We start from the raw sequence: 144,179 nt of genomic DNA on the forward strand, positions 1-144,179 counted from the left end.
CCCTTAGACTGCAGCACGCCAGGCTTCCCTGTCCATTACCAACTCCCGAAGCTTGCTCAAACTCATGTCCATTGAGTCGTTGATGCCATCCAACCATCTCATCCTCTGTCATCCCCTTCTCCTCCTGCCTTCAATCTTTCCCAGCATCAGGGTCTTTTCCAGTGAATCAGTTCTTTGCATCAGGTGGCCAAATCAGATCTCTATTACATAAAACACAACAGTCAGTTCCAGCTGTATTATGGAGCTAATATTGAAATAAATAATAAAGCTTTTAGGAGAAAGCAGAAGAGAATACCCTGAAGACCTCGATAAAGGCAAACAGATTTCTTCAAAAAGCTACAAAGAAGAGTTAAAAGAAAGAAAAGCTAACTACTATCCTCAAAGAAGATATTTTCTATATATGTTTGACAAAGGACTTATATAAAACACAGAAAATTTCCTATAAGTCAAAAAGTATCAACCCAGCAGAAAAATGGACCAAAACCTCAAACAGGATTTCATAAATGAGGATATCCAAAAGCTGATAAACATTCAATTGATTAGTCATCAAAGGCAAATTAAAGTCACATATATAACACAGTGTCTAATACAAAAAAGGCAGAAAATACCAAATTTAATAAGAAAGGAAAGCATCTGAAAACTAATTTCTTGTTGGCATGGGTATAAATTGCTATAAATACTTTGAAAAAATTGTTCATCATTGTCTATTAAATCTGAATACTTGCATACTCTGTTATCTATAAATTTCATTTTTGTATTCATGAAAAATTATTAACGTTAAAAGGTATTTTTATATAGTGGGAACATACTAAAACACACATATAATAATCTTTATAGCAATATTGTTTATATTGACCCTAAATCAAAGTCTAAAAGTAAATTTAAAGAAAAATGTACAACAGTTCAAATGATTCATAAAGAACTTATTTAATAGAAATACGAAGGATAAGTAAATTACACCACAAATGTACAATCTGTTAACCTCAATAAGAAAGCCAACAAAAATATCTATAGTAAGCAATTCATAAAATTAAGCTATTAACTTTGAATTCTAGCATTCTTTTGAAAGTCTTTGATACATTTTATTTTCTTGCTTTCTTCAAGTCAAGAGCTGAATAAATATTTATAAAACTTACCTCTAATATTGAACAAAACAGTAACTGTTTACACCATAGCTATTTCAAAAGTAAGAAAGGAAGTAGAGAATTGTTTCTTACCCAAATTTTTGGGCCATTCTAGATAAGGCAGAATAAAACCCAATCCCCAGGTCAATTTAAGTTCTAAAGGCCTCAGGATGAATCTATACAAATGTGGAATATGAGTAGAGTACATATTTGTATCTACCATTTAGAAACTTCAAGCATATGTATACTTTGTTCTATTTCCTACTGAGTTATGAAAATAATGTATTTAAGGACCGCATTTCATGCACTTACTGAGTCTCCAGTTTTTTAATGTATTCAACTGTGGTGCAGTCTGTGAAATGGACATAGGTATATGTTCTTAGTAAGAAGTGCATAGATTGGAAATGGAAAGCTCTTGATATTATTGAATTTGGTATTCAAATAGCCAAAGGAATCTTTCCATAATTCTTGGGATCTTTCCAAGAATTAGAGATTGATAATGAATACAAAAATTATTTTCTTTTCTCATCCATTTCTTGTATATATGAAACCATAAAGACTTGGTGTGAGCATTAATATATACTTTCTTCATAGTAAGGTAAGTAAAGACAATTGTCTTGGGAATAAAATCTCGGTGTAGGTATAGATGCAGGTTTTGTGATTTAGAATAAATTTTTTTCTTTTCTATTATGGTTTATTACAGGGTATTGAATATAGTTCCCTGTGCTGTACAGCAGGGCCTTGTTGATCCACTTTGCATGTAATAGCTTGCATCTGCTGGTCCCAAACTCTCAGTCCAGCCCTCTGAGTTGGCAGCCACATGTTTATTCTCTTTGGTGAAAGTGACAGTGAGTGTTGATCAGTTGTGTCCGACACTTTGTGACTCCATGAACTATAGCCCGCCAGGATCCTCTGTCCATGGAATTCTCCAGGCTAGAATACTGGAGTGGGTAGCTTTCCCTTTTCCAGGGCATCTTCCCAACCCAGGGATTGCACCTTGCAGGCAGCTTCTTTACCATCTGAGCTTCCAGGGAAGCCCTTTACCCTGTAGAACATACTCTCTGTGAATCTTTTTCTGCTTTGTAGATAAGTTCATTTATGTCATAGCTCAGATTCCACATATAAGTAATATTATATGGTATTTGTCTTCCTGACTTACTTCACCTAGTATGATAATCTCTAGGTGTAAAATAAATTTTAATTTTTAATTTTCAAATTGTCACATTAAAATGCAGTTGTGGTGTTTTCAAAATACTGAACCATGAAAAACTACAAATAAGTCAAGTGTTTTACTTCCATCCCAAATTTTTATGTAGACTTGGCCTCATTGTTTATTTTGAAATTCAAGATCCATCCTGGTACGTACACACACATATTTATATAAGGCTGTATGTGAGTATGCATAAACACTTTAATATGGTAACTAATTGTTCATAAAGTTAAAAACTTTTTTAAAGTTTTCATGTAGTAAATCTTATTCATGACCTAATTCTCATTCTTCATCAAGGTGGAAACTTTCTTATTTATACCTTGCAGTTGCCAGGTAAGAATTCTAAATTTAATATTATAGTTGAGTCTGTACTAATATTTTAAGATACAGTTTCTTAATTGGTACAATGTATTGCTGTCACATTTCTAGACTGACACTTAGTCCCACACAGTTATGGCCAATTACAGTAAAACCTATTGAAACTCATCTTGCAATCTTCCATAAAGAAGGGGGATAATGAGGGAGGAAGACAGCCTGTCCTCTGGTTCTTTGAAAATTTCCTTCCATCTCGATTATCATTTAGTGGAGGAAGAATTAACTTAGCTTGTTGCCACCTGAGTGACCACCTAAGATTGAGTACAATTATTTTTTGATCCATTCTTCCAAACATTTATCATTAACATTTACTCTTGATTGTGCATAAAGAAAGGTGAAAGATTCAAAAGATATAGGGAGGATAGCTGATGGTCTGCTGTGTACCTGGAGACAACGGACTTCCCTAGCTCAGCAAGAGAGGAGCCGGTTGACACAGGCCAGATAAAAGTACACAGAGGATTTGAAGCAGTTGGAGAGGATGGCATGGTAGGTGTTGTCTGGTGAGGAACAATTTCATCTTGATAGATGGCTTGTGATCATTCTCATTCAGTCTTTAATTTCAGCTTTACTTCAGGCAGAGGATTAAAATGTGCACATACAGGGACCAATTTAATGCCATTAACTTCATTTTAGTTGCCCCCTCCCACTTCCCATGTCCAAGGAACATCTGATACAAACACTCATGTGCAAGCAGTTTTTTATTTGCAGTTGTTTTAGTTTTAACTTTTGACTGATCCTAGGAATAGACCTGGAAGAATGAAAAAAAAGGAAGGAGTTAAGATGGCACAAGGATCTTTTATCAAGTTGGCCAATATTATAGGTGACTTGTGCTCAAGTCCAGACCTGAAGAGACTTAATTAAGCATGACTCAGTGTAGCCTACCTGAAGACAGGAAGAAGAGCATTATCCTCCAGTTTCTGCCCCATTGATCAAGGATAACCCTACTTCTTCAAACGACAACCTTCAAGGTTTTAGGTGAGCCTGATATCAGAGTGACAGTGTCAGCAAAAACTCTGGGATAAAAAACAAGAGGTAGGTGGTAAGAGCTTTGGGCACACCTGTGGCATGCCCAGTGTGTGGATGAAGCCCACCATGAACTGGAGGCTTCAGTAGCAGCCAGAGCAAAACCTGGAGGTCAGACTGTGCACTGGTACACAAGAGGTGTCTAATGGAAACCTTAGGTGCTGCACAATAAAGTGTTACCCTTAATAGTCCACCTCTCTAGTGAAGAGAAGCCTGCTTACCCTTAATAGTCCACCTCTCTAGTGAAGAGAAGCCTGCTAGACTATTGTTTGAACTTAATATGATTTTGTCAATGTGCATATTAGGGTGGAGGAAGAAATGGGGAGGGAACAAGCCCTGTTTCTACCTCATGGTTTTCAAAAAATGTGCCTTGTTATTTTCCAGAATGATTTTGAAACTAATTTAAATATCCAAACTGGGGTTTAGAATGTTGAATAAATAAGATAGTGGCACGTGCCTTTGTTTTTCTAGAAATGTAGACACAGTGCTGCATGCTAATGTTAGAAATTATAATAAATTTCAAAACAGAAATGTTAAGCCGGTTACAATAAAAAAGCCTCATATCTAGTCTATCAGAATTTATTTTCAAATTTTAATAACGGTATAAGGAATATGCAGTGAACCAGAGACTCAGATTACAGAAATGCTAAAAAGAGCATTTATAGTTGTGTGACATAAAAGCAGGCTAGGGACAAAGCAATCTCAGAGTCTAGGGAATTAAATCTTGACTTGTCTTTTAATCTTTGTGCACACAACCGCAAAATGCAGGGCAAATGCTATCCTGGTACCATGGGAAACTGTCAATATTGATACTGCTTATAGATAAACGGAACGTACAATGGGAAAACAGACTAAGCAAACCAACTTAACTATGTCAAAGAATTCCTATTAAATCATTTTTGAGAACGACTCTGTTTGAATATTCACCATGCCTTTGATTAAATGTGTCATTAAATGTATAACAATTTAATTTAATTCTAAGTTATTTGATTTTAAAATGATGTGTTTGTATTTAGTTTCTTGATCACCCTCTTTTAGATCACAACTTATAAAATGGCATTAGCTAACTTATAAGCCAGGCTTCAACAGTGTGTGAACCAAGAACTTCAGATGTTCAAGCTGGATTTAGAAAAGGCAGAGGAACCAGAGATCAAATTGTCAACATCCACTGAATCATAGATAAAGCAAAGGAATTCCAGAAAAACATCTACTTGTGTTCATAGACTATGCTAAAACCTTTGACTGTGTGGATCACAACATACAGTGGAAATTTTAAAGAGATGGGAATACCAGACCACCTTACCTGCCTCCTGAGAAATCTGTATGCAGGTCAAGAGCCAACAGTTAGAACAGACATGGAACAACAGACTGGTTCCAAATTGGCAAGGGGTATGTCAAGGTTGTATATGGTCACCCTGCTTATTTAACTTACATGCACAGTACATCATGTGAAATGCTGGGCTGGATGAAGCACAAGCTAGAATCAAGATTGCCGGAAGAAATATCAATAACCTCAGATATGCAGATGACACCACCCTTATGGCAGAAAGTGAAGAGGAACTAAAAAGCCTATTGATGAAAGTGAAAGTGGAGAGTGAAAAAGATGGCTTAAAACTTAACATTCAAAAAACAAAGATCATGGCATCCAGTCCCATCTCTTCATGGCAAATAGATGGGGAAACAATGGAAACTGTGAGAGACTTTATTTTTTTGAGCTCCAAAATCACTACAGATGGTGACTGCAGCCATGAAATTAAGTGACGCTTACTCCTTGGAAGAAAAGTTATGACCAACCTAGACAGTCTCTGCTATTAAAAAGCAACAACAGTGCTTTGCTGACAAAGGTCTGTCTAGTCAAAGCTATAATTTTTCCAGTAATCATGTATGGATGTGAGGGTTGGACCATTAAGAAAGCTGAGTGCTGAAGAATTGATGCTTTTTAACTGTGGTGTTGGAGAAGATTCTTGAGAGTCCCTTGGACTGCAAGGAGATCCAACAAGTCAATCCTAAAGGAAATTGGTCCTGAATATTCATTGGGACAACTGATGCTGAAGCTTCAATACTTTGGCCACCTGATGCAAAGAGCTGACTCATTGGAAAAGACCCCGATACTGGGAAAGATTGAAGGCAGGAGAAGAAGGGGATGGCAGAGGACGAGATGGCTGGATAGCATCACTGACTCAATGGACATGAGTTTGAGCAAGCTCCAGGAGATGGTGAAGGACAGGAAAGCCTGACATGCTGCAGTCCATGGCGTCGCAAAGAGTCAGAGATGACTGAGCGACTGAACAACAAGTTATAACAGGTCCTCAGTAAATATATTTTTGAAATATTGATGGTGTCAAAGAAGTTGACATCTTCAAAAAGTTACAGCAAGTATACATTTCATGGGTCCCAAAATGGACACAAAAATTAAATATAATGACATCATAGCAAGAATTATTGTAATGATACTGATAATCATTGGTATTATAGCAAAACCAATGAATACTTAAGATTATCTGCTTTGTGAAAGCACAGCTATAAATGTTTTCTCAACAAATGTAAGAGATAAGTTTTTTCTTTCATCCATTTTTCTAGGTGAGAAAGACTGCAGCACACTGAGGTTAAATATCTTGCCCACAGTCACATAGCTAGTAAGAAGAGATCCAGAATTTGAAACCAGGAAGTGGTGTGATTTTTTCAGAATCTGTTATTTTTTTCCCCAAGATGTTAAAATGCTAGACTTCATAAGCCAATCAACTATTATGGAATACATAACGAGAATCTTTCCAGTCATTTTAAGATATAAATCTTTCATTTAAATTGCTGAATTATCAAGGGCAAAAATAATTCTGTCAGGAGAGAAGAAATAAGAGAATAGAAAACGTAACATTCCATATTGTTTACAGCAAAGTATATCTCAGTTAATTTACTGTGTGAAAAAGCATGCCAATATTAAAAATGAGTTAGAGATATAAAATTTTGTGAATCAGTTAATATTTTCTTACAGATTACTCTTTTAAAAATAAGTATTATAATATTAAGAAGATTTGATATTGGCTTCACATTTTCCAATTTTAACATTTTAATTTACTATAAGCAATATGCTTACAGGGGACATACTACATGTGAAGCACTGTTATGTATGCTTTACAAATATGAACTTACTCGGTTCTAAAAGATCTTTTTGAAAATCAGCTTAGTGATGAAAAACTAAGATAAAATGACTTGCCTCATGTCATGGTTAGCAAGTTTAGAAGCAGGATTCAAAATCTTGGAAGGCTATCTTAGTGTCCATACTTTATCTTCCATGTTCTTTAAATAAGGATCTTGTATATAATAACAAGTAAATCATAAAAAATAAAAATATTGAGTTCCTGTTTCCAGGAACAGTGAAAATTCTATCATGTCTTTCTTAAATAAATAGTGCCATGCTTCTTTTTTTGAATAGCATTTTATAGCATTTATATTCTATCTTTGAAGGCCTCATTTTACTCATTTTTTTGTTTTTTTCCTATGTTGTATGAATATAGCAAGTTATTTGGATGCAAAGAGCTTATTTTGAGACATAAATAATTCCAGTAACCAATTTTCTAACAATTCTCCTTAATCTGCCTCAGCTAATAAATATTTTAAAATATAAGAAATACAACACTTTGGATATAGGTTTTGGAGACAGGCTGGAATATTTGCTATGCCAGTGTGTACCACAGTAAAAACAAAATGAAATGAACAAGTAAACAAACAGAATCTCTTCGATATGATGTGAAAACAGCCAGGGAAGATTGTTCCCTTTGGTTAAATCAATGCAGTGTGAAGTCTGTGTAAATTTGTTGTAAGCATTATGACAGATGGGAAAGAACTCATTTAAATTTCAAAAACTCTTGCCTTGCAAAGGAATTTTCTTAGGATAATTTGTATTCATATCTAAATAGCAGGTGCCTCAAGACTAAGCATTGCGGTTGCCATTTATATTACAGGTTACGGGAGCTTCTTTATTTTCCTGAATCATCCTCTTCTTTGAACTATTATTCAAAAGATGGTGTTGCTTTTTGTCCTTTGTGGGGTTTCTTCGCTTTGGCTGATGATAAAAGTTGCCAATTCCTTTCATGCTCATTATCACGCTCATTGTTCTCCTTGTGTGTGCTTAGTCACTCAGTCATGTCTGACTCTTTGCGACTCCATGACTGTAGCCCGCCAGGCTCCTCTGTCCATGGGGATCCTCCAGGCAAGAACACTGGAGTGGGTTGCCATGCCCTCCACCAGGGGATCTTCCCAACCCAGAGACTGAACCCAGGTCTCCCATATTACAGGTGGAGTCTCTACTGACTTGGGTGCTTTTTGGATGATGTCCTGTCTGGTAGAGAGCTGCTAACTCCATCAGATCTGTTCAGGTATCTGAGCCGTATTAACAACGTTCTAACCTTGGGCTGCTGGAGAAGGCGATGTCACCCCACTCCAGTACTCTTGCCTGGAAAATCCCACTGACAGAGGAGCCTGATGGGCTGCAGTCCATGGGGTCTCGAAGAGTTGGACATGACTGGGTGACTTCACTTTCACTTTTCACTTTCATGCATTGGAGGAGGAAATGGCAACCCACTCCAGTGTTCTTGCCTGGAGAATCCCAGGGATGGGGAAGCCTGGTGGGCTGCCATCTATGGGGTTGCACAGAGTCGGACACGACTGAAGTGACTTAGCAGCAGCAGCAGCAACCTTGGACTGCAAGGAGATCCAACCAGTCCATTCTGAAGGAGATCAGCCCTGGGATTTCTTTGGAAGGACTGATGCTAAAGCTGAAACTCCAGTACTTTGGCCACCTCATGCGAAGAGTTGACTCATTGGAAAAGACTCTGATGCTGGGAGGGATTGGGGGCAGGAGGAGAAGGGGACGACAGAGGATGAGATGGCTGGATGGCATCACCGACTCGATGGACATGGGTTTGGGTAAACTTCAGGAGTTGGTGATGGACAGGGAGGCCTGGTATGCTGTGATTCATGGGGTCACAAAGAGTCGGATACGACTGAGTGACTGAACTGAACTGAACTGAACGATTGTTTTCATGATAGATTTGATAAATTAGATCAGATGTAATGAGAGAGACCCAAATTCAGTCCCTAGGTCAGGAAGATCCCCTGGAGAAGGAAATGGCGACCCACTCCAGTATTCTTGCCTGGAGAATTCCATGGACACAAGAGCCTGGCGGGCTACAGTCGATAGAGTCGCAAAGAGTTGGACACGACTGGGAGACTAACACACATGGTAAATTAAAGTTTACCTTCAAGTCACCAAGGATTGAGTACATATTTTTAAATAGGTCATTACTACAGATCACAAAGCCTGTCTTCTATTCGTGTTACATATCCCTAGAGGGGAGTGTGAGCACCAAGGGACAACTATGTAAAGAAGCAAGAGGGTAGCCATGTGCAAGTCAAGAAGAGAGGCCTCAGGAAAAACCAGACCTGCTGACACCCTGAACTTGGGCTTCAGCCTCCAGAACTGTAAAAACTAAATTTCTGTTGTTTGAGCCACTCAGTCCATTCAGTGTGGTGTTTTAATATGGCAGCTCTAACAAACAAAGAGTCCTGAGTTAGTTTTCTACTGCCTCACTAACACATTAACACAAATTCAGTGGCTTTAAAAGAATGCAAATGCGTTTGTTTTTTTTTTTTTACAGTTCTCTAGGTTCCACAGATCTTGCTGTTCTAACTGTAAGTTGTCAATGAGCTGCCTTACTTTCTCAACATTTTAAGGGAAAAATCTATGTTCTTGCCTTTCACAGCCTCTAGAGGACACTCACAGGCTTTAGCCTATGGCCCTTTTTCCTTCATCATCAAAACCAGAAACTGTATCCCTTTGGCCTGTCTTCCATCATCACTTCCTCTGACCTTCTGCCGCCCTCCTCTACTTTTATGGATCCTGATTATTACCTTGGACCCACTCAGATAAATCCAGAATAATCTCCTTATTTTTTCAGCTGATGAGCATTCTCCTTTGCCTTGAAACATAACATTCTTCTTGGAATTAGGATGTGCATAGCTTTCTGAGGGAGAGGATTTTCTGCCAACCATCGTCTTATCACCAGGCCTTGTTTATTCTTAAAAAGTAGTAGGTTTTTTTTGTTGTTGTTGTTTTGTTTTGTTTTTTACTATCACTGTTCTGGAAATGGGTATGACATTGAAATATCCACAATAGTGAGGGTTAGGTTATTGGCTAGCAGACCCAGACATTTTCTGCTTCTATAGGTCAAGTAGCCCTTTAAGAGGCTACTCAACATTCCCAGGTCATAAGTATTTATTTCATTTCTAGACATTTAGCATGAAGAACTAATTCGTTCCTTTCACAAATATCCTGCTGGGCTACCCATTTGTCACACCTCATCAGGAGCCTTCCCTGGTGGCTCAGATGGTAAAGCGTCTGCCTACAATGTGGAAGACTTGGGTTCGATCCCTGGGTCGGGAAGATGCTCTGGAGAAGGAAAAGGCAACCCACTCCAGAACTCTTGTCTGGAAAATCCGATGGATGGAGGAGCGTGGTAGGCTACAGTCCATGGGGTCGCAAAGAGTCGGACATGACTGAGCGACTTCGCTTCATATCAGAAGCCAGAGATCAAAAGAGAGTTATGTGTTTCATACCTCTCAGTCCAAAAAGTGAAGGGTAGAGAAAGTGGAGAATGAATCTGAAGTAGTAAATGAGAAAATTTTAAGCTCACCAACTCTTACCATCAAATCCATCATCAACTCCCACTAAATTTGCCTTTTAATCTCTCTCCCCACTTCTCCCCTTTACCACTGACATCCTCCAAGTCAGATGGTTTCATCAGTTTTCCCTGACACCACTGTAATAATTTCCTAACCAGTTGACTTGTGCTCCACCACACTTCCCCACCTCCCCATGGCAGTCAACTTTTAAAATTGAGATGTGTCTCATTCATCCCACTTCCAAAGCATTAATGTCTTTCTGCTGCTCTGAAGATAAACTCCTCAATCCATGGCTTCCTACCTACTGCTCAGCTTTAGCTGAAACCCTGCTTCCCACATCCGGAATTTTTACCGCAGCCACATTGGCCTCACTCTGGTTGGTGATGTTCTTGTATTCCTGTCTTTTTTCAGGCATTGGATGCATTGTTTTCTCCACCCCAGCTGTTCTTTCTCCCTTTTCAGCAATTCAGTTTCCATTCCCTCTTTGGATGGTAACTGTTCCTTTCTGAGTTGTCAGGCTATGTAGACATCCTCTATTGCTTTTTGCCTCCCTACACTCTTTACTGTCTTATCTGTGTCCCACGGGAGATTCCAGGAACTACATTGCTCAGAATCACCTTTCTCATGTGACTCTTGGTGAGAGCTGGCTAAAGAGTAGTGCTTTCAAGAGAGTTGGAAGTCAAAAAAGAGAGCTCTTTATTCTCTGAAAGCGAATGCAGGGAGATCAAACGGCAAAGACAGAGCTCAGCTTTGATGCCTCTTGGAAACTATCAGTAGCTTCTGAAGACATTATGGGAGAAAATGGAGATGCGTAGATGAGTAATTATGTGTGTTCATGGAAGCTAAGGGTCCAAGTGGAAAGAACAGAATATAGGTTCTAGAGCATACTCTGTCACTGACCAAGTGACCCTAGATAAACTTTTTGAAGAGCTTTTATTCTCTCATTTTCAAAGAGGTTTTTGTTGGGGTTCTTTTTTAGCCATGAGTAGGAAAAACTATGGCACATGTGAAGTTGCTATAACATGAGTGATACTCAGTTTACCTCAGCTCTCTTAGCTGTGGTAGAAAGGTCCATTCTGCTTTTGAGCCCCTAGGCTGACATCTAATAATGATTCCAGGAGATTTCTGGATAAGAATTTGTTTAATGAGGTAATTCCCTAGTGGTCCAGTAGTTATGACTCTGTGGTGTCACTCCTTAGGGTCTAGGTTTGATACCTGGTCAGGAACTGAATTCCTGCTTAATGAAGTTTGTTCAGGCTTAAATAAATTTATATTTTTACCACTTTAAAGCTTATTTAAACTAGATGAGTCACTCTAGTTTTGAAACCAAACTTCCCTAAACTCAGGGCATTCATGATTTTAAAATATCACTTAAAAATTAGCTCACATTCATTTTTTTGTCTTAACTGGCATTTTGTGTCTCCTTAATAAGACATGAGTCATGAAGAAGGGGTGATTTGTTAATATTGCTTGAGGGTAACTGGTCACTAGGAGTTTGTGCTCACTCTACCCACCCCCACCCCCACCACCTCCCTGCCTGTCCTGGGAATCCGTGACTTTTAGGCCCTGGCACACACTCCGTTGATTTTTAGCATGGCTTGTTGAAAACTGGAGTTGGTCAAGACAGGTTTAAGAACTGAGGTAAACAGGCATATTGGTATGAAATTTTATGATTCCCTGGTTAGGAGTTGGGCTGTGTTTAATACTTGCTGGAGCTGAGCTGTCAGAGGCTAAAATTTCTTCTAGCGTCCTTGTTTTTGTCTCCTCTAGTTTTGGGATTTCCCTACAAACTTCCCTGAAAAAGAGAACTTTTCAGGGTCGGTCAGCTGTGAAAGTAAAAAAGTGACAGTGTTAGTCGCTCAGTCGTGTCCGACTCTGTGAGACTCCATGTACTGTAGCCCACCAGGCTGCTCTGTCCGTGGGATTTCCCAGGCAAGGATACTGGACCGCGTTGTCATTCCCTTCTCCAGGGGATCTTCCGACCCCTGGAAGCCACCAGGGCAGCCCTTTGCCCTGGAGAGGAAGCCTTTATTATGGAGAATGCTCTGGGGGCATTCTAAAATGGTTTCTTCCCCCTCCCTCTGCCACAGGCACCAGATGACTTTTCTTGGCTCTTCCCTGTGAGAACCTGGTGGGGTCCCTGAGCATAAAGCCCCCCAAAACTGCAGCCCCAGATGTTTCACTCTCACACTGGCCCTCCCTCAGCTCTCCAGCCATTCATTCAAATTACCACTTACAGGTTCTTGCCAGTTTCTGATTCTAGAGGCTTCTGCTCCAGGGAAGCTAAACCCAGGTGTGAGTTCTTTGGGTTCCCTGTCTAAAGTTTGTCCTGAGACCTAAAGGCTCTGCTGTCTCCAGGAAACGTCACTGATTTTTAGTTTGCTCAGGTTCTTTTTTTCTTATTGTAGGGACATCTGAGCTCTTTAGATATCTGCCCTTTCTTTTAAAAACTGTATGGTTTTTAAAACAGTATGGTAAAAGTACATTGTTTCTCCAAGGGAAATAAGTATTTTAATCCCTTTATCTCACTGAGTGTTGATATTTTATTATAATTATATGTTAAAACATAGAAACATAAATTTAGACCTAAATTCCATAGGTCTATAGTTCTTAACCAATTTTTGTTTACAAATGTATTTTATAGATATAATGCATTTGTAAATTACATTAAACTCTACAAAAATACTAAAACTTTAATCAGCTGTATCACTTTAGGGTCATGTGATTGAACAGAACAGTTTTGATAAGCTTCACAGAAGGAAGATATAGTTGGTTTTGATGCTGTACTTCTCTGTTTATGTATTTTAACTTCAATAATACTTCTGCAGAAAAGTTCTGTTCAGTATAGAGTTATATAAAATAATACAGTTACCATAAAAATTCCTTTTTCCTATTTATGATCATCAAACAAAAGCTCTACTAGGATGTAATTTTTCAATACTGATTTTGATGAGGTTCTTTTGATAATTCTTTAAGGCATTATATTCACATGGAGAGATGTGTCCAATGTAATGTTATTAAAACTTTTAATTATTAAAAGAATAAGTAGATAGTAAACATTACTGTCTAATTATTATTTTGAGTCAAGAATAGGAAAAATGTTATCTTTGTGCAAATTTATCATGTAAATATATGGTATCGTGTACCTTATAACTAATGACCTTATAACTAATGACCTAGGCAAATGACCTACATTCAAATGTATCACTTTATGAATATAAAATATGTCTTCCTTTGAATTCAGCTTGCATTCCTCTAACACAAAGAATTCTATGAGACTCAAGTAAGTTTTTTCAACCCATTTATTTAATTTTGAAACTTTATTTGAACATTAGGCATAATGTTATAATAGTCTTTGTGCTAGACACATATTCCATAAACAACAAAAATGAAGTCAAAGAATCCCATGGCAGTAACTGATGAGAAGGCAGCTATTCTTATGATTTGGAATTTGTCCGTGTTTGTAGTTTGTTTTCAAAATAACATTTGTCTTGAAGGTGACTGACAATGCATACACTGATCTCAGACTGAGAAAAATGTATATTTTTGCTGAGTTTTGAAATCAGGTTAATTGGGTGTGACCTATGGGGTCAGGAAGCAACAGTTAGAAATGGACATGGCACAACAGACTGGTTCCAAATAGGAAAAGGAGTATGTCAAGGCTGTATATTGTCACCCTGCTTATTTAACTTCTATGCAGAGTACATCATGAGAAATACTGGACTGGAAGAAGCACAAGCTGGAATGAAGATTGCCAGGAGAAATATCAAGAACCTCAGATATGCAGATGACACCCACCCTTATGGCAGAAAGTGAAGAGGAACTAAAAAGCCTCTTGATGAAAGTGAAAGTGGAGAGTGAAAAAGTTGGCTTAAAGCTCAACATTCAGAAAACGAAGGTCATGGCATCTAGTCCCATCACTTCATGGCAAATAGATGGGGAAATAGTGGATACAGTGTCAGACTTTATTTTTGGGGGCTCCAGAATCACTGCAGATGGTGACTGCAGCCATGAAATTAAAAGACGCTTACTCCTTGGAAGAAAAGTTATGACCAATCTAGATAGCATATTGAAAAGCAGAGACATTACTTTGCCAACAAAGTCTGTCTAGTCAAGGCAATGGTTTTTCCAGTAGTCATGTATGGATGTGAGAGTTGGACCATAAAGAAACCTGAATGCCAAACAATTAATATTTTTGAACTGTGGTGTTGGAGAAGACTCTTGAGGAGATCCAACCAGTTGATCCTAAAGGAAATCAGTCCTGAATATTCATTGGAAGGACTGATGCTGAAGCTAAAGCTCCAATACTTTGGCCACCTGATGTGAAGAACTGACTCATTGGAAAAGACCCTGATGCTGGGAAAGATTGAGGGCAGGAGGAGAACAGGATGACAAGAGATGAGCTGGTTGGATGGCATCACCAACTCTATGGACATGAGTTTGAGTAAGCTCCTGGAGTTGGTGATGGACAAGGAAGCCTGGCGTGCTGCAGTCAATGGGGTTTCAAAGAGTTGGACATGAGTAAGCGACTGAACTGACACAGGGCTACTTAAGATGATGGGTCCTGGTGAAGAGTCCTAACAAAACATGGTTCACAGAAGGAGGACATGGCAGCCCACTCCAGTATTCCCTAGAGAACCCCATGGATGAGCAGTGTGAAAAGACACAAAGATATGACTACAAAAGATGAAGCATCCAGGTTGGAAGGTGTCCAATATGCTACTGGGTAAAAGTGGAGGGCAATTATTGATAGCTTCAGATAGAATGAAGCAGCTGGGCCAAAGGAGAAATGACACTCAATTGTGAATGTTTCTAGTGGTGAAAGTAAAATTCGGTGCTGTCAAGAACAGTATTGTATAAGAACCTGGAATGTTAGGTCCTTGAATCAAGGTAAATTTGATGTGGTCAAGCAGGAGATGGCAAGATTGAGCATTGACATCGTAGGAATCAGTGAACTAAAATGGATGGAATGGATAAATTTAACTCAGATGACCATTATATCTACTACTATGGACAAGAATTCCTTAGAAAAAATGGAGTAGTCCTCATAGTCTACAAGAGAATCCAAAATGCAGTACTTGGGTGCAATCTCAAAAATGACAAATTATCTTGGTTCATTTCCCAGGCAAACCTTCAACATCACAGTAATCCAAGTCAATGCCCCAACCACTAATACCAAAGAAACTGAAGTTGACTGGTTCTTTGAAGACCTACAAGACCTTCTAGAACTAACACCAAAAAAAGATGTCCTTTTTCTCATAGAGATTAGAATGCAACAGCAGGAAGTTAAGAGATCTCTAGAATAACAGGCAAATTTGGCCTTCGAGTACAAAATGAAACAGGGCAAAGGCTAACAGAGTTTTGTCAAGAGAACACACTGGTCATAGCAAACAGCCTTTTCCAATGACACAAGAAATGACTCCACATATGGGCATCACCAAATGGTCAATACCAAAATCAGATTTATTATGTTCTTTGCAGCCAATTATGGATAAGCTCTATACAGTAAGCAGAAACAAGACCTGGAACTGACTGTGGCTCAGATAATCAGCTCCTTGTTGCAAAATTCAGACTTAAATTGAAGAAAGTGGGTAAAACCACTAGGTCATTCAGGTATGACCTAAATCAAATCCCCTATGATTATACAGTTAAGGTGATGAATAGCTTTAAGGGATTAGACAGAGTGCCTGAACAGAGGTTTGTACAGGAGGCAGTGACCAAAACCATCCCAAGGAAGAGAAATGCAAGAAGACAAAGCTGTTGTTTGAGAAAGCTTTATAAATAGGTGAAGAAAGACGAGAAGTGAAAAGCAAGAGAGAAAGAGAAAAATAAAGCCAACTGAACGCCGAGTTCCAGAAAATAGCAAGGAGAGATAAGAAGGCCTTCTTAAATGAATAATGCAAAGAAATAGAGGAAAACAATAGAATGAGAAAGACTAGAGAGCTCTTTAAAAAAAATTGGAGATACCAAGGGCATATTTCATGCAAAGATGGACATGATGAAGAAGAGAAACAGTAAGGACCCAACAGAAAAAGAAGAGATTGAGAATAGGTAGCAAGAATACACAGAAGAAATAAGCAAAAAGTCTTAATGATCTGGATAACCACAATGGTGTTGTCACTAACCTAGAGCCAGACATCCTGGAGTGTAAAGTCAGATGGACCTTAGGAAGCATTACTGTGAACAAAGCTGGTGAGAGTGATAGAATTCCAGCTGAGATATTTCAAATCCTTAAAGATGATGCTGTTAAAATACTGCTCTCAATATGCCAGCAACTTTGGAAACTCAGCAATGGCCACAGGACTAGAAAAGATCAGTTCTCATTCTAATCCCAAAGAAGGGCAATGTCTGATGAGATGGATGAAACTGGAGCCAATTATACAGAGTGAAGTAAGCCAGAAAGAAAAACACCAATACAGTATACTAACACATATATATGGAATTTAGAAAGATGGCAATGATGACCCTGTATGTAGGACAGCAAAAAAGACACAGATGTGTATAATGGACTTTTGGACTCAGTGGGAAAGGGAGAGGGTGAGATGACTTGGGAGAATGGTATTGAAACATGTATAATATCAGGTAAGAATTGAATTGCCAGTCTATGTCCGATGCAGGATATGGCACGCTTGGGGCTGGTACGCGGGGATGACCCAGAGAGATGTTGTGGGGACGGGGGGGTGGGAGGGGGGTTCAGGTTTGGGAATGCATGTACACCCATGGTGGATTCATGTCAATGTATGGCAAAACCAATACAGAATTGTAAAGTAAAATAATAAATAAATAAATTTAAAAAAAATTAAAAATAAATAAATAAATAAATAAAATATATTATTCCTATTTGAAAAAAAAAAAAGAATGTACAAACTACACTGCAATTGTGCTCATTTCACATGCTAGCAAAGTTATGGTTAGAATCCTTCAAGCTAGGCTTCAGCAGTACAAGAACTGAGAACTTCCAGATGTACAAGCTGGATTTAGTGAAGGACGAAGAACCAGAGATTAAATTGCCAGCATCTGAAATTTATAGAGAGATTATAGAGAAAGCAAGAAAATTCTAGAAAAACATCCACTTCTGCTTCATTTACTGCACGAAACCTTTGGCTGTGTGGATCACAACAAACTGTGATATTAAAATTCTTAGATATGGGAATACCAGACCACCTTACCTGTCTCCTGAGAAACCTGTATGCAGGTCAAGAAAGCAACAGTTAGAACTGGATATGGAACAACAGACTTGTTCAAAATTGGGAAAGGAGTATGTCAAGGCTGTATGTTGTCACCATACTTATTTAACATATTCTGTTTACATCATGTGAATGCCAGGCTAGATGAATCACATGCTGGAATCAAGATTGCTGGGAGAAATATCAACCACTTCAGATACACAGATAATACCACCCTTATGGCAGAGAGTGAAGAGGAACTAAAGAGCCTCTTGATGAGGATGAAAGAAGAGAGTGAAAAGTCTGGCTTGAAACTCAGCATTCAAAAAACTGAGATCACGACATCCGGTCCTACCACTTCATGGAAGATAGAAAGGGAAAGGTGGAAACATGACAACTTTTATTTTCTTGGGCTCCAAAATCACTGTGGACAGTGACTGAAACTGTGAAATTAAAAGATGCTTGCTCCTCGGAAGGAAAGCTATGGCAAACTGAAACAATATACTGAAAAGCAGAGACATCAGTTTGCCAACAAAGGTTTGTATAGTGAAAGCTATGGTTTTTTCCAGTAGTCCTGTACAAACGTGAGATTTGGACCATAAAGAAAGCTGAGCATCAAAGAATTGATGCTTTCAAACTGTGGTGCTGGAGCAGACTCTTGAGAGTCGTTGGACAGCAAAGAGATCCAACCAGTCTTTCCTAAAGGAAATCAACCCTGAATATTCACTGGAAGAACTAATGCTGAAGCTGAAACTCCAATATTTTCCAATGAGTTTGGAAAATACCCTGATGCTGGGAAAGACTGAAGACAAAAGGAGAAGGGGCTGGCAGAGGATGAGATGGTTAGATAGCATCACTGACTTAATGGGCATGAATTTGAGCAAACTCCAGGAAATAGTGGAGGAAAGAATAGCCTGGTTTGCTTTAGTCCATGGGATTGCGAAGAGTTGGACATGACTTAACGACTGGACAACAAAAACATATAGAAGCAGATCCAAAGAAAATACAGTGAGTTCTGATGTTAGTCTCCAGGTCTTCTCCTAGAATCTGGTGACCTAGTCTGGTCACAGAGTAGCCTTCATGTTGGTCTAGCCTGGGTTGATGTCTGCGATCCTATTCTTGGCTCAAGCTGCCTGGCCAGCATTTGTGCTGCCAGCTTCATTGCCTGTTACTATTGCTGTTACACTGCTACTTTCTTTTCTGCTTTCTTTTGTCAATCACTGTGCACTATTCCTGGGTTCTCTCTACCAGGCATTACTGTTCTGTGGTGCCAGTGGGCATGGCAAGGACATTTTGACCATCTCTTGATAGAAAGTAGGATCCCTCCCTCTTTGAGCACCATGAAGTGCCCATGAAATATAAACTAAACACTTTTCCCCAAAAGAATCAGATCTAAAAATTAGCTCAATAGTGGTTTTTTTTTTACATGTCCTATTGGAACTGGAATGTGATTAAATAAATGAGATTTAAAAATATGTAAAACTCTGACAGGTATAGAAGATGAAAGTCATTCCTTTGTTCTGATCCCATGCCCGAGACCCCTTTCCTCTATTATACTTCTCAGGAAATAAATCACTTTTTAGATGGTCAAAGGGATCTACAGAAATTGCTAACATCACTATAGACAGAGCTGAAGTGAGCAGTAAGGGATTGCTGCTTTTACTTGGTGGGTATCTTTTCCTCCTCTGCTTTGTCTTTGAAGCTAGAGATAAGCGATCTAGGGAAAAGGATTAAGAAAAACAAATCACTTAAACATAGAGTCTTTCCTCAAGGTTATACAGTATGAAAGAGATCATGAGTATTAGTGGAAGATATTGAGATTAATAAAAGATTAATAGTAATGAGAATATTATAGAAAGCAGACCTATCTTACAAAAAGGAAAAGATTAATCTTCCATATGTTATGTACGCTGTTACAATAACCCCAATTGTTTTTCATTTGACTTCTCTTTTTCTTTTGTAATGTCCTAGATGGAAAGAGGAATGAGTTATCTGACAAATTTAGATTCTGCAAACTTGTGCACTGAGAAGAGTACCATTGAAATACACTCTTAAGAAAGATTTTCAACATACAAATATGTCATTTCCTTTCTTCTGGTGCTGTGCTGAAATATTATGTGATAAAGGTTTTAGGTTTCAATTGTTACAAGAGGGAAGTGGATAAATCAGTGCTGCTGTCTTTAGGACATATGGTAAAAGAAATTTTACTTGTGTTTTCTCCCAAATTGCTTCTGTTGAATATATGGTCTACTCTGTGTATTTTTGTGTGTCTACATGTGTGTGTGTATGTTGTATGAGAGAGCTGTTTACATATGTGATCAGTAATTTTTGGTACAATTTTTTATCCTATCACTAATAACTCATTTTGATTGTTTCAATGATAAATAGAGATTTCTGCTACATTTTCTGTGGGTGAAAAATGTATATATGTGCACAAATATATATGACATATATATGATATATATTTTATAAGTTGAACTAGCAAGAAATTTGGGGCGTATAAATGTGCATATTTTGTTGCAAATTATTGGCTTTACTCAATGTGATTAAATATATCTTAGTCTAATCTTAGTTTTTACATAATACTTTTGACTTTAATACTTTTATTACCTCTATTGCTCATATAACAAATATTGGTTGGGCATCTCCTGTGTGCACTTTCTAGATGTAAGGAAGGGACATAAGTCTCTGTCTTTAGGAAAATCAAGATCTAAGGCAAATTGGCATAATATAATTTGAGCACCATAAAAGTGGTATGCAATTGCTATATGTAAATACTATGAGAATACAGGAGAGGCCAAAATTACTTCAAGAGGAGAAAGAAGAATCTTCACGGAGCTGTTAGAATTTACATTCATCTCGAAGAATGGTTAAGATTTACACAGATAAAATGCGATTAGCATTCTCATTAGCCATGTGAAAATAGTGATAGAAAAGTCATAAAACTGAGATTATAAATGTTTTATACAGGAATTATGAGCTGTTTTTCTGGTTGTACACTGCTTACCTTCAGGTCCCAACTTCCCTGTTCACTAGTTGTATACCATTAACTGGATACTTAAATATTTTAGGTCTTGGTTTCCCAGCTTATAAAATTGAGAACATACCTCATGGTGCTGTTGTGAGGATAAAATAAGAAAACTTCATATTAAAAAAAAGTGATGGTTTAAAATAATGGTGATTCATTTATTTGTGGTTGTCTATGTATCAGACAATTTATAAAAAATTATTTTTAATCCTCATAATAATTTAAAAATTCATATTATAACCATATATATCTGTGTGTATATAGATATATATCTGAGATATCATTTAGCTCTCACTAAAATCTAAATGATTCTAAAATAAACATTGTTACTGAACAGTGGTGAATTTGGTTTAAAACATAAGTGACTAGAATCTCTGCAAATGTGTACAGTCTTTTTAAAGAGAAGTCAGACAGTGGATACTAAGAAGTTTGAGATAGTATTCCTGTTATCTGATAGTTCAACATATAATGAATTACCTAAAGAAACATTTAGGCTAAAAAGAAGAAACCTAAGTTATGCAAATATTTCCAGCAGCAGCATCTGTATCAGTAACACATTGCCCTTCAAAGAACAGGGAACATATCTTATTTTGAAGAATTATAAGAAAATGGCTGCATAAATAAGGTACATATATTCAATGAATTATTATGTGGCCCATCATTTTAAACTTGAAAAAAATAATTTCAAGTATAGAGATATTGATATGAATTTAAGGGAAATACATAAAACCAGATGATAACATACATTATAGTATCAATTTGTAATGTGGATGCACTCAATTTTTTCCTTTATTGGGGTGATGGAATGATAGAAATTTTGTCCCAACTTGTCTTCAGTAGTGTTACAATATTTTTATAATAAAAACAGGAATAAAGAAAAGTATGTTTCCAAACAGAATAATACTGAATTTCTTTCATTAAGGTTTTCCTGTTGTAGCTTCTATAAATTTTTCACCCTCTTCATGAAGAGCTGATACTGCAGAGAGGCGTTTCACTTCTCATGAGAACGTGCTTTAATAGATTACATACACTCAGAAGATTTCACAGTTCTTTGTCAGTGCATTGGCATTTGATAGGAAGCTGTGACATGTGAGGTTGCTTTTTCTTTTAACTTTGGAAAAAGCAGTTAAAGGCTCATTTGGATTGTGTGAATTGTCTGCTGGCTTCTAAAAAGCCTCACATGTGTATGTTTTCCAACATTCCTAAACAAACAGCACTGATAGAGTAAGGAACTGAAGGAATCCAGTAAGTCTAACAAATCCGTCTGAGGCAAAAGTGGGAACCTCGGGGGTGAGATTTTTTTGTTTCGGTTTCCTGTTGACACAGGATTCAAAGAAAAACCTTTCATTTACCAATAGATAGCAGAAGAGGTTTTTACATTTCTTCATTTCACTAATGCAAACTTTCCTTGAAGCATGACTCCAGGTATAAAATCCAGTCATCTTGCAAACTATTTTGTCTTTCATTTATTTGTGGAATTTCTCCTAATGTTCTTATGTACATGATGAACACCAGTGACAGGAACTCTATTCATTGAACCAAAGAGATAAAAACCACTGAATCATGACTCTAACTTGTGTGAGAAGAGACAAACAATAGACAAGATAAATAAGGGAAATGTATTTCATGTTGGATGGTCATAAGTTGGGGGTGGGGGGCAGATCAAGGCAAGAAAGAGAAAAGGAAGTGAAAGAGGTAGGTTGCCATTTCAGATCTGATGCTGAAGAAAAGTCTGTCTGAGTGAGTGAGATGGGAATGTATTTATAGGATTTCAGCAGAGTGATACATCTGACTTACTTTTTTTTATTTTTTATTTTATTTTATTTTTTTTTTCAGTTTTGGTCATTGTTTTTATTTTTCATTTTTTTTTATTTTACTTTACAATTCTGTATTGGTTTTGCCATACATTGACATGATTAATTAATTTATTTTAATTAGAGGCTAATTACTTTACAATATTGTAGTGGTTTTTGCCATACATATACATGAATCAACCATGGGTGTACATGTGTTCCCCATCCTGAACTCCCCTCCCACCTCCCTTCCCATTCCATCCCTCAGGGTCATCCCAGTGAACCAGCCCTGAGCGCCCTGTCTCATGCATTGAACCTGGACTGTCGATCTATTTCACATATGGTAATATACATGTTTCAATGCTATTCTCTCAAATCATCTCACCCTCACCTTCTACCACAGAATCCAAAAGCCTATTCTTTATATCTGGTTCTCTTTTGCTGTTTTGCATATAGGGTCATCATTACCATCTTTCTAAATTCCATATATATGCATTAATATACTGTATTTTCTTTCTGACTTACTTCATTCTGTATAATAGGCTCCAGTTTCATCCACCTCATTAGAACTGATTCAAATGCATTCTTTTAAATAGCTGAGTAATATCCATTGTGTGTATGTACCACAGCTTTATTATCCATTTGTCTGTGCTGATGGACATCTAGGTTGCTTCCATGTCCGAGCTATTGTAAACAGTGCTGCAATGAACATTGGGGTACATGTGTCTCTTTCAGTTCTGGTTTCCACGGTGTGTATGCCCAACAGTGGGATTGCTGGGTCATATGGCAGTTCTATTTCCAGTTTTTTAAGGAATCTCCACACTGTTCTCCATAGTGGCTGAACTAGTTTGCATTCCCACCAACAGTGTAAGGGGGTTCCCTTTTCTCCATACCCTCTCCAGCATTTATTGTTTGTAGACTTTTTGATAGTAGCCATTCTGACTGGCATGAGATGGTACCTCATTGTGGTTTTGGTGTGCATTTTTCTGATAATGAGAGATGTTGAGTGTCTTTTCATGTGTTTGTTAGCCATCTGTATGTCTTCTTTGGAGAAATGTCTATTTAGTTCTTTGGCCCATTTTTTGATTGGGTTGTTTATTTTTCTGGAATTGAGCTGCATGAGCTGCTTGTATATTTTTGAGATTAATTCTTTGTCAGTTGCTTTGTTTGCTATTATTTTCTCCCATTCTGAAGGCTGTCTTTTCACCTTGCTTATAGTTTCCTTCATTGTGCAAAAACTTTTAAGTTTAATTAGGTCCCATTTGTTTATTTTTGCTTTTATTTCCATTACTCTGGGAGGTGGGTCATAGAGGATCCTGCTGTGATTTATGTCAGAGAGTGTTTTGCCTATGTTTTCCTCTAGGAGTTTTATAGTTTCTGGTCTTACATTTAGATCTTTAATCCATTTTGAGTTTATTTTTGTGTATGGTGTTAGAAAGTGTTCTCGTTTCATTCTTTTACAAGTGTTTGACCAGTTTTCCCAGTACCACTTGTTAAAGAGATTGTCTTTCCTCCATTGTATATTCTTGCCTCCTTTATCAGAGATAAGGTGTCCATAGGTGTGTGGATTTATCTCTGGGCTTTCTATTTTGTTCCATTGATCTATATTTCTGTCTTTGTGCCAATACCATACTGTCTTGATGACTGTAGCTTTGTAGTATAGTCTGAAGTCAGGTTGATTCCTCCAGTTCCATTCTTCTTTCTCAAGATTGCTTTGGCTATTTGAGGTTTTTTTTTGTTTGTTTGTTTGTTTGTTTTGTATTTCCATACAAATTGTGAAGTTATTTGTTCCAGTTCTCTGAAAAATTCTGCTGGTAGCTTGATAGGTATTGCATTGAATCTATAGATTGCTTTGGGTAGTATACTCATTTTCACTATATTGATTCTTCTGATCCATGAACATGTATATTTCTCCATATATTTGTGTCATCTTTGACTTCTTTCATCAGTGTTTTATAGTTTTCTGTAAATAGGTCTTTTGTTTCTTTAGGTAGATTTATTCCTAAGTATTTTATTCTTTTCATTGCAATGGTGGATGGAATTGTTTCCTTAATTTCTCTTTCTGTTTTCTCATTGTTAGTGTACAGGATTGCAAGGGATTTCTGTGTGTTAATTTTATATCCTGCAACTTTACTATATTCACTGATTAGCTCTAGTAATTTTCTGGTTGTGTCTTTAGGGTTTGCTATGTAAAGGATCATGTCATCTGCAAACAGTGAGAGTTTTACTTCTTTTCCAATCTGGATTCCTTTTATTTCTTTTTCTCCTCTGATTGCTGTGGCTAATACTTCCAAAACTATGTTGAATAGTAGTGGTGAAAGTGGGCACCCTAGTCTTCTTCCTGACTTTAGGGGAAATGCTTTCAATTTTCCACCATTAAGGATAATGTTTGCTGTGAGTTTATCATATATGGCTTTTATTATGTTGAGGTATGTTCCTTCTATGCCTGCTTTCTGGAGGGTTTTTATCATAAATGGATGTTGAATTTTGTCAAAGGCTTTCTCTGCCTCTATTGAGATAATCATATGGTTTTTATCTTTCAATTTGCTAATGTGGTGTATCACATTGATTGATTTGCAAATATTGAAGAATCCTTGCATCCCTGGGATAAAAGCCACTTAGTCATGATGTCAATCTGACTTACTTTTGAAGAGGACCATTCTAGAAGCTGTGTGGAAAATAAAATGGAGGGATTAACATGAAGCTGAGAGACCTATGAAAAAGTGAAAGTGAAAGTCACTCAGTCGTGTCTGACTCTTTGTGACTCCATGGACTATACAGTCCATGGAATTCTCCAAGCCAGGATTATGGAGGGGGTAGCCTTTCCCTTCTCCAGGGAATCTTCTCAACCCAGGCATCAAACCCAGGTCTCCCATATTGTAGGCGGATTCTTTACCAGTTGAGCCACCAGGGAAGCCCAAGAATACTGGGTCTTCCCAACCTAGGAATTGAACTAGAGTCTCCTGCATTGCAGGTAGGATTCTTTACCAACTGAGCTATCAGGGAAGCCAGAGAGACCTATTGGGAGCTATTAAATTAGCCCAGGATTGTAATAACAAACAGATAACATAAATGGGTGGCATGCCAACATTAGAAACCCTGGAAGAAGAATAGTTAGGTTGATGTGGAAAGTACCGCATTGTAGCTAGCTGTATTATATCTATCTATCTATCTATCTCTTTATTTATAAATCTGATTCTGAGACATGAGATCTGAGCTGGGTGTATTGGCTTAGTCAGCATGTAGGTAGTAGTTCATGCCATTCAAGCCATGGAAATAAATAAGCTTCTCAGGACAATTTTGGAGACTGAGAACAAAAGAAAGTAGTAATAGAAAATGCCAGCAATCTTATGGCAGCATCATCTATGATTAATTTAATCTTTTTTTTCAATGCAAAAAAGTATACTTCATGATTAACCAACCCTTGTTATAAACCACTCCAGAGAACAAACAGAACTCATTGTTCACCAGAGTAACCAGAGGGGATTCTTTTTCATTCATCGCTCCACTCAACAGACTTTAGTGTTCATCTCACTTTCAGCTCTCTGTACCTATGTTGTCCACATGTGGTCATTCAGTCTAACCCACTTGTAGACATTTATTAGAGGGTTTTCTTTTTCAGAGATTTTAAATCTACCCAAAGAAATCATAGTTTGAAATCCATAGTTTAAAAGATATCAACCTAGATGTCCATCAGCAGATGAATGGATAAGAAAGCTGTGGTACATATACACAATGGAGTATTACTCAGCCATTAAAAAGAATACATTTGAATCAGTTCTGATGAGATGGATGAAACTGGAGCCGATTATACAGAGTGAAGTAAGCCAGAAAGAAAAACACCAATACAGTATACTAACACATATATATGGAATTTAGAAAGATGGCAATGATGACCCTGTATGCAGGACAGCAAAAAAGACACAGATGTGTATAGCGGACTTTTGGACTCAGAGGGAGAGGGAGAGGCTGAGATGATTTGGGAGAATGGCATTGAAACATGTATAATATCATGTAAGAATCGAATCGCCAGTCTATGTCTGATGCAGGATACGGCATGCTTGGGGCTGATACACGGGGATGACCAGAGAGATGTTGTGGGGAGGGGGGTGGGAGGGGGGTTCATGTTTGGGAACGCATGTACACCTGTGGTGGATTCATGTCAATGTATGGCAAAACCAATACAGAATTGTAAAGTAAAATAAAAAATAAATAAATATAAAAATATAAATAAAAAATAAAAGATATATATTATCATCTAAAGCCCATAAAAGATAGATCCAAGTATAGAGGCCTAAAGAAAAACAAAACTGAACTTAGTCTCTGTTCAGTTCAGTTCAGTTCAGTCGCTCAGTTGTGTCCGACTCTTTGCGACCCCATGAATCGCAGCACGCCAGGCCTCCCTGTCCATCACCATCTCCCAGAGTTCACTCAGACTCATGTCCATCGAGTCCATGATGCCAGTGCCCAAATATTCAACAAGTATATATCAAGTGTACTCTATACTCCAGATTGCTTTAGGCTCTGCCAACATACTATTGAACAAAACTAGACATGGTCCCACCTCTTCTGTAGCTCACAGTCTAGCGAGATTTATCAGATTTAAAATTTTTTAAATTTTGCAAAAATATTTTTTACAAAGAAATTCCCATCTAGAAGACTGACTAATATAAGGATGTTTCATTTGTGTAAGTGAAAATGGAGTCATAATATCTCAGCTACTGGGACCAGAACCAGAGTCAAACACATTGAGAAGGGACTTGTGAGCAGACTGACAGGGAAATATTTCTAGGTACATAGCAGGGGTACCTAAATGTATAAAAATATACTTGGCTGTTGAGTTGTTAAGACTCTGGGCTTCCAATCCAGGGAACATAGGTTTGTTCCCTAGTCAGAGAGCTAAGATCCTGCATGCCATGGGATACAGCAAAAAAAAAAAAGTAGACTTTGTGAGCCCATCCTTTATAAACTGAGTTCAAATGTTAAAAGCTTTGCCAGAGTCCCAATGCTTTGAACTGTAGTTTTAAAAAGAATTTAGCTGTTTCACTGTCATCTCATTCTTGAAAGTAATGTTTTTGATTTTTTCCCATGGCAAGTTAAAAACTATCATCCAAATCAAATAATAGAGTGAATTAAAAAGGCGGGAAATGGCAGGAGAGTCTGGGTCTGAATTAATCAGTTTGGTTTCCTATAATAGTGTTTGCCGATAATTGTTTATTTAGTTTTACCTCTGCCTAAGCAGTGTTCTTGCCTGGAGAATCCTGGGACAGGGGAGCCTGGTGGCCTGCCATCTATGGGGTCGCAGAGTTGGACACGACTGAAGTGACTTAGCAGCAGCAGCAGCAAGAAAAGGGGATGTCGTTCTAACTTCCCCCTCTGCCAGCTTCCTCCACAGTGACTGAAGCATTTAAAGAATACACTCCTTGGTTAGATCGACCAGACTTACAAAAAAGTAAAACCGATTTACAGAATGATGTATGTACAAACTGCAAAATAAAATAACTCCTTGGAAATATATTTTTTTAATATATTGACAGGAGTTGCCACATCCTTATTTTCAGTACCTCTTCCCAAAGCAGGGTGAACATTTGCATATGAATGATTGCCCATTTTCTGGAGGAGATAAGAGTTCAGTGTCCTGAAGTTACCAGGGTACACAGTTGCAACTTCAGCTGTGTTAAATCCATAACTCAGCATTAGAGAAAATAAACAATGATCAGAAGATGTTGGCTTTATGCTAAACTTATCAATCAAATGAATTGAACTGTTTCCAAGAAAAGGTCATACAGTTTCTTTTGACAAATGTTCTTAAAGTTGTGGTCCTCAGACTGGCAGCAGCAGCATGACTAGAAAACTTGTCTGAATTGCAGATTGTTGTTGTTTAGTCTCTAAGTCGTGTCCAACTCTTCTGCGACCCCATGGACTGTAACCTGCCAGGCTCCTCTGTCCATGGGATTTCCTAAGCAGTAATACTAGAGTGGGTTGCCATTTCCTTCTCCAGGGGATCTTCCCTGATTGGGGATTGAACCCCACGTCTCTTGCCTTGGCAGGCAGATTCTTTACCACTGAACCACCAGGGAAGCCTGCAAGTTGTTGATCCCAACCCTAAATATCAGAAGTTTTGCAGGTAGGGACCATCAATCTGTTTTAAAGTAAGCCTTTTAAATGATTCTGATGCATCTTAAAGAGACATAGATATAGATTGGGTCATAAAATATGTGTGTGTATGCTCAGTTGTGTCCAGCTCTTTGCAATTGTGTTTTAAAAGGTTCAAGCACATATTTGAGGTGCTGCCAATGTATATAGTGAGGGAAGCCTTGATAGGAAAATGTATAAGAATATTTTTTTTAAAAAAGGGAAAGAAGGGAAAGGAAAGGAAAATAAATACTTAGTTTTTCCTGTGGCTCCTTATCTTATGACCAGACTTTGTTTTCTGTTTCTAAAGGGATAAACAGATGCCTTGGCAGAAGAAAATTTGGCTGATAAAGCTCTGATAAAAGATCATGGGAAATATTTGTTTCAGATTTTCAGCTACTACTTGTTCTAAGGGAAATTCTTTTTAACTTTTTAGCTAAACAGTTTTCTGCCAGTTGGGAATTTTTCCTTTTTTAGCTAAAGAGAGCAAAGTTACCTCTCACTCTAAAAAAACCCACATACTTCAATCACAAGTGTACATTTGTACATGGAAAAACTCATGAGTGGGTTCCATGTAAGTCTGCCTTTTAATGTTGAAATGAAAATTCATGGGTAGTTATAATATGTTGACATATATATGACAGAGATGTATGTAAATGTAATTAATTATACTTGTTCCCTGGCTAAAATTGGATTTTAACTGTAAATTTCAATGTGAAACATGATGCCAAAGGGCCCTAGCAATTCTGTGTGTGATTAACATGTTTTTCCATGTGTCTGATAGAAGTATGGCACAGTGGGATGACTTTCCTGATCAGCAAGAAGACGCTGACAGCTGTACAGAGTCTGTGAAGTTCGATGCTCGCTCAATGACAGCTTTGCTTCCTCCCCGTAAGTAGAATAAGGGAGGGTGCTCATGGACATTGTCCTTGGAGTTAGTGAGACTGTGTAAAATTATGGTCATGAGACTTACTCTATCTGCCTGGTTGGATCTCAGTCTTAGTCACCTGACAGATGGAATATCCCATCTTGCTTGTATTGTGGTTGTTCCTTCTCTTTTTTCCTTCATTTTCTCCCTTTTCCTTATTTTTAAAATTTTCTTTACCTAATTTTTTCCTCCTTTTTCTGTTCAATTCCTCATAGAACATTATTGAACACTACCTAAAATTTCATATTAATTTGCAACCTGAAAACAAAATTTCCTTCTTTTTTGCTAAACAACAAAATCAATGGCCATAGGAAAGAATGTTTTAATGGATGTTTTATTCACTTAACCAGAGAAACATCTTCTGCTAGTAAGATTCCTTCTATATTGAGTTAACTTTTCTACAATTAGCATCTCAACATATGAATTGCTGGTTCATATAAAGAGATAATACTAAAATATTAGTATATTCTGAAATATCCAGAGGATGGGCTTTACTGATCCATTCCAATGTTTAATCAAAGTGTGAATTTTGTTATTTCTTTTTTTTCAGCTTGTATTCATATCACAAGAGGCATCCAAATACAAAACTGTTGAGGTAGAATGAGAAAAGGAAATTTACATAATTACCATCAAAAGTAATGTTTTTCTTATTCCACTTAAAATCTGAAAATATATATATAATTATTAATATATGGTTGCTTGAGGAACTTTCTTTTCATCCAGAATGTTCACATTCCCATGTGAAACAGAAGAATAAAATTTATGTTTGTGTGTGTGTTCGTATGGTATCAGTATTAAAATTTATCAATGAATGCATCCAATGAGACAAGTATGGCTTGGAGAAGATAGTAACTTTGTCCTGGATGTTTAGTTAGTGGATAGATCAAATGTCCACAGCAATTTCTGTATTGACTTCTCCTTTTGACTGTCCCTTTTACTTCCTGCTGAATAAATGAGAACCTATTTCTTATTTCCTTTTTTATTCCAGTAGGTTTGATACTAACCATATAATTGGAGATTTTAAAAAGTTTTAATTAAGCAAGATGAGTAAGTTCTCTAACAGGAGGTTGGACTTTTGTTTTTTAGATCCTAAAAATGGCCCAACTCTTCAAGAGAGGATGAAGTCTTATAAAGCTGCACTGATCACCCTTTATCTCATTGTGTTTGTAGTTCTCGTGCCCATCATTGGCGTAGTGGCAGGTACAGTACTCTAGTTCTGAAACTCATCTAGTAAATTATTTACTGCAGAAGCAGAAAGAAGCATTAGTCTTTGGTATATGGCAAATTCGTAAGAATTTGAACTTCAGATCAAAAAATATTCCTCAAATTTATTTCCTGAAAAAAAAAACAGATTCTGCAAAGTTATTGCATAAAAAACTTTAAATAAATAGCCTAGACAATGGAACTTTAAGATAAAAATATGAATATGTAAAGGTAAGATGGAAAGAATTGACCGTTTCAGCAATGTTATCATCTGAAGTCCTGTGAAGTTCTAATGATGCATCATAAATTTCATGGTAAGCATTCTAGTTGCAAATGTGAAGATATAAACATGATTGTTTATATTAGCGATGCCTAAAATATAAAAACAAGCCAGTTGTTCTGGAAAAATACTTTTATTCCTAGTATTGAGAGCAGAAAGAAATATCCCTACAAGTCTTCAGAGGAAACCTCAGAAACTAATGACCTATCCCTCAGCAGTATTTGTCCTTTATATGGTCACATATTTCATGAGGGTTTTATTTAAAACCTCTCTAAAAATGAACTGATAGCATACTTTCAAACAAACAAACAAAAAAATAGAACACTTTGCTTGGGTCCTACATGATATTTTTCAGGTATATATTTGTTTTGAAGAGTTTGGCTTGAGTTGGGGATACATCTAAAGAGTTTATACTGGGAGGGATAGCTTGCATGTAACTTAAACAAATTTATAAACATTATTTCCCTCAGGACCATTTTTGAGGGATTTGATTGACATTTGAATTTATTTGCCTTGTAGCTCCCTTTTCCTCTGAGAGTGACAAAATGTCTAGACATATGCTTGAACAAGAGATAGGCTGGGAGGAAGATGTGTTTTTATGTGCATACTAATCAGTTTAACAAGGAAATGCTCCTACTATAATGCCATACCTCCTCTGTCAAAAGGATATTCCAAGACAGAACCAAAATTTTACTAAGGAAGAAATGATAATGAAAGCAACAATGACTGTAATATTTTTGTAACATTTTTGAGCATTTACTATGTTCAGGCCCTGGGCTATACATTTTCCACAGATTATCTTAAGACACCTCACAGTTACCCTTGGACAGACATATGCTTACCCTCATCATCCATAAAAGAAAACTGTTCAGTGATGGAATTGAAGTTTCTGCCATGACTCCTGACTCCTATCCTCTGTGGTCTACTATCTCCCAGTACAATCCGGTGTTTAGAACAAACTATGATTGGCCACTAAAAAATTAACTTGCTGTAACATTAGCCAGGAAAATATTTTCCATATGTAAAAGTCAAATACTATTTTGGATGTCAAAAACAAAAGCCAACCACAGCCCATCAACCAATCAAATCAACCACAGCCATTTAAATTAAAGAACCTGATGTGTCTGTCATTAAACAACAACTTCCTGATAAACCGGGTTAACTATGTGTTGTTTATGTTTATGCTTATCAGTTTGAAGTGCTTAACTGAAAGATGCATCATTGTTTGGGATCATTAGCTGTCAGCCAGTTAGAATTTGTGTAATTTCATCACTTTTATGGGACTTCCTTGGTGGTTCAGCTGGTAAAGTATCCACCTGCAACGAAGGATACCCTGGTTTGATTGCTGGGTTGGGAAGATCCATTGGAGAAGGAATAGGCTACCCACTCCAGTATTCTTGGGCTTCCCTGGTGGCTCAGCAGGTAAAGAATCTGCCTGCAATGTGGAAGGCCTGGGTTCGATCCTGGAGTTGGGAAGATCCTCTGGAGAAGGGAATGACTATCCACTCCAGTATTCTGGCCTGGGGAATTCCATGGATTGTATATAGTTCATGGGGTTGCAAGGAGTTGGACACAACTGAGTGACTCACTTTCATCACTTTTATGTAAACCGTGGCCTGCAGAACCAACCTCGGTGAATGCAACTTCTTTATACTTGGCCCATGCACAATGTGAACTGAAGTTTGAAAGTATCAGGGTTCTAACCAGGTTCAAAATCTCTGGGCTGTTACCAAATGCTACCAAGTCAACACAGTTGTTCTAGGGTTTACAATGATTGACCTAATGTAGTTTTGTTTCCTTAAACTATAGCATGTACTATTAACACTGATAAAAAGCTAAAAGTGTTCAAATCTTGCAAGTTCACATTAGCACCCCAATTCACCAGAATTTAGATCTCCTGTGTTTATCATACTTGAATAATAAACAATTGACTATCCATTTACAGCTGTAAGTTTTAGATCAGAATTTTTCCAAAAGAAAGCTAAAATACAATACATTAACTCTACATAATAAAAAAAACTTCAAATGTAGACAAAACATATCCCTGTAATGATAGAAATTATTCTGTTTTGGGAAGTATAAATCAGTAGATGAAATAAAATGTTGTGCATGAAAACTAAAGTTTCTTATGTATTGAAAAATATTTCTTAATTATAGTCTTCTCCACAAGCTACCTTTTTTCCAAGAAGCTACTACATTTCTATTACAATATAACAACATATAACAATGTCTCTGAAGAGTAAGATAAGGTTAAGCTTTCATGCATTGGAGAAGGAAATGGCAACCCACTCCAGTTTTCTTGCCTGGAGAATCCCAGGGACAGGGGAGCCTTGTGGGCTGCCGTCTATGGGGTCGCACAGAGTCGGACACGACTGAAGCGACTTAGCAGCAGCAGCAGCAGCAGCAAGCCTAAGGTTAATGTATATAAATTGCTGACAAACTGAAGATCCTTGAGCTCAAAATAATACAAATTTTTGGTAGAAGAAGGTATTGCCAACATGGAGGAGTATATGTGATCTGTAAGGTCAAATATAACCCTCTCCCTATTGTACAAGTCATAAAATTTGTCTCCTTTCAAATGTAAGATAGAAAAGTCACAAAATGCCATCTCTCTGATGATAATGAAAGAAATGAACATTTGAAAATATGAACTCTAGCATTCTATACCTAGATTTGCGATACTCGTATCTATATCATCTGTATCACAATTAAACGTTTTTAAGGAAAGTAAGGATTAGGTTAGGTTTCATTCAAGATTTGGGAAAACAGCAATATTGCATTTTTAAATCTGTAAGCAAAATATAGCCTTTATTATCAGCTCATGTTGAACTTGATATTGAAGAAAAATCTTTGGTCATATGACATTTTATCAAATCAAATCTTCCCTTTCTACACTATGAAGAGGTTTTGCTTTATCCCTATGAAATAAAAAGCATTTCTAGTGAAAGTAAAAATTGTATGGTTGAGTAATTAAATCAATATGCCTATTAAAATAAAGTACAGATACTATCTTTCTCATGGAGCACCCAACTTCCTCCCAATTTTTTATATTACATAATATTAACTCCCCCTTGTATCAGTATTGGGCATGCAGATATTGAATCCAAAATATTAATGATAATTGAAAAATGAAAAGTATCAAATGTGCCTTAGGTGCCAGGGAAAGATCTGAGCACTTTACATATATCAGCTCATTTAATTATTTAAACACTGACTAGTAGTATCCCCACTCCAGTACTCTTGCCTGGAAAATCCCATGGACGGCGGAGCCTGGAAGGCTGCAGTCCATGGAGTTGCTGAGGGGTCGGACACGACTGTGTGACTTCACTTTCACTTTTCACTTTCATGCAGTGGAGAAGGAAATGGCAACCCACTCCAGTGTTCTTGCCTGGAGAATCCCAGGGACGAAGGAGCCTGGTGGGCTGCCGTCTACAGGGTCGCATAGAGTTGGACATGACTGAAGCGACTTTGCAGCAGCAGCAGCAGTAGTATCCCATTTATAAGGTAGTGAAGTGATAGCCTGATTAATTTGCTCAAGGGCACAGTTTATGAAGGAAAGAGCAAGAATGGCTAATCCAGGCAGTTCCAGTCTAGAGCCTGTATTATTAACTGCTACCTGAAAAAGCAGTAATCATCATAAAAGAAAAATTTTAAGGGCTAACTTAGAGATAATTTTGCAAATATTGTTAGTTAGAGTTTCCGATTGTTAAAGTCAAATTCCATTCCCAGTCAGTCTTCTATTCCCAGAGTTGCTCGAACAGTGCTTTGTATACAGTAGGTACTCAATAAATAAATCATGGAACTGGCAAATGCATAAATGAAGCTTTCAATCCAAAACTTGCTCTCTACACTTAATAAATGTTATGAGATCCAACTAAGAAATATATTATTTTGTCCAAATTATTCATAAAATAATGTACATCAATATGGCCTCTGTTGTGGATTGCATCAAAATGTAGCCACATATTTTATTAAATCAAACAAGCTAATTTTAAAGAGAATATAACTAGGAACAAATAATATATATATTTTTTTAAATTGTGATTTAATTGAATATGTAGTTTAATACTTAATAAGAGCTACAATGACAGCCGTTATCAAACACCTTCAAGTGACAGTGGTGAAGACTCTGTAACTAAGATAATAACTTTCAAAGATAAGGCACTTTAATTTGAGTAGTTTTCATATGTGCCATCTGTGTGCTATGGGATTTACATGCCTTATCTCATTCATTCTCAGGACCACTGTAAGACAGTTATTACTTTTAGGTCTTTGGGGAAGCCTAAATAAGGAGAAGAAATATAACTTGCTCAGAGTAACCTAGTTAGTAACTAAGGAGTGGGGCTAGATTCCAGAATTGGGCAGCTTGTTCCTACATAAACACCAAGCTCTCATTTGTATAACAGGTACCCTGAGTTCAGGGTGGAATTCAGGGCTTTTCATGTGCTACTTATTGACAGGTCAGTTATTGCTGTTTATATAGATATACTTTTAAACCAGATGAAGTTACTCTTTACTGCTCAATAATGGTCAAATATGTAAAGTCTTATGTATTCAAATTAATATAGATAAAAGACTGATATATGTGTAGATAAAAGGTATAAATCATATAGATAGATATAGAGAGAGATGAAACAATCAAATCTTAACCATCATTAACTAGGAATAAAATGGTGCTTAACATTTTCTTCACGGTGTACAATTATGTATTATTTTTATCTGCAAAAGCAATATTTATACTTTTCATTTTTGAAACTGTGAACATATTGCTCTAGATCCTTTCAGAAGGATAATTAGCTTGTTTAGCAAACATATGCCCATTTGGAAATATATATTAGCAGCTCTCTATGCCGCAAACACCATTTAATAGAATTTTTATATTCAAGAAAAAATTGCTCATAAGATGGTTCATCGAAGGGTTAAATATATTAGTAGAAATAGAAGCAAACTGAATATGCTGCTAAGTCGCTTCAGTCGTGTCTAACTCTGTGCGACCCCATAGATAGCAGCCCACAACTGAATCTAGGGATTTTGTTAAAGCTGGCAGAATCACACATAGAATAACAATGGAGTTATTCAAATTACTTTTGTAAAACAATATTAAATAATATGCAAGCGTCTTTATGATAGATGCTAATTGAAAGCTAGTTTCCAAATTATATATAAGCTCTTGATTATATAATAATAATATGATAGTGGAATCAGAAATCTGATATGCATACACTAAAATGTTAGCACTTAATTCTGAGATTAATTACCATGAGATTAATGGTACAGTATTTTCATTACTCATATTTTCTAAATTTTCCTCTACAAGTATATATTTTATAATAAGTAAAGAGAGTCTTGAAAGAACAGTATTTTTTAAAGTTAAAAAACTTTTTTATCCAATTTCCTGCTCTACCAACAATAAATTAGGTCTGCAGAAACTGAAAGTGATAACTCTCTGGTAGCTTAGTGATAGCATAAGGAAGATGAGCCGACAATTTATTCATACAATGGATAACACTAATATTTCTACTTTTACTACATATTGTTTTTGTCACATCATCATTAATCTTCATAATAGCTAACATATTCAACATGTTTACTTCAGACACTGTGTTAAGCATTATCTCATCTTATCCTAACAGCACACCTGAGGACAAGGATACAGTGTACTTCATAATCTGTAGCATTTACTCTTGCTCTCGTAGCTAAATGCAGCGACCCAGAAGATTCATCTAAGCAGCAAGTCAGAAAGAATGACTTAACTGTGGAATAAATTATAATGTAAAATGGGAAAAGGAGACTATTTCCCTCTCAGCACTCTGCCTACCTTGGTTAATACTTTGTATGTTTAAAATAAACACTTGATTTAGGATAGCATTCAGAATGTTAGAATGGAATGAAGTGATATGGAATGGAACGGTGGATGCATTTAAGGATACAGGGCATGACTCTGTTTATTTTTACTTAAATATGCAGCTCAGCTCCTGAAATGGGAAACGAAGAATTGCGCAGTTGGTTCAGTTAATGCAGATATATCTCCAAGTCTGGAAGGCAAAGGAAATGGCAGTGAAGATGAAATGAGATTTCAAGAAGTTGTGATGGAACGCATGAGCAACATGGAAAACAGAATCCAGTATCTTTCAGATAATGAAGCCAATCTCCTAGATTCTGAGAATTTCCAAAATTTCAGCATAACAACTGATCAAAGATTTAATGATGTTCTTTTCCAGCTAAATTCCTTACTTTCCTCCATCCAGGGACATGAGAATATCATAGGTGATATCTCCAAGTCATTAGTAGGTCTGAACACCACATTACTTGATTTGCAGCTCAGTATTGAAACACTGAATGGCATAATCCAAGAGAATGCATTTAAACAACAAGAGGTAAGAGTTTTTGTACTGGAAAGTCATATGCTGGGAGTGAATCCATCTGTAACCTATCTCCTCAGATAGTCCAGGGCAGAGAAAAAGTTGCAAAACCTGTTTTAACATCATTCTACTTACCTGATTTCTCTTGCAGTCTCACCAGAAAGTTCCAAATGGATTTACCTACTGCCTCTTCCAAATTCCCAGCCAAAGGGGGAGTTTGTTTTTCATCAAATATAGACTCTCTTAGCATGTTTTAATTTTATAAATACTTTCAGAATGCCTCTTGAGATTCTCTAAACCAATTACAGTTGGTAGATTATCTTAGCATATTGGGACAGATAGATACAGTTTTTGCAAGTTTTAAAAGAAACCCAGAATATCTTCATCGTGAAAAGAATGAAAACCTTATTTACATGGGTAAATTGTAAAATCTAAATTTTAAAATGGTTTGTGACTCACAAGAAGTATTGCTAAATTTTTATGTGTAGAGATAACTCTAAGTAAAGAATTAGAGTTTGAATAATGCATCAGCATCTTGTTACCATCACAGGATCACACACAAGAGAGCAAGACATCTTCTAGACCGCTTGCCAGCCAAAGGTTTTTTGCAAAGGCCCAGATGTAACTCTTAGGCTTTGGGAACCACGTGGTCTCTTTTGCAACTTCTCAACTCTAACACTAAAGCAGTCCTAGACAGTAGATAGACAAATGAGTGAAAATGTGATCCAGTAAGTCTTTCTTTACAAAAATAGACTTTGACCCATGGATCATAATTTTTCTTAGTGTTGCTCTAAACTACTCTGTGGCCAACCCTCTGGGTTACTTTGTATTGAAGAGAAGGAAATTCAGAAGCAAGTTGTTTGGTTTAGTTCAGAACTGGATTATTTTTTGTTGTTAGGTCATTATAATTGTTCCATTTGTGAAAAAAAATAAGCTCATGGATAAAGCTTTATTACTTGTGTGAAAAAATTAATCTTCATATTGCATGGTATCTAAGCCCTAAGATCATAATGTAAAATATGTAAACTTTCCACATTAGCTCAGTAAGGCTGCCATCTTTGTAGAATATTTTACTTGAATAGACCATGTCTTAATTAATGAGGTTGTTTTCTATATAGATACAGTGTTATGCAGTGGTGATTTTTTTAAATGGATGTCCCTTATAGAGAGCAAAGAGAAGTCTCTAAAGTTTTAACATCACGTGAAAACCAATTAAATTATTGACTAGAGAATAGACTAAACAGGTTAAGAAAGCACATTTTAATATGTATTTATTGTAAGATGCAATCACTGAGAAGACAAAGACATTGCTGTTTAAATATAGAAAACATTGGCAAACCTCATCCCAATGCCAGCCTGGATAGTCAGTGTTGTATCCTTGTCACATCTTCCAAATACTGACTGTTATTCTCTCCCCCATGGTTAATAAGTATCTAAACATATACAAATGTTATTGGAATATCAATGACTCAGGTTATGGAGGGTTTAGAAAGAGTGCACAAAGAAGAAACTGTCCAGAGGGCTGAGAATCTTGAGACAGAGGAAAATAAAATATCAGCTGTGGGAATAGAAACTGATTAAATATGAGGGAAAGAGGACAGGAGAAGAAATATTACTTTGTGTGAAAACAAGATTTCAGTACTCTAAAATCTGACTGTGTGGATCACAACAAACTGTGGAAAATTCTTAAAGAGATGGGAACACCAGACCACATTACCTGCCTCCTGAGAAATTTGTATGCAGGTCAGGAAGCAACAGTTAGAACTGGACATGGAACAACAGACTGGTTCCAAATAGGGAAAGGAGTACATCAAGGCTGTATATTGTCACCCTGCTTATTTAACTTATATGCAGAATACATCATGAGACATGCTGGGCTGGGTGAAGCACAAGCTGGAATTAAGATTGCTGGGAGAAATACCAATAACCACCAAATATGCAGATTACACCAGCCTTATGGAAGAAAGCTAAGAGGAACTAAAAAGCCTCTTGATGAAAGTGAAAGAAGAGAGTGAAAAATTTGGCTTAAAACTCAACATTCAGAAAAGTAATATCATGGCATCTGGTCCCATCACTTCATGGCAAATAGATGGGGAAACAATGCAAACAGTGACAGACTTTATTTTCTTGGGCTCCAAAATCACTGTAGGTGGTGACTTCAGCCATGAAATTAAAAGACGCTTGTTCCTTGGAAGAAAAGCTATAGCCAACCTAGAAAGCATATTAAAAAGGAGAGACATTACTTTCCCAACAAAGGTCCATCTAGTCAAAGCTATGATTTTTCTAGTAATCATGTATGAATGTGAGAGTTGAACCATAAAGAACTGAAGAATTGTTGCTTTTCAACTGTGGTGTTGGAGAAGACTCTTGAGAGTCCGTTGGACTGCAAGGAGATCCAACCAGTCCATCCTAAAGGAAATCAGTCCTGAATATTCATTGGAAGGACTGATGGTGAAGCTGAAGCTCCCAATACTTTGGCCGCCTGATGTGAAGAGCCAACTCATTGGAAAAGACCCTGATGCTGGGACAGATTGAAAGCAGGAGGAGAAGGGGACAACAGTGGATGAGATAAGGTTGGATGGCATCACTCACTCGGGAGTTGGTGATAGGGAAGCCTGGCATGCTGCAGTTCATGGGGTACCAAGTAGTCGGATATGACTGAGCAACTGAACTAAACTGAAGATCAGAGGGTCAGTGAGACAGGATGAGAAGAAAATGAAGATGGATGCAATGAAAGAATAAGAATTTACTTGATATTAGTAATGTCCCCAAGTCCTCAGAGGTTATAGATTACCTATGAACTGGCTCAGCTGGTAAAGAATCCACCTGCAAAGCGGGAGACCTAGGTTTGATCCCTGGGTTGGGAATATCCCCTGGAGAAGGGAATGATTACCCACTCCAGTATTCTGGTCTGGAGAATTCAGTTCATGGGATCACAGAGTCGGACACAACTGAGCGACTTCCATTTTCATCACTTTCATAAACCCACATAAATGAAGAGTTAAAACCAAATTGGAAACCATTTAGAAGATAGTAGAAGTGCTGAACATGTTTGAAGTGATACATGTGTGTGCATTTAGTTGCTCAGTCATTGTCTGGCTCTTTGTGACCCCATGGACTGCAGCCCTCCAGGCTCCTCTATCCATGGGAATTCTCCAGGAAAGAAAACTGGAGTAGGTCGCCATGCCCTTCTCCAGGGGATCTTCCCAACCCAGGGGTTGAACCGAGGTCTCCCACATTGCAGGCAGATTCTTTACCGTCTGAGCCACCAGGGAGCCTGGAAATGATATGTAATAGAAACAGTTGGTATCTGATAATAATCAATCATTGAGTTGAAATAAATTGCACTTTGGTTTTGGAAGCGGTCCAAGCATTAGAGATGGAGGTACAAGGGAAAGGAGGAACTTGCAAGGTTAATTTTTTTAAAGCTCTTTTTTTGTAAGACAGTAGTCATTTGTAGAGATTTGAAATCTAGGTAAGTGCTAGCGTGTGTGTATGTGCGTGCATGCTTGCTCACTGAAAACAGTATTTACAAACTTGTTCCCATTGCTTAAAACAGTTGGATTCGTCTTTGAATCTTTAGCCCAATGCAGGAATAAGTAAATTAAATAAATGCCTCAATCAGTAATTGTTTGAATAAAAGGCTTATAAGTAATACCAGCATTTGTTTATCAAGGACAGACCAGACATTAATTTGAAAGAAAGAAGAATACTGACTAAATAAAAGAGAGAGGTGGGATTTATCATCTCTGTTTTACATAGAAGGGACTGTAAGAATGCAAAATTACATGCTTGTTTCTCGCAGAGCCGCTGGTGGTAGATGGACAGTGTGTGCACTTATTGTAGACCAGCAGTCCCCAGCCTTTTTGGCTCCAGGGACGGTTTCATGGAAAATAATTTTCCCTCAGATGGGGGGTGGTGGGAATTGGTTTCAGGATGATTCTTTTATTGTGCGCTTTACTTTTACTTTTATTGTGTACTTTATTTCTATTATTATTACATCAGTTCCACCTCAGGTCATCAGGCATTAGATCCTGTTAGCTGGAGACCCTTGCTATACAGGACTTTTAAAGATATATCAAATGAACTTTCTCTCCTCCCAGTAAAACCTATTTCAAGTAAAGTGTGGTTAATATGAGCGCTATATAGAGTTTTCAAAGAAGGGGGGAAAAGGCAGCCTCAGCTTTAGGTATGAAAAACATGGGTGACTCCTAAGGTTTAGGGAGCAAAAATCAGCAACTAGTCCCTTGACCTTTTCTCTGTGGATATCAGAAGCTGATAACAGGATATCAGGATATCACAGGATATCTGTGGATATCCTGACAGCTGGGGCAATCTGCAGCCACATCAATGATGTCAAGCATATTTATCATGTTCTTATGCTCTATAAAACATCCGTGTTCATTATTTCATGTATATATGTACCATATTGTACAGAAAAGACTAAATGGGGCGGGAGGCAGCAGAGGGTAGAGACATCCTAATCTAGAACAAGGTTTTGGATGCGGGAAGGCACAGTCAGAGTGGTGAAAACTGACGTATCTCTATTTGAGTGCAGTGCTCTTGTACAGACAGATCTGGGTATACATACATTTCTTTACAAAGGTTTTAGTTGACACTTTGGACCCTCTCACTTCAACTTGTCCAGTCCAGTCAAGTGAGGTGAAATTTTCTTTTCATACCTGGATTAAGGAACAGTACACCACTGATTTATTTCTTTGTGCAATTGGGAAATGAGAATCTATCAGCAATTAAACATAGAAGTCATTAGAAAAGTATAAATCATACAATGAAGACAGAGGACACAAGGTAAGTAGAACAGAGAAGTAGAAAATGTTACCAAGACAGATGAGAAAGTTAGGTATTCTGGAAAGAGAAAGCCCAGCTCTCAAAGGAAAACCCAGGAAATGACTTGAAAGGAAAAGTAATAAGAAAAAATACATTGTCAAAAATTTTACAACTGGATGCTTAACCTCATCACAATTTGAAAAGCAAATTGAACAAGATTTTATTATGTCTATTCTTACTCTGAAAAATTAAATGCATTGATGATACCCAGGGTTTGAGTGCAAAAAGTAGCCATTCAGATACATTAAGTAAGTTGTTTTTTTTTTTAATAGCCCTGTGTATTTATAAGGTGGTAGGGCAGTGGTGAACAAAAATTTTTATATTTAGTCCCTTTGATCAGATGCACTTCCAGGAAACTGTCCTATAAAAGTGCTTGTATAAATATGTAGATACATATAAAATTGTGTTCATTGCAGCATTATTTATGTACAGCTCAAAACTCTTTATCAATAGGAATCAAATTATGAAACATACAATATAATTCTACTATAGAAAATAAAGCAGTTTCTAAATATTTTAATAGGTAAATATTCTTAATATATTATTGAATAAAAAATAAAGTCATAATCCAGAATGTGATGCCATCTCTCTTGTTTGTAGTTTTCAGATATGTGTGCATGTATATAAATGCCCACAATCTATATGTGCATTTGAAAACATAAAATAATGGAATCTCAAATACAGAGGCAAAAAACCTGAACATAAGATATTGTTAACATGCTAGTTGAGATTTTATCAAATCTGAAAAGCTATCCTTAATGTTCATTACCACTGAGAATTATGACATTGAGCTTTGCTATTGCTGTAAAACAATTTAATATACAAATCTATTGAGCTGATAGAATTGGAATTACTCAAGTACAGTATAAAGAATTTAACTTTAGATGAATTTAAAACCATATGCCGACTTTCAAATTTGATTTTAGTTTTAGCATTTTGACATGTAGATATTTAGGAATAGAAGCATGTCTAAGATATATATATATATTTAACCTTTTTTTTTTTTCTGGCAGAGTGTAGAAATAAGTCATTCATTTAAAAGAGGAAATGCTTCAAAACCAAAGAATTACTGTTTTTAAGTTATTCTCTAATTTCCATATTCTTATTCCATAATATTATTGTAATATTATCCATTTTTTAGAAATCTGACTTGTAGGGCTTCTTAAACTTATATATTTGATAATTGTGTGTGTAACAGAAATTGTGGATATTGGCTTGTGTTTCACAGGAAATGCATAAATTAGAGGAGCGTGTGTACAATGCATCAGCAGAAATGAAGTCTCTAGATGAAAAACAAGTGCATTTGGAACAGGAAATAAAAGGGGAAGTGAAACTGTTGAATAATATTACTAATGATCTGAGGCTGAAGGATTGGGAACATTCTCAGACATTGAAAAATATCTCTTTATTCCAAGGTAAAGTATCTTCTCATTCCTCCAGAAAATGATATACTAAGATGTACTGATATATGTAGAAATTTGGTATTGGAAATTCTATAGTTTTCAAACAGTTTTGGAGCATATATTTATTACAAATATCCAGAGGAAGGAGTCTTGAGATCTTTTCAAGATGTGTTAAGGTAACTGTCTTCTGCTATATTTAAAATTGATAACCAATAGGGACCTACTTTATAGCACAGGGAACTCTGCTCAGTGTTATGTGGCAGCTTGGATGGAGGGGAGTTTGAGAGAGAATGTATACACATATATGTGTGGCTGAGTCCCCTCACTGTTCACCTGAAACTATCACAACATTGTTAATCGGCTATCAGTTCAGTTCAGTTCAGTCGCTCAGTCGTGTCTGACTCTTTGTGACCCCATGGACTGCAGCACGCCAGGCTTCCCTATCACCAACTCCCTGAGCTTACTCACACTCATGTCCATTGAATTGGTGATGCCATCCAACCATCTCATCCTCTGTCATCCCCTTCTCCTGCCTTCAATCTTTCCCAGCATCAGGGTCTTTTCCAGTGAGTCAGTTCTTTGCATCAGGTGGCCAAAGTGTTGGGAGTTTCAGCTTCAGCATCAGTCCTTCCAATGAACACCAGGACTGATTTCCTTTAGGATGGACTGGTTGGATCTCCCTGCAGTCCAGGGGCCTCTCAAGATTCTTCTCCAACACCACAGTTCAAAAGCATCAATTCTTTGGTTCTCAGCTTTCTTTATAGTCCAACTCTCACATCCATACATGACTATTGGAAAAACCATAGCTTTGACTAGATGGGCCTTTGTTGGCATACTAATGTCTCTGCTTTTTAAAATGCTGTCTAGGTTGGTCATAGCTTTGCTTCCAAGGGGCAAGCGTCTTTTAATTTAATGGCTGCAGTCACTATCTGCAGTGATTTTTGGAGCCCAAGAAAATAAAGTCTGTCACTATTTCCATTGTTTCCCATCTGTTTGCCATGAAGTGATGGGACTGGGTACCATGATCTTAGTTTTTTGAATATTGACTTATTAAAGAAATGGTGAAAACTCTTAAATTCAGAGGCTGAGAGTCCATAGCTAGTCTGTGTCCCTTGTTTCTTGCCTCACGCTGTACAGTTTTTCCTGAAATGTCTATCTTGGTTTAGGGCCCTAATCACTGAATCAAAGTCTTTGTGTATGCACTCTTTTTTTCAAAATTCTTCCTGGAGTACTGTAGATTTGCTTCTCTTCAGTTTGCTCAGCAAAATTCAAGCTGCAAATTGAGTTTTCTGGCCTACTTTCCTGCTCTGTTGTCACTGTGCAGAGATGAGTGACCTATAGCCATGCTCACAGTTGTGGGGTTAAAACCCCTTTGTTGGGAAGAAGTACTTGCTGCAGGAATAGGAGATGCATGGATTCCCATTGATATAGAACCATGACATCACTTGTGGACACCTAAGTATATGTTTCCAACATTAAGCTACAGCTTAGGACAACTTGCTAGTTGTTACTACAGCTATTTAATGCCCAGTGGTATGTAATTTACACGATGATTATATTTTTTAAAAAAGAAAAGAGGCAAAAAATATACAACACAAATAGAAAAGATAAATGTTAGTGGTTATTCTCTTAAGATGATAGAATTATGAATTAGATTTTCCTCATTTTGTCTATGCTTTTACCCTTCCTGTAATATGTAGTTATTATTGTAATGAAAATGTAATAAAACATTATAGCCCAGTGGTGTATATGAAGGGAAATGGAAAACGTGCCATGGATATTTGGAAAATTAAGTTATCAGGGAAGGAAGGTCCTAAAACCCAATTTGGACCTTGCAAAATCAGAAACAATTCAGGAAAATGGAGAAAAGCAGGGACAAGTATTTCAAAAGAAGCAAAGAAAATGGACAGAATATACTTACTCATCAGATTATCTTTATTTATGTAGCCCCTTCTTAGACTTTTTCAGGTCTTACATCTCCCCACCTGATTACAATTTGTAAACGAGTGCTGTTTAACCAGTGGCACTAACTATGACTGTGAGTTATGTGGCTGAACCACAGAAGTTGAAAAATGCTTCTTTTAAAACATTGCTATGTTTTAGAGATTAATACTTGTCTTGTGGCACTCTATGAAGAAGAGGGACATAGTGCCATCTGTTTCTTGGACACAGAAAATTCAAGTGACTTAATCAGTGTTGATCAGACTCAGTACTGGGGGACACTGTGGTATTAATAATCGCCATGATAAGTAGTCAAAATTTCCCCTGCACTGTCCATGTTATTTTATAACATCTATATCCAGCTTGGGATTCTACTTAATATTATACTCAAAAAGTTATTCCTTTACTCATTTTCACTTTACTGTCTTTCCCCACATCTCTCCCACTTATCCAGAATTCTCTTTCTTCAAAGTCCACTCTAATCCTACCTCCTCAATCAAGTCTTTTCGACCACTGCTCCTCGTGCTGACATGCATCTCTCTAACAAATACCCAAGGCTATCATTTTCAACAATATGGTTTTTGGTTATCTACTTTGTATGGACTTCTGTTTCCTTTGACGGTACCACACATGACTCTACTTGTACATTTTCTATAGAACATCTAACTTAATATAGTGAAATCTGCCTGGTGGTGAGGTAACAGGGAGATGTTCCCAGAAACTTAATCATCAACCTTCTGGTTCCAATGAATCTGGTGTCTCCGTGCTAGTGGTCTGCACATAGTCACCATGCTCCACCTCCATGAGCAGCTTGGTGTCTGCAGATCAACTCAGACAGGTGTCAGATTTTTACATTTATTGTTGGGGAGGATCTAGGACTCTAAACTTGAAGCTGCCTTGCTGGACTACTGCTTTCTGTCTGCACCCCCTCACTTGTCTCATTGTTAACCGCTTGTGCCTGCTCATTGGGGCTCAAGAAAGGCCTAGGAAACTAAAGACTTTTCCCTACAAACAAGAAACAGAGGACCTGGAGAGCCTTGGGCTGGGTAGGTCCCAAAGATCCTGCTTGATCCCCCTTTTCTTTGATGCTCCTCAATCCTGAAGGGAGCATGGGTAAGACAAGAAGGGGAATAAAATATTGGATAGAGAGGTTAATCATAAACTTGGCAAAGAAACTCAGTTTTAGGGGTGCTGGGTTTCATTCCCAGTAGGTACACAGTACTAATGTGGACTTGTCCTGTCATTGACTCAATGTCTGTCTCTGCCGCCAGGATCTGAGAACGCAGAACAGTGCTCAGCACACATAAGTATTTAATCTGTAATCAGGCTGTCTAGTTTAGGGCTATCTCTTTGTAGTATTCAGTGGCTGGCTACACTGCTTCCATCCAGGAAGGTCAGTCTTGTTTGTTCTGTATAACTGTGCAATAAACAAAAGGCTTTGGATTTAGCTATGTAACTGTCTTCACAGGTGACAAATTTATTTTACCCTTGCTTTAAAACTATGATCAGTAATTGTCATTTATTTTTTTAAAGGTCCTCCTGGACCTCCAGGTGAAAAAGGAGATAGAGGCCCTCCTGGACTAAATGGTTTGCCAGGCTTTCCAGGTCAAAAAGGTATGGTAATAGTAACTACTCCACTATGTACCACAGAGCTGAGTAGTATACAGCCATGTATGAGGAAGGAAGGTTGAGATATTTGATTGGTTCTCTGTGGGATGTGTGTGCATGTGTGTGTGTGTGTGCGTGTGTGTGTTTGTGTGTATTGAGGGCATATTAAGTGTTTGGGTAGCCTCATCACCTCTATGTTCAGAATGGTAAGCACTGATTCTTCATTTTCTAAGAACGTTAACAGCATAAGATTGTTCGTTAATTCTAGGGAGGGCTGTCTATATCACTGACTGTAAACAGTATTTGGCAGAACTAGTTTGAAGTCACAGGTGAAGGAAAATATGAAAACTATCTTCACGTTGAATATATTTACAAGTTATCTGGTTTTAAAGATACAAAAATAAAATAAAATGAGTCAAAGGCAAATTGGATCATATTCGTTATATAGTCCTTAACTGAACATACCTGCTTAAATCTCTGCTGCTGCTGCTACTGCTAAGTTGCTTTAGTCGTGTCTGACTCTGTGCAACCCCATAGATGGCAGCCCATCAGGCTCCCCCATCCCTGGGATTCTCTAGGCAAGAACACTGGAGTGGGTTGCCATTTCCTTCTCCAGTGCATGAAAGTGAAAAGTGAAAGTGAAGTCACTCAATCCTGTCCGACTCTTAGCGACCCCGTGGACTGCAGCCCACCAGGCTCCTCCATCCATGGGATTTTCCAAGGCAAGAGTACTGCAGTGGGGTGCCATTGCCTTCTCCTAAACCTCTGCAGTTTCAATATAAATATTGACTAGATTACGGATGAATTTTACCTTTGCTGTCAGTTACTCTCTGTATCTTACTTGGAGCAAAATGTTTCAAATTACTTTCTTCAGTCTATTTTGTAATCTTGAAAGCAGTATTTTGAAAGAAGATAATAGAAGACAGACAAAGAGAAAGATCATGAACTTTCTTTGCTCTCAAAAAAGTAAAGAAGATAATAATAAGTACATGATCACCATGTTATTCATGGCTCAAAATCAAATACCTGTATGATTTTTGAAGATGGGCAGTACATTGCACAGTCTAATTACAACTAAAATGGTTTGTTCTGCCCTCTCCCAAAATACCTAAATACTAAGGATTTCATCTTATTTTTCTGTCTTTTGATTATATAAAATGTCCTTCTTTCTTATCAATGTATCGACCAGCCCAGCTTACATCAGAAAAACAGTTTTTAAAAATTAAAAGCATGAATTTGACACAAGCCTGCACTTTATGTCATGGAGCTTAAAAAGCCAATATATAACGTTTACATTTTTTTTAAAAAAATTAAATTTCTTTAAAGAAAATAAAATACATATATAGAGTAAATTGTTGCTGTGCCTTTGAAAGTAATACCAGGTAAGATCCTTTATTTAGAAAAGTCTTTCCACTTGACTAGCACCTGGCAGAGCTTAGCAATGGTGTGTTAATGTCATGAGCAGGGGAAGTAACCAGTGTTATATTATCTGCCAGAGTGGCTATTGTCAAAGGTCTGTCAGCTCCTCCGTTACAAATTGCAATTGTCAAAGCTTTATAACTCAACCATAAAAGTTCAGTCTGGGCTACAACTTGCTGTCCAAAGCTTCATCTTGGGAACATCTTTTGCAGCTGTTTCGAAACTATGGATGTATGAAATAGAAAGAGGGATTTAAAAGTTTCAGTTTTTGTTAATACCATAAACAGATACTGTTGCAAAGCTGCTTTGATTCTTTAAGTGAGGCTTTAGTCTGTGGCTATTGGTACTGCTCGTGTACACAAACAAGCATTAATCTGGCCCCTCTAAAGAGAAGCAGATTTCACTGTGGGAGTGATAAACTGACTCTCTTAGATTATTAGGTTGCCATTTGATTTGGTGCACTGCAGCAAAAATATTCAAGTTATAAGGCATCTCTCCTAACTAATTGCTGCATTCTGTTTTGTTCTTTGCCACGTTGCCCATTTGCCTCATGTGTAGAACTGGAATCAGGAGCTTAAAAGTGTATAATGGACTGCCTTGATAATTCTACTTTCTGATTTAAGCAGGTTTATTAAAACCCCACATATACATGCAGTTAGGCCCACTAAATTCAGCTTGACACTCAACCACAATATGAAAGTCTGAGAAAAATAAGTGTTTAGCATAATGTTCAGTTTCCAAGTTGTGTCCAATTCTTTGCAACCCCGTGGACTGCAGCTGGCCAAGCGCCTCTATCTGTGGCATTTCCCAGGCAAGGATATTGGAGTCCATTATTTATCTTAGTAGTTTTAAATAATCAATACAGCAAACATATTATAATTGTTACTTATGTACTGGGGTGGATATTATGTTAAACTGTGCTTTATCTCAAATAATATAATAAAAAAGCATTTCAGTGTGCTGATTCCTTGGCAGCATGTCAAGGAGAATGACCTATGACCTTTTACTTTAAAATTTATTTTAAAAAGTTTTTACTGAATACTTTCCCTGTGCCTGGGAGACACATGTGCACACACAGTTACATTATTGTTTGGGATTACAATGGAGTAGAATGGCACCCCACTCCAGTACTCTTGCCTGGAAAATCCCATGGATGGAGGAGCCTGATTGGCTGCAGTCCATGGAGTTGCAGAGTTGGACAGGACTGAGCGACTTCACTTTCCCTTTTCACTTTCATGTATTGGAGAAGGAAATGGCAACCCACTCCAGTGTTCTTGCCTGGAGAATCCCAGGGACAGGGGAGCCTGGTGGACTGCCATCTATGGGATCGCACAGAGTCGGACACAACTGAAGTGATTTAGCAGCAGCAGCAACAGCAGCAGGTATAAACAAGAGCATGGGAAATAGAGTAATATATTCCTTCACTAGTACCTAGTTTTTTTTTAATAAATATTCTTTGATATTTCCCATTTCTTGAGTTGTGATATCTCTGGGACAAATCTTAAAAATCCAATTTTTAACTTACATTTCAAAGTTATCACTTCGGCCACATCAAAATCCTGCCATTTGAAGATTCCTGATTAGACTATATAAACCTTCTAATTAAAACTTTAAGATGTTTCCTCATGTGTTTTTATTTATATTAACAATATGTTAGCTATTGAATATCTGCTGGGTATGCACTAATGTTTTTCCACTTACTGTTGATGTTATCTATCAATTTCTACACATGAAATTTTAGGAAAGACATTATTCTTCCACCTTGGAGATTCACCTCTTTTATATCCATTAGTGAAATTAGATTGCTTCATTATTTTCTCAAATTGTCATGAAAAATGAATTATTACTACTGTTTTTTTTTCCCCTTCATTTACCATGTAGGTAATCCAGGTCTTAAAGGTGATCGGGGGAGCTCCGGTTTTCCTGGAATTCGAGGATTCCCAGGACCAGCGGGGAGGGCCGGGAAGCCAGGTATTCTGATAATGCATATTCTCTCTATAGAACATGAAAATAAACACCAGATCATTGATATTCCTTTCAACTTCTTAGATAACAAAAACAGTGGTCATCATGGTATGAACAGTAGCAGTTACATGCAGTTTATTTGTGATCTGAAACATTTTGAAACTGATTTCTGTCCATGTGAGCAAGGCTTCTATCTACTACAGGAAAACAGTTTAATATAAAGCCACAACAGAGGATCTATCAGCTTCACACCACTGTAAATCGCCATCTATCACAGAATAAAGAGAGTGGGAGACTGGCAAAGAAAAAAGCAAAATACTAACAAATAACCAATATTAATAAATGATATTAAACCCCCCTTTAACCAAAACACTTCAAATCCTCTTAAGTTATAATTAGCAAAACACAGGTAGACCTAAAATCCTATCCTTTGTAAGATAATTTGCCTCCTACTGTATCAGTTCATTTCAGTCACTCAGTCGTGTCCTATTCTTGTGACCCCATGTACTGCAGCACGCCAGACCTCCCTGTCCAACACCAACTCCCGGAGTTCACCCAAACCCATGTCCATCGAGTCAGTGATGCCATCCAACCATCTCTTCCTCTGTCGTCCCCTTCTCCTCCTGCCCTCAATCTTTCCCAGCATCAGGGTCTTTTCCAATGAGTCAGCTCTTCGCATCAGGTGGCCAAAGTATTGGAGTTTCAGCTTCAACATCAGTCCTTCCAATGAACACCCAGTACTGATCTCCTTAGGATGGACTGGTTGGATCTCCTTGCAGTCCAAGGGACTCTCAAGAGTCTTCTCCAAAACCACAGTTCAAAAGCATCAATTCTTCTGTGCTCAGCTTTCTTTATAGTCCAGCTCTCACATCCATACATGACCACTGGAAAAACTGTAGCCTTGACTAGATGGACCTTTGTTGACAAAATAATGTCTCTGCTTTTTAATATGCTGCCTAGGTTGGTCATAACTTTCCTTCCAAGGAGTAAGCATCTTTTAATTTCATGGCTGCAATCACCATCTGCAGTGATTTTGGAGCCCAGAAAAATAAAGTCTGACACTGTTTCCACTGTTTCCCCATCTATTTGCCATGAAGTGATGGGACCAGATGCCATGATCTTCGTTTTCTGAATGTTGAGCTTTAAGCCAACTTTTTCACTCTCCTCTTTCACTTTTATCAAGAGGCTCTTTAGTTCCTCTTCACATTCTGCCATAAATGTGGTGTCATCTGCATATTTGAGGTTATTGATATTTCTCCTGGCAATCTTGACTCCAGCTTGTGCTTCCTCCAGCCCAGCATTTCTCATGATGTACTCTGCATATAAGTTAAATAAGCAGGGTGACACTCCTTTTCCTATTAGGAACCAGTCTGTTGTTCCATGTCCAGTTCTAACTCTTGCTTCCTGACCTGCATACAGGTTTCTCAGGAGGCAGGTCAGGTGGTCTGGTAGTCCCATCTCTTTTAGAATTTTCCACAGTTTATTGTGATCCACACAGTCAAAGGCTTTGGCATAGTCAATAAAGCAGAAATAGATGTTTTTTCCAGAACTCTCTTGCTTTTTTGATGATCCAGCAGACGTTGTTTTATTAGTACTTAATAATCGACATGCTTGGGCCCGTTACAGTTTGCATACACGATGATATTATTTCTACTCCTTATGCCAGTAGCCTAAGCCTGAATTGTGAACTTTGCACAGAAATTTTAGAAGGGAGCAGGGGCAGAAAAATACAGAAGCAATTAGCTATATTTCCAGGTGGTAAGTAATAAATGTTTGTACAGTAGGACAGAAGTAGTGGGAGGTGGAAGCTGTGGAAGTAGGAAGTAGAGTGATTAATCCCATCCAGCAGGACAAGGTGTTAAAGAAAGTCCTATGGGAGCTGGCCTAAAGATGCATAGTATACCATTTTTGTCTGTGGTTTTCAGGCTTCAGCAGGCATTAGAATCACCCTGTTAAAACAACTTCCTGGGCTCCAACTCCAGAGTTTCTAATACAGTAGGTTAAGAATTGGGTTCCCCCAAGAATGTTTACTCTTCGCAAGTTTCCAGGTAATAGTGATGACACTGATCCAGGGATCACAGTTTGAGAACCACATTTCCAGTGAAGAAATGTGGAGAAACAGTAACTCTGTACAGAGGTAATAAATCCCTTGACCAAAGATATTCTCAGGATATCCCTTCCTTATTAAAAGATTCAAATTTGCTAGAAATGTGAGCAGCAGTGCCTGGTACTGGTTTAGTTATACTTCAGATTAAAACAGTAAGTGAGTCCTTCCACAGAAGAGTCCAAAGAGTGATACAATTAGAAATAAAATCTACGAATTGTCATCTTCTACATAATGACGGCCTGGACTATCTGAGTGATGTCAAAGCATTAACAGAATTCAAAGCAAAAAAGTATTTTAAAAAGCAACCCCATTTGTTTTCTCCTGTTTTCTCTCCTGTTCTCCTTTTCTTCCCCACCCTGCCCTCTTTCTTCCATGTGTATTAAGTACCCCCGCATATATATAAATACACACACACACACACACACACACAAGGGACAATGCTTGGTACAAGGGAATGAGAAGTAAAGAAGACACAGTCCTTAACTGATAAAATATAAACATATAAGCAGAAAACGGGAAGACTTTCTTCTTGATCCATCCCAGATTGATAGAGCATTTATCATCCCAACAGGTTTACTGAAGAGAGCTTGGAAGATTTAATTGATGTGTAACCTTACATATATTTAAAATCCCTAAAGGAGTCTGAATAGAACCTGTTAAAATGAACTAGATTTTCCAGCAATGTAAATAATTTACTTCTCTTGGAATCCATTCAAAGTCTGATTCTAAGAATGAGTTATGGTCTTTCTTAGGAGTATCTAAAGCTATAGACCATAACAAATTCATTTATTTATTTGACAAACAATTATGAAACACTTTCTCTCTGCCATCCATGGCGATATTTATAGATAGTCAAATATATGGATTTGAAATTCAGAGGTGAAGCCAGAGGTAAAAAGACAAAGTTGTAGTCAAGCTCATTTAAGTGTTCAATGAGGTCAATGAATTTTAATAATCATTTATTTTAATAGTATTTCATGGGTAGGCAGTGAGAAGAGATGGGGCCTAGGATAAAGGCTGAAGTGGTTCCAGAAGTTCAGACAGAGCAGAAAGAGCAAAGGAGCCCGAGTGAGGAGGAGAGCCCAGACAAGGTGATGTAGAAAAGGCAGACAGTTGCACAAGTCGATCAAGTAAGATGCAGCCCACAGAAATCTCTTGGCATTTGTTGCTATGAGGACGTTGCCTTTATTGAGAGCAGTTTTGGTGGGGTTGGGTGGAAGCCAGATTAGGGAAGGCCCAGAGGTAGCTGGTGGTGGGGACTGTAGACGGGGCTGGAGAGGTCTGGCTCTTCCGAGGGAGAGGAGGAGCTCAGTTCTTTTGTTTGATTTTGTGTTTTCTTTGGAAAGTAGTTTGAATACTATTTAAAGGCTGATGGCCAGATGAAATACAGGAGTGGCTGAAGATACAGAGGAAAGAAAGGTGAAAAAGACTGACAGGTTAGGAAGAAGGTTGAAGGTGAAGAATCTGGGAGACAGGAAGAAGCACTAGGACGAGAAGGGAGGGTGTCACATCTGAATCGATGTGGAAAGAGTGGCTGAGCTGAGTGTGCCTGTGTGTGAAAACGGGAACCCAGTGCCTGGCTCATGGCAGGGGCTCCGAAAATGCCCGACGTCATAATGATGTCGGTGAGAATAGCTCCTCTGATCTTAGAATTTAGAATGGCAGTATGTTACATACCATCTACTTCTTATTTTTCAGTGATTGTCAGAAATATTAGTTTTTCATTTTTGATGGAAGAGTGACATATCTGACAGGAGGTGGTTAACTCCAAATTTTGACAAAGTTGTTGGGCTCATTTTTAGCCTAAGGCATCGCTTCATAAAGGAGGGAGGAACCCTGTTCTCTAGAAAGGATGTTTTTCCTGTGTTCAGGTGTGAAAAAAGATTTCCAAATGCTGTCTGTGAGGAAATCTCTGAATCATGCTAAAATAACACAAAACATTTGTTTTCATTTATAAGAAAAAGAGTAGGTCATTTGCTCAGATCTTTGGTTTAAACCATTCTGTTGTTTAAATACTGAAGACAAATTGCAGTATGAAAAGACTTCCAAGAATCATTTTACAACTATTTTCTAATTGTGAAAATAGTGCTAGAATGATAAAATTGTTTATTATCTTCTCTGAAAAGAATTAGAACTGACCGGTTACACCGTTTTAAACCCCTATCCCCAATTTTTGTTTAATATCTTAGATTTTTCCTCTTGAGGAAATCTAAAACTTTGTTATTATATCTCATAAAAGCCTACCATCTGCCCCCCCCCCCAAAAAAAAGTAGAAATGGTTTTGGGTACTTTGTGCAAGATTAATGATTCTTGTCAATTTAATATTACCTGAAATGACTGAATCATAAGTAAAAAGTGAACTTAATGATGTACATTGTAATCATAGATGTAAAACAATTAGAGACTTTCTCTGTATCATACTCTGATAAAGAATGGTTGGGATTTCATGAAATCTTCACAATAAAATTTTAATTTGAAATTTTAATTTTTAATAAAAACACATTATTTTGTATTTTTTTAAATATAGTAAATTGGGGATCAAAAAAAAATCTTCTCTAAAAGTCAAATAAAGACAAGTGTTCAAAAACAAAGCATAGATGAAGCAAAGTAAACTAGAGGAAAAAACAGATAAAAAAATAAAATCCAAAATAAAGAGTAAAACTGAAAAATAAAGTTTAAAATAATTGTACCATAAAAAAGTGAACTGAAATGAAAATATCCTCTCTGATTCACTGAGAATAAAATCATGGAGACCATTCTAGCTAAGTGATGTTGTACAACAAATAATGAGAGCTACCATCTCTCCCACGCATCTCTTATGGGCAAGGCCTTTTCTAAATATGGTTGCTAATTTTCAAGGCAACTCTGCAATAGAAAGTATTGTTTGTTTGTTTGTTTTTCATTTGAAAGAAGAATAAACTTTAGCTCAGTTCAGTTCAGTTGCTCAGTCGTGTCCGACTCTTTGCGACCCCATAAATTGCAGCACACCAGGCCTCCCTGTCCATCACCAACTCCCGGAGTTCACTCAGACTCACGTCCATCAAGTCGGTGATGCCATCCAGCCACCTCATCCTCTGTCGTCCCCTTCTCCTCCTGCCCCCAATCCCTCCCAGCATCAGAGTCTTTTCCAATGAGTCAACTCTTCACATGAGGTGGCCAAAGTACTGGAGTTTCAGCTTTAGCATCATTCCTTCCAAAGAACACCCAGGACTGATTTCCTTTAGGATGGACTGGTTGGATCTCCTTGCAGTCCAAGGGACTCTCAAGAGTCTTCTCCAACACCACAGTTCAAAGGCATCAATTCTTCGGCACTCAGCTTTCTTCACAGTCCAACTCTCATATCCATACACGACCACAGGAAAAACCATAGCCTTGACTAGATGGACCTTAGTAGGCAAAGTAATGTCTCTGCTTTTGAATATGCTATCTAGGTTGGTCATAACTTTTCTTCCAAGGAGTAAGCATCTTTTAATTTCATGGCTGCAATCACCATCTGCAGTGATTTTGGAGCCCAGAAAAATAAAGTCTGACACTGTTTCCACTGTTTCCCCATCTATTTCCTATGAAGTGATGGGACCAGATGCCATGATCTTTGTTTTCTGAATGTTGAGCTTTAAGCCAACTTTTTCACTCTCCTCTTCACTTTCATCAAGAGGCTTTTTAGCTCCTCTTCACTTTCTGCCATAAAGGTGGAAATCTTAGGTTATTGATATTTCTCCCGGCAGTTTAAAGACCTGATCTGAGCCACATACCTAATAAGTGGCCAAGCAAAATAATTCAACACAAGAGATTTTAAAATGATTGTTATTATCCCAAAGCTCATGAGTTTTTGAACTCTGCTTTCTGAGTTCTTGGATGAAAAGAGAGCAGTCCTTGTTTGTTATTAGAGGAAATCAAGAATGTTAATAAAGATTTTGACTTAGAGCTAGATGGCACTGTGATCAATCATGCATTTTATACCAGGAAGGTTATTATTTGAAAGACAGCCAACTGAGGACCCTTGGAAGGAGAATAAATAAGCAAGAGCAGCACCCCTCTCATGAGACGGGATTGTCCCTCATGAAGTCTCTTGTTGGAGCTAAGGACTGATCCTCTGTATTAAACTTTCCAAATGGAACCATGGGTGAAATAGCAACCAATTAGCAAAGAGCAGGGTCTTAGCGATGTTTCCGTAAGTATCTGAAGCCCTAAGCCTTATTAGAATACCTTTTGTACCACACCTCTAACTATGTGAATGAAATTTCACAAAGCCAAAATTTCTCAAAATTTCTTGAAGCCTAGAGGTTTAGATACCCCCTTAAACCTTCCCAGCTTTCCCCAGGACTGAGGTAATCAGGATTTCAGCACTCTCAGTTCTTTTTACCGCTCAGTCTTTGAGAGGCTCCACACAAAAGAGAAAAGAAATAGAAAGTAAGATAGAAAAATTGTAATGAGAATGGAAAATCAAAGTTTGGGATGAGATGGTGGACACTAGACTTTCTGGGGAAGGGAGGAAGACACAGGTAAAAAGGATAAAATGGAGCATGCATAAGCTCAAACAAATTGCTTACTCCTCAGTTTTGCTTACTTTAGGAAAATAGAACACTTAATGCCCTGGTAAGGAATCTGAGATAATGTATGTAAAGGACCTACCCATAAAATGCCAAGTTCATAACAGCCTTCTAAAATGATAGCTATCATCGTCATCATTATCACCATCAGCATTATTATGTCTGAGCATCTGTAGGTTGTTACAGACTGATGTTCCAGATGACCTCGCCATGCTCTGTTTCCTTTTAGGGCAAGCATTGTGAATTGCCTAAATTAATATTTTTTCCTTTTTTTTAAGGAATTAATGGACAAAAAGGCCAGAAGGGAGAAAAAGGGAGTGGAAGCATGCAAAGTAAGTTTATAATTTCTTGTTTTTTTTTCCTCTGTGTCTCTGTAATAAACAAGCTTGTGATGGTGGTGGTCTACTCTTGAGGTAGAGGTTGAGAACTTCAGTGTTGATCCAAAGTTGCTCTGAAAGTCAGCCCCAGTTTTCTACAAGTAAACTGTGCTAATTGGAATAAAGCAAATAGATTAAATTACACAGCTCTAAATCTCATTACCCATTTGTATTTAGTTTTTGTGATGAGCGTAATTTTCTAAAAATTTCACACAGAAAATTGCTCAATTTTCAAGCCAATTTCAATCTGCTGAAGGAAAATCAAGCTTATGAATAGAAACAATTACAGCCTCCTTACCTACTAACCGAAATAACTGAAATGTTACATATAGGAATTTGCACAATCTAAGAACCCTGACAGACTAATTCTGTGACAGCTGGGATTTTTTGTGTTTTGTTTTGATAAAAACTTGACAAGTAATATTCAATATCCCAGACTTCAAAACTGCAATAGCATAGATTTCACAACAGAACTCTCTGCGAATGGAATGGTGATTTTATATTCCAGTGTAGAGAATGTAAATTGGACCTTGAAAACTAAATATTAGATGACTTATCTTTATAAGTCAACACTTGTATGTCTAGTCTGAACCTACCAGATGTGATGAAAAAATTTTGAAAGGAAATGAGGAGTTCACATTTGGCTTCTCGGAAACCGATGTGTTCCTCCTCTGCACTCTCACTAGGCACCGCCTGCAATGTATATGATGCGTGTGTGCTGTGAGAATAGGTGATACACACAGCGATGATCATAATCTTTACCCACCAGGAATCTGATTGAGACATATTTTGGCAAATCCTTTCATGGAACCCTAAAAATCTAGCAGTTCTCTATTGTAATTATTGTTTTAAAAATGCAGTATTAATTTTTCTGTCATATTAAAAATAATTATTTTAACCTGATTGTGTGTGGATGACACATCTAGGCAACTTAGGGTCACCGTTATGAATGCCAGCCACTTAAGTGTGGTATAACCACATGATGCTTTCTACAGTCGTTTCCGTAATTGCTTCATTGTTGAACTGTGTGTGCCCTTAAATTGAACAATACTGAGTATTGTTTATCCTCCAAGTGCTCTAGTGTGAGTCAATGATTATTAGTGTTGTTGTTATTGTATTGAGGACTTCTCAGGTGGCTCAGGGGTAAAGAATCTCTCTGCCAATGCAGGAGATTCAGGAGATGTGGGTTTGATCCCTGAATCAGGAAGATTCCCTGGAGAAGGAAATGGCAACCCACTCCAGGATTCTTGCCAAGATAATCCCATGGACAGAGGAGCCTGACGGGCTACGGTCCATGGATAGGAAGAAGTCTCCTTTGTGTCCATTTATTTTTTGATGTGATCCCTTAAATCAAATGTTTACTTTTTATTCCATTTCTTCCCCTTTCCCCCGTCACCCACTTATTTTCATTGAGCTTCTGTGTAATTCTCTATCTGCATGTTTATCTCAAAATTTATCTCTTCCTTTGGTGGTGGTTTAGTCACTAAGTCTTGTCTGACTCTCGCAACCCCAAGGACTGTAGCCTGCCAGGCTCCTGTTCATGGGACTCTCCATCTTTGGTTCTTTATCTCCTTCTTGTCTTTTCTTAAGACATTCTCTTAGTTACTTAACCTTGACTCTGGCCAAGCTTGGCAAATAAGGGAAACCTTTATTTTGCAGCCTGTTTAACCAGACATCCACCCTTTCTTTTGTTACCTGAGGCTTTCAAATGCTTTGAACATTTTTTTTGTTTTCAGATGTGTGCAGAAATGTTTTCACTTACAGGTATTTTCATGGCTGTTTTGAAGTTTATGTGCTTGCTTTCTTTGAAGAAGTGTTAAGAGGAATTTCCATGTATAAATGTGTGTACATAGCCTCCAGATTCCTCTCCATGTATCTTCCCATGTAGGGTATATAATCCTATAATGTTTCAAAAACACAGAAAGAATCATATCCAGAAACATCTACACAGTGTAGTCTGTCTTCTTATTTAAGTTAGCATACCAATCATCTGCTATGGCAATACTTACAGTATTTTTTTCTCTCTCAGTGGCTACACACTATTCCATTAATATAGTGCTCCCCTAATTAGCATAATATATCATTCAGTTCCCTAATGATGAACACTTGATGATTTTTGTTTGCTTTAGCTTGGTTTTAAGAAACAATGCTACTTTCAGCACTCTCTTACATGATCTTTGGGGAATGTTTTTTAATAGAGAATTTGCTAGAAGTAGAATCAATAATTCAAAGGTGACGTGTATTTTACAATTTGGTGGATTCTTGCAAATGTCTCCTAAAAGGTTGCACCAATTTATTCTGTATGAAAGTACCTTATTCCCTACATCTTCAGTTAATTCTGATATATGAAAATTGATGTTGAATTATTTTGCTATAATTAAAAAAAATATTTTTCAAGTGCGATTTAAATATAATGCAAATAATCATTGACTTCCTATTTTGTTTGGGGGAGGAGTTCAGCTTTTTGGTTTCCCAGGTGGCGCTAATAGTAAAGAACCCACCTGCCAATGTGGGACACATAAGAGAGTTGGGTTCAATCCCTAGATCGGGAAGATCCCCTGGAGTAGGGCATGGCAACCCACTCCAGTATTCTTGCCTGGAGAATCCCAGGGACAGAGGAGCCTAGAGGGCTACGGTCTATAGGGTCGCAGAGTTGGACACAACTGAAGCGACTTAGTGCACACACACAGTCAATTTATAGTGTTGTGTTAGTTTTTGCTATACAGCAGAATGAATCAGTTATGCATATACATATATCCACTCTTTTTTAGATTCTATTCCTTTATAGATCATTACAGAGTATTAAGTAGAATTCCTTGTGCTATACAGTAGGTCCTTGTTAGTTATCTATTTTACATATAGTGGAGTATATATGAAAATCCCAATCTCCCAAGATATCCCTCCCCGCTTCCTCCTTTGTAACTGTTTTTTTTTTTTTCTTTTCTGTATCCGTGACTCTGTTTCCATTTTGCATATAGGTTCATTTGTACCATTCTTTTAGATTCCACATATAATCAGTATCTTATGATATTTGTCTTTCTGTGTCTGACTCACTTCCTTTAGTATGACAGTTTCTAGGTCCAACCACGTTGCTGCAAACAGCATTACTTTATTCTTTTTTATGGCTGAGTAATTCTCCACACCACCTCCTCTTTATCTATTCCTCTGTTGATGGACGTTTAGGTTGCTTCCATGTCCTGGCTATTGTAGATAGTACTGCAGTGAGGACTGTGGTACATGTGTCTTTTCCAATTACGGCTTTCTCTGGTTATATGCCCAGGAGTGGTAATGCTGAACCATATGGTGGTTCTATTTTTAGCTTTTTAAGGAACCTCCATATTGTTCTTATTAGTAGTGGCTATACCAATTTAGACTCTCACTAACAGTGTGGGAGGGTTCTCTTTTCTCCACACCCTTGCAAGCATTTATCACTTGTAGATTTTTAAATGATGGCCATTCTGACCTGTGTGAGGTGATACCTCATCGTAGTTTTGATTTGCATTACTCTGGTAATTAGTGATGTTGAGCATCTTTTTATGTGCCTCTTGGCCATGTATGTATCTTCTTTGAAGAAATGTTTATTTAGATTTTCTGCCCATTTATTGATTGGGCTGTTTGTTTCCTTGGTATTGAGCCCCATGAGCTGTTTGTATATTTTGGAAATGAATCCCTTGTTGGTCACTTTGCAAATATTTTCTCCCATTATGTGGGTTGTCTTTTCATTTTGTTTATGATTTTCTTTGCTATGCAAAAGCTTATAAGTTTAATTAGGTCCTATTCGCTTATTTTTGTTTTTATTCTCATTACTCTAGGAGGTAGGTCAAAAAAGATTTTGCTGTGATATTTGTCAGAGAGTGTTCTATGTTTTCCTCTAAGATTTTGATAGTACCTGGTTTTACATTTAGGCCTTTAATCCATTTTGCATTTATTTTTGTGTATGGTGCTGGAGCATGTTCTAATTTCATTCTTATTTCCTCTTTCATATATGTGTCAGGACCAGCGTAACTCCCTGATCGTATTAGGGCAGGCCCCTTTGAAGATCAGGTGGGTTGGGCGGGACACCCCGTGCTACCATCTCATTAAAAGGCCCTTCATCTCTGGACAAGTCATCAGCACAGCTGACTCCAGGATCCCCTTGTGGCTCCTCCAAACGACCTTGGTTCCTACATGGTGTCAGCTTCCGCATGCCTTCCTCTCCTGGTCCTTTGGTGCTGTTGGGGCCTCTGCTCCCCTGCTCATACCTGTCCACTCTCCAGCACCTCTCTATGACCACTGTCCCTGAGCTGGGATGCCTCCATGGATTGACTTGCAGACTGCTCTCTCCTACTCTCTACAGAGCCAGGCCAGGATCACTCTGCCACCCACTCATCTAGTGTCTCCTGAATCCATTGGCTGCCAGGAGAAATTTCATGGTAACAGATTATATGTGAGTTCTTTACCCTCAAACATATCAGTCTCAGCCAGAGATAGCGATGCCATAAATGAATCCATTTGTTTGTTCAGCATATGTTTACCATATACCTCCTGGAGCTAGACTTAACAGCTAATAAGATAGCTGTTGTCTCTGGCCTTCCAGAACTAATTGTCCCTGAAAAACACAGACATGGACACAAGCAGTTATGCATTAGAGCAGGGCTAGATGGGGGAAGGAACTGGGCTCCATGGTTGTTCAGAGGGGATCAAGAGTCTTCAATTCCTTAGAATTTTAAAAAGGTAAATTGACTTGGATTTGCTTAGTTTACCTTCTTGTCTTCTTTTCTCCAGTTTATGGCATATTTTTTTCAAGTTTTATCATGAAGTCAAGTGGAGCTGGGGCAGTTCCTTCAACATTTTTTAGCCAAAAAAAAGTCAAAATTTGTTGCCTTAAATTACCTGGCTCTTTCAAGCAATAATATTTTGATCATAAAAAAAAACAATGAAAAAAATGCTGAAACTATTTCATTCTATAAAGCTCTTTTCACCAGCCTGCTGCGTTTAATATCCTTGGTAAAAGCACATGTAAAAACAAAGTTTCTAAGTGTGTTAGTTATGTTACTCAATAAAAGCTATAAAGAAAAACATTTTTTAAGCTATTCTTTGTGCTTTAAATATCCTATATAGATCCTGGAGAAAAAGAAATATTTCAGTAGATCTGGAGATATTTTTTGTAGGTAAAAAACCTGAAAATGAGAAAGGAAAAAAATAGGAAAAGACAAACTACAAAAAAAGAAAGCTATAGGATTCCTGATTCATTTTGAATGTCTGTCTCTCTCTATTAATCAACAGATGGAATTTCCTCACCTCTCCTTCCCTCCAAGTTTTAACACATATAGTCCCAGGATTCAGGATATTAAGGTTCTAGGAGAATTCTCAGTAGCGTCCCTGTGTGTCTGCTCACTTTCATTCCCTCGCCTGTGAAATGGGCATTGTATCACTCACCTCACAGGGTTGTTGTGAGAGTCACGTAAGATACTCCATGTATGTAGATGGTTCTGTAAAATCATGAAGTGCTTAACACTCATAAGGCGTAGTTCCCGGTGGGTCTCTCTAACCCAGAGCTATTCTTTCTCACTGGTCTAATGCAGACATTTAAATCCATAATCAGAACATGAATGTGTGCCAAATGAAAATGCAAGAAGCCAAATAAATGCCATGGACAAAAAAGAGAGATGCTGGAGACTCGGATAAGATTTTACATTAGATAGAGCAACGCAAGTGTGACCAGATCACAAATCAATGAGTTTGTCTGAGCCGAGGAAAAGAGTGTAAGTTATAAATAAAAGGAGCGACTAAACAGAGTGCCCACCAGAGGCCAGAAGCTGTCAACACAGGTCAGAACAAAATGTCAGGCTAATAAAACAGGAGTTCCAGGCTCTGACAAAAGAAGTACGAGCCCACGATGCTGCTGATGAGAAAGCTCCAGGAAAGGTTGAAACAAATTAGAGTTGTCAGTGGTACTCTGGGTTTGTGCTGGCTCGACACTAAAGTCTCCAGGAGAAGAGGGGCAGGGAGAAATCAGACCACCCATCCTCAATGCTAGCAAACTAGCAATGCTGAGGAGCTGATTATTGCAGATGTCTGAAGAGGAGTCGGATCTCGTTGCCTGTGGTTTCATTGGATGTCCTACCTTGTTCTGTGCTGGGAGCCATCTTTCCTTCCAGCAAGACTTGGTCTACATTGGCCTCAGGATGACCCTGAACCCAGACACCCTGGGACACCATGCTAGGGGATTCAGTTCACAAGCTATCTGGCTCCCTAGACTGCAAAGAACTTCTTACATGTGTGAAATACTAACCTGAACTTTCCACATTAGGGCAGAAGGGCTTTTTCTCTAGACAAAAGTAGATGCTGAATGCCCAGTTCAAATGCGCACGACACCCAATTTAATAACATATACTAAAAAGAAAATAAGTCTGCATCAAGTTCTAATGCTTGTCCTAATAGTTTGCTGTGTTCTCACCCTAACTTCAAAGTGTATGTGTTTCAGGCAAATAGAATTCCTGCTGTACAATTAAATACTTTGTGTGATGCTCTGTCCTAAAGGTACCAAGTACTAATGTCTCTGATTTCTACTGTGCTTTTTGCCCATTAAGACTACATACAGTGAAACTCATACCACGATATGAAATATCAGTATGTCTTTCATTTGATTACTGCTGAGGACTCAGCCCACCCTTAAGTGAATCCCAGTTTTTCTCAAAGCAATCAGCTGACCAAAGTCAAGGCTTCTTCTCCAACCATAAAATAATTATGATGAGTGTTTGGAGAACATTTGCTCAGCACCAGGGGCTTTAATGCATTATCTCATCTGATCTTCAGAAGAGCCTTTGAGGTAAGTCTTATCATCATTCCCACTTTATAGATTAGAAACGGAAGCTCACCTCTAATAAGTGGTAGAACAGAAACGCAAAACCTGGTGTGTTGATCTGCAAAGTTCCAATTTGTTTCTATGACTCCATCCAACACTCCCACACTAGTTTTCTATATTTTTATATATAAATACCATGAATATATCATATGGAGGGTGTGGAGAGAGGGAGATTTGTAATGAGCAATTTGATTATCTAGGATGGACGTAATCATTTGAAGACCTTAAGGAAGAAAAATTTCTTAGAACGTGAATTCCACTAGGTCAGATTCCAAGAAAGCTTTCTCATTTAATCTCTGTTTATGTTTCTTCCTTCATATCCTGTTCCAGCCACTGCCTCCAGTCTCTCCCTAAAGAATATTAACTCAGAAACATAGTCTTTCTGGAATGCTCACCAAGCTTCAATTACCTTGCTGAGAGCTACTCATGTGTGCCAGGGGAAGAAGCTACCTGTTAATATTCTATCTTTATTTCAGTAACTGGCTCAATTTGAACACTTTTTTTTTTTTCCAATTATGCTGCTGCTTGGATGTCCCATTTATTTCATCATGTTTCTTGTTTAACTACTCACTGTCCTTTCCTCAGTGGCCCAACTGGGCTTCAGCAGAGCAGTGTCCCCAAGCAGTGATGGCTCCATGTAACTTACATAAACACAGATCATTCTAAACAGTTATGTGGTGTTTTCAGCTTTATATGATACCACAAATGGTTGCTAAAAACACATAGTGTTCCATTAAGAAGCAGTAGATGTATTCCTTAATAGTGTGTATAACTAATATGTCTTGTAAATTGAAATAGAGATTTAAATCAGTAATGAGTCTAGGGCTTAGCACTGGTCCTGTTTAGGACCTATCCCAGCTGTCTCACAGCTTGACTCTCAGCAGAGATAATGAGAAGGGAAAAAAAAAAATCAATACAGTTCCAGCCAGGTCTTTTGCATCAGCAAAGTTTATAATTCACTCAAGTATGTGCTAGAGTTCAGATGGAGCAGAGAGGCCCAACACGCCACTTCCCATGTCTCCACAAGCTTGGAGGCCCAAATGACTTTCCTTCCTTCTTCAGAGAACCAGGTCCTGGCTTCCTGTTCTGCAGTGAACATCATCTTACACTAATACAAGATTGTTTCTTTCGTGAGCACACAGAGTCCTAACCACTGAACCACCAGGGAATTCCCAGGTCACAATGGATCATTTGCCCCCTTAACCTGGTTCTCTGGCTACTGTGCTTCCAACAATGCGAATCTCAAGGTCAGATTCCTTAGAAAAGCCAGCAGAGCTACTTACTTGCACATGAAGTGTCCCAGAAATATCTCCCACTGTGGCTTACCCTGCAGGACCCTTCCTGGGTGCTCCGGTTATCCTCACCCCCTGCTTCTGCTGTGTTCTCACTCACATCCTGCTTAATCCACTGCAAAGTAACTTTTAAGTTGTAACAGATTTACTCCGTATCATCTGAGTTTACTGCCATTTATTTTGATGCCACACATTCTCAGTCTCTTGGTTATTGAACTATGGGTGTTCACTGTCATCATTGTTAATTTTGCTAAGTCACTAATTTCCAGTGCAACCAAATGTCTACTACCCAGCTATTCCACAGTCCTGAAATCCGGGGCAGGGTTGGGGGCGGGAGGTGGTCAGTCCTTTAATCCTGAAATAAAATTGTAATAAATTGTTTGAGCACCACCCTCATATTCTAAGGCAATTCCAGTGCCTCCTGTCTAAAGCAGTTTGATGAAAACATGAAAAAATTATATTCCCTTCATCTCCTCTTTCAAATCCCCGTGACAACTGTGATAGTGGGTTTAATAGGGTTTCTAGCAATTCCTTTCCACCTGAAACCTCAGAATGTGCCTTTATTAGGATGTAGGGTCTTTGCAGGTGTAGTTAAGCGAAGATGAGGTCATACTGGATTCTGGTGGGCCCTGAAGCCAGTGATGGACATCTTGATAAGAAGAGAATGCCATAGAGACACAGTGAAGACCACGTGGAGACAGAGACAAGGATTAGAGTGATCTGGTTACAAGCCAAAGAATGCTAATACTTGCTGGAGCCATGAGAACTTAAGACGAAGGATTTCTCCCCAGAGGCTTCAAAGAAAACAAGGCTCTGCCACCATCTTGATTTCAGACTTCTGCCCTCCAGTACTGCAAGAATAAAGTTCTGTTTTAAGCTGCACAGTTTGTGACCATTTACTATAGTTCAGTTCAGTTCAGTCACTCAATCGTGTCCAACTCTCAGAGACCCCATGAACTGCAACACACCAGGCCTTCCTGTCTATCACTAACTCCCGGAGTTTACCCAAACCCATGTCCATTGAGTTGGTGATTTCATCCAACCAACCATCTCATCCTCTGTTGTCCCCTTCTCCTCCTGCCCCCAGTCCCTCCCAGCATCAGGGTCTTTTCTGATGCGTCAGCTCTTTGCATCAGGTGGCCAAAGTATTGGAGTTTTAGCTTCAACATCAGTCCTTCCAAAGAACACCCAGGACTGATTTCCTTTAGGATGGACTGGTTGGATCTTCTTGCAGTCCAAGGGACTCTCAAGAGTCTTCTCCAACACCACAGTTCAAAAGCATCAATTCTTCGGTGCTCAGCTTTCTTTATAGTCCAACTCTCACATCCATACATGACCACTGGAAAAACCATAGCCTTGACTAGATGGACCTTTGTTGGCAATGTCTCTGCTTTTTAATATGCTGTCTAGATTGGTCATTTACTATAGTAGCCTGAGGAAACTCACACATCCACACATCTTTGTTGTTGCTTCCCCCTCACATCTCTCATTCCAACAATGACCACCACATGTCTCCCTTCATTTGAGAATGTTCCCTAGTTCTACCTGGGGATGTAAGAGAATTTTACTGAAGAATCATGCCTAACAGGAAATGTGAGCAGAAAAGTCTACAACTTCAAGCTGAACCTTGAACTTGACTCTGTTGAAAACCAGCTAGATTAGACACCAAATTTTCCTCACTGGCCGCTATCCTCAGACTCTCCCCTCCAGCCAAAAAATTTTACACACCCCTGGTTAGCTGGGATCTTCTCCCTCCTGTTTCTCCTCTTTACTTTGTTTTGAACTTCCAGATCAAGATTCAAAATCTTTTAAATTATTTTTCCAAGAAATTCAACATATTTCTGTAGACATCTGATATCCATTGTAAAAGAAAAATTAATCCATCAATTGAAGGAAGAATTGGAAATTTTCATTTGAGCCAAATTTGAGGATGATAGCTTGGGAAGAGCATCTCACAGAGCTCCATTAGAAGTCAAGGCCCAGTTGCATAAGTTTTTGAGACAGAGGGATGTACATCAAATGATGTTACTATTGATAGTTTACATAATCCAGATCTTCAGGTTATTGTGCTAGGTCATGTGACCCCTTACAAGCTCTAGAAGGAACGTTATCTTTAAGGAGTAGTCTTGATGCTAGGACACTGTTGCTCTTTATTGTTGAGCAGGTATTTCTGCTGATGGGTGAGATCTGGTTGATGCATAATGCAGATATACACTGAACATTAGGGGTAGAAGAAGCCAAAGGGCAGAAAAAAATTTATGTTTAAATCTTTTGATCTTGCCATAAAGTATGAATTTTATTTCACACCAGATTGTGCCTTTCATAGTTAAATACTTCACTAGACTAATTATCTTAAAAAAAAAATCAGGTCCCTTTCCAGAGGAATTTTGTTTTATTACAAGGACTTCTGGGTCAACTTGCACCTAGACTTTCACAAAAATTTTTTTGCTACATTTGGAACTCAAATACAATAATTACCATTGGGTAATAAATTTAACCCTAAATCGTAATTCCACTAAATGATTTAAAGTAAAGAAAGCATGACAATAAGGCAAGCAATATGATAATAATCGCAATGAAATAACTATACTCCTCAAGTCATTTTCCGCCGTTCTTTTCTTCCACTCAAGTAGCAGTGCTGGATACATGCAGGGATGCCTCAGAGTTCACATTCTTCTTGACTTTTCTTTTCAAATTAAAATTTGAAAGCTGGAGCTTGTTGCAGGAAAGAAAGTGGGGTGTAAAAGGATGGTCATATCTCGGGTCTCAGGCGAGATCCTGGGACGATGCCTAGTGTGAGTTCTTGGCTTCCCTCAGGAAAGAATTCAAGAGTCATAGTAAAGTAAAAGATGGCTAGTTCAGGAAGATACACACTCCATAGTTAGAGTCTGGACCATCTCAGAAGGTAAGAGGCCCTAAAATACGGTGAAGTTTTTACAGGTGAATGAGTGGGAGGATTATTCCAACTATTTGGGGGATGGAGTGGGGATTTCCAGGAATTGGGCCACTGCCCACTTTTGGCTTTTTTACGGCTGGGCTTAGACCTGTCCTGGTGTCTGTAGGTGAGTTTAGCTTTCTGATGTATTATAATAAGTGTATAATGAGGCTGAAGGTCTAGTGGAAGTTCACTTGTCCGCCATTTTGGACCTAGTTGGTGCTAACCAGTTTATGCCATGTCCTCAACATCTCTGTCATTCTTTTAAAGGTTGTGCCCTGCTGCCTTCCTGTTCTATGCTATGCAGATTCATAATACTTTTTCCTAACTTTCAAGAAAAGACTGACATATGAAGCACTTCTATAATTTATTTTGGGCTCATGGATGGCTCCATCAGTAGCCCTGTGAACATGAGACTTAAAATGGATTTCTTTAGATAAAATAGATTTCAAATATAAAGACAGGAATAAAGAACATTTACAAAATAGCTGATACATAATCATGTATACACCACCTGCATTTTAGAGGTGTTGTCTTTCTACCATACTGACTGCACATATTTACTTTTTTTTAAGAAATATGCTAACTTGCACAGTTGAAGTCCCATTTATGCTTGCCTGTCTTGTTTTCTAGGTTAAACTTTCATCATGGAGTTTACATGTTTGTTTCCATTCATGCTTCTGTACATTTACTACATATGTACATTTGCATAAATGGTAGATGGTATTATTTTCTGTTTTATATAAGTAACATTATACAAGATCTCTCATTCTAAGCTTGTTCTTTTCCTCAGTTTGACAAATTTTGGCTTTATTTGAGTAATAGACCCTTTAAAACAGTAAGGACATTAGTGAGTATCTGGCTACCACTTATTTTAATTAATCCTAATTTTAAAAATATTATAATTTCAGAAAATAAAAATATTTTATATTCAATTCCTGTCCCCTATACAAAATTACTATCAATATTCTTGGATACTTCCTTCTAGTCTTTTTAAATATCAACTTTTTGGCATAGTAAAATAAAATATTAATATAGTCACATAGTTTTATATTATCATTTTTTTCATTTTCTACATTATTCCTTTGACAGTTACGTTTAATGCCTCTAAAACTATCCATCTAATGTATATAGTGAGTGAAGTCGCTCAGTCGTGTCCAACTCTTTGCGACCCCGTGGACTGACTGTAGCTTAACAAGCTCCTCCGTCCGTGGGATTTTCCAGGCAAGAATACTGGAGTGGGTTGCCATTTCCCGACCCAGGGATTGAACCCGGCTCTCCTGCATTGCGGGCAGACGCTTTAACCTCTGAGCCACCAGGGAAGCCCCTCTAATGTATATACTATAATTAGTTTAGCTATTCTTTTATTCCAGATATTTAATGTAGTTGTTTTACTTCTTCCTTTAAAAATAAGCCTTCAACAAACAAACAAACAAAAAACCCAACAATGGCCACTGAACTTGTTAACTTGCACAAATTTGAAGTCATTTTCTCAGATTAAAAAACCTTCTTCTGTAAATTATGTGCTCGTTATTTTTTGTTTGATACCTTATGATTATAGACATATGAATGAGCTATTTGTATAATAAGTATTTCACATATTGTTTTTATCTTTCTTATAGACTTTTAAAAATATATAAAAATTATCAGTACTGTACTCTTCTTTCCAACCCTAGGAAATAAATATAGTAAGACTGCCTTTAGAAAATTAAACCACAGTGGATCAGAGTAGAGATATGTAAAATCCCCTAACCTGATGAAATATATTAACATATAGAAAGAAAAATGTGTTAAGCAAAAGAGCACGGGCCAATCCCAGAGGCAAAATCTCATGCCTCATTGTAAATTAATAAATTAATTAAACGAATAATTCACTGATTGTGATTTGACTTCTTGCACAGATTGCCCACAGAGACAAAATGGCCTTGTCAACTAGTTAAAAATATTCCTGTTTTTTGAGGCAATTACATTTCTGGTTGTAAATTGAATTGCCATTTAGTCCCAAGATTCTGTTTAACATTAGTCTGCCACTAAGAGATAAATCCGCTAAACCTACAAAGTCAGGCTTTGGAATTTGTGAGGCTTCTGGTCAAACCCTCCCACCAGACCATTCCACATTAGAGGGCTCTTAGTGGACGACCATGTGGCTTTTTTTTTTTCCTGTAATAGGACTCTTTTTTTAAAATCAACCTTCCCTGCGCAATTTCCTTTACTGCTTCTGCACATAGAAACAACATTCTCTCTAGAGACGGATGACATACTAAATTCTATTCCTTTCAGTGTTTGGTATTTTAAACATTTGCCAATTTAATCCACTCAGGTAATAGAGATCACATATCAAGAAGAGCTCAGAATTCATTCATTCATTTATACCATCATGCTTCATCGAGTGATATTTGGTCAGGTATTGAAAAGATAACTGGAAGGATGTCAGTATGGGGCCGAAAATAAACCAGTTTCTGGTGCTTTGTAGGTAAGCAGTGCTGTGCTTCCAGGTAGCTCAAACAGTAAAGACTCTGCCTGCAATGTGAGAGACCTGGGTTCAATCCGTGGGTGCGGAAGACCCCATGGAGAGGGAAATGGCAACCCACTCCAGTGTTCTTGCCTGGAGAATCCCATGGACAGAGGAGCCTGGTTAGCTACAGTCCATGGGTGGCAAAGAGTCAGACAAGATGAGCGACTAACACTTTCAGTGCTGTGCGAGCTTGAGAAGGGTACCTATCAAAACTGGGTGCTGGGGGTGAAGAAATGGGAGGTGTTGGTGGGGGCTGGGAGGAGGAGAGGGTGTGGGGGATCGAGGCACCAAAGCCCCAGGAATAAAGGAGGGAAGGCTTCTTTGGAAATGTGAGTAATTATGTAACTGAAGTAAAGGGAGCAAGAGAGGAGGAGCAAAGAGGTTTTCAAAGCGTTAAACTAGAAAAGTAAGTAGAGATTAATTATAGCCTTATTGGTTCCAGGGGTCACGTGGCAGGTTCTTCCCTACTGAAATCAGCTATCATACTAGTCTTGTGTTTTCAATTATATCAGGGGTTGCCAAGCTTTTTCAGAAAAGAACCAGCTAGTAAATATTTTTGGTTTGCATGCCAGAAGGTCTCTGTCAGACTATTTAACTCTGCTGTGTAGTCTGAAAGCAAACCTACATCATATGTAAACAAACAGGCATGGATGCGTTCCACTAAAGCTTTCAGTTGAGTTCAGTGAGGTCACACAGTCACGCTCAATTCTGTGCAGCCCCATGGACTGCAGCATGCCAGGCTTCCCTGTCCATCACCAACTCACTGAACTTGCTCAAAGTCCTGTCCATAGAGTCAGTGATGCCATCCAACCAACTCATTCTCTGTCATCCCCTTCCCCTCCTACATTCAATCTTTCCTAGCATCAGGGTCTTTTCCAATGAATCAGCTCTTCTCCTCAGGTGGCCAAAGTATTGCAGTTTCAGCTTTAGAATCAGTCTTTCCAGTGAACATTCAGGACAGATTTCATTTAGGATGGATGGCTTGGATCTCCTTGGAGTCCAAAGTGCTCTCAAGAGTCTTCTCCAACACTGCAGTTCAAAAGCATCAATTCTTCGGCGCTCAGCTTTCTTTATAGTCCAACTCTCACATCCATACATGACTACTGGAAAAACCATACCTTTGAATAGATGGACTGTTGTTGGCAAAGTAATATCTCTGCTTTTTAATATGCTGTCTAGGTTGGCCATACCTTTGCTTCCAAGGTGCAAGTGTCTTTTAATTATAGGGCTGCAGTCACCATCCACAGTGATTTTGGAGCCCAAGAAAATAAAGTCTGTCACTGTTTCCATTGTTTCCCCATCTATTTGCCATGAAGTAATGGGACCAGATGCCATGATCTTATTTTTCTGAATGTTGAGTTTTAAGCCAACTTTTTCAGTCCTCTTTCACTTTAATCCAGAGGCTCTTTAGTTCTTCTTCGCTTTCTGTCATAAGGGTGGTGTCATCTGCATCTCTGAGGTTACTGATATTTCACCCGGCAATCTTGATTCCAGCTTGTGCTTCACCCAGCCTAGCATTTCTCATGATGTTCTCTGCATATAAGTTAAATAAGCAGGGTGACAATATACAGCCTTGACATACTTCTTTCCCAATTTGGAACCAGTCTGTTTTTCCATGTCTTGTTCTAACTGTTGGCTCTTGACCTGCATACCAATTTCTCAGAAGGCAGGTAAGGTGGTCTGGTATTCCAGTCTCTGGAATTTTCCACACAGTCAAAGGCTTTGGTGTAATCAATAAAACAGAAGTAGGTGTTTCTCTGGAACTCTTTCCTTTTTTTCTATGATCCAATGGATGTTGGCAATTTGATCTCTGGTCCCTCTGCCTTTTCTAAATCCAGCTTGAACACCTGGAAGTTCTTGGTTCACATATTGTTGAAGCCTTGCTTGGAGAATTTTGAGGTTTATTTAGTAAATAAACTAAAGCTTTATTTACACAATAAATAGAAAGCTAGGATTGGCTTAAGGGCCATATTTTACTCATTACCAGTCTCCATGAGCCTCTTTAAGATCCATCATGCTTGGAAATAACAAAAGTCAAGTATATTCCTTTTGAAACCATAGGGTAAGTTTTGTCTGTCTGCAAAAGTTCAACCTATTGGGCTGAAAGCTCCTCTTTGAGAAGGTTAAGTATTAAATAAGAAAGTTGGGAGCTTGTATACACCCGTGGTAGATTCATGTCAATGTATGGCAAAACCGATACAGTATTGTAAAGTAAAATAAAGTAAAATTAAAATTTTAAAAAAATTAATAAGTAAGGTGTTTAATAGTATGATAATATATTCAAGTACTCTCACCTTAAAATGTAAATCTCAAAATTTTCAAAACTTGTAAAAGTAAAAACTTTAGATTTATATTTCATTTTGAAGAATAAACTCAAACTGTATACCTCAGATTGGAACTTGAACCCATGTGCTGGGATTTAAACCATGCCAAAACCCTCGGTACCTGGTTTCAGGACCTAATGAAGCTCAGGTTCTCGAAGTATCATTGCAGAAAGAATTTAGTGAGTGACAAAGTAATAGGTAAGAAGTGGATTTACTCAGATTCAGAGATCTACACCACAGAGAAAATGTGGGCCATCACAGAGGGCAAGTTCCTATATGAAATGTGGCATGTTTAGTTTTTATAGGCTGGGCAATTTCATAAGCTAATGAGTGGGAAGATTAGTTGGTGGTCTCTCAGCAGAAAAAACCATTGCAATCATTTGGGTCTTTTGTATATTTTCCTGGGTGTGTTCAGCCTTTTTGGCCATATCCCTATTTTTAAAAACTGAATAAGCCAATTGGAGCAAATGATTCACTGGAGTCTGAGGCCCAGAAGTTGCTTTCTGAATTTTGTGCCTGATATCTGGGGCAGACTGGGCTATGAAATACATAGCGAAAGGAGCCTGTCCCTCAGGGGAGGAGGGATCCATATTTGTATACTTCCTAAAAGTCTCCAATACTTTGGCCACCTGATGGGAAGAACTGACTCATTGAAAAGACCCTGATGCTTGGAAATATTGAAGGCAGGAGGAGAAGGGGATGACAGAAGATGAGATGGTTGGATGGCATCACCAACTCAATGGACTTGAGTCTGAGGAAGCTTCAGGAGCTGGTGATGGACAGGGAAGCCTGGTGTGCTACAGTCCAAGGGGTCGCAAACAGTTGAACACAACAGCGATTGAACTGAGCTGAACTGAACTAAAAGTCTCCTAAAAGTGGAGAGTTCTGACAAAACGTGGTCCACTGGAGAAGGGAATGGTAAACCACTTTGGTATTTTTGCCTTGAGAACCCCATAAACAATATGATAGGGCAAAAAAAAAAGAAAAACAGGACACTGAAAGATGAACTCCCCAGGTTGGTAGGTGCCCAGTATGCTACTGGAGAATAGTGGAAAAATAACTCCCAAAGAATGAAGAGAGCAAGCCAAAGAAGAAACAACACCCAGCAGTAGGTGTGACTGGTGATGGAAGTAAGTCCCATGTGGTAAAGAACGATACTGCATAGGAACCTGAAATGTTAGGTCCATGAATTAAGGTAAGTTGGAAGTGAGCAAACAGGAGATGGCAAAAATGAACATCAACATTTTAGGAATCAGTGAACTAAAATGGACGGGAATGGGTGACTTTAACTCAGATGACCATTATATCTACTACTGTGGGAAAGAATCCCTTAGAAGAAATGGAGTAGCCTTCATTGTCAACAAAAAAGTCTGAAATGCAATTCTTGGATGCAATCTCAAACATGACAGAATGATCTCTGTTCATTTCCAAAGCAAGCCATTCAATATCACAGTAATCCAAGTCCATGCCCCAAACAGTAATGCTGAAGAAGCTAAGTTCTATGAACACTTGCAAGACCTTCTAGAACTAACACCCATAAAAGATGTCCTTTTCATTGTAGGGGACTGGATTGCAAAAGTAGGAAGTAAAGAGATACTTGGAGTAACAGGCATATTTAGCCTTGGAATACAAAATGAAGCAGGGCAAAGGCTAATTGAGTTTTTCCAAGAGAACACATTGGTCATAGTAAATACACTCTTCCAACAACACAAGAGAAGCCTCCATTGGGTGGACATCACCTGATGGTCAATACTGAAATCAGATTGACTATATTCTTTGCAGCCAAAGATGGAGAAGCTCCTTAAAGTCAGCAAAAACAAGACCAGGAGCTGACTGTGGCTCAGATCATAAACTCTTTATTGCCAAATTCAGAGTTAAATTGAAGAAAGTAGGGAAAATGACTAGACCAGGTATGACCTAAATCAAATCCCTTATGATTATTCACTGGAAGTGACAAATAGATTCAGGGGATTAGATCTGACAGAGTGCCTGAAGAACTATGGACAGAGGTTCATGATACGGTGCAGGGACACTGATCAAGACCATCCCCAGGAAAAGAGAAGCAAAAAGGCAAAACTGTTGTCTGAGGTGGCCTTACAAATAGCTGAGAAAACAAGAGAAGGGAAAGGCAAAGGAGAAAAGGAAAGATATACCCATCTGAATGCAGAGTTCCAAAGAATAGCAAGGAGAGATAAGAATGCTTTGCTCAGCATTCAATGCAAAGAAATAGAGGAAAACAATAGAATGGGAAAGACTAGAGATCTCTTCAGGAAAATTAGAGATACTAAGGGAATGTTTCATGCAAAGATGGGCTCAATAAAAAAGAGAAACAGTATGGACCTAACACAAGCAGAAGATAATAAGAGGTGGCAAGAATACACAGAAGAACTGTACAAAAAAGATCTTCATGACTCAGATAACCATGATGGTGTGATCACTCACCTAGAGCCAGACGTCCTGGAATGTGAAGTCAAGTGGGCCTGAGGAATCATACTATGATCAAAGTGAGTGGAGGTGATGGAATTCCAGTCAAGCTATTTCAAATCATAAAAGATGATGCTGTCAAAGTGCTGTACTCAATATGTCAGCAAATTTGGAAAACTCAGCAGTGACCACAGGACTGGAAAAGGTCAGTTTTAATTCCAGTCTCAAAGAAGGCAATGCCAAAGAATGCTCAAACTACCACACAATTGCACTCATCTCACACACTAGCAAGTAATGCTTAAAATTCTCCAAGTCAGGCTTCAACAATACATGAATCGTGAACTTCCAGATATTCAACTTGGATTTAGAAAAGGCGGAGGAACCAGAGATCAAATTGCAAACATCTGTTGGATCAACAAAAAGGCAAGAGAGTTTCAGAAAAACATCTACTTCTGCTTTATTGACTATGCCAATGCCTTTGACTCTGTGGATCAAAACAAACTGTGGAATATTCTGAAAGAGATGGGAATATATCAGACCACCTGACCTGCCTCTTGAGAAACCTATATACAGGTTAGGAAGCAACAGTTAGAATTGGACATGGAATAACAGACTGGTTCCAAATAGGAAAAAGAGCACATCAAGGCTGTATATTGTCACCCTGCTTATTTAACTTATATGCAGAGTACATCATGAGAAATGCTGGGCTGGAGGTAGCACAAGCTGGAATCAAGATCGCCAGGAGAAATATCAATAACCTCAGATATACAGATGACACCACATTTATGGCAGAATGTGAAGAGGAACTAAAGAGCCTCTTGATAAAAGTGAAACAGGAGAGTGAAAAAGTTGGCTTAAAGCTCAACATTCAGAAAATGAAGATCATGTCATCTGGTCCCATCACTTCATGGCAAATAGATGGGGAAACTGTGGAAACAGTGGCTGACTTGACTTTTGGGGGCTCCAAAATCACTGCAGATGGTGACTGCAGCCATGAAATTAAAAGACGCTTACTCCTTGGAAGGAAAGTTATGACCAACCTAGACAGCAAATTAAAAAGCAGAGACATTACTTTGTCCACAAAGGTCCATCTCATCAAGGCTATGGTTTTTCCAATAGTCATTTATGGTGTGAGAGTTGGACTATAAGAAAGCTGAGCGCCAAATAATTGATGCTTTTGAACTGTGGTGTTGGAGGAGACTCTTGAGAGTCCCTTGGACTGCAAGGAGATCCAACCAGTCCATCCTGGAGGACTGGGTGTTCATTGGAAGGACTGATATTGAAGCTGAAACTCCAGTACTTTGACCACCTGATGAGAAGAGCTGACTCATTTGAAAAGACCCTGATGCTGGGAAAGATTGAGAGTGGGAGGAGAAGGGGACGACAGAGGAAGAGATGGTTGGATGGAATCACCAACTCGATGGATGTGAGTTTGGGTAAACTCCAGGAGATGGTGATGGACAGGGAGGCCTGGCATGCTGTGGTTCGTGGGGTCGCAAAGGGTCAGACACGACTGATGGAACTGAACTGTACTATGAGTAACCTAGACAGCATATTAAAAAGCAGAGACATTACTTTGCCAGCAAAGATCCATCTAGTCAAAGCTATGGTTGTCCAGTAGTCATGTATGGATGTGAGAGTTGGACTGTAAAGAAAGCAGAAGGCCGAAGAATTGATGCTTTTTAACTGTGGTATTGGAGAAGACTCTTGAAGAGTCCCTTGGACTGCAAGGAGATCCAACCAGTCCATTCTAAATGAAATCTGTCTTGAATATTGTTTGGAAAGACTGATTCTGAAGCTGAAACTGCAATATTTTGGCCACCTGATGTGAAGAGCTGACTTATTGGAAAAGACCCTGATGCTGGGAAAGATTGAAGGCGGAAGGAGAAGGGGACGGCAGAGGATGAGATGGTTGGATGGCATCCTTGACTCGATGGACATGAGTCTGTGTAAGTTCCAGGAGTTGGTGATGGACAGGGAAGCCTGACATGCTGCAGTCCATGGGGTTGTAAAGAGTCAGACATGACTGAGTGACTGAACTGAACTGAAAAGTCTCCATTAATCTCCTTTGGAAGACTGTAGGATTTTCTGCACAGATGTGGCATGGTTCGTTTTATAGGCTTGGTAATTTCATATGCTAATGAGTGGGAAAATTATTCCAACTATTTTTTGGAAGTGGTGGAGATTTCCAAGAAATTGGCCACCAACCACTCCTTAGTCTTTTGACAGTGCCTTGGAACTGTCATGGTGCCTCTGGGTGTGACATTTAGCTTGCTGATTGATGATCAAGGTCTAATGAAAGTTGACTTTGTCTGCCATCTTGAAGCCATTTGATACTAATTGGTTTATGTTGTGTCTTTGGTCTATGTCTGATAGCTAAGTTGGTAAAGAATCCTCCTGAAGTGCAGGAAACCCCAGTTTGATTCCTGAGTCAGGAAGATCTGCTGGAGAAGGGATAGGCTACCAACTCCAATATCCTTGGGCTCCCCTTGTAGCCCAGCTGGTAAATAATCCTCCTGCAAGGTGGGAGACCTGAGTTCAATCCCTGGGTTGGGAAGATCCCCTGGAGAAGGAAAAGGCTACCCACTCTAGTATTCTGGGCTGGAGAATTCCATGGACTGTATAGTCCATGGGGCCACAAAGAGTCAGACACAACTGAATGAGTTTTACTGGGCTGTGTAATTCTTTCCAAAGTTGAGCCCTGCCCCTTTCCCTCCTGTTACAAAACTAAGCATCATAATAACCTCAGAAATACTTGAGTCTTGAGGGCAGGATACATGCTTTATTCAAATAATTCATTGAACCAAAGAAAATGCCTGGCACAAAGAAGTTGTGTTTAGATGTGTTTAAGTAAAAGTGAAAATATTATGTACTCTTTCTTAACAGTTGGAGAATTTGGTCTTAGAGGTTAAACTGTCTAATAGCTCACACGAACAGAGTCAGAGGAAGAGGTAGAATCCAGATTATCTAACTCTTGCATTTTTAATTTCAGTTATACTCTACAGTCAGGGATATGAAAAAGAACACAAGGCAAAACATATAGTACAATTATTAATCATAAATACACCAAGGTTATTAAAGTGTCTTATGAACTGGGCTTTCTGTCTTTGCTCAAAACTCACCTTCCACAGGAAATGCCTCTCTCCTTCCCCCATTCTAAGAATGCCATGTGAACACAACTGACCATGTCTTTGGCCCAAGCTCTTGAGTCCATAGATGGAATCTCACCCAAACCAGGCCATCAGAGGACTGTTTTAGAATTGTCTGTAAGAAAGAGAATGTAAAATATAAATTTAAGAGTTGATAACAGACATGTTCACTGAAGAACAAAGATATCCAGCTGGCAATTAAAGAAAAGAATGAAGCAACATAACAGAGACTCTTGGGTAACAGTTGGAGAGAGTCCTGAGCAGGTTCAAGTCTTGATTTAGCTGGTCTGGATGCCTGACTACTCTAGCATCACTGAGTTCTGAGAGAATCCTGTGGTCTTTGACATGGGGAGTTCTTCCCATTTTGATTTGTGTTTTCTGTTTTTAGCCAATTACAAAGTAATAACTAATATAGAGGGTCATGAAGTGGGTACATAATGTTTATCTGTGTTTCTGTGATTTGACTCTAGAAAAAATAATCTACATTTAATAAAGGTAAAAAGGGAATTAAGATAATGACCCAGAAAAAAAAATCATAATAAAAATTACTCTTCTGAAATCTTAAGTACAAGGCAAAAGTTTCCCAATTAGGAAAACAAAAAAAAATCTGTTTGACTATATTAGTGACACTAAGGCATTATTTACATCCACATTCATGGAAAATTCTGATCTACCATCTTACAGAGAAACATGCTGTGATTGAGGCTCTTCAAAATGATAAAATGAACTTTCTTCCAAAACACAGTAGTTGCATGTGTGATACTGACACTTGAATGAATCTGTTGACCTGCTTCTTTTCATTCTATTAGTTCAGAGGTGATCAGGGATCATCAAAGTGTGATCAGCTACCAGCAATTGATTTATAACTCAAAATATTTAAGTGAGAGATAAGCATAGGCATGTCCAGACGTATTTGGTAGTAAGGAATTAAATCTCCCTTAAAATCCTACAAGCACAGGGAATTTGGAAGAAATCTACAAGCCATTCTTTTTGAAATAAATGAGGTCAAAGGATTGAATACAAGCATCAATAGTTGTTTCTTATATAACATGCTTTCTCTTTAAAATGTATAACGTGATCTTTAGGTTAGTGGTTTTCAAAGTATGGAACCTAATAGCATCAGCATCACTTGGGAACTTGTGTGTGTTTTTTTTTTTTTTAATGTGGACCACTTGTTAAAGACTTTATTGCATTGTTACAATATTACTTCTGTATTGTGGTTTTGTTTTGTTTGGTTTGTTTTTTTGGACCACAAGGTATGTGGGATCTAAGCTCCCCAACCACAGATCAAACCCATACCCCCTGCATGGGAAAAGGAAGTCTTAACCACTGGACCACCAGGGAAGTCCCTGGGAACTTGTGCAAAGCACAGATTCTTGGGTGCTACTCAAAACTTACTGTATCAGAAACTCTGGGTGTGAGACCAAGTCTTTGAACCCCCCTCTTCATATTTATATACTGAAACCCTAATGTGATGGTATTTGGAGGTAGACTTTTAAGGAGCTAATTAGGTTTAAGTGAGGTCAGGAGTAAGGTCCCTGCCATGGGATTCAGTTCAGTTCAGTTGCTCAGTCATGTCCAACTCTTTGCAATTCCATGGACTGCAGCACGCCAGGCTTCCCTGTCCGTCACCAACTCCCAGAGCTTGCTCAAACTTATGTCCATTAAGTTGGTGATGCCATTCAACCATCTCATCCTCTGTCATCCCCTTCTCCTCCCAACTTCAATCTTTCCCAGCATCAAGGTCTTTTCTAATGAGTCGGTTCTTCACATCAGATGGCCAAAGTATTGGAGCTTCAGCTTCAGCATCAGTCCTTCCAATGAATATTCAGGATTGAGCTCCTTTAGGATTGACTGGTTGAATCTCCTTGCAGTCTAAGGGACTCTCAAGAGTCTTTTCGAAACCACAGTTGAAAAGCATCAATTATTTGGCACTCAGCTTTCTTTATGGTCCAACTCTCACATTCATACATGACTACTGGAAAAACCATAGCTTTGACTAGATGGACCTTTGTTGGCAAAGTAAAGTGAAAGAGAAAGTGAAGTTGCTCAGTCGTATCTGACTCTTTGTGACCCCATGGACTGTAGCCTACCGGCTCCTCCGTCCATGGGATTTTCCAGGCAAAGATACTGGAGTAGGTTGCCATTTCCTTCTCCAGAGGATCTTCCTGACCCAGCGACCGAACCCAGGTCTACCTGCATTGCAGGCAAATGCTTTACCCTCTGAGCCACTAGGGAAGCTAGTAATGTCCCTGCCTTTTAGTATGCTATCTAGGTTTGTCATAGCTTTTCTTCCAAGGAGCAGTTAATTTCATTGCTGCAATCACCAACCACAGTGATTTTGGAGCCCAAGAAAATAAAGTCTCTCATTGTTTCCATTGCTTCCCCATCTTTTTGCCATGAAGCAATGGGATCAGATGCCATGATCTTAGTTTTCTGAATGTTGAGTTTTAAGCCAACTTTTTAATTCTCCTCTTTCACTTTCATCAAGAGGCTCTTTAGTTCCTCTTTGCTTTCTGCCATGCAGGTGGTGTGATCTGCATATCTGAGGCTATTGATATTTCTCCTGGCAATCTTGATTCCAGCTTGTGCTTCATCCAGCCTGGGATTTTGCATGATGTACTCTGCATATAAGTTAAATAAGCAGGGTGACAATATACAGCCTTGACATACTCCTTTCCCAATTTGGAACCAGTCCCTTCTTCCATGTCTGGTTCTAACTGTTGCTTCTTGAGCTGCATACAGGTTTCTTGGGAGGCAGGTTAGGTAGTCTGGCATTCCCGTCTCTTGAAGAATTTTCCACAGTTTGTTGTGATCCACACAGTCAAAGGCTTTAGCATAGTTAAGCAGAAGTAGATGTTTTTCTGGAACTCTCTTGCTTTTTTAATGATCCAACGGATGTTGGCAATTTGATCTCTGGTTCTTCTGCCTTTTCTAAATCCAGTTTGTACATCTGGAAGTTCTCGGTTCATGTACAGTTGAAGCCTGGCTTGGAGAATTTTAAGCATTACTTTGCTAGTGTGTGAGATGAGTGCAGTTGGTAGTAGTTTGAACCTTCTTTGGCATTGCCCTTCACTGTGACTGGAATGAAAACTGACCTTTTACAGTCCTGTGTCCACTGATGAGTTTTCCAAATTTGCTGGCATATTGAGTGCAGCACTTTCACAGCATCATCTTTTAGGGTTTGACATAGCTCAACTGGAATTCTGTCACCTCCAATAGCTTTGTTCGTAGTGATGCCTCCTAAGGCTCACTTGACTTTGCACACCAGGATGTCTGGCTCTAGGTGAGTGATTACGCCATTGTGGTTATCTGGGTCATTAAGATCTTCTTAGTGTAGTTTTCCCTGTATTCTTGCCACCTCTTCTTAATATCTTCTGCTTCTGTTAGGTTCATACCATTTCTGTCCTTTATTGCGACTATCTTTGCATGAAATGTTCCCTTCATATCTCTAATTTTCCTGAAGAAATTTTCCTGGTATCTCTAGTCTTTCCCATTCTACTGTTTTCCTCTATTAGTAGCCTTACAAGAAGAGACCAGAGAGCTATTCTCTACTTCTTTTTTTGCATGAGCATACACTGAGGAAAGGCCACCTGAGCACAGCAGACAAGAGGCAGCTGGCTGCAAGAAGTTGGCTAAACCCCATCCTGAATTTGCCAGCACCTTAGTTTTTGGACTTTCCAGCTTCCAGAACTGTGAGAAATTAATATTGCTTAACCCATCAGTCCATGGTATATTTGTTGTAGCAGCCTGAGCTAAGACAAACTAAAGTTTGAGAACCACTGATCCAGGACAAGCCAGGTTCCTTAATGGCATTTTCAGAGATGTAAGGGGGAAAGTGATGTATGGATGTGAGAGTTGGGCTATAAAGAAAGCTGAGCGCAGAAGAATTGATCCTTTTGAACTGTGGTGTTAGAGAAGACTCTTGAAGAGTCCCTTGGACTGCAAGGAGATCCAACCAGTCCATCCTAAAGGAGATCAGTCCTGGGTGTTCATTGAAAGGACTGATGTTGAAGCTGAAACTGCAATACTTTGGTCACCTGATGCGAAGAGCTGACTCATTGGAAAAGACCCTGATGCTGGGAAAGATTGAGGGCAGGAGGAGAAGGGGATGACAGAGGATGAGACGGTTGGATGGCATCACCGACTCAGTGGACATGAATTTGGGTGGACTCCAGGAGTTGGTGATGGACAGGAAGGCCTGGTGTGCTACAGTTCATGGGGTCGCAAAGAGTTGGACATAACTGAGCAACTGAACTGAACTGAAGAGGGAAAGAACCCACAATGAGAACACTTCTGTACACTTATTTGGGCAGTAAGGCAAGCTCATAAAATCACGTGTTTGAATGTGACATCTGTTTTTTTCATAGAATAATGGTAAACATGTTGTGCTTAGGTATTTCTTACTTGTGTAAAATTCAAACACTTGGGAATGGCACTACTTACTATTACATGACTCTAGTATTTTAAAACTACAGTCTGCTGCTGGATCATTTAATATTTTCTTAGGCATTTACAGTGAACAATTGGGTTACTCAGTAATTGGAAGTTTGAATACTGCAATAGCAAGCTATTTTCCTTTTTAAAAATGTTTTTAATGCTTATAACTCATGTTTATTAACTGAAAAGGGTTTATGCACCTGGGTATTATCACATAAATTCATTATTTAGCACTGAATAACATTTTGGAAGAATCAAGAAAATAATGGTAATTGTAATACTACATTTAATTTGCTTTTCCTGTTTCTGAGTGGCTCAGTCAGGCTTGTAGGAAATGGCTTATTTTCCTTTACACATTGTTGGATTACTGTTCCAACAAAATTTACTGAAATTAGAAAGAAAATTTACTCTTTCTTTAGGTAACTGAGTTCTGAAAACCCATAACCTAAAACTCCATTTTCACATTACAGAGATACTTTTGTTGTAACAGTTACATTGTGCTTTTTTATAATATGATGTTCTTCAAATTTGTATTTGAAAAGATATATTTAAGTAGAATTATGTTTCATTCACTGGCTTTTTTAATTATTAGAGAATATTGTTATTTTTATTTAGCACTAAATAAATTTTTTAAAAGTTATTTTCTGTCTTTTCTGTTTCCTCATTTTTAACAAAATATTCTTAAGCAAAAACTTACTAGAATAGGACAGGTTATTTAAAGAAATTTTCTAACTCTAAGTGAAACTTTTTGTAATACTAATTACCCACTTTATTTACCTGTTCTTGGGTTTGGAATGTATATGTTGCTTTTAAAGAAGGCAAAGAGACACTTTAATTGCTGCACATGATCAAGATTTTATAAAAGTTTACAGCATGTATGGGAATTTTCATTACTTAGGCATTGCAGAGCAAAATTATTTTTACTATTATAGACATGATATGTTTCTTCCCAAAGTTTACTTCTTTACCAATTTCTCAAAATAAACAAAAGTTATCTGATCCCTATCTCATTAATCCTTTTACAAAACAAGAAAAACACTTTGGGATAAAATCCAGGGATCTTGTAACAAGGAAGAGCCTTGCTGTTTCTAGATCTGTGTTGTCACTATACTTATTTTGTTTATCTTGGTGAAGAATGGGATATTTGGTCTATTTTTATGTTTATGATATTATAAAATATCATAAAATCTCTATAACGTTAACAGACTTGTAGCTGTTAAATTTTAGTTACTGGAAGAGATTCACAAGAAAGAAGAGCTTTCTTCAGATTTGACCGCTATGTACGGTGTTTGCAATTAAAGTCTTTACCAATAGGTGGGGCTAGAAAGTTTAATACTTATTCCAATAATTGAACTTAACTGGGAAAATGTGCTTTTTTTCTTTTAAGAAAAAGCATTATAAAGCAGTATGTGCATATATAAAAAATTAAACCCTGTTTATTTCTGTTACAGGACCATCTCATACAGTCCGACTGGTGGGTGGCAGCGGTCCTCACGAAGGCAGAGTGGAGATTTTCCACGAAGGCCAGTGGGGTACGGTGTGTGACGACCGCTGGGAACTGCGTGGAGGACTGGTCGTCTGCAGGAGCTTAGGATACAAAGGTGTTCAAAGTGTGCATAAGCGAGCTTATTTTGGAAAAGGTAAAAAAATTTTTTAAAATGAACTGTAAGCATTCTCCAATACATATAATCAAGTAGAGACAGGAACATATAGAAAAGGAAGTAGAATTTTTTTTTACAGGCCTTTCCTAGAAAGTAGGAATGAAAAGAGATTTAAGGAAAAGACAAATGCTCTTAGACACCTTTTAATGTCTACATTCCCTTTAGACTGAATTGGTTAGTGGAAAATGTAACAGAGGAACTGCGGGAAATGATCGGCAAAGCAGAGCAGGAAGCAGTCAGTTACAGACAAGGCCCGACTTCCCGGGACACTCACTGACCTCTCTGGGACACTCACTGACCTCTCTGGGTCTTGTGGGCAATGCCTTGTGCTCCCCCATTCTCTCTTCTGTGGAACTGAGCGGGGCGGGGTACCGGTTTCTGTGTTTACCTCCCAGCCACCAGGCCCTGCAAGTCGCTTCAGTCCTGGCCGGCTCTCTGCGAGCCCATGGCCTATAGCCCTCCAGGCTCCCCTGTCCATGGAATTCTCCAAGTAAGAATACTGGAGTGGGTTTCCATTTCCTTCTCCAGAAAGGGCAGTAGAAACTCTGAAAGAAAAAGGAGCAATTATACGGGCTCTCTGTGCCTGCCAGTTATGACTTCTCCTCTAAGGAACGTGATGGGAAACAGTGAATGGAAAGGTTACTTTCCCCTCCATGCGAGATTGAATCGCGTAGTTCTTTTGCTGCATGTAAATTTGTGCATTTTCATCTGATGACTTGGTAACATGTTTTATGAATGTATTGAAAAAGCTTGGGGGAAAATTTGCAGGGGATAAAATATTTGAAAGTTTACCTTGTTTTTACTACCTCATTTTTTTCCCCTACACTGGCGTCTTAATATTAGGTTTTATGTATAATTAAACATACATAAGTTTTGAAGGACAGGTTAGAAGAAAGTAGCCATATATAGATAAACTAGAATTTTAAAGTCAGTATTTCCTCTTTATTTATTCTTCTGTCCATATGTGATAAGTAACTAGTGTCTCTAAAGTTGGTGGTGACCAAAAAAGAGAGAAAGATCTGACCACCTTCATCTTGCATTAGTTATTCTTCCAGAGAGGTATTGGCAATAGAGATTGGATGCAGAATTATAGACATAACATAGCAGCATTACCAGGTATGTAATACAGGGATGCCTGGAATGCTGCAGGCCATGGGTCATAAAGAGTAGGACACGCCTGGGCGACTGAACAATTACCAGGCCATCTTATGTGTAATAATAACATAGTGGAGTCTGTCAAATTATATCAAAAGACTGAACAAGATAGACTTCTTAAATTCATGAAATATATTCATGAAACATATTGTTAATCTTCTGTCCATGGGAGTCTCCAGGCAAGAAAACTGGAGCGGGTGGCCATTTCCTCCTCCAGGAGATCTTCCTGACCCAGGGAGTAAACCCACATCTCTTACATCTCCCACACTGGCAGGCAGGTCCTTTACCACTAGCGTCACCCGGGAAGCCTGTGTTTAGTCCTATTATGCTACAATTTACGGAGGAATAAATCTCTGTCATGCATTGTGCTAAACACATAAGCAGTATTAATAATAGATCACAATTATATCCTTTATTCTTTTACCTAAATGAATTTATTATATCAGATTTAAGAGATGAATTTTAGAAGGAATCTAGATTCCAAAGTCTTTCGAGACCAGAAGGATAATTTAACTTCATAAAGAGGCTAAAGACAAGACAGAAAGTGGTGATAGTGAAAGTTTCTGATCTGTTTTGTTCGAGCCCCTGGTCACCAGTTTTTAATTTGTGTGTTAAAGCTCTGAATAGAAGAAACAAAGGAAATAGAAAATATCCATAAGTTGCCACCACCAAATAGATTTTTGGAATTTCCAAATTTTTCCATTTATACTACACTTTCAGAACTTCCTCAGCTTGAAAGTTGTCAGACCAAAATCATTCATGTACCTGTAAAATTTACCTCCACGTGAAATGTTTTAAACATTGATAAGCTAGATTTATTCTTTTCGCTCAGAGAAGGGAAAAAGAAAAAAAAATCCCCAACTCTTCGTCACTAGAAAATCAAATGAATCAGTTAATTGTTTAGGAAGACTAATCTGCCAATCTGAGTTTCTATAATGTTCTTTTCAGAGATTCCATTTCTATGTAACTAAGATCTGTAGCATGAAAGGCCATTTATTTAAAATACATAATAGTATAAAAAACATTTCAAATATGAACTGTAGGAGGAAACAGAATAAGACATACCCAGGCTCTATTCCTTTTCTGAATATGGAGCCTTGCTATAGATATCAAAGTTGTTTTCCCTTAGTCAATACACAGCTAGAGACTATTATCATAAGATTCCATTAACTTGAAGGCCAGTTTCACAAGTAAAATACTCTTTCCCCCCCAGATTTTATTCATTCTTGCTTATACTTCTAGGGATTTCTAGTCTAAAGCACTAGGGATTTCTAGTCTTAAACACTGGTAAGAAAGGAATAAAATAAATATTCTGAAATGCTAGCCAAAAAAAAAAAAGCTTATTATTTAAATAGGAAACAATTGAGTTTAGTCTCAAGTGAAATGACTCATTTGGCTATATGGAAACAATCATCTCAAGATTTTTCCGAGATAACTACTTCTCTAAAATGGGCGTCCATTTTCGGTGAGGCTATGTATTTACATTAAAATTAAAAGACGCTTGCTCCTTGGAAGAAAAGCTATGACAAACCTAGACAGCATATTAAAAAGCAGAGACATTACTTTGCCAACAAAGGTCCATCTAGTCAAAGCTATGGATCTTCCAGTGGTCATGTATGGTTGTGAGAGTTGGACTATAAAGAAAGCTGAGCACCAAAGAATTGATGCTTTTGAACTGTGGTGTTGGAGGAGCCTCTTGAGAGTCCCTTGGACTACAAGGAGATCCAACCAGTCCATCCTAAAGGAAATCAGTCCTGAATATACATTGGAAGGACTGATGCTGAAACTGAAACTCCAGTACTTTGGCCACCTGATGCAAAGAACTGACTCATTGGAAAAGACCCTGATGCTGGGAAAGATTGAAGGTGGGAGGAGAAGGGGACGACAGAGGATGAGATGGTTGGGCAGCATCACTGACTTGATGGACATAAGTTTGAGCAAACTGCAGGAGATGGTAAAGGACAGAGGAGCCGAAAGTGCTGCCATCCATGGGGTTGCAAAGAGTCGAACATGATGGACCAACTGAACAGCAAAGATTTGTTTTGAATCTCCAAAGAAGTGGCGTCTAGAAAGTGCCCAGTTTGAAGCCAGACTCACAGCATTGCTCACAAGTGACAAGAGCACAGGGAGCAGGACCACTAACTGCATAATTACATATCTACCATCCTCTTTGAAAGGTGAAAGTCGCTAAGTCGTGTCCAGCTCTTTGCGACCCCATGGACTGTAGCCTACCAGGCTGCTCTGTCCATGGAATTCTCCAGGCAAGAATACTGGAGTGGGTAGCTATTTCCCTTCTCCAAGGGATCTTCCCAACCCAGGGATCAAACCCAGGTTCCCCACGTTGCAGGCAGATTCTTTACTGTCTGAGCCACTGGGGAAGCTGAAAGTTGAAAGGTAGATGAGTCAGATTGGTGTTACATTGTGGAGTGACATTCATGATGTTCCAAGGGTGGAAAAGTTAAATGTGGTTTTCTGCAGTAGGGAGGTGTGACTTAAGAACATTCTGTGTAACAGTCTCTAGTAAGGTCCCCGCTCTGCTGCACACACACACCCAGCACTGTTTCAGCTCTCTGTGGAGATTCACCCCCAAACAACTGAAGAATGATGATAAGAATTTTAAAATAGTAAAGCAAGGTGGGCTGGGAGAAAAATAGAACTGAGGTGATTTGTTCTGAAGAAAAAGAATCTGAAAAATGAACTTCATGCTCTGCATCAGTGTACATTGTATTTTAAGAAACAGGCTTACAACATAAACTGATTCTGGATTAGTTATGGCAAACCATCATTTCATGTGAAGCTGTTTAAACTCTTCCTTTTTCCATTTTAAATTTACAGTTTTACTAAGGAGGTAAACGAGAAAGCAATTTTGACTGCAAAAGAGAAGCAGGCAAGGAAACTTAGAAGTATGAGTGGGGAGGTGTAGAGCAGAGAAGAGGAGGAAGGTGCATTAAAGTTTTAATTACATGTCATTCTCATAGGAAAGTAAGAAGAATCAGATTAATGCTATATGGTACATTATTATCAAAATTGAAACAAGAAGATGAAAGTTTAAATTTATCTCCTTTGTATAATTCTCCTGTTAAAGAAAGAATACCATTTTCTGGACACAGTGTCCCACTCTCCTTTTTTTTTTTTTTTCCTTTCTCATTTTAAAGTAGCAAACCTGGCTTGTTAGAGATAATCCTTATTAGCTTTTTAAGAACAATTAGTGTTGCAAGTAAAATGATTCATAGGAACAAAGCTTAAAGCTCACTCCTTTAAATGGGTTCTTTCATCTGGATGCACCTTTTGCATCAAGTGGAATGTTCTTTCTTTTTCCTGAGGAGACAAAAAGGTTAAATTAAAGAAGCGCTGAGAAGCTTCTGGTGCTTGCTGTTGCAAGGAGCAAGGAGGAGGGAGGGAGCCTCTTCTCTCCCAGTGGGCTCCCTGTAGCAAACTCGGAGGAGCTTTACCAGGGGATGGTGGTAGTCCGGGAGTTTGTCCAGGCATGTCTGAGCCTCTAGGCTGATGAACGAACTAAGAACTGGTTCTGAAGCAGCCACCTCATCTTCTCCTAAATTTAAAGGAGTTGGTGCTGAAGCTCCAAATGTAAAAGCAGAAACAGAAGAAAATTCTAAACACAAATGCTATCTTTTGTACATTACCCCTTTCACGTTCCATATTCAATTTTCTGAGTGGAATTTTAAGAATTATAAAACTAAACTGAAGGAGATCAAAAATAAAACTTTGTGTCTCTGAACTATCCCTTAGTGATTGGGAGTAAAAACGATCTCAAAGATAAATTAAATATATCAATAGATTAGAACTACCAATTCTTACATACTGATCCCTGTGCACTGAAAGGTTTCGAATGTTTCTGTGTTAGATATTGTGGAAGCTGGTATAGAAGCAGGGCTTCCCTGGGGGCTCAGATGGTAAAGCATCGGCCTGCAATGCAGGAGACTTGGGTTCGATCCCTAGGTCAGGAAGAGCCTCTGGAGAAAGGGAATGGCTACCCACTCCAGTATTCTTGCCTGAAGAACTCTATGGACAGAGGAGACTAGCAGATTCAACTGAGCTACTAACACTATCGCTTTCATTTTCATAGAGCCTAATAGAGTTTGCAACATGTATGTTCTATTGCTTATCTAACAGAGAAATACCAAGTATGAAATAATATTGTTTATCAAGTGTTTACTATGCAATCTCATTTAGTGCTCACAGTGCTTATGAGAAAGGTATTATAGCCCCATTCTTTCTAGAAAACTAAGGAAATCTGACAGAACTGTCACAAAACACCCACATTTCCATAGCTGTTATGGTGATTGTGAGGCAGGGGTCAACCTTCATCCCTTACCTTGTCTCTCCACTGGACAGAAAGTCCTTCTAAGTTCTTTAACCTTAAAAACCTCATTTCTAAAGAGCTTGCTTCTTCAGAATCTTAGAATTGTAAAAGTAAATGAAATCTTAGAGCTATTTCAGCCCCACCCCTCTATTCTGCATATATAATAAAACAGAGAAAATAAGTGGCTTATCCAGAACCCCAAAACTAGAATCTAGAACTATAATCTAAGTTTACCCATTCTCTAGTCTGATTCCCACTTCGTTTTTAACATTGGCCCCCGACTCCCTAAAAAAAAAAAAAAAAAAAGGCATAATGCTTTTCTCAAAGAAGAAGCTGTTGACAAAGCACTTCCCAACTAGAAGTCTAAAAAGTGATATAAATGCATGTCACCCAGCCTTAACTGGATGTAATTAAAATTCATTCAGAGACTTTAACCATTAGTGATTTTTTGCTTCTTATCTTATTCAGCAGCTAATCTCAAATCTCATCATGTCACTGTGTATCTGGCTACTGTTTGAAATAAGATTACTTTTTTAAAATAAAAGCAGAGGTTACGAAAGATTACAGAAACTCAAGTCCCTCAAAGAAATATCAATATTTGTCTTGTTTTAAAGAGGTATTAAGAGGAAATGGTATCATCTGTCAAGCACACTGTTAAGCATCAGAAACCAAGCTCATAAAACTCCAGAAGCCATGAACGATAGGATTTGTTGTCTGCTTTCGGAAACATAAAATCAGTTTTTCCTTCCTATACAGCTTTCACATTGTAAAGGAAATTGTAGCTATATAGATGTTTAGGTAGATAGAGAAACAGATGATAAACAGGTAGGATTAGAGAATAAAATCATCCCTAAAATACATATATCAATTTTTCATGGTTTCCACTAGTAGAAAGGATTGCTCAGAGGCAAAAAATACCAAGGACAGCAGCAATGACAAAAGTCCTTCAGTAACTGTCGTTACCTACAGAAATAAAAACAGATCTGTTTTTCAATCTTTGAAGTGCTTATGAAGATAAAATTTTATGAATTTTATTCTACCTTGGCATTAATTTTTAATGCAGAAAACAATTTGGAAGAAGATGGGAAGTAAGTATTAAATAAATTTTTCATTAGTGTTGATAGTCCTGAATATATTAATATAAAAATAAAATAGCAAATACTTGAAAATAATTTTTATAACTCTATTTGGACTTCTCTATAGTCAGTGAATAGCACCAAGTTTTAAATGTCATCATGTTCTGTTGCTTGCCCCTATTTTCTGTTACTTTGAGAAAATCACACATCCTTTCTGAGTCTCAATTTATTTATCAGTGAAATGGAAATAATTGCCAATATTTTACAAAGTTATTAGAAGTAAATTTGTAAAATTATATATGAAAAGACCCAGTATGTTCACTGTGCCTGAGTCTTTTCTGTATAGCCTAACACCAGAGTTACTAAAATATTTATCACATCTATGTGTACTCAGTGGGAAAAGTATTGTAATATGAGGTTAGTGGGAGCTTCCCAGGTGGCGCTAGTGGTAAAGAACCTGCCTGCCAGTGCAGGAGACTTAAGAGACGTGGGTTTGATCCCTGGGTCAGGAAGATCCCCTGGAGGAGGGCATGGCAATCCACTCCAGTATTCTTGCCTGGAGAATCTCATGAACAGAGGAGCCTGAGGGACTATGATCCACAGGGTTACACGGAGTCAGACATGACTGAAGCAACTTATCATGCATGCATGAGTTAAGCGTTCTAAATACAGGAATCAGCTCAAAAATAGTTTGACTATTTTCTGCCACACAATAAATCCTTAAAACAGTGGGCTTACATGTTCATTTTTATTTTTTACTGCACCTTTGTCATTCTAATATTCATGAATTTCCCTACTATGGTTTCTAGAAACTTAGACTCACATGGCAGCGCATTGACTGAATAATATCTGTCTTGAGTTGCCCCTGTGGGGATGGCCCTTCTGGACGCTTCAGCTATTGAGAGGATCCTCATACTTCATTCTCTTTTCTTGGATTGTAAAAATTCTGCACTGCTGAGATATAAATCTGGTGACAAGATCTACGAATTGTAGAATGAAAGCATCACAGTCCCCAGGGTGCAGAGGCCACAGAACCATGCTGTTCTCAGGCTCTCAATCACTACAAAACCAAAAGATTTACTCATGCTTATTCATATAAGTTATAATAAATAACAACCCTTTCAAAAAAGATCTTCACAACCCAGAGAATCACAATGGTATGATCACTCACCTAGAGCCAGACATCCTGGAATGCAAAGTCAAGTGGGCCTTAGGAAGCATCACTACGAACAAAGCAAGTGGAGGTGATGGAATTCCAACTGAGCTATTTCAAATCCTAAAAGATGATGCTGTGAAAGTGCTGCACTCAATATGCCAGCAAATTTGGAAAGCTTAGCAGGCTACAGGACTAATAAAGGTCAGTTTTCATTCCCATCCAAAAGAAAAGCAATGCTAAAGAGTGCTCAAACTACTGCACAATGCTAGTAAAGTAATGCTCAAAATTCTCCAAGCCAGGCTTCAACAGTACGTGAACCATGAACTTCCAGATGTTCAAGCAGCAGAACCAGAGATCAAATTACCAACATCGGATCATCAAAAAAGCAAGAGAGTGCCGGAAAAACATCTATTTCTCCTTTATTAACTACACCAAAGCCTTTGGCTGTGTGGATTATGATAAACTCCGGAAAATCCTTAAAGAGATGGGAATACCAAATCATCTGACCTGCCTCTTGAGAAGTCTGTATGCAGGTCAGGAAGCAATAGTTAGAACTGTACATGGAACAACAGACTGGTTCCAAATTGGGAAAGGAGTACGTCAAGGCTGAATATTGTCACCCTGCTTATTTAACTTATATGCAGTACATCATGAGAAACGCTAGGCTGGGTGAAGCACAAGCTAGAATCAAGATTGCCGGGAGAAATATCAGTAACCTCAGATATGCAGATGACACCACCCTTATGGCAGAAAGCAAAGAAGAACTAAAGAGCCTCTTGATGAAAGTGAAAGAAGAGAGTGAAAAAGTTTGCTTAAAGTGCAGTGTTCAGAATACTAAGATCATGGCATCTGGTCCCATCACTTCATGGCAAATAGGTGGGGAAACAATGAAAACAGTGACAGACTTTAATTTTGGGGGCTCCAAAATCACTGTGGATGGTGACTGCAGCCATGAAATTAAAAGATGCTTGTCCTTGGAAGTAAAGTTATGACCAACCTAGACAGCATATTTGGAGAAGGCAGTGGCAACCCACTCTAGTACTCTTGGCTAGACAATCCCACAGATGGAGGAGCCTGGTAGGCTGCAGTCCATGGGGTTGCTAAGAGTTGGACACAACTGAGCATCTTCATTTTCACTTTTCACTTTCATGCATTGGAAAAGGAAATAGCAACCCACTCCAGTGTTCTTGCCTGGAGAATCCCAGGGACAGGGGAGCCTGGTGGGCTGCCATCTCTGGGGTCACAGAGTTGGACATGATTGAAATGACTTAGCAGCAGCAGCAGCAGACAGCATATTAAAAAACAAAGACATTACTTTGTCATCCAAGCTATGGTTTTTCCAGTAGTCATGTATGGAAGTGAGAGTTGGACTATAAAGAAAGCTGAGTGCTGAAGAATTGATGCTTTTGAACTGTGGTGTTGGAGAAGATGCTTGAGAGTCCCTTGGACTGCAAGGAGATCCAACCAGTCCATCCTAAGAGAAATCAGTCCTGAGTATTCATTGGAAGGACTGATGGTGAAGCTGCAACTCCAATACTTTGGCCACCTGATGTGAAAACTGACTCATTGGAAAAGACCCTGATGCTGGGGAAGATTGAAGGTGGGAGGAGAAGTGGACGACAGAGGATGAGATGGTTGGATGGCATTACCGACTCAATGAATGTGAACTTGAGTAAACTCTGGGAGTTGGTGATTAACAGGGAGGCCTGGCATGCTGCAGTCCATAGGGTTGCAAAAAGTCGGACATGACTGAGCGACTGAACTAAACTGAACTGAACTCATAAATACAATTTATAAATGCCCCACTATTTTGGCTCCCTTCCACGTTAGCAGGGAAATGGCTTTATTATTTGTCCAGTTGTTGTTATTTGCTTATCTTGTTGAGTAGCTCTTTGGGTCAGTTTTGCAAAAGTTTAGATAGACCTTATATATTTAAAATAAATGCACACACACACAAATGTGCTCATAAACACAATTACTCACAAACACAAAATGGACCACAATATACCTAGTAAGAGCAATTTGAAAACCAAAGAGTATTACTGGCCAGGCTTCTGATTTTAAGATCATATTCCTCTAATCTTTTTTCCTTTTTATCTGCCTTAAAAATTCAAATTGAAAAGGTTTGTTACTCTTATAAACATTTCATAAACTAATTGAGCTCTCCAAGTCACTACTCATAATTGATTAGCCCAGGAAAACCTTTGCTTGTCTAACAGAGACATTATTTGGATACTAATGATTTAATTACTATTATGTGAAATGAAAAATATACTATTCCTAGTTACTTTGATAATGTAAACCTAAATATTATTAATATTTGTCTTTATTTGGATATTTCTAGTGAAGGCACAAATTATTCAAAAATTAAGTAAGTGCACCTATTTATTTTATGTATGGAACTTATAATTTCCTAATTCTAAAAGTAAATAAAAACATGTCTTTACAGAAAATGTCTATGTAAACATCCTATGAAGTGCTCCTTTAGCTTATAGATTTTTTTTCTTCTTCAATCCATCTTCCACATTTCTGCCAGACTTACAATTCTAAAATATAGTTCTGATGATGTTATTATTTTTTTGGTGACTTATACAATCCAAAAATGTTTATAGCGTGGTCTTAGCTTCCTATCCAACCTTCCCAAAGAGTCCTCCTCCTCCCATTAATGGACTCTGTTACAGATGCCAGAAGACCATTCACTGTTTTAATACATCATACATTTCATGATGCCCCCACTATATGGAATTACATCTTTTCAATATATGGAAAACCTTCATTCAATTTTTAAGCTTTGTCAAATATAATCCACATCACGATAACAAAATTTCCAGTATCTGCTAATTTAGTTGTATATTATAGGCACATCAGTTCAGTCACTCAGTCGTGTCCGACTCTTTGTGACCCCGTGAACCACAGCATGCCAGGCCTCCCTGTCCACTACTATACAATTATATACACTAGTCATGCATATATTATTAACTTTTATTTAACTCACCGATTATTTGAAAAATCAGTTAAGAGTAATGGAATTATATGTGCCATTTTATATTCCTCTGTAAAAAATCTTCATTTAGCTTTTAGAGCTACGCAGAGGTATGTTTCTAGGTTTTGAATTTGCTTCTAAACATGCTTTATATAGTTCTTGTGAGTGAAAGAGAATCCTTTAACATCATATTGATCCAAATGGAAAAAGTGCATTATTGATTATACTTACAATATTAAGATATTTATTTACCATCCACAGTTTTGCAAAGGTGTTTATTGGAATTTCACTGCTAAATCATCAGTTTCTTGATGACATGAAATGTTCTTGAAAATTCATCAGGTTTGCAATATTATATGTTTAACAAAACCGAATGGAATCATTCATTTATAAGTTTTTCAAAGAGTCTGTTCCCAAGTGTCTTAAGTATGAAAGAAAAAACTGTTATACCTGATACACTTAAAAAAATCTTTACAGAATATCAGAAAAACATTGCCAAACATTCATATTTAAAGTCATCTTTTCTTGCCATGAATTCCTTAAAAAAAAAAAAAGAAGAAGTTGTTTTCTTATTCACTGATAAAATAATGTTCTTATCTTGAAAGCGGCAGTTAAGTTTGTTTAGTTAATTATCTTCTAGGTAGCCTGTGCTGACAGCCTGTTTTTCCTTCTAATGTGTCTGAGGAAGATTTCAGACAAAGAGTATAAGTGTTACCTCTGCCATTTTCTTGTTTGCTTGTGTTTGCAATTAATAATCTGTAGTCTTCTTGCAGGATAGTTTGTAAGCCCTTTGCTGATCATGTTAGTCTTAGTTTAATTAAAAATAGATAATATACCTGGTAAGCCAGACACATGCAGACTGCAACACACAGGAAGCAAGAAAAGAACTGCAGGATCGCTTACGTTCTAGATATACCTCCTACCAGATACGTTTAGATCATTAAGTTATAGCATATATCCATTGTTAGGAAAGCTTATTTCCTTCCTTATTTTTAAAAATAAAATTAATTTATTAAATCCTTGGAGAAAACCAATAATTAATTTATCTATGATTTCATAAAAGTCTGTATGAAGAGCTGAACTTCATGACAGCTCTTATTGCTTAGTATTTTTGTCATTTACACACTGACAGAAAATAAAATTTTCTGGGGTAGGGAGTTAACTTTTGAATCTTAATATAGGGTGCAGAGCTTGCATGTGGATAATGAGCAACACATTTTTTGTTAAATTAGTGAATAAATTAATGACTCTGTTCCACGCAAACATAAACGTTAAACTATACTTATTAATACAGTTGTATCTGATTTTTGCAGGTACAGGTCCAGTATGGCTGAATGAAGTATTTTGTTTTGGGAAAGAATCATCCATTGAAGAGTGCAGAATTAGACAGTGGGGTGTGAGAGCCTGTTTGCACGACGAAGATGCTGGGGTCACTTGCACTACATAAAGCATCATATTTTCATTCACATTTTTTAAACTGTTACAAAGTGATTTTTTTTCCTTTGCTTCACTAAAATCAGCTTAATTAATATTTAAGAAATTAAGAATTTTGTCCACAGAAAAGGAATATTTAAAAATCACTGGATAAACATATAAAATAGCTTCATATTTGCTTCAAATACCAGAACCATTTCAACTTCTCTAGGTTTTTAAATGGCATTTTCTAATATAATGACATATATTGAATTCAATATATTGAAGTTTAAGGCTTCTGGATTACAAATGCCAGTGATAATGGAAACACATCCCAATCACTGGCTACAATTTGTATCTTCATTACAAGACACAATTTTTGCCTTCTTTGTAATCTATTTAGTTGATTTTAATTTGATTACTTTTTGAATAATGAGAGGGTTGGCAAGTTTTCTTTTGTGCCAAGTTGGCAAAATCTCCAACCCATACACATTTCTAAAGGAAGAATCTTAGTTCAAGATTTCTGTGCAGTAACTTGGCAGTTAGATAGTAATGTTCATGACATGTTTTGGCCATGATGAAAAACTCATCAGGTTTTACCTGCTCAAATATTGACAAAGTCATTACTAACATGACTAATCACATGGTCATTAATAATAACACGATTATTTGACATGGTCAAGTGTTGACAGTTTTGTTGTTTTCATTTTTTCTTTTATACTGAACTGCTAAGTTAGTTGAAAGCAAGACATATGAGAAAAAGGAAAGGCCCACCATATAATTAGCAGGTCAAAAATGTCACTTTATAACATAGAGCTCAGTGTGCTATACATTTTGAACTAAGATGAGTAATTACTTTGTTATGATTCTAGGACTGTGTTTAAAAGGTAAGTATATCTACTTACTCAGTTTTAATTAACAGCATGCAAATATCCTGCCTGCAGAAGGAAGCTTCAATGACCCATCTCTATAGTCTTTCATTAAGAGAGTCAATATTTACAACCCAGAGAGAGAGAGGTAATCTTCACCCCTAAAGGGTTGATGACCCTGCGAAGCCAGGATAGTACCAAGTTCATCCAATAACTCAGTGTCTAGATGTACAGGTAGAAAGACTAGCAATTTCTGTTGAAATTCAGCTTAATCTCAGCCCTGAGAAACATAATTTTCAAGTTTCATAAGCCCAACTCAGAGAAACATGTGATTAGAAAACCACTAGTAGAGGATGGCCCTACTATTCTTTCTTTAATGATGATAAACAAAAGCATGGTCTTAAGCATTTTTTCATATCCTGAAGTCTTCACAAATATACCCAGATAATAGACTCAGTGCCCTCTCACTTGCAAAGGCAAAAATGTTATGTTGGAATTGGAACTACTGGAAATGGTCTGCTGAAAATGCACTTCATCACAGTATACTTTTCTAACTATTATACATAGGTGATTTACTCCAGCAGTGTAGTTTTGTAATTAAGTGTTGAAGGAGCCCCTCAGCATAGAACCAATCTGCAAATACTGAAAGAGGTGGGCTTTGCTATTATTGTTGCTTTTCCTTGGGTATGTTTGGTTTTTTTTTTTTTTTTTTTTTTGGTAGAGGTTTGTTTTAGCTCCTAGCATTCAAAAACACTAGCTGAACACAAGCTAAGAAACAGAAGCTTTAGTGACTACCCACAAGAAACAGGTTTTGCAAAATTGTTCAGGGAAGTAACAAGAAAAATAGACTTCTACAGCCTTAAACAAACAAACAACCCAGCAAATCACTGGGAAGGGGGAGAATCTACTTTTCAGAGGTACCACATTATAATATTCAAATGTCCAGTGTTCAACGACGACAGCAAAAAGAATCACAGGGTGTATAAAGAAACAGAAAAGTATGATTTGGTGAAAGGAACAGTATGACCTTTGACAGAAAAGGTCACTGAGGAAGTTTCAATGCTGTGATATTTGACAAAAACTTTAAAACAACTGTTTAAATATGCTAAAAAAGACAAAGAATTAAAGAAAACTGAAAATAGTGTAGTAACCAAATCAGAATATCAGTAAAAAGAGTTTAAGAAAGGACAGAAATTTTGGATTTGAAAAGTACAACTATTAAAGTGAAAAATTCACTCAAGGGATTTAATAGTACATTTAAACAAAATGAAGAATTAGGTAAAGAAAAGTAAAAGTATGGTGTAGGGTGCATGTAAGTACATGGAGGGTGCCCAAAACATGCATTATGAGAATCTCAGAAATAGCAGAGAATGAGAGAGAGAGAGAGAGAGAGAGAGAGAGAGAGAGAAAGGGAGGAAGGGAGAAAGAAAAGAAGAAGGATGTCTGAAGAAATAACATGCAAAAGCTCTCAGATTTGATGGAAGAGATGGACATGTATATACATATATATGCACCCAAGGAACTCAACAATATCCAAACAGGATGGATTCAAAGATACCCACGCAAAGTCACATCATAATAAACTGTCGGAAGATAAAAGAGAATCCTGAAAGAAGCAAGGGGGTAGCAACTTGTTATATACAAAGGATCCTCAATAAGATTAACAGACAATTTCTCATCAGAAACCATGAGGTCAGAAGATGGTTTAAAGTGCTGAATAGAAAAACAAACAAACAGAAAAAAACAAAAAAAAAAAACCCAGTTAACCAAGAATTCTCATCTAGCAAAACTGTCTCTTCAAAAAATGGGGGAGAAAGGAAGACATTCCCAGATAAACAAAAACAACAGTAGTTTCTTACTATTGGACATGCCCTGTAAGAAATACTGAAGAGGAGTCCTTCAGGTTGAAAAGAAAGAATACTAGAAATTAACTCAAAGCCATAAGAAGAAATAAAACAGCAGGGGCAGGAAAGTAGTTTCTTCTTTAAAAAAAGGAAAAAAGAGAAGTTTTACTAATCACTGACAGTTATACTACAAACTTTGAATTTCTTACAGTAAACATGCATTATTTATATAGCCAGTTTTTTAAATTGAAAAATAATAATTTTAGAAATTATCTAGAAGGCAATGGCACCCCACTCCAGTACTCTTGCCTGGAAAATCCCATGGACAGAGGAGCCTAGAAGGCTGCAGTCCATGGGGTCTCTGAGGGTCGGACACGACTGAGCGACTTCACTTTCACTTTTCACTTTCATGCAGTGGAGATGGAAATGGCAACCCACTCGTGTTCTTGCTTGAAGAATCCCAGGGATGGGGGAGCCTGGTGGGCTGCCTGGGAGCTATGGGGTCGCACGACTGAAGTGACTTAGCAGCAGCAGCATTTCTTTCCTTTTTTCCCCAGATAATACAATTGCAGCACAGTAATAGAGAGTAACTGTCACATTACCAAGCTGTTTAGCGAGAAGTCACACCAAGTGAGTCAGCTAGAAGTATACATGCATCCTCTCTTTTGTGGGTTTCCTTCCCCTTTAGGTCACCATAGAGCACTGAGTTTAGAGTTTCCTTTGCTAGTATACAGTAGGTTCTCATTAGTTATCTATTTTATACATTCTAGTGTATATATGTCAATCCCAATCTCCCAATTCATCCCACCCCCTCATTCCCTCCTTGGTATCCATACATTTGTTCTCTATTTCTGAGTCTCTCTTCCTGCTTTGCAAATAAATTAATCTATATCATTTTTCTAGATTTCACATATACTAGTTAATATATGATATTTGTCTCTTTCTGACTGACTTCGCTCTATATGACAGTCTCTGGATCCATCCATGTCTCTGCAATGTTGTCCCTTTTCATGGCTGAGTAATATTTCACTATATAGAAGTATAGATGTACCACATCTTCTTTATCCATTTCTCTATTGATGGGCATTGAGTTTGCTTCCATGGCCTGACTATTGTAAATAGTGCTGTAATGAACATTGGGGTGCATGTTATCTTTTTGAATTATGATTTTCTCCAGGTATTTGCCCAGGAATGGATTGCTGGGTCATATGGTAGATCTATTTTTAGTTTATAAGGTACCTTCATACTGTTCTCCATAGTGATTGTACCAAGTTACATTCCCACCAACAGTATAAGAGGGTTCCCTTTTCTCCACACCCTCTCCAGCATTTATTATTTGGTGATGATGTCTGTTCTGACTGCTATGAGGTGATGCCTCATTGTAGTTTTGATTTACATTTCTCTAAAAATTGGAGATGTTGAGAATCCTTCATGTATTTGTTGGCCGTCTGTATGTTTTGGGGGAAATGCCTGCTTGTTTAGGTCTTTCACCCATTTTTTTTTTTAATTGAGCTGCACAAGCCGTTTGTATATTTTGGAGATTAATCCCTTGTCAGTTGCTTCATTTGCAAATATTGTCTCCCATGCTAAAGGTTGTCTTTCCATCGTGTTTATGGTTTCCTTTGCTGTGTACCAAGGGCATTTTTGCATGGGCTTGAAAAACTGAGAGTCCAGCAGCAGCGTGGTCCTCCTTATGCTCAGAAAGTTGCAGAGGGGGCAGCAGTGCACTAACAAAGCTCCACAGATGGTCTACCTTGCTCTCGGCCGGCCAGGTGTGCAGGACAGTGGAGCCGGTAGCTCCAGCGCTGTCCCCTGGAGCCTTGCTCAGTTTCTCTTCTGCTTGAGCCAGGTACACATTGAGCTCTGCGTTGAATTTACCACTTTGTCCTGCACACCACCTGGCTTATCAGAGCTGGAGGAGAGAAATGAATGCAGGTTCCAGCTCATCTCTGTGAGCTCCATTTTGTCCTCGCTCACTCTATCTCCCCGTTCACGTCCATTCTCTCTCCTAAAGAGCCTCCTCCTGACTTCAGACCCAGGACCAGACAGGAACACAACAGACTTGCCTGGAAAACTTAGCAGCCACAGTCCACAGTTACGTGAGACTGAATCTCCTGAAGGGTACAGAGGAACAGTTACTCTGGATTTAGAGACTGTGGCCTTATGCAGAAAAGGGAACAGGAAAATAGAGGCCATTGAATAATTTCAGCTGTAGGCTCCATATTTAGATTCTCTTCTAGTTTATAAAGCTTACAGGCAAAACAAGGAATTATTTTGAACTACCTTGGCTGTGGAACATGGTTTCTGAAGGCAATACGGTTTTGAGCCTGACACTCATGGTCCAGGTTTTAAAAGTGTTACATAATTTATGAAACTATTGTGCCATAGGTTTTTCTACAGAAATGTCAAGTACACAGAATTGTTAAAAGGGAAATTACTATATTATTTTTAATATCTCTAGAATTGAATGTAACCCGAAAGCTCTTTGGGGTTCCCTGAATGAAAAACTTTAGAGTTATATGCCTAGGGTAATTTTAGGGAGAAAAGAAAAAAAAAAAAGATTGAAATACATTTGTTAATCATCCATTAAGAACCTCCCTAGGGCCAAGTAAGTTCAATCAAACCTACTGGAGAACATTTCAATTTTTTTCAAAAAATGTCTTTGATGTTACATGCTTACATCGTATCCCTGAAAAGACTGATAAAATTAATGACACAAATTGCTCATTTACTTTCTTTTACTTAATTGCATAAAATTGTCCTCCTTTAAAAGTTCAGCAGAAGACAGTGAAAACACAGCTGTCCTGAATTAGGGCCTATTAAAGAAGTCTAGGCCTACTGACTTCAAGAGCTAATAAGACCTATCCAAGTCAGCTGCCAGGGTGACTATGGGGTCAAAGGGATAAGCTGAGAGCTGAGTGTAAAAAGAAAGGGAGCCCGGAAGGGAGGGGGCTGGGTGGATGGATGGGTGGGGAGAAGGAAGAGAAGAAGGAAAGAAGAAGCAAGTCTGCTCATCACTGCTTCATTACACACCGAACCTTCTGAGTTAGAAGGTAAGTTGCTTTATGATATTTTTATATATTGTGCCCTGAAGAAATGAAGTAGCAATAATTATTTTTATCTCAATATTCAGATTCTACAGTCAACTTGCTACCTAAAAACAGAGCTTCCCTCCACATTGCAAGTAGTAAGGAAATCAAGAAATTCAGGGGAGCATTATCCCATATCAAAACTCCCACCAGTGGCTGTGCACGCCAGTTACCCCGGCGGGGAGCAGGGGAATCAGCTGTCAACTTAGGTTCATGGCCTGACTACAAAACAATCACTTCCTATGCTGGAACACCGTTTGTTGTATTTTTCATTTTTAAAATAGAATTACAGTATATCATCTTCTACTCCTTAACATTGAGAAACCATATCACATTAAGTTGAAGGAGAAATGAATAACATTCTCTGTGGATTATGCGCTTCTCACAGGGATGAAAAACTTGAGCAATTCATTATTATTTATCAAGTGCTTTCTCCACCAACAAGGCCTTTCATTTTCTCGGTTTCACGAAAAGGCTAGTGTGGACAGGAAGCCTTGTGATGTGGTCACGGGCCTGGAAGGGAAAGCCTCAGTTTCTCCTCTCACTCTGCCCCCTGCAGGCTGCATGTCTTTAGGAAATTCGTTTAACCTCTAAATCTTCAAACTCCAGCATGGAAAATGGGAGTGAACATATGATTTTTCTAAGACTCAGGGTGTGCTTGTGAGTTGATGTGAACATAAATTATGGAAACAAGTGATCTAGGTACGGTGAATAGTTACCAGCCCTCGCTTGTTTGGTGGTGTTAATACTAGTAAAGAACTGGCATTATTTTGAAGTTGCTCTTGTGTTTTTAGACTGTGGCTTTTGTCCTTTCATTTGGACATGACCCTGAGACCATCACACATCACAGTGTCGCTGGGGTTCATTATGTGACAGTGCTTGGTAAATTCAAATAGAAAGTTGACTGTGTATCTAGAACTTTGAATTTACTCAGATCTTTCAGGATAAATGCTGTGGGAATGAGTTGAGTCCAACTTGGAAAAAGAATTATCTGGAAAACTGAAACACATAAATAATAAGGGGTACATTTGCAAGGCTTGCCCCGTGTAGAAGCTGCTCTAGGCCTGCGTAGGAATCCAGAGAAAGATGAGAGAGACAAAGAAATTTTCAGAGACCGGTCTGGAGCCACAGCAGAAATTTCAGCTGGAGAGGCCAGAACACTCCCCAGGTGAATCTCCTCCCTTCTGCCTTCCAAAATGCCAGGCCCTTCACTGAGTGGTTTGCTTTCTTGACATCAGTTTTCACTTATCTCCACTGTTTCTTTCCTTTCTTTTCTCACCCTTGAAAAGGCCTGGGGTCTCATTGCAAAGCTGTTAGATGAACACTGGCCTGTCCTAGAGAAATCCTGCCAAGGTCTTAATCCAAACCACTAACTCATTAAATGAGTCAGCCAGCATCTGACACAGCACAGAACCATCTGAGTCAGGCTGTGGAAAGTTACAGAGATGGAGGAAAACAGGAAAGAAAGGAGGAAGAAACTCGGGCCCTTCTTGGAAAGTGGCTATATTCTAAAGAAGGAAAATGTGGTTTGGCACAGAGGAGGTTCTTATAAGCAGGGTCATAAACGGGTTAGAACTTTAACAACCTGAGTAGAACGCTAAGAACCAAAAACAGCCAAGTTCCTAGAGGAACTCCAACTCAGGAGTCTAACTGGATTTAAGAGGCACGTGGGACCCCCTGTAAAACTGTAGAAAGGCAAGCTGTCCTATCGAATGGTGATGGTGGCTAGAGAGAGCTGGTTGTCTGTAGGCTTGATGAGCTGATGATGCAAAATACCAAGCATCTGTTTAGCTCAATAAGGGGCTCCTTCAAACTGAAAGCAACGCTGCTGTCTACTGCTACAAGCCAGAGAGTATCCAAAATCTGGCCTGGAGTTGCAGGAAACCTCTGGCAAGTAGTGTGAAATTAACTGAGCAGTGACACTTTTTATGCTTAACATTCATTTATCTTTAAGCTATGTCCACTTGAATTCCTACTTTATAGAGCCACTGTCATAATAATATTGGACTCTGATATGAAAATCTAGATACGCTATGTAAATGCTTTAATAACATTTAAATCAGCATTATTACCATTGCTGTCTAAGGAGAGAAAGTAAGAGAGGCAGAGAAAAGTTGTTTCTCTTTTATTCCTAGGGATTGATTTCGGCTTGGTATAACTGAGTATAAAATACTCAGGTAGAGTGAATATTTAATATATGGTATAAGTTTCTTAGTAGTTCAGGCATTTTGGCATAATTGCCTTGCTTTATTGTATAACTCACGTTATGACATTGCCGGGTGCCGTCATCACTAGTAATAGAGATTCTGCTTTAACTTCCATATTTGTTTCATAAATGCCTTAAGCAAGACCCACCTTTGGCACATAAAAGGCACAGTGCTGTGTGGCAAGTTTTAAGGAAAGAATTTTTGGCACAGACTTTGATGGCTGGGTTCCTACCTCACTTATAAATCCGTCCTGTTCCTTAGGTTTCATGATCAAATGTGAGTTTGGAGCTGGTTCCCATATGCAAGTTTAAACTCTGCAAACATCAATCCATGACTGCTGATTTTCTTATGTGTGTATGGAGATAATGAAAGTATTTACATGCTTGTGTTAAAATCATTAAAAAAATAATATGAGAAGCAACTGAGAGTAGTTATAAAAGATGGATATTATATAGGTCATTATAAAAGAAGGATTTCTTGACATCAAAAGACAATACTGAAGGGGACTTTATTAAAAGCTTGAATAACAGGGACAAGGTACAGAGTTCTATATATCTACTATCATTCTTGTGTGTTGAAATTCTAGCTTCCCACCCCTAGAGACTCAGACTTTTAAGATATGAAAGTAAACAGTAAGATGCTAATTTGAAAAATTCATTATTTTGAAGGATTATAATTAGTATCAGAAGCTCTTTTAGATTAAAATATATGTATTTTCTGAATATATGTATTTCTAAATGCCAAATGCATACTGAATTACAAACTAGGAGGATAAGATGAATAGAGAATTTCCTCTTGCTTTTGTTGTCTGAAACTGAAAACTCCAGTAAAATTAAATCCAAACATTAAACAAATTGATTTCCCTCCCCACCAGCATAGGGAAGAGATGGGTCCCTCCCAGGTTTATTAGAGGGAACCAATCAAAACTGATACCTCACCTGGTCCACCTGGAATTCCCGTTTTTGCTTCTTCTGAGTTAAATTTAGGGTTCATCTTAGTGTTTCAGGGATCCATTTCTTTTTAAATATTTATTTATTTTTATTGGCTGTGCACGTGGGTTCTTCTGTCTTCATTGCTGCAGGAGAACTCTTAGTTGTGGCATGTGGGATCTAGTCCCCTGACCAGGGATCAAACCTGGGACCCCTGTATTGAGAGTGCAGAGTCTTAGCCCCTGGACCACCAGGGAAGTCCCAAGAGTATGTTTCTTTTTCTGTATTGCCTCATTATGGACACCATTCTAATTCTTTTATGCCCAAAATAACACAAAAGGCCTGAGGATTCAATGAAGCAGATACAAGTTCCAATACTATTAACAATTCAGAACCAAATAAGTTAAGTGCCTCTGTTGTGATTAGACAGTGTTACTTCCTCTTTGTTCCTCAGAAACCTACCTCTTTCCTCAACTCTCTCTCATTCTTCTTAGTCTCTAACCCAGCATCCAATGCCCATTACTTGCTTGTGCATCACCGATCTTCATTTCACTTTTTTTTTAATATGTATGTCCCTGACTAAAGCATCTTACTTTTACTCCCATAGATCTACCTACAAACATTGACCTAGCAGAGCTATCCTTCTCTCTAAGAAGGTATCTTACATATTACTAAAATAATTACTTTCCATCATCTTTTAGGTCAGTTTCAAAGCGAGAATACCACTACACATTTTCTAAGAACTCAAACTAGGCAAGCATTTATCTAGATACTATGGGGCAAAGTGAATAAAATACAGTCGATAAATAAGTGGACAGGAAGAATCACCATAGTTATAGATGAATCGAGCTTATTGTTTATAATCTGTGGAGGGCTTCAGCAAACAAACAGTGCCTGACTGGCTATTCAAATAAGACCCAACATGTTAGAAACCCAGTTCTCACCAGCTGGTGTGATCTCAAATAACAAGCGTAGCCACAATCCTGGTATCCACCTTGTTTCCTGAGAATGCTGGGTGTCCTTGTGCCTCCGATAAGAGGCTTTTTTGTTGCTTCTGTTATCAATACATAAGCTGGCCAAATGACCAGATGTCTTCCTCAGTGTCCAGTTATCACAGGGGTTCCCTGCGAGCCTGGAGGACTAAGGGGACCGTGCCCTGCTCAGACCCCTGTGGTCTTACCATCCCGTTTAGTCCATGTCAGCTGACTCCCTTTCAGTCCAGCCTGGTCTTCTAGTTCATTAAATTCTATTGTATCCGTACTTACATCAATATAATTAATATTAGAGAGTCCAAGAAAATGACAACCCCATCCATCCTCATTTCTGGTCTGTGACTTACTATTTGGACCCAACCAAAATATCAGCCCTCTATGCAGAGGACATATCCTAGTCAGCATTCAGAAAAGACGGAGCTCTCCATCCATTCCCTGTCTCTTATATACCAAACTCATTGATCCTTAGTATCTCTCCAGCTATCATTTGAAAACAACTCAACTCTTGTTATCACTTTATTCTACTGGCAACGTCATTCATAATATCACAGTCCAATGCTTCTCAACAATGCTCCATTTAGAAGCTAATGGGAGTAACTACTAGTTCAAGCACAGAATTCTTAATAGACCATAAAAAGATATTTATTCATGTAAAGTATCCCTCATTGCTTTGCCATCATATTCTTTATGTAAGCACTGTGTTGATGTCTCTGTGCAGTAATAATTTCATTTTTGAACTTTGAAATAAGCCTTTAAATGACTTAAGCATCTCCTTAGCTGAGGCATAACCTTCCGAGAGTGTTGATGCCAGCACATATTCAACATTTTCTGACTTCTCACAGCTTATTTTCATAAATTAAAGCTAACAGAAAGCAATTTACAACCTAAATAGCAGACAGAAAATGTAATAAATTAAACATTTTCTATAGCTGAATATTCTCTCAGCTACATTCTTTACTGTCTGAGTCACCAGGAAAGCCACCTATATTTATTATTTAATAATAAATCTGACATCTCTGTGGTAAAGTATCCACCTGTTAGTGCAGGAGACACAGGAGGCATGGGTTGGATCCTTGGGTTGGGAAGATCCCCTGGAGGAGGAAATGGCAACCCACTCCAGTATTCTTGCCTGGAGAATTCCTTGGACAGAGGAACCTGGCAGGCTACAGTCCAAGAGGTCACAAAGACTCAAACACAAGTGACCAACTGAGCACACATTATTTAATAATAAATCTGGCATCTCAGAATCAGTAGATTCTGTAGAATGGGAATAGAAGGAATTATAAATAAAGAGAAATGTTATCATAGAAAAAAAGCCACACACGATTTCTCAGCCTTTGTAATTTCTGAGGATTTACCAGTAGAGCACAGTAGTAGATGAAGAGGGGTAGCATCCCACTCTCCTGAGGATATAGTGAGACCAAGGGGAGCCTGACTCAGAGTTGTCAAGTTTTAGTTACACATTTTCCACGGAGGCATCTACAAAGATGCAATAAGATGACCCAGCCTGGAGGTGGAGCAGAGATAGGGTACTGAAGTGCATAGCAAGTAGGTGAAAATGCACCATGGAAAAGGTACAGAGTCTGAAGTCCCAGAAACCTGGGTTCAAATCCTAACTACATTTTGCAAGTTAACAAGTGTGTAACTTTAGGCAAAGCTCTCAATCTTCCTTAGACTCAACATCTTATCTCTGTCATAAGAATTATCGTAAAGAACCACAGACATCTTCTAGCTCCATGGAAGTTGCACTGAATGTTATGCACTATGGTCTGATTTAGGCTTTGAAAGAGCAGACCAACAATTTGCTCATAAAATAATAGGATTGAGGCTTCCAGCCCAAAGGGGAAGCAGGGAGGAGACGAGAAAATGTTTGAGTCTGTTGAAACTCAACCTGATATTAACAATGGAATGAAAACAGATGACTCTGGGCCTCCCAGAAGCCTGCCCAGTTGGGGAAGAATCCAAGTGAGATGAGCTTAAACACCCCAAGGAGGGCACACGATTTGCAGTCTTAGCATCCAGCCCCAGGACACAATGAGCCACTGAGCTCTGCAGCCAGGGGCACTGGAATCACGGTGCTCACAGCAGCCAAGAGTTGGCACTGCTGTGTCCGAGGAGCAACTGAATTCTAGGAGACTTTTCTATTCTGCCTGGAGGTTGTTTCAGAACATCCTGCCTCAAGGTTAGATTGGTTCTCAAGCTAACGGCTGTTTTGTCAGCAGAAAGAGGAGATGACTCATTCTTGCCTTCCCTCCTAGGTTTAGAAATACACTCGTCCACTCTTTGTCCACCAAGTCTTGGCAAATGGTTTTCGTTACTGAAGGGCCAGTTGTTAGGAGTGCCTCCTGGGCCGTGTTTCTGGCAATGGGTTCTTGTCTAGGTAGCTGTGTATTGTTGAAGTACCATCTCCCTCCCAAGTCTGAGATGAAGCCATAGGACCCGTCTCACTGTAGCAGCAGCCCCAGAGACTGAGAGGCTGAGAAGCCCAGGCTGGATCTAGAACTCTCTTTTTTCAGTTCTGGGTGTGAAGAACCAGGTTTGTGTGTCATCCCTGAGCTCATCTGCTTTGCGATTCCACTCGCCTTGTTCCTTAGTTTCTTTCTGCAGTCAGGGGTCAGAAAGCCTCCTATTTTTCCCTGCAGCCTCAGTCTTAGCTATAAGAGGGTGGTAGAAGATGGTCAATGTGGTTCCATAGGAAGTTGAACATGGTTATAAAAGGCACTCTTCCTGCTTCTTCTCCTACACCTTTAGATAGGAAATAGCATGAATTAGGCAAGTCCTCAAAGATATATGCCTGTCCCTATGTGCAGTGTCTCTACCACAGTAGCAATCAAAAAGTATGATTTTAAAATCTTAACTGTTCATTTAAAGTCTCATAAATGTCTGGAAATAACTTTGGAAGAAAATTATAAAATTCTTTGAAAGCCACTGAGTGTGATGACTTTGGGTGCTCTAAGAGGCAGGTACTAACGTGTAACTGTCAATAAAACTAAATTTATTAGGGAAAACATCTGGCGGATAAAAGGGAAAGAGAATAGGAGAGCCTTAGACTGTGATGAAGATTTGATACTTGGGTGAGAAATGAGAGAAGGAAGGAGAGCTGGGTAGGACAGTCTAAGACCACAAAGCAGTTCTGCCAAGCCAACGGGGAGGCCCCGAGTCAGAGGAAGTGTGCAGTAAGCAGGACTGGGCCTGCATTAGTACCCTGTGTGCCCCATCAAGGTGGGGAGCAACCTTGAACAAGTTCACCCTGCCTGAACTTGGTGGCAGATCCAGAGAGATGGCAACCAGGACCTTCATCCGTACACAATGCTGTCTCCGGTAAGAGATGGGAGAAGGGCCCTTTCTGGGTCACTACAACATGAAGAAAGTTGCAAATAAGTAGTAAAAGATTCTGTCTTCATGAAGTTTGAATTTTATTAAAATATCCCAATTCTTCCCCAACTGACTGAGAGTCAACACAACTCCAACTAAAATGGCAAGGGATTTTAAGATTTGTTGGTTGTTTTTCAGTAAAACTTGACAGGAAAATTACATGGAGGAAATAAAGTGGGGGAAAAGACACCTTTGGAGAAAAAAGCACTGGGTAGGAAATTTTGCTTCTCCAAGTCTCAGATATCCTCATAATACACTAAGAAATGATGGTGTTGGTTCTGGAATAGACAAAATAGCACAATGGGGTAGAATTTAGAGCCCAGAGTACACTAACACATATACGGAAGTGTGATATGTGACAGAAAGTTGGAAACGATATTCTCTATTACACTATAAGAACGAGTCATCCATGTACAGTAAAAAATGAAATTCATTCCTGACTTACACCAACTACAAAAATCCCAGTTAATTACACCAACTACAAAAATTAATTTCCAGTTAACTAAGGATCTAAATGTTTAGTCATGAATGACTTCGAAGAAGTGAAATAGCTCTTAAATGGATAAAAAATATAGGCTATAATGAAAAGATTGATAAATCTTACTGTATTAAAATAAAACTTTATAGATATCTAAATATATAAAACAGAGAAAGAAAAGCCCAAAACTGAGATAAAATAATTTGCAATGCACATAGTCATAAAAATGTTTTCCATGAAACTTTAGAGCATCTAAAATCAAGTTTAGAAAAATATACACTCAGTAGAAAAGTGGAACAAAAATAGAAACAGCAACTAACAAATCAAAATGAACCATAATAAGATATCATGTAACTTTTGGGAAAATTTTAGAAGCTGAACAGTTGCAAGTACTGGTCAGAGTGCAGACAAAGAATTCTCATAAGGTTCTAATGGGATTGAAGTTATAACAGTCTATTTGTAGAGCAAATTTTCATTGTCTAGTAAATTTTAGAATATGCATTTCTTATAATCATCTGTTACACTTTAGATTTTTAAATATTAATAAAGGTATTACAGCATTATTCATAGTAACATTGAAAACAGTTGATATAGAAAATGTTTTTTTTTTAATTGTGGACAGAATCTAAACATAATTCCATGATACTGTGTTAAACAATCCTTTCCTGCCCCAGAGTTAAATAAAACTGAGCCATGTAACCATGGTCCTATGTTAAACAATACTCAGGAAAAAGCAAAATAAGTTAGCTTGCTGCAAGAAATACTTTGCTCCTGGAGATAAGCCTATGAACCATCTGAAATAGCCTTCATTACAAACTAATAATTCTCCTATCAGCTCAAGACAGATTCACCAAGATTCTCTTCAAAACCCTTGCTCCAAAGATAATGCCATATATCCTGCTCAATCTCAAACTGTTTCCTTTCTTGTAAGGCCCACCTTAAAATCACCCAGCCCAGTTCCTAAAACTCCATAAATATTCTCCCTGGTTTTCTCACTTCTGAAACACTTTTTAAATTGTCAATATTGTTTCTGCTTTACTGCAGTAAGTCTAATAAACTTTACTTGATTAGCAAGTTTCTCTGGTGATCTTTTGGGCAGTCAACAGTAGTAGATTTAAACAACGAATATACCATAAAAAGAAGAGAGAGATCTATAACTATACATACCAATATGAATAATCTAACAAACATTGAACTTAAAAACCGTAACAATAAAAATAAAAACCTATAGATATAGTTTTTAGCTCTGTTTAAACAAAATTTAAATAAATGCAAATCAAGTTAAATTATTTAAGGATACATACAAATGTGATCAAAGTTGAGAATTATAGACAATATGGACCAAATTCAGAGTGTGGAGAATGGAGAGAGAGAGAGAGAGAGATAGGCTTGCAGTCTGAAAATGTTTGAACTGTATTTGTTATGTTTTAGCTCATTTGAATTAAAGTGATGGCCTCGTAGGTATTCATTATAGTGTCATTTAAACTTTTTTGCAATTTTCATTATTTCACTATTTTAAAGGAAAAACAATTGTAGGGCATAATACTTCATGGTAATTGTTTTCAGAAAGAGGGAATGGTAGCATCAAATGCTGCAGAGTGTTCAAGGTCAGAAAATTAACAAGTGTCCTCTGGATTCAAGGACCTGGCAAATTCTCATTCACTCGGGGTCAGAAGAGTGGGTGGTAGCAATGGAGATTGAGAAGAGGTAGCAAATTGTGGAGGTGGAGACGGGGTACGTGGACAACATTTATGAAAGAGATCCTGACTCCAGCTATCTGGTGTCAGATGATCTGTTGTTTTTTGTGTGTTTTATATAGTCACTAAGTCATGTCTGACTCCTTGAGACCCCACAGACTGCAGCACACCAGGCTTCTCTGTCCTTGACTTCCTCCCAGAGTTTGCTCAAAGCCATGTTTATCGAGTCAGTGATGCTATCCAAAATCTCATCCTCTGCTACTTCCGTCAGCTTTTGCTTTCAATCTTTCCCAGTATCAGTGTTTTCCAATGATTTGGCTCTTCACATCAGGTGGCCAAAGTTTTGGAACTTCAGCTTCAGCATCAGTCCTTCCAATGAATATTCAGGGTTGATTTCTTTTAGAATTGACTAGTTTGATTGATCTCCTTGCAGTCCAAGGGACTCTCAAGAGTCTTCTCCAGTACCACAGTTGGAAAGCATGAATTGTTCAGTGCTCAGCCTTCTTTGTGGTCCAACTCTCACGTTCGTACATGACTACTGGAAAAACCATAGCTTTGACTATACGGACATTTGTCAGCAAAGTTACATCCCTGTCTTTTCATAAACTGTCTAGGTTTGTCATAACTTTTCTTCCAAAGAGCAAATTACTTTTAATTTCATGTCTGCAGTCACCATCTGCAGTGATTTTGGAACCCCAGAAAATAAAAACTGTCACAGAAAACTGTTTTCCACTTTTCCCCCTTATATTCACCATGAAGTGATGGGACCAGATGCCATGATGTTAGATTTTTGAATTTGAGTTTTGAGCCAGCTTAAGAAGGTCTGGACACAGTTAAAAAGCGAACCTATTATGGAGGAGTTAATCACGTATGCTTTTCCCTGTGTTCATCCATGTCACAGTTGAAACCAACAGACATTGTAATTAGGCTTCTGCTAAGAAGTAGCAAGAGCATAGCAAGTATTTATAGTGATGCATTTTGCATTTTGAGAGACCTCAGTTCCTTTGAGTATAGGCCACTTTCCAGATGAAAAAGAGCCAGAAAAGGTCAACAGCGTGGGTTCAGTGGAGTAAATTTACCTAAGAGTTTCCAATTGTTGGCTCAGCTGTAGCGGGAGAGGAGGCCAAGGAGAGCTGGAGGCATAGATCCAGGAGTCAGGGAAGAGACAAGAGAAAAACTGGAGCAATAAACTAGCATGAGGAGTGAGGATTAGGGAAGGCCTTCCTCAATTTGCAATTACTGACCCATGAGAACACAGTTAATACTTCCTTTGCCTCCAATAAAAACGTTCACAATTAAAAACGTATTATCTGTACATAACACATTGTAAAACTACGTGCTCACTTCTTGAAACAGCCAAGCTCGAGTATTTAACTAAATGCTCACAAAAATGTTAATCCGGTGGCAATGACGTCCAGAAAATTCTGTATACCAGGTGAAGTCAGAAACAAATGATTGCAAATGAAGGTTAAACCAGTACATCCTACTCCAGTATAAAGAATACTCAGTGATCTGTATCTCAGAGGAGTGGTTAGAATCTAGACTTACAGAGCATCTTAATGAAGGAACAATATATTTGTAAACAAGCAACAAGGCAAAGGAAAAGGACTTTGCCTTTTAAGAATAGAAGATATTTTAATACATTGGATTTTTCTAAAACTTTCCTTATTTCATTATTGTGCTTGAAAATTTCTGTTTCCTTAAACATGTCCTTAGAAAATAAACTATGTGTAGTTTGATTTTTAGTAAGTACAACCATTAATAAACTTTTTCTTAGGACAAATAGCTTTCTTCTGATAAATAGCATTCTATTCTTTTCCAAATATGTTAGATATCCATATTATTGCTTATGTTTAAGTATGATGGCTTCAGTCTTCCCAGTATTACCAGAAGTACAAAACTTTGCATTAAGACAAACATGAGACTTAAATGTATACCTTTGCAAATCAAAATTATAAAGACGTTAAACACATACACTCACACATGTATTTTATATACAGCCATAAATTAATCTCTGTAGAAAGTCTAAGCTGACAGTAAAGAAAGGAATGCATTTAAATAGTTACAAATAAGGTAAGGACTGAAACAGTGACAAGAGAAAAAAATTACGTTGAATCCTATGAGGGAGCCATTTGTCACCTGTGGGGCTGAGCATCCTGAGAAGATGGGTATGAATATCCCGCCAAGAGATGGGGAAGCAAGGGTGGTCTGACAGCTGGGACTGATGGGCCAGGCTTCTCACATTCATTTCTTTTGTCACAGCCGCACTCAAGTGAATGAGGAGAACTTTGATCAGGCCACCCAGGATAAATGAGTCTCTTAGACCACCTGCCCTCAGAATTTCCTGAGGAGACCACACACTATCTTTTATCTGCCTGCACATCAGGAAAATGCTTGGACCTAAGTGCAATCCATATAAGAACACATCTCTTGTCACCCACGAACAATCAAAAAGCCTATTACCCCCACACCACCCCTCACCCCCCACCCCCCCACCTTTCCTTTCCATTACCTTTTTGTTCTCCAGGTAAAACTTGGTGAGAAGATAGGGGAAAAGAATGATATTTTTTTGTAGAAGTCCTCTGCTTTGAGTTGAGGATGATTCTTAGGAAAATGTCTGCACAAGATTATCTTTTGTGGACAGACAATGTAATAGAAGGTTCAAAACACCAAACTTGATAAATGGCAACCAAAAAAGGACTTTTTTTGAGCTTAAGAATTAGACTAAGAGAAAAATAAAAAACAGGTCAAAGCCTAGGCTACCTGCTTTCAAAAATGTGGAAGCTTGAAGCACAGTGAAAAGGGCCCTTCTCTGCAGACTTCATCTTAACATGCGGTGCCCCTTCAAATTGCCTCCAAGGACCACACAACCCCCAGAGGGGATAGAAGCTGCCTTGAGTGGCTGCTGCAATGTGGACTGTAAACTCTGCTGATTCTGCTTGATAGAACGAAAACGAGAATCCTAGTCAAGTGGCTTGGCCATCTCTGCTCCAGGGGGCAAAGTAGGACCCACGGGGAAAGAGAAAACTATTCCTGTTGTGCCAAAAGTACAAAAGAGCAAGGAGTAGCCTAACATGGCAACTTCACAGAGCTTTCCTGCACCAAGTGCTTTCTCAGGAGAACATCCCCTCCCAGGAGAGGGGGTTCATTTTTTTCATCACATTGCCAGTTATTTTCTTCCAGGAGGCAATTTATGGTTTAAAACCTTGAAGCTGTCAATACTTTCTTTTTACTATTTATAAATTTTTACTGATATGTAATTGACATAAAACATTATATTGTTTTCAGATATACAGCATAGGGATTTGGTATCTGTGTATGTATTTAAATAAGTCACCAGAAGTCTGGTTACCATACATAGTCACAGATTGTTTTCCTGTGATGGAAGCTTTTAAGATCTAGTCTTGGCGACTTTCAAATATACACTAGAGTATTATTAATTGGAATCACCATATTCCTATGACTTATTCTATAACTGTAAATCTGTACCTTTTGACTTCCTTTACCCATTTTGCCCAGCCAATCTATTGTCTGAATCTGTGACTTGTTTCTTTTTTTTTTCCTTCAGATTCCACATGTAGCTGAGATCATATGGTATTTTTCTTTCTGTGACATATTTTACTTAAAATAATGCCCTAAATGTGAAACTGTGTTGTCATAAATGGCAAAGTTTCTTTTTCATGGCTGAATGATATTTTTGTATATATTTATACCACATCTTTTCTATTTATTCATCCATTGATGGACATATAGGTTGCTTACATATCTTGGCTATGTAAATAATGCTACACTGGACATTAGGGTACAGATAGCTATCTCTTCAACTTAGTGTTTTTGTTTTCTTTGAATATGTATGCAGAAGTAGAATTTCTGGACTGTGTGGTAGTACTATTTTTAATTTTTTGTGGAAGTTCTATATTGTTTTCCATAGTGGAAATGAAAAGTAAATTGGTACTTTCCTACCAGAGAAGGTGATGGCAACCCACTCCAGTACTCTTGACTGGAAAATCCTATGGACGGAGGAGCCTGGTGGGCTGCAGTCCATGGGGTCGCTAAGAGTCAGACACAACTGAGCGACTTCACTTTCCCTTTTCACTTTCATGCATTGGAGAAGGAAATGGTAACCCACTCCGGTGTTCTTGCCTGGAGAATCCCAGGGACAGGGGAGCCTGGTGGGCTGCCATCTATGGGGTCGCACAGAGTCGGACACGACTGAAGCGACTCAGCAGCAACGGCAGCACCGGCAGTGCATTAGGGTTCCCGATTCTCTACATCTTCTCCAACACTTGTTAAGCCTTCTCTTTTTGATAATAGTCCTTCCCACAGGTGTGAGGTGATGTCTCATTGTGGTTTTGATTTGCACTTCCCTGATGATTGGTGATGCTGAGCATCTTTTCATGTGTCTGTTGGTTGTCAGTATGTCGTCTTTGGAAAAATGCCTATTCAGATCTAATGCCCATTTTTAAACTGACTTTTTGCTTTTTTTCCTCTTGAGTTGCATGCGTTTGTTTAATATTTTAGATATTAACCCCTTATTGGATATACGATTTGCAAATATTTTCTCCCATTCAGTAGGTTGCCTTTTCACTTTATTGATGATGAAGTGAATTTTTGCTATGCAGAGTTTTTTTAGTGTGCTGTGTTTCCACTTGCTTATTTTGCTGTTGATAGATTTAATTGACTTGTCTCTATATATCACATTTTTAATTGAGAAATTATCTCTATAGGGACAAATTCTGCTGGACAGAAAATATTCAATTCTATTTTTTGCATTCAAATATATAAATGCTTTTAGTTCAGTTCAGTCACTCAGTTGTGTCCTACTCTTTGCAACCCCATGAACTGCAGCACGCCAGACCTCCCTGTCCATCACCAACTCCCGGAGTTCACTCAAACCCATGCCCACTGAGTCAGTGATGCCATCCAACCATCTCATCCTCTGTTGTCCCCTTCTCCTCCTGCCCTCAATCTTTCCCAGCATCAGGGTCTTTTCAAATGAATCAGCTCTTCGCATAAATGCTTTAGCTAAAATATTTTCACATGTACTTTTTTTGCTTCTTTCAGAGTACCTTTCTAGTATAAACATTAAAAATAGTTTCTATTTGATACTTTTTACAATATTCTATGTACTTTAGATGATGTCAAATCATAGAACTTCTCATTTCATACCAGTACAGAACTAAATACACATGTATCCAATTATTTAAAAAGAAAAGCACTTTCAAAATATTCTTCCCACATGTTAAGATATTCCTAAGCATGTATATAGTTTCAAAATAATATCTTTTGCACTGTTTACATCAATTAATTTGTTCTGTCCCAGTCTTTCTCTTGCTGAGATAACATTTAACATTTAGTATTTGCAGCCATTGTCTTCAAGACATTTTAGTGTTTGTTAATATTTTTATCCAACTCACTCTTTCAACCTCAAATCATCTTTCACATATCACCTACATGTCTAATTCCCAACCCCAACTGTAGAGATTAGATGATTCTCCTAACAGTCCTGATCATCAGGAAATTTAGCTTAATACTGCAGGACTGAACCACAGGGAAAAAAATGAGCTTTTTATTTTACTTTTGGCCAGGTCACATGGCTTGCAGAATCTCAGTTTCCTAACCAGGGACTCAACCTGGATCCTGGCAGTGAAAGCATTGAGTCCTAACCACTAGACCACCAGGGAATTCCCAGAGCATGCATTTTTAATGGGGGAAAAAAGACTTAGGAGTCACTGATACTGGATAGGAAAACTTCTATTCTCGTGAACTTTAGCAAGTTACGTTTTGAAGAGAAAGTTAGCTTGGATTCATGATAATGTAAAATTTAGACAGAAGCTATATGTAGGAATAACTAGGAAAAAGAAAAAAGATTGGGTGTTCTACATGAATTGAGCCTGTGAATAGTTTATAAGAATCTGACGGGGGAAAAAATGTTAGGACATAGGCATTACACTTATATCCCACCCACTGTGACAACAAGAGATTCCTTTTGGCCAGAGTCCCTTGGGAGCAAAATTTAGCTCAAAGGTTTTATCATGTTTGTGTCTGTACTAAAGGGAGAGTCTGGACCAATGTCAGCCTGGCTTCTCTCCCTCACTCCTGATAGCCCATGCGAGTGTGAGTATCCCTAATCCACAATATAAATAATGCTTCCTCAGCACTCGAGAAGAATATTAAACACCACAGGCTCAGTGATATCTTAAAACTTCACCTTGCCATAAACTCTTCATATCTGAGTCAGTTACTAACAATATTGGCTGCTGCCCCAGATGTAAGAAATGGTGGTGTTCAATATTTGGTTTATAAGTAGTTTTGCCTACTTGAAATCTCTTTGTCTTCTTTGCATGTTGGTTTGTACATGGGACGACTTGACACATCTTTGGAAATTAAATGGAAGACATGAATGAATTACTTCTGGAATTCAATTTTTATCACAGTATCAATTCAGATGGGTTTAAATTGTGGATAACAATTGGATATCTTTCCTTTGCTGACAGTTTCTTAAATTCTGGAAGCCTATTGCTCTTTTAAATGCTGTTTTGTTCCTGAAAAATTTAATTTTTCCTCCCTTTAGATTTGCAAATATATAAGCTGGGAATAAGGTCCAGAGCAATGGACCCTGTCCTAGAAATGTTGCACAATTTGAGAATACAATCTCTTTCTTCAAAGGAGCTATTGAAGGAGCTGACATTTACCTGACTGGTTTGAACAGTACTGAATTATTTTCCTCCTCGTATATATTGAAAAGCATGTTTTCTTTATTCCTATAGGTAAAACGTATTGTTGTTATTTAAAAATATCTTTTTTGTTGTTGTTTTGACTTTTCTCTTGGGGATAACATCAGCTCATTTTCAATATACATTTTGTTTCACCTGTGTAGTTTTCTTATTTCTCTGATGTCCCTAACTGATTTATAAGGCATTATTTATAATTTATGAGTTCTAGTTTTGTAGCTCTAGGGTTAAGGTGATGATTTTTTTTCCTTACTATGACTAGTTCCTTCAGAAAGAACATTTTGTTGGCATCTACTCTCTAAATGATCAAAGATCACGTTTCAATTTCCTCAAGTCTGTTTTTAAACTTAACTCTTTTCCAAAAAAGTCAGTCTCAAACTCTTTCAGGTTTCTTGCCAGAATGAATTGTTTCCTTTTGTCTCTTTTATTCTTTGTAATCTCTTTTGCTCTGTTTTAAATAATAGCCTCTCTCACTTACCTGAGTTTCTATTTTTCTTTTTTATGTTTTATTTATTTAAAAAAATCTTTATTGGAGTGTAGTTGATTTACAATGTTGTGTTAGCAAAGTGTATCAGTTATAGATATATCTACTTTTTTTTTTAAAGATTCTTTTCCTATATCGGCCTTTATAGAGTATTGATCAGAGTTTCCTGTGATATACAGTAGGTCCTTATTAGTTATCTACTTTATATATAGTAGTGTGTCTATGTCAATCCCAATCTCCCAGTTTATTCCCTTCCCTTACTCTCTGATAACTATAAGTTTGTTTTCTACATCGGTGACACTCCTCAGTCCTTGGGATTCTGCAGGTAAGAATACTGGAGTGGGCTGCTTTCTTTGTACCCTTTTTAAGATTCCACATATAAGTGATATCATATAATATTTGTCTTTCTCTGTCCAACTTCATTCAATGGCACAATCTCTAAGTCCATCCATGGTGTTGCAAATTCTGGCTGTTTCTCTTCATTGCGTTATATCAGTTAGTTAAAATACGTTATAGGTAAGTTTGGGGCTTCCCTGGTAGCCCAGTGGGCCAAGAATCCATGTGCAGTGCGGAAGATGCAGTTTTGATCCCCAGGTCGAGAAGATCCCTTAGAGGAGTGCATGAGAATGCACTCCATTGTTCTTTTCTGGAGAATCCCATGGACTGCAGAGCCTGGTGGGCTACAGTCCAGAGGGTCGCAGAGAGTCAGACATGACTGAGCAATTGAGCACACACACATAGGCAACTTTAATGCAGATGACTGCCATTTATGACTTGAAAAATATAATTTATATCTCAGTCTACTTTCCCATTATTTGGGGAAGTAATTGGGCTCCTCCTGTTTCATGTAAAGTTGAAAATTCTCAAGGCAAATGAGAACATGAACTCCAAAAGAAAGAAAGGTAGTAAGCAAATCTACTTTTCTGAGTTGTATGTTAAAGGTACTAAGAGAATAGAGGCAAATTTCTCATCAAAATATTTAATCCTGGTGGAACATTTTAAAAGTATTAATAGAATATGCTGAGAAGCATATGAGGTTTTCTGGGGATTTGGGAAACTAGAAATGAATGGTATACATTTCATGCTTTCTGAAGTCCAGAGACTAGAAGGGGGTTTTATTATAAGAATCAGAGCCTTGATCCTATTGCATTATTACTTTTAAAATCTCTCAAATAATAATCTCTCAAAACTTTCCTATAGGCCAAAAAGGGTTTTTTAATACAGATATTGAAGCCAACAGTTCATACACACTATATACACACATGTATATAGTATATACACATATAAGCATGTATATATGTGTATAAAATGGTAGCCTCTAATAAGTGCTCATCCCCACTTAGAGCTAACACCTGAGTATGTAACTGCCCAGGTGCCTGGTGCTCAGGAGTGAGTAACTGCTCACTGCTGGGCTGTCAGATGCAGGAGGCGAGGAAGTGTCAACACAAGGAAGAAAATGGAAAGTGAAATTTAAACTAGTAGCTAACATCACAGATTAAATAAATGATAAAATAACAGGGTTTGAGATAGAGGTTGTCAGTAAGTGTAAACCATTTTAACTGCATTTTTTGTTTTTACAATTTTCTGCAATTTTCCATTTTTTGTGCTAAAGCTGCCAAAGAAGATGCCCACAATTTTGTATGAAGTGTTCCACAATTTTCTTGCGGCATTCATTAGCACTCCATGGCAAATATTTTGAGCTGCCCACATGTGCACTGGAAAATGGATCACAATCACAACAAAATAACCGAACTCAAGAAGCAAAGCCATTTTGAGTGTTAGGAAGAATGCACTGAATGAATACCTTTATTCTGATGTTACGTTGGATCCCATCTACCCCTGACATTTTAGATTTTGATAAATAGGATGCATTCAAAATACATGCTCAAGGGACTGGACTTGGGCTTTGAGAAACTCCTAGATAGAGATTCCAGGAAAACTGTGAGCAAATCGGCACAGACCAGGCATCTCCTGCTTGAGCAGAGTGGGATCCCACAGCCCTCCTGGGGAGGGTCCAGGGAAACCATTAGCAGTATGCCAGCAAAAGATGCTCCTGGGTTCACAGTTACAAGCTATTTGCTTATAAAATTACTTGGAAAATGATACATTTTTTGCTTGTTTATAAATTTCTTTGAAGAGTCTGTAATCCAATCCTATGCAAAAGTGATTATTTTTTATAAAGTAGAGTAAGTCACTCTATTTACTACTTTGAAAATCCTTAAAGGAGTGAATTGCCTACAAGATAAAATTCTCAGAGCCTATCATGGAATTTAAAAAGATGTGGTATATACCCACAAAGGAATAAAATGAAATAAACAAAACAAATATTAAATAAAAATAAAATAAACTTATTTTTATAAATAAATAAAATGAAGTAATGCCATTTGCAGCAACACGGATAGATCTACAGATTATCATACTAAGTTAATTGAGTCAGACAAAGAGAAATATATGATATTGTTTACGTGTGAAGCTTAAAAAATGACATAAATGAACTTGTTTACAAAACAGAAATAGACTCATAGACACAGAAAACAAACATGATTACCAAAGGGATTAAAATACACACACTACATATAAGAGATAACCAAGCAGGACCTACTATATAGCACAGGGAACTATAGTTAAATGTCTTGTAATAAACTAGAATGGAAAAGAATCTGAAAAAGACATACATTCAGCTGAATCACTTTGCTGTATACTTGAAACTATCACATTATAAATGATACTTCAATTAAAAAAATTAAAAACAGAAAAAATAACATCTAGCTTCACAGCTAATGCTTCCCCTACTGCATACACCACCACTTCCTTTCTGGCATGAATCTGTCTTCGCTTCTTGTGGTTCTGGACTTCCCTGGTGGCTCAGAAGGTAAAGGGTCTGTCTACAATGCAGAAGACCTGGGTTCGATCCCTGGGTCGGGAAGATCCGCTGGAGAAAGAAACGGCAATCCACTCCAGTACTATTGCCTGGGAAATTCCATGGACAGAGGAGCCTGGTAGGCTACAGTCCATGGGGTCACAAAGAGTCAGACACGACTGAGTGACTTCACTTTCCTTCTCTTTCTCATGGTTCTACCAACATCTCATGCATGTTTACATGTTTGTACACATCTTTATTTTTCCCTCTTCTTAGAATGGCCTCCTCCCTTCTTTGATAGACTCTTAAAAAGTTAGAAATTGAAAACCTCTTCAATTCTTTCATCCTACCCTTTGCCCCTTCAAGGAACTGCCCCTTTGTTTCTGTGGGTTTTCTCAGTACCTGGGACATGGTCTACTCTCGCAGTGTTGTTAGTTTGAGCTCCTCAAGGATGAAACTGTGCTTATATCACTAGAACCTAAACAAGTATAGTGACAGGCACAAAGTGAAAAGTCATCACATAATTATAGAAACAATGAAACGGAAAGGATAATAGAAGGATTGGAAAGAGAGAAGAGAAGAGATAGGGAACCAAGGAAAGGAGGGAAGAAAGAGAGGGAGGGGGCAGAAAGGTAAAGAAAAGAAAGAAAAACTAGATGATTGAGACACTGAATAATTAGAAAATAAGTCTCCAACCATCAGAGGAAAAGAAACATGTCACTGCTCATGAAAAATAAAAATTCAGAATGTAGTTAATTTATGAAATATAGAACTATAGTTAAAATCCTTATTAGAAATATCAGATGACACCTAGTCAATAAACACAAGAATGAGTCTATGAAATTTTATTCCAAATTGTTCAGGACTTGAAGGGACAAGACAGCATATTAAAAAGACAGAGACATTAGACAGCATAGACAACCTAGACAGCATATTAAAAAGCAGAGACATTACTTTGCCAACAAAGGTCCGTCTAGTCAAAACTATGGTTTTTCCAGTGGTCATGTATGGATGTGAGGGTTGGACCATAAAGAAGGCTGAGCACAAAAGAATTAATGCTTTTGAACTGTGGTGTTGGAGAAGACTCTTGCGAGTCCCTTGGACTGCAAGGAGATCCAACCAGTCCATTCTGAAGGAGATCAGCCCTGGGATTTCTTTGGAAGGAATGATGCTGAAGCTGAAACTCCAGTACTTTGGCCACCTCATGCGAAGAGTTGACTCATTGGAAAAGATTGTGATGCTGGGAGGGATTGGGGGCAGGAGGAGAAGGGGACGACAGAAGATGAGATGGTTGGATGGCATCACCAACTTGATGGACATGAGTTTGAGTAAGCTCCGGGAGTTGGTGATGGACAGGGAAGCCTGGGCGTGCTGCAGTCCATGGGGTCACAAAGAGTCGGACATGACTGAGCAACTGAACTGAACTGAAGGGACTAATTAGTTAAGCTTTGGTCAACACTGACCTATTTTTATTGAAATAGGAAATAAAAATCAGTCAACTGTCATCACCTAGAAGTAAAGAGAAAAGGTCAATTTATCTGATCCTGGAAGAAACTTTCTGGAGAAACATCCTAAGAACATGTATCTGTGGCCATCAGGGAAGGACTAAGACATTTATTCTAAGCTAGCTATTTTACTGACAAACATAGAATGATGATGATGGAAATAATAGGGCATGGAAAAGAGAGGGAGAAGAGAAAAAAAAGCAAAGGTATTTTCCCCTAACATATCCACTTCTACATGTTAAATTGAAAGTCCCTTAGTCATGTCCAGCTCGTTGCAAACCCATGGGCTATAGCCTGCCAGGCTCCTCTGTCCATGGAACTCTCTAGGCAAGAATACTAGACTGGGTAGCCGTTCTCTTCTCAAGGGCATCTTCCCAATGCAGGGCTTGAACCCAGGTTTCCCACATTGCAGGTGAGTTCCTTACTGTCTGAGCCACCAGAGAAGCCCTCTACATGTTAAGTCTATTTAAAATATTTTTCAAAACAAACATATATTGGCCCATCAGGAATGAAAAATAAGTCAACTGCAACACCCATTTGGAGAGATGCAAACAATTTGGGGTGGTGTCATAGATCCCAAAGTTCTCTTGTATTTCAGTATTTTTTATTATTCATTTTATTTTAGTTGCCTTGGTGGGGACATTTTTGTGTCACATTGAGGAAATCTATTTCTATCAATACAGATGGTTACTTACGGATTAATTTTGTTAAACTGGGTTTAATTTTTATCTCTTTCTAACCTGGAGCCCCCTTCTCAGTATTTACCTACTATATAAAGGAGACATATTTCATAAATCTTGATTTTTCCAGACTGTGCACTTTTGTATTTAACTTTCTATCTGTGATTAGTGGAGTAGCTTAGTCCTGCCTCCTGTAATGGGTCTAGTCCTGTTTGCCCACTACATCGAAGTGTAATACATTTTGTTCAACTGAGATGAGACTTAAGAGAGGAAAAAAATGAAAGTGGAGTTCTGTGCTTATTTTCGTTCCATTGTTCATCTCTTTCTTAGTCTTTCAGTCAATAGGGTTGAGAACAGAAAGATAGAGCCAGTGGATAGAAAAAGAGAAGCTTGACAGGGGAAATTATAGGAAGGCAGGGAATTACTTCTAAAACATCTTCCTATAATTTTCTGCTTGGCCAATGCAAACTTCTGTTTAGAAGTACATTTAGGGAACCACATTTTCTAACAATTTCAAATAAGTGTCTTCTTTTTTTTAATTTTAATTTTTACTTTATTTTACTTTACAATACTGTATTGGTTTTGCCATACATTGACATGAATCTGCCACGGGTGTACATGAGTTCCCACTGTCTTCTTTAAAGACGCCAATAGTTAGCGACTGGTTCTGTAAACTATAATCGCTTATGACTGTCATTGGAATCACTGTTAGTTCAACATTGGCAGAAGGTTGCAGACAATTCCCAGAGATCAAACAAAAGCATTACCTCCAGTACTTTTTTATTAAGCTTCTATGGATGTCTCTAAATTCTATTGTCTCTTCTTTGTGACAGAGGTGCCAACTATTTCTATCAAATTATACCGTGAAAAACTTGTTCCACACTGGCAAGGTCTCTGTGGGAATTCATTATTTTAACAACAAACTCATTTTGAAAGTTATGATCTGAAATGAACTTGCAGGCTCTTTCATTAGAATCCAGTTATATGCAGTGTGTACTTAAAATTATTTTAATTTCATCCTTCCTTTCTTTATGATTAAAAAAATCTACTCATTCAATCCTGATGATAGTTACTCTCTTCTTTTCCCAACTTAAACAAAAATATGACTGAGCCGGACTTTGTCCTCAGATTGACTGCAAGTCTAACATTTCCAGAATTTCTGCTTTGTTAGTATCCACTCTCTGCCCCATTAACATAAAGCAAACAAACAAATAACAATCTTTACATGAAGACAATTCTGTAGGTTGGAGAAGGTTTTATAATTTTAATATAAAAGAAAAATAGAGAAGCCAAGACAAATCAGTGTGTGGCAGTGAGAAAGCTTCAAATTTATTATTCATGGTGGGGAGGGGAGGGGGCAAGTTAGGCTGACTAGTCTATATCATCAAATAATCCAAGCTTCTCATTTTGTCCGTGCCAACTGCCTCCTCAAACAAAGGGAAATTGATGGACTTGAATTCCATCTTGTTCACTTCCATATCCTCTCCTTCACCATGCTAGCATCCCTTGAAATGGTCCGAAGGAGCACAGAGGTGGTACAGAGGGCAGGGAGTTACCAAACCATAAAACAAGATCATTAGACCCAGAATTAATGGGTTTCCTGGCTTCCCATGGAGGTCTTAAAACCCCCCGGAGTTGAATTGAATGGGTTCATTGCACATTTCTTCTTGCCTATAGCACAGTTAAAGGCAGGAAGAAAAATAATTCCTTTTGATACCGCATTAACAGTAAGAGGACCTAGTGGAGTGGTGGGTGCTTAGGGGAAACCTTTGCTTCTTGTTAAGTAGTGACTGACTTATTAGGGACTCGAAATGAGGGGTAAATGAATAAATTAATGACTGAGGCAGTGAGTGGGAAAAAGAATTGTATTCCTTCTTTGCACAGCCTCTTACTAGCTGTGAATGTGAACATGCCATTTCACTCTTGAAAATCAGTTTATTCATTGGTGAAGTAGTAACAGAGGAGTTATGGCTGTTTAACGGAGGGATTGGGGGCAGGAGAAGGGGACGACGGAGAATGAGATGGCTGGATGGCATCACTGACTCGATGGATGTGAGTCTGAGTGAACTCCGGGAGTTGGTGATGGACAGGGAGGCCTGGCGTGCTGCGATTCATGGGGTCACAAAGAGTCGGACACGACTGAGCAACTGAACTTAACTGAACTGAACCTTTATTCTGAGCTTCACATGACAGAATGAATGTGAAAGCACTTTGTAATTTAACCTATTGCTACCAGAACTTAAAAAACGATGCACCATTTTCCTAAAGACGTGTTTACATGATTTATATGTAGTCTTCCCTTCATGATCCTTACATTTATCTTGAGCCCTCCAGCCAAGCTGGATTGGTTTGGTCCTTAATGGACCCACATTAAAGCTCTAGTAAAGACTGCTCCTAATTTGCATATAGGTCTGTTAGACTTTGCTTGATGCACTGATTTCTCAGAATGTTGATATACCTGTCTCATCTCCTGCTGCTCTGTTCTTTAAAGCCTGCACATTAAATGGGCTCTAAACCCTTTGCAAATTTTTGACAAATAGCTCTGGGGTCCTGCTAAGTACAGATCTTTGCTGCATCCTTGCCCTCAACTCTGATTCAAGTCTCAGACTTCTTTTCATAATATAATCTTGCACTACTGCATTAATGCCCACCAATGGGGCCCTGGGATGCAAGGCTCTCTGTGCCAATCCTATTGCAGAAGAGAACATCAAATCACAGACCCAGCCCCACTTTGATCTGGGGTGGCTGACTTGTAAAGCCTTAGGCTTCTGTTTCCTTTTTTAAAATATTTTAAAAATATGTATCTATAAACTTTAAAATATGCACAAAAATGTACACAAATTAGCTAATTGTATACCTTACTTGGCTGTACTCTTCCAGTGTTTCTCTTCAAATAGGCACAAATAAAAAGCTAGAGTCACATACTACACACTTATCTTCCCCATAAGTTATTACCCAGCAAGATATACCTACCAGTTTATAACCATCAGTACATGGGTAGCCTCCAAAATATTTTCAGCTGCTTGACCTGCAGTTTCTGAAAAATATAAGTTAAAATCTCAAAGTACATTTTGATCCATTTATATCCCCCCGATATCTGTCAGATGTTGTCTTTCTTTAATTGAAATTTTTTTTTTAATTTATTAGAGAATAGTTGCTTTACAATGTTGTGTTAGTTTCTACCGTACAGCAAAGCACATCAGCAGCATGTATACATATATCCCTCTTTTTTGGATTTCCTTCCCTTGAAACATCAAGTAGAGTTTCTGTGCTATGCAGCTGTTGTTGTTAAGTCACTCAGTCATGTCTGACTCTTTGTGACCCCATGGACTCTAGCACGCCAGGCTTCCCTGTCCTTCACCAACTCCTGGAGTTTGCTCAAACTCATGTTCATTGAGTTGGTGATGCCATCCAACCATCTCATCTTCTGTCTCCCCCTTTTCCTGCCTTCAATCTTTCCCAGCATCAGGGTCTTTTCTAATGAGTCGGCTCTTTGCATCAGGTGGCCAAAGTATCGGAACTTCAGCTTCGGCATCAGTCCTTTCAATTGAATATTCAGGATTGATTTTCTTTAGTATTGACTGGTTGGATCTCCTTGCAGTCCAAGGGACTCTCAAGAGTCTTATCCAACACCACAGTTCAAAAGCATCAATTCTTCAGTGCTCAGACTTCTATACGGTCCAACTCTCATATTCATACATGACTACTGGGAAAACCATGGCTTCGACTATACAGATTTTTGTTGGCAAATTAACGTCTCTGCTACTTAATACACTGTCTAGGTTTATCATTGCTTTTCTTCCAAGAGCAAGGGTCTTTTAATTTCATGGCTCCACTCACCATTCACAGTGATTTTGGAGCCCAAGAAAATAAGAATGTCATGGTTTCCATTTTTTCTCCATCTATTTGTCATGTAATATTGGGACTGGATGCCATGATCTTAGTTTTTTGAATATTGAGTTTTAAACCAACTTTCTCACTCTCCTCTTTCACCTTTATCAAGAGGCTCTTTAGATCCTCTTCATTTTCTGCAATAAGGGTAGGGTTACTGATATTTCTCCTGGCAATCTTGATCTCAGCTTGTTTCATCCAGTCAGGCATTTCGCAGGATTTACTCTGCATATAAGTTAAACAAGTAGGGTGACGATATACAGCCTTGATGTACTCCTATCTCAATTTTGAACCAATCTGTGCTATGCAGTAAGTTCTCATTAATTATCTATTTTGTAGACAATATCAATAGTGTAGGTGTTGCCTTTTTGACTATATTTTTTTTCTGGCCCAATTGTTTTTGATCAATTCTTTTCTTGATGGAATATTACTTTTATCCTATATAACTTCCTCTTTCTCATGACTTTCTCCTGACTTTTCCACTTAATTCTGTTTTATTGGCTATTTAATTAGCTGCCATAGCTGCTGCTTGTTTCCATGTTTGTCTTTCAGGTAAATGTCCACTTACACTTAATAGTGAAAGGGAAAGTCACTCAGTCATGTCCAACTCTTTGCAACCCCATGGACTATATAGTTCACGGAATTCTCCAGGCCAGAATACTAAGTACCTGAGAAACCCAGGTCTCCCGCATTGCAGGTGGATTCTTTACCAGCTGAGCTACAAGAGAAGCTCACACTTAAGTAAGCCTGAAGGAATTAGGACAAACGCCAGTCTTAGTCCTAGGATAGGGTCCTGTGTGTCCTCTGTCAGGATGTCCAGGAGCTCCTGAGGGAGAGAATGGAATGGCCCGAGTAGTGGGGATGTGTGATTTCTCTTTTTAAAATTTGCTTTTAGATAATGTATTCATCATTTGGTTTGAAGTCATTCTTCTATGATACTTAATGTTTCTCAGGTACTTAAATATGTAGTCCCTTAAACGCACATTCCCTTGGAAGAATCGGCTAATATATTGTTAGGGGAGGGATGAAAGTGAAAGTGAAAGAAAGTCGCTCAGTCGTGTCGGACTCTCTGTGACCCCATGGACTGTGGCCTACCAGGGTCTTCCATCCATGGGATTTTCCAGGCAAGAATACTGGAGTGGGTTAAATCCAGGTCCTTGCATTTGCCCATTCTGTCTATTTGGAGATTGTGGTGGAATTTGCTTTAGGGCAGAGTTAATGACATTCAGTAAGGTTCTAACACTTCCCCATTACACTTTCCCTGCTATCAACCAATCTGATCTTTCGGGGAATCTCTTAGTATCTCAACTATAGGTCCTGCTGTTTTCCAGAACAACCCTGGGTGAATTCACCCTCATGTGGTGGATGAGGAAGAATCCATCGCAGCCAACTTCTTCAGACAATGTAGAGCTTTTATAATCCCCTCATTAGTCAGCAGGTCCTCCATGCTACTCCAGTCAGCACTGAACTGCTCTTGATGCTTTTCTACCACCAAATAGAGCTGGAACAATCACTGCCTCAAGCAGGGCACAGTCAGAAGAAATGCCACGGGGATCTATTTGATATCCCTTCCTTTCTACCTGGACTATTATTTCCTGAACTTATATTAGGACCCAGTCACCATCTGGCTGGTAGAATATTTAAATATTGGGTTCTGGGATAGATCAGATGTTCTCTTGCTTTTATGTATCTGCAGGATCATTTTAGGGGGTGAGAATCAATAGCTATTACTTCACCATGAAGTAGACTTTGCAACCCTCCTCCCACCCTGCCCAGTAAGTGTGTATTGCACAATTTAGAATTAATTTCAGAGTATCTGTACTGAAATAGATGTAGAACATTTTTTTTAATTCTCTAAGTTTTCAGTACATCTGTATTATAAATAATTCAAATACTTTGGCATCTTGAAAATTGAGACATATGATTGATTATTGTATTTTTCCAAATATCTGCCAAAGTGCTTTGAGCATAATAAGTGCACCATAAAAGTTATCTAATTTAATGGGCATCTTCAACATAACTGAAATTCAGAAGGATAGCTTTCCCTCAAGGATAAAATGTATGGAAATTCATGCCATCTAGGAGTTTTTTTGGCTATGAGAAAAGTATTATCTATCATGCAGTTTCTGAATGAAATGTTTCCATGGATAATATAGCTTGACTTATCTTCATTTCATTAGTTTTAAAAAACCCTCTGCAGAAATCTATTGTAAACATCCTTCACTGCAGTGTTGGAGAGCTATACTCTGATTCCTTTATTTTTTTTTTCTAGTTCAAGAAATATTTTATTAAAAGGGATATGTATAAGTAATTGTTTAAATAATAATACAATTATGCACCACTTGGGAAGGCTCAAATTATATATCTTTTATTCATTATTTTTCTTTTTTAAAAAAATTTATTTATTTATTTATTTTACTTTATTTTACTTTACAATACTGTATTGCTTTTGCCATACATCAACATGAATCTGCCACAGGTGTACACGTGTTCCCAATCCTGAACCCCCCTCCCACCTCCCTCCCCGTACCATCTCTCTGGGTCATCCCAGTGCACCAGTCCCAAGCATCCTGTATCCTGCTTCGAACCTAGACTGGCGATTCATTTCTTACATGATATTATACATGTTATAATCTCAAAAAATCTCACCACATATTGAGTGCAGAAAATGCAGGCATAAGCTCAATTTTTGGAGAAAAGCTAGTATTATCTAGTGTTCAGGGTTTTGAAACTCAGTTGTTTTTTAATTGTCTTTTCCTTTAAGAAAAACCAGCAGGGGATTTTCAAGATGTCAACCCAAGATAATAAAGGGAAAAATAGGATATGAGAGAAAAAAGCAGAGTCTAGGATAATTCAAATTATCCTAGACCATTTGGGACCATTTGTATTGAATAAAATTAAATTGAAAAAGAAATTAATGATCACCCATGTGCTTGGTAGAAAACCTCCAGATTTTATATAATACTGTATAAAATCAACTGTATGTATTTTTGTTGCTAGTATCTAAGTAGCTAAATACAGCTAGAGACAATTATACGAGATAAATGTTACCCTCATTAATGTACACTTATTGACTCAGAAAACTGCTTACTATATTTCTTGAGTTAAATCCATTTTATGCTTCCTGCTATGACAATTAGAAGAGTTTCTGTAATTTCTTTTTCCTACTGGGCTACCATCATCTCTTGCCAAACCTACAACATCCTAATGATTTTCCCAATTTACTCTTGCTTCTCTCAGATAAACTCTTCATGTATAGCTACAGTGAGCTTTTATTTTTTTTTTAACTTTTTATTAATGTATGCCATACATGCAAGCACAAAAGTTCACATATTTATTATGTGCCACTTAATACATTTTCATGAACCAAAAACACCCAAATGGTCATTATCAAGTCAAGAAAGAATATTCTGGTCTGCAGAGTCTTGCCCTGTTCTCTGTTCCAGTCAGCAGCCAGCCCCTGGAAGCAAATACTTTTGTGACATGCACCAGCATATTTACTTTTGTCTGTTTGTGCCTTATAGAAATGGATTAATAGAGAAGTATTCTTTGTTCACTAGGAATTTTTCCTTTTTTCACTGAGATTTATGGTTGTAAAATTAACCCATGCTTTTGTGTTTATTATTGTGTGAATATGCTCTCACATACATATCAACCCATAAATCCTCATTGGATCACAATAAACTGTGGAAAATTCTGAAAGAGGTGGGAATACCAGACCACCTAACCTGCCTCTTGAGAAATCTGTATGCAGGCCAGGAAGCAACAGTTAGAATTGGACATGGAACAACAGACTGGTTCCAAATAGGAAAAGGAGTACGTCAAGGCTGTATATTGTCACCCTGCTTATTTAACTTATATGCAGAGTACATCATGAGAAATGCTGGACTGGAAGAAACACAAGCTGGAATCAAGATTGCCAAGAGAAATATCAATAACCTCAGATATGCAGATGACACCACCCTTATGGCAGAAAGTGAAGAGGAACTAAAAAGCCTCTTGATGAAAGTGAAAGAGGAGAGTGAAAAAGTTGGCTTAAAGCTCAACATTCAGAAAACAATCATGGCATCCAGTCCCATCACTCCATGGGAAATAGATGGGGAAACAGTGGAAACAGTGTCAGACTTTATTTTTCTGGGCTCCAAAATCCCTGCAGATGGTGATTGCAGCCATGAAATTAAAAGACGCTTACACCTTGGAAGAAAAGTTATGACCAACCTAGATAGCATATTCAAAAGCAGAGACATTACTTTGCCGACTAAGGTCTGTCTAGTCAAGGCTATGGTTTTTCCTGTGGTCATATATGGATGTGAGAGTTGGACTGTGAAGAAGGCTAAGCGCCGAAGAATTGATGCTTTTGAACTGTGGTGTTGGAGAAGATTCTTGAGAGTCCCTTGGACTGCAAGGAGATCCAACTAGTCCATTCTGAAGGAGATCAATCCTGGGATTTCTTTGGAAGGAATGATGCTAAAGCTGAAACTCCAGTATTTTGGCCACCTCATGTGAAGAGTTGACTCATTGGGAAAGACTCTGATGCTGGGAGGGATTGGGGGCAGGAGGAGAAGGGGACGACCGAGGATGAGATGGCTGGATGGCATCATGGACTCGATGGACGCGAGTCTGAGTGAACTCTGGGAGTTGGTGATGGACAGGGAGGCCTGGTGTGCTGCGATTCATGGGGTCGCAAAGAGTCTGACACGACTGAGCAACTGAACTGAACTGATAGTGGGCATTTGGTTAGTTTCCAATTTAAGTCTTTCACACAAGTGTGTTGCCATCTACATTTCTGTTTGGGCTTCCCACATGGCACTAATGGTAAAGAATCTGCCTGCCAATGTAGAAGACACAAGAAATGCCAGTTCAGTCCCTGAGTCAGGAAGATCTCCTGGAGGAGGAAATGGCCACCCACTCCAGTATTCTTGCCTGGAAAACTCCATGGGCAGAGGAGCCTGGTGGGCCATAGTCCATGAGGTCACAAAGAATTGCACACGACCGAGCATGCACACAATATTTGATGAGTGTGTGTGTGCCTTGCTATGCACAGGAGCTAAAAGTGAACTAGATAATGCATTTATTCAATTTTACTATATACTTAGAAATAATTTATCAACGTTTTGCACCAATTTACACTAATAATGAGCTTCCTTGTTGGCTCAGCAGTAAAGAATCTGTCTGCAGTATAGGAGACTGGGTTTCACTCGATGGGTAAGGAAGATCCCCTGGAGAAGGAAATGCAACCCACTCCAGTATTCTTGCCTAGGAGATCCGATAGACAGAGGAGCCTGGTGGGCTATAGTCCATGGGGTTGCAAAAGAGTTGGACACAACTTAACAGCAACAATACTAACAACAGCATTGAAATGAGAGCTACAGTTGTGTTAAGTATTTATCAGCACTTGATATTGTCAATCTTTTTTTAAAACCTTTTTAAAAAAATTCTTGAGAATATATAGTTGTATCTCATTGTGATTTCGGTTGCATTTCCCTAAAAACTAAAGAAGTTGAGCACATATTCCCATGTTTATTGGACGTCTGAACATTTTATTTTATGAACTTTCATTTTTCTAGTGGGCTGACTAGCTTTCCTTATTGATTAGGAGATATTCTTTATATGTTGTGGGTTTGCCGCCTTTGTCAGATATATGTATTGCAAATATCTGCTCCCACTCTGAGCACTGCCTTTTTAATCTCTTCTAAATTCTAATATAGTCCATGTACCCTTTTTAAAAAATTTATGGTGAATATTTTGTACATTTTTTTAAAGTAGTAGTTCCTCAGGTATTTCTTATGTATTCTGAAGTTTGATCTCTGGCTTAGTACTTGGATAGGAGAAAGCATATCCACTTAAAAATGGGGGTAGTTACTAATATTAGACAGGGAGGAAAGGAGGGTGCCTTATTTGGAAGGTAAAGAAATGTGTGCTTTCTGGGCTTTCTTTTTTGAAATCCCTTAGGTGATTCCTTTGATCTTTTATTGATGAACACTGGGTCATAAGGAACCTAATATGAGTGATAGCAATATACATAACCTATGTAGGATCTCTGAGAGGTATATCATGTGCCAGAAAGAAAACAGACCTTAGATTAATGAGAACAACTCTGTACTAGTAACCCCTACTCTGCCAGGCTTACAGGGTTATTTTCAGAATCAAATGGAAAAAAAAGTGAATAAATGTTGTTTATACTGCAGATCAGAAAATCAGCCATAGATGAATAGAATATAAAAATCCAACTTCTCTTGAAGCCATTAGAGAGCTAAGATTGCAGAACAGCCTAATGGTCTGCAATCTAAGGAAAGATAGACACTTTCAAGGAGGTCAGGTGAGGACCGGCCTCAGAAACAGAAGGAAATGGCATGCATTTATAGGCTCTTCTCCATAGACCTAATAAGGCACCAATAGGAAGGACCAGAGGCTTCCCTGGTGGCTCAATGGTAAAAGAATCTGCCTGCCAACACGGGAGATGCAGGTTTGATCCCTGGGTCAAGAAGATCCCCTGGAGGAAGAAATGGCAACCCACTCCAGGATTCTTGCCTGGGAAATCCCCAGGACAGAGGATCCTGGTGGATTATAGTCCATAAAGTTGCAAAAAGTCAGATATGACTGAGCACATATGCACGCAGACAGGTAACACCAGGGCAGAGAGATAGAGGAAAAAGTCTCCCTCCTACTGGGCATCTAGAACAGTGAACTTTATAGAAAAGGCGTGAAGGTGTCCCTGGATCCCTTCTACCTACCTGTCTCTCCAGAGGCTGAGATGCCAAGGGGCTCAGTTTAGATCAGCTCACCTCTTGCTGGCAGGGCTCTGTGGCTGGGGAGATGATTAATTTTAGCATTATGTCTGTGATATAATAAAAAATATGTGTTTGATCTTTGTCCCTGTTTCCTGGCACTGAGCTACAAAAGCCCTTGAAATTTCTTAAGTGATAGAAGTATGTATTTTGTTATTCATTATAAGCCCCTTTTAACCACATTTCAGAAGGGAGGAGGAGAAGGGGACATCAGAGGATGAGATGATTGGATGGCATCCCCAACTCAATGGACATGCGTTTGAGCAAGCTCCAGTAGATGGTGAAAGACAGGGAAGCCTGCTTGCTGCAGTCCATGAGGTTGCAAAGAGTCGGACATGACTGAGCAACTGGACAACAGCTGCAAACACATCTCAGTTTATGCTAAAAAGGTGACTCATGTTGTTCAGTCGATGAGTCATTGGTGTCTGACTCTCTGTGATGCCAGGCTCCTCTGTCCATGGGATTTCCCAGGCAAAGAATACTGCTATTCCTTCTCCAGGAGAAGGAATAGGTTGCTATTTCCTTCTCCAGGAGATCTTCCCTACCCAGGGATTGAACTCTTGTCTCCTGTGTTACTGGCAGATTCTTTACCACTCAGCCACCTGGAAAGCCCTGGTGGCCCCCAGGATAGCTCCAGAATGGGGGTAGATACTACAAAAATAAGCCACATGATTAGAGAACTGGAAATTTCAGCCTCACCTCCAGATGTCCTGGTAGGGGAGAGGAGCTGTATAGTATTGAGTTCACTCTGTGATGGACAGTAATTTAAGCAAGTGCGCCTACATCATAAAGCCCCACATAAAACTCCACATCAAGGCTGGGTGGAGCTTTCTGGTTGGTAAACACACTGTTGTGCTAGAGGGTGGCATGTGGATTCCACAAGAAGCCAGCATGGAAACCCCTCTCCATAGTCCCTGCCCTTGGTGTTTCTTTCCCTTGATTTTTCCCAAGTTGCTATCTTGATAACAAATCTATAATTGTAAGAATAGCTCTTTCAGTAACTGAGTTTTCCTAGTGGATTATTGAACTTGAATGAGGGTCCTGGGAACCCTGAATTTGTAGCCAGTTTGGGCAGAAGTGCAGGTAACCTGGGTGCCCCCACCTCAATTCGTATGTTGAGGTCCTAACCCCAAGGTGATGGTATCTGGAGATGGGGCCTTTGGGAGACAATCAGGTTTAGGTAAGGTTATGAGGATGATGTCCTCATGATGGGATTAGTGCCCTTATAAAGACAGCAGAGAGCATGTCCGCTCTCTTTCTCTGTGTTTCTTTCTCCCGCCACCATGTGTGCACGTAGCAAGAAAGTGGCCAGAGAGAGAACTCTTGCTGCTGCTGCTGAGTCGCTTCAGTCGTGTCTGACTGTGCAACCCCATAGACGGCAGCCCATGAGGCTCCCCCGTCCCTGGGATTCTCCAGGCAAGAACACTGGAGTGGGTTGCCATTTCCTTCTCCAGTGCATGAAAGTGAAAAGTGAAAGTGAAGTTGCTCAGTCGTGTCCGACTCTTCCAGACCCCTTGGACTGTAGCCCACCAGGCTCCTCAGTCCATGGGATTGTCCAGGCAAGAGTACTGGAGTGGGTTGCCATTGCCTTCTCCTAGAGAACTCTTAATAGCAACCAAATCAGCTGTCACCTTTATCTCTGACTTTCCAGCCTCTAGAACTGGGAGAAAATAAATTTCAAAAACAAACTGTTACGGTCATTTAGTCTGTGTTTTTTGTTACAACAGTCCTTGCTGACTGGGATACCTGGGGACCCCAGTTGCCTCTGGTGTCTGAAGTAGGAACAGTCTCGTGACAGATTATTCTGTTGACCTGTAAGGTTCTTGTTCTTTCCAGATAGTGGCAGAATTTAATTGAGCTGTTGGACATTCAGTTGATGTCAGAGAATTAGTGTTAGAATAGAGTATCAAAGATACAAAATCTTTAATTTCTTTTCTCTGTTTCTTAGGTACAAAACAAGACAACCAATGGCATATGTTCTCTGAACATCTCATCTGCTTAAAATATAAATATCTACAAACAGACCTCAGAGATATTGTGTTTTTAGTTGCAGACCACCTTAGTAAAGTAAAAATCTCTATAAAGTGAGTCACATGAATATTTTGTCCTCAATGCATATAAATGTGTGTTTAGGCTGCAGTCCATGGGGTCGCTAAGAGTCGGGCACGACTGAGTGACTTCCCTTTCACTTTTCACTTTCATGCACTGGAGAAGGAAATGGCAACCCACTCCAGTGTTCTTGCCTGGAGAATCCCAGCGACGGCAGAGCCTGGTGGGCTGCCGTCTATGGGGTCGAACAGTCGGACACGACTGCAGTGACTTATCAGTCTATTAAGTGTGCAACATTATGTCTAAATAATAATTATCATAATTAAAAATACTGCTAAAAAATGCTAAGCATTATTTGAGAAACCAAAACATTTACATTACTTGCTTTATTGCAAAATTTGCTTTATTGTCATGGTGTCAAATTGAACCTGCACTATCTCTGAGTTCCATCTTGTAACATCAAAGGTTACTGATGACCCCAACAAATATAATAATAATGAAAATGTTTGAAATATTGGGAGAGTACCAAAGTATGGCACAAACACGAAGGGAACACATACTGTTGGAAGAATAGTGCCAACAGGCTTGCTGGACAATAGGTTGTGAAAAAGCTTCATTTGTAACAACAACAAATAAAATATCTGTGAAGCACAATAAAGTGCAAAGAAACATGAGGTCTGCCTATATAAATTTTAAATTGATTTCAATTCCATTATCTGCATCCTCAGATATATTCATAGCACAATATTGCCATATAAATACTTGTATTTATATAAATAAATACACAATACTGCTCAATAAATACTTGTATAATCAATGAGTAAATGACCCAGTAGTCTTGTTTTCAGAAAACTGTTGTGCACGTGCCATGCTAATTTAAAAAATTATTTTTCCTAGAACATTTTCTGCTATAGATTATATACTTGCTGCTGCTGCTAAGTCACTTCAGTTGTGTCTGACTCTGTGTGACCCCATAGACGGCAGCCCACCAGGCTCCCCCATCCCTGGGATTCTCCAGGCAAGAACACTGGAGTGGGTTGCCATGTCCTTCTCCAATGCATGAAAGTGAAAAGGGAAAGTGAAGTCGCTCAGTCGTATCCAACTCTTAGCGACCCCATGGACTGCAGCCTACCAGGCTCCTCCGCCCATGGAATTTTCCAGGCAAGAGTACTGGAGTGGGGTGCCATTGCCTCCTCCCAGATATGATACAGGTTCTTCTCAATTCATTAAATGCCGTAGGAATGTCTTAAACCCCCAGTTTCCCAGTATGGTAAAGCTCTAAAATCTTCCTTCCAAAAATAGTGCTAATTTATATAAACTATATGTTTCAATGATTCTTTACTTGCTTTTCGTGTGTTGTCATCCTGACCCTTATATAAAGCTGATTCCTGTTTATAACTATGCACCCTCCCCGCATACCAAACATTTTGTAAACTTATTAACTTTCAACAGATTGGATAGATAAAGCTCAGGGGTTGTCACAGAACACAGCAGGTCATCCTTTTCCTTGTGCTGTTCCTTGACCACATCCTTCCACCTCGGATGTCCTGATGCCAGACTCTACCCACTCCCGCAGACTCATCTACCCAAGTGGTCTAATCAAGGCATTTTCCAAACAAAGTCAGCTTGATCCCGAAGTCTCTCCTACAAGTGCCAAGAACTCTATTTTCTCCCTCATTACATTCTCCAATGAGCAACATAGTGAGAGGTTCTCGCAAATTTATTTCCTAAATTCTCTCCTTGAACCTTAGGTGAGGAAAAAGAAATGAGCACACTGACAAACCGGTCCACTCCCTTGGCCCAGCCTCTCTCCTCCCTTTCTTATTGCTTTCTTATTAATTTTTATTGCCACATAGTTGCTTTACAATATTGAGTTAGTCTCCACTCTACAGTAAAGTCAATCAGCTATACAAATACGTATATTCCCTCTTTTTTGGATTTTTCTTCCCATGTATGTCGCCACAGAGCATTGAGTAGAGATCCCTATGCTGTAGTAGCTTCTCTCATTAGTTAACTATTTTATACATAGCATCTGTGCTGTGCTTAGTCGTTCAGGCGTGTCTGACTCTTTGCAACCCCATGGACTGTTGCCCGCCAGGTTCCTCTGTCCATGGGGATTCTCCAGGCAATACTGGAGTTGCCATTCCCTTCTCCAGGGGATCATCTCAACCCAGGGATGGAATCCAGGTCTCCCTCATTGCAGGTGGATTCTTCACCAGCTGAGCTACCAGGGAAGCACAGTATCTATAGTGTATATATGTCAATCCCGGTCTTCCAGTTCCTCCCACTCTCTCTTTTTCCTCCTTGGTATTGTCCACTAAAATAATACACACAAACCTAAAAGTTGAGGGTTAGGTTTTATTTGGTGGAAATGTCAGGACTTGAGCCCAGGAGAATGTATCTCAGGTGACCCTGTGAGAGCTGACTCCAAGGAGGCAGGGGAGGTGCACCGCGATATACAAGCTTGCAGTGAGCTTCAGGTAATCTGAATATTAAAAGTTTACTGTTAATTAAGAGAAAACGAAATCTCTCACATGAAGAGAATTAGCGATCTTCTATGTATGGGAGGAGGCAAGGCTTGCTGAAATCATTTCTTTCATATGCATCTAGTAATATGGAGCCAAGGCTGCTTTCTTTATTGTTCACATGTTAATTCCCTCTTTAAGTAGTATGTCACATTCCCCCAGCTCCTAAGTGCTAATGGGAGGAGGGGGTTAGGTGGGGAGTTTGGGGGGTAGGGGGTGGAAGTAGCTGATGGCTTCAAAATGGCTGGCTTTGTTTCACTTAGGCTTAGAAGTTTCCATTTGGAAAGGCTTGTTTACTGGTAGAGCATAGAGCAGAAAATATTTCGTTCCACAGTGTCCATATATTTGTTCTCTAATCTAGGGCTCTTCTTGAAGGTCTAAGAGGGGTATTGCTTGAAGAATTTCCCATGTTGTTGACTAATTTCCTTTTGGGAGCATTAATCACCCCTACACACCTCCTCTCCACTTAAACCCAGTAACAAGCTCCCTCCATCCCTGCAACAGCAAAGTGTTCAGTAGGCCACGAGGGTGGCTTATAGTTGCACAAGTATATTTAATTGAAACAAAAGAGCTTGTAGCTTTTTCAGGTGCCTTTTTAGGTACAAGAAGAAATTTTAGTGCACTGTGAGAAAGAACACAGTTAAAAAGTAAGATAACTTATAAATTGAGTATCTTCGATATGGACTGAGGGAAAGCCTATATATTTGTAAGAAACATTTTCTCTGAAAAGTTTGTCCCAGGGCTTGTTTTCTTTTTAAGTGTGTAGAGTGGAGTATCAGAAAACATGATGGATTCACTGACAGATTTTATTTGAACCTGACAACTTAACCATCTACAGATACTCACTGCAAACCACTGGCAGAATTTTGTGATACTTGTTTTAATAAATGCAGAAATCAGATTTCAGGAAGCAATTCTTTTCTGGACTGAAAAAAAAGGTTCAAGGGAAAGATGATTTTCCAAAGCTATAGTCACCAGAGAAGTCCCCTTTTTGCAGACTCTATGCAGTGAAATCTTGGAGAATCTAAGCATTGAAAGAATAGGCTGCCCGTGATCTGAGTTTTGGATCCACAAAAATGTTAACGTCATAAACAGTTGGACAGACACTGAAGAATAGCTTACCAGTCACTTCAGAGATCTTCGTGTGTCTTGCTGTCGTTGACAGATATAAGAGTACATTTTTCAATGTGGACGATGTAATATGTGTGTGCATGTGTGTGTGTGCATGTGTGTGTGTGCATGTGTGTGTGTGTACTGCTCTCATTAGACTAGAGGCAGATAGTAAACAAACACAGGAATGAGCATGATTTAAATAAGAGCTATGTAGAAAACATCAAGTACAAATTCTTATTTACATAGGTTTCTAGGCTATAAATTTTTGGAAAAATGAGAAGTCTATTATACGATGACATATGTAGAAGACTATTTTTGTAACATCATACATTATCAGCAATCCCCAGCTTTTTGGTACCAAGGATCAATTTCATGGAACACAATTTTTACATGGACTGGGGTCAGGGGGATGGTTTCACGATGATTCAAGGGTATTACATATTGTTTCTAATCTAATGTCACCCGTGATCTGACAGCAGGTACTGGTCTGTAACTGGAAGTTGGGATATACATTGATATACACAAATATTCCCCCCAAATATTCTATTTTTCTCTATTAAAGAGAGATAATGAAGATCAATTATAAATTAATGCTTTAAACTTTCACCAGGGAAGAAGAAATAATTTTTAAACCTGATTTGATTCTAGGAAAGTTTTATATTTCCCTAAGAATTTGGTTTGTTCTTCTCTTCCAAATTGAGGCCTGTGTAACAGGTTAGGTTTTGTTTTTTGTAATTGTGCTGAAGAAACTCAAGAGTCAAATTTAAAATTGTCAAATATCATGGCTGGCATTTGTATGCTCATTTTCCTTTGTTCTGACTTTTCTGTTTCTATTGCATTGTTGGGCTTCCCTGGTGGCTCAGACAATAAAGAATCTGCCTGCAATGCAGGAAACCCAAGTTTGATCCCTGGTCAGGAAATCTGGAGAAGGGAATGGTTACCCACTCCCGTATTCTTGCCTGGAGAATCCATGGACAGAGGAGCCTGGTGGACTCATTATTACTTGTATTTATCCTACATTACAAGCAATTTAAGAAAACATGATAAGAGAAGAACTGGAATATATAAATAACTTTAAAGAATAGAAAACAATCTATAATTATGTGAATACATCTCTACATAGGTCTTAAAAATGACATGTCAATAATCTGTATATTTCTTAAGCACCTCTTATAGAAATTACTCTATGAATACAAAGATTAATTTAAAAAATCTATGATAACCATCCATCCTTTCTCTTTATCATTATACTCTAAGGTATAAGCATTTAAACTGGCAAAATGTATTGGTTTTTTTCAATAAATTAATTTTTCTGAAAATGCTACATGATTTTTACAAAAACAAAACATTTTAAAAATATTTCATGTTATAACTATATATCTCATTTGGCCATAAATTCTAGTCTGAAAACCTACATAAATAAGAATATACAACCAAAGATGGAGACGCTCTATATGCAGTCAGAAAAAAAAAAGACCAGGAGCTGACTATGGCTAAGATAATGAACTCCTTCTTGTAAAATTCAGACTTAAATTGAAGAAAGTAGGGAAAACCACTAGACCATTCAGATATGACATAATTCAAATCCCTTACAATTATACTGTGGAACTGATAAATAGATTCAAGGGATTAGATCTTCAGGCAATAGTGCCTAAAGAACTATTGAGGGAGGTTTGTAACATTGTACAGGAGGTAGTGATCAAAACAACCCCCAAGGGGAAGAAACACAAAAAGACAAAATTGTCTCAGGAGGCCTTAGGAATAGGTGAGGAAAAAAAAAAAAAGAAGTGAAAGGCAAAGGAGAAAAGGAAATACATACCCATTTGAATGCAGAGTTCCAAAGAATAGCAAGGAGAGATAAGAAAGCCTTCCTCAGTGATCAATACAAAGAAATAGAGGAAAACAATAGAATGGGAAAGACTAGAGATCTCTTCAGGAAAAGTGGAGATACCAAGGGAACATTTCATGCAAAGATGAGTGCAATAAAGGACAGAAACAGTATGGACCTCACAGAAGCAGAAGATATTAAGAAGAAGTGGCAAGAATACACAGAAGAACTGTACAAAAAAGATCGTCATGACCCAGATAACCACGATGGTGTGATCACTCACCTAGAGCCAGACATCCTGGTGTGCAAAGTCAAGGTGACCTTAGGAAGCGTCACTACAAACAAAGGTAGTGGAGGTGATGGAATCCCAGTTGAGCTATTTCAAATCTCAAAAGATAATGCTGCTAAAGTGCTGTGCTCAATATGCCGACAAATTTGGAAAACTCAACAGTGGCTACAGGAATGGAAGAGATGTCTTCATTCCAATCCCAAAGAGAGGCATTGCCAAAGAATGTTCAAACTACTACATAATTGCACTCATTTCACATGCTAGCAAAGTAATGCTAAAAATTCTCCAAGTTAGGCTTCAACAGTACTTGAACTGAAAACTTGCAGATGTTCAAACTGGATTTAGAAAAGGCAGAGAAATCAGAGATCAAATTGCCAACATCCATTGGATCATAAAAAAAGGTAAGAGAATTTCAGAAAAAAACATCTACTTCTGCTTCATTGACTATGCCAAAGCCTTTGACTGTGAATCACAACAAATGGTGGAAAATTCTTAAAGAGATGGGAATCCCAGACCATCTGACCTGCCTCCTGAGAAATCTGTATGCAGGTCAAGATGCAACAGTTAGAACCAGACATGGAACTGGTTCCACAGACTAGTTCCAGATTAGGAAAGGAGTACATCAAGGTTGTGTATTGTCACCTTGCTTATTTAACTTTTCTTAAGAGTACATTATGTGAAATGCTGGATTGGATGAAGCACAAGCTGGAATCAAGATTGCTGGGAAAAATAT

The 144,179-nt window shown here is 38.3% G+C and overlaps 1 protein-coding gene across 4 annotated transcripts; it reads left to right on the plus strand.

Moving 5' to 3' along the window:
- The first annotated feature begins 11,872 nt into the window (after positions 1-11,872).
- Positions 11,873-99,356, plus strand: MSR1 (macrophage scavenger receptor 1). 4 transcript variants are annotated; one of them, XM_040243163.1, is made up of 10 exons: positions 11,873-12,054; positions 29,320-29,426; positions 30,550-30,663; positions 36,914-37,323; positions 43,385-43,571; positions 47,034-47,114; positions 50,409-50,498; positions 57,428-57,481; positions 84,904-85,092; positions 97,121-99,356. In XM_040243163.1, the coding sequence occupies exons 2-10, from the start codon at positions 29,324-29,326 to the stop codon at positions 97,252-97,254; spliced, it is 1,362 nt and encodes a 453-aa protein (XP_040099097.1). In that variant the 5' UTR covers positions 11,873-12,054; positions 29,320-29,323; the 3' UTR covers positions 97,255-99,356. The 4 variants fall into 4 exon arrangements, with proteins under 4 accessions (XP_040099097.1, XP_040099099.1, XP_040099096.1 ...); XM_040243162.1 differs by lacking the exon at positions 11,873-12,054 and adding an exon at positions 19,688-19,771; XM_040243165.1 differs by lacking the exons at positions 84,904-85,092; positions 97,121-99,356 and adding an exon at positions 61,521-62,412 and having other exon boundaries at positions 11,965-12,054.
- Positions 99,357-144,179: the final 44,823 nt, after the last annotated feature.

Source organism: Oryx dammah, unplaced genomic scaffold (assembly GCF_014754425.2).
Source record: "Oryx dammah isolate SB20612 unplaced genomic scaffold, SCBI_Odam_1.1 HiC_scaffold_7, whole genome shotgun sequence".
Lineage (NCBI taxonomy): Eukaryota > Metazoa > Chordata > Mammalia > Artiodactyla > Bovidae > Oryx > Oryx dammah.

Bases quoted from the DNA above. Each gene is read 5' to 3' on its own strand.
- MSR1 (XM_040243163.1), top strand. From the start codon at position 29,324: ATGGCACAGTGGGATGACTTTCCTGATCAGCAAGAAGACGCTGACAGC. The intron at 30,664-36,913 runs GTACAGTACTCT...TTAAATATGCAG, and splicing joins CATCATTGGCGTAGTGGCAG to CTCAGCTCCTGAAATGGGAA. The intron at 50,499-57,427 runs GTATTCTGATAA...CTTTTTTTTAAG, and splicing joins GGGGAGGGCCGGGAAGCCAG to GAATTAATGGACAAAAAGGC.